This window comes from Mobula birostris, chromosome 2, assembly GCF_030028105.1.
Source record: "Mobula birostris isolate sMobBir1 chromosome 2, sMobBir1.hap1, whole genome shotgun sequence".
Classification (NCBI taxonomy): Eukaryota; Metazoa; Chordata; class Chondrichthyes; order Myliobatiformes; family Myliobatidae; genus Mobula; species Mobula birostris.
The window spans coordinates 9,947,307-10,051,034 of record NC_092371.1 but is presented as its reverse complement, the minus strand read 5'-3'; the positions used below and the strand labels follow the sequence as shown (position 1 = coordinate 10,051,034).

Genomic DNA, 103,728 nt, shown 5'->3' with positions numbered 1-103,728 from the left:
TTAAACCTCCGCATCACCCATGGGAAAGGCCTCAGGAGTAAACCCCGAGGAAGAAATCTGGAGCCAGGGTCCCTAAGACAGTTTGATGTTGTTTACAACTTCACTCTGGCAACCTCTGCAACGACACTGGTACCGAGCTGTATCGGCGCTTGCCCTTCCCTTAGACTACATCAGTGACGTGGAGAAGGTGAGCCTGCTGAATGTGCGACAGCCAATTCTTCAAATCTTCCTGCCCAGGCTTGTGCCACGGAGAGGACACAGTCCACCAGAGGCGCAAACCCATGATCCCCTGGGATCGACGGCTGGTGACAAACCAAATCTTTTCAAACTCCTAATGAAACATAGCCGCTGTCTTGCCTTCTTTATAGATGCAGTGATATGTTGGGACCGCATTAGATCCTCAGAGATCTTGACACCTCGGAACTTGAAACTGCTCACTCTCTCCACTTCTGATCCCTCTATGAGGATTAGTGTGTATTCCTTCGTCTTACCCTTCCTGAAGTCCACAATCAGCTCTTTTGTGTTACTGACATTGAGTGCAAGGTTATTGCTGTGGTACCACTCAACTAGCTGGCATATCTCACTCCGGTATACCCTCTCGTCTCCATCTGAGATTCTACCAACAGGTTCTATCATCAGCATATTTATAGATGGCATTTGAGCTACGCTTGGTGACACAGTCATGGGTACAGAGAGAGTAGAGCAGTGGGCTAAGCACACACCCCTGAGGTGTGCCAGTGTTGCTTGTCAAGGAGGAGGAGATATTATTACCAATCCGCACTGATTGTGGTCTTACGGTTAGGAAGTCAAAGATCCAATTGCAGAGGGAGGTACAGAGACCTAAGTTCTGCAGTTATCAATCAAGATTGTGGGAATGATGGTGTTAAGCGCTGAGCTATAGTCAACGATCAGCATCTCGACATAGGTGTTTGAATTGTCCATGTGATCTAAGGCCGAGTGAAGATCCATTGGATTGTGTCTGCCATTGATCTATTGTGGCGATAAGCAAATTGCAGTGGGTCCAGGTGCTTGCTGAGGCAGGAGTTAATTCTACCCATGGCCGGCCTCTCAAAGCATTTCATCACCATAGTTGTGAGTACCACTGGACAATAGTCATTAAGGCAGCTCACACTACTCTTCTTTGGAACTGGTCTAATTGTTGCCCTTTTGAAGTGGGTTGGAACTTCCGACCGTGGTAGTGAGAGGTTGAAAATGTCCTTGAATCCTCCTGCCATTTTGTTGGCACAAGTTTTCAGAGCCTTACCAGGTACTCCATTGGGGCCTACCACCTTGCGAGGATTCACCCTCCTGAAATACAGGCTGACATCGGCCTCTGAGACAGAGATCACAGGGTCACCGGGTGTCTCAGGGATCTTCACAGTTGTAGTTATATTCTCCCTTTCAAAGCGACCATGGAAGCTCGTCTGGTAGTGAGCATCACTGCCATTCTTGCTTTGTAGGAGGTAATGTCCTGCAAACCCTGCCAGAGTTGTCGTCCATCCAATGTCGCCTCCACAATCACTTGGAATTGTCTCTTTGCTCTTGAAATAGTCCACCGCAAGTCATACCTACTTTTCTTGTACAGCCCTGGGTCATCAGACTTGAATGCCACAGATCTGGCCCTCAGCAGATGACAAACCTTCTGGTTCATCCATGGCTTTTGGTTTGGGAATGAATGGTAAGTTTTCATGGGCACACACTCATCCACACAGGTTTTAATGAAGTCGGTAACAACTGTGACGTATTCGAAGATGAATCCCTCAGTGCAGTCCAGTCCACTAATTTCAAGCAGTCCTGTAAGCGCTCCAGAGCGCTCCTTGTCCATACCTTCTTAGTCCTCACTACTGCTGCTGCAGTCTTCAGTCTCTGCCTGTACTCAGGGAGTAGAAGTACAGCCAGGTGATCAGACATTCCGAAGTGAAGGCGTGGAATAGCACGGTAAGCACTTGGTGGTGTAACAGCGGTCCAGTGTGTTTGCTCTGGTACTACAAGTGATTTTTTTGATGGTAAATGGTGACTTTTTGCAGGCTGGCCTGGTTAAAATCCCCCAAAATGATGGTGAAGGTGTCAGGGTGTGCTGTTTGATGCATGTTGGTCCCATTGTTCAGATCATCCAGAGCTTGCTTGTCATTGGCCTGAGATGGAATGTACACCGCTACCAAAATGATCACAGAAATCTCCCGTGGCAGGTAAAATGAACAGAACTTAATTGTAAGAGATTCCAGGACTGGTGAGCAGAATTGGGACAACACTGATACGTTGGTACACCAAGAGAAGTTGATCATGAAGCATACACGTCCACCTCTGCTTTTGGAAGACTCGACAGTCCTATCCTGACGTGTATAGTGAACTCGTCAATCTGAATCGCTGCATCCGGTGCGGAAGGGGTTAACCAGGATTCCGTGAAACGAAGGACGCACGCGGTCCTAATGTCCCTTTGATACAGAACTCTAGCTTTGAGATTTTCAGTTTTATTTACTAGAGTCTGTACGTTTGCCACCAGGACAGTCGGTATTGGGAGCCGGAACCCTGTTTTTTAAACCCAGCTCTAACCCTGATCGGCAGCCACGTTCCCCTCGAGGAGGCCACAATCGGCATTATTTCCGTCGGCTTTAAACAACGATAGATTGTTCAATCCCATTAAAACACCTTTATTAACTGTAGACCTTGGAAGCCGTTGTGATTCTCGGCTGTAGCAGGCTGAAACGGGAATATTTAATCATATCCCTCGAGCTGCGCTATCTCAAGTTGATCTTTATCCCTGACAATCAGCACTGGCGCGCCTCAGGGATGTGTGCCCACTGCTCTACTCTCCCTACACCCATGGCCAGGGATAGCTCAAATGCCATCCATAAATTTGCTGTTAATACAAATATTGCTGGCAGAATTTGAGATGGTGACGAGAGAGTGTACAGGAGCGAGATAATTCAGCTGATTGACTGGTGTCGCAGCAACAACCTTGAACTCAATGTCAGTAAGACCAAAGAGCTGATCGTGGACTTCAGGAAGGGTAAGACGTTGGAACACAGACCAATCCTCATGGAGGGATCAGAAGTGGAGAGAGTGAAAAATTTCAAGTTCCTGGGTGTCAGTATCTCTGAGTGTCATAGTCCGGTCCGTGAAGTCCGTATTCCGGTTCACGGTCCGGTCCATCGACCCTTGCTCCAGGTTTTCCTGTCGACCCTGTTTCTGTTCTTGTTTAGCTCTAATTGAGGCAGCTGATGCTCATTGGGACTGGCTGCATAAGTACCTTCAGAGACCAGGGCGTGGCTGCTGGATTGTTCTTGTCCTTACTCCTTGTATCCCTTCCTCTGCCTTCTGTTTCCTCTCCTGAAGCCCTTGCCTTGTCTTGCCGGTAACTCTCACCTCACCTGAAGTTCTCGTCTCGCCTTGCATTGCCTGAAGCCTTGCCTTGTCTTACTGGTAACTCTCGCCTCGTCTCGCCTGCAGTCTTGTCCTGGAGCCAACCTGTATCTAGCTCCCTTCTTGTCCCTTCCCTCTGCCCAGGTAAGCCAGGCCATCTTGCCGTTACTTGTGGTTGGTTCTGTCCCTTCCTGTCCCTTGCCTCTGTCGGGTAAGCCAGGCCATCTTGCCGTTACCTGCGGTTGGTTCTGTCCCTTCCTGTCCCATGCCTCCGTCGGGTGGTGATCTGCGCCCTGCCCGGATGAACTGCGCCCTGCCCAGGTGGAGCCTGCCTAGCCTCAAGCCTGAAGACTCCAGCCTCCTGCCTGCCTGCCAAGCCTCGTCCTTGCCTAGTTCTGGGGTCCGAGCCAGAGGCAAGACCCAGGTTCTGGGTCCTTGTCCAGTCTCTGGCTTGGAGTCCAAGCCCAGGCTCCTAGTTCTCTTGTCCAGTCCTGTTCCGGGTTCCCGGTTTTTGTGTCTGTGTCCTTGCCCTCAGCCTGTATCCTAGTCCTGTCCCTAGTCCTTCAGTGTCAGTGTCTTGCACTTGGGTCCGTTCCCAGCCACCGCCTTATGACTCTGAGGATCTAACCTGGACCCAACATATCGATGTAGTTATAAAGGAGGCAATATCAGCGATGATACTTCATTAGGAGTTGGAAAAGATTTGGCATGTTACCAAATATACTCGAAAATTTCTACATATATACCGTGGAGAGCATTCTACCTGGCTACATCACAGTCTGGTATATGTGTGGGGGAAGGGGGAAGGAGGGAGCTACTGCAGAGGATCAAGATGAACTGCAGAAAGTTGTAAACTTACTCAGCTCCATCATGAGCACTGGCCTCCACAGTATCCAGGACATCTTCGAAAAGCAATGCCTCACAAAGGTGGCACCCATCATTGAGGACCCCCATCACCTAGGACATGCCCTCTTCTCATTGCTACCATCAGGAAGGAGGTACAGAAACTGAAGGCACACACTCAACAATTCAGGAGCAGCTTCTTCCCCTCTGCCATCTGATTTCTGAATGGACATCGAACCCATGAACACTACCTCACTACTTATTTTATTTCTATTTTTGCACTACTTAATGTAACTATTTAATGTACATATATAGTACTTTCTGTGTTGGCACGTGGCCAAGTGGTTAGATCCAGTGATCTGAAGGTCGCTAGTTTGAGCCTTGGCTGAGGCAGCGTGTTGTGTCCTTGAGCAAGGCACTTAACCACACGTTGCTCTGCGACAACACCGGTGCCAAGCTGTATGGGTCCTAATGCCCCTCCCTTGGACAACATCAGTGTGGAGAGGGGAGACTTGCAGCATGGGCAACTGCTGGTCTTCCATAAAACCTTGCCCAGGCCTGCGCCCTGGAAACCTTCTAAGGCGCAAATCCATGGTCTCACGAGACTAAAGTATGCCTATAGAATAGAATAGTACTTTCTGTAATTTACATCTTTTTCTCTATTAAAATGTAGTTCATAGAACTGCAGCTGCAAAGACAACAAATCTCAGCATGTATGCCAGTGATATTAAACTTGATTCTGATTGCTTATAATCCTCAAGTACTTTTATTCCTATCTGCTAGACACCTTTTTTTCTTAACCAAGGTCTCAATATCTCTCAAAAACCAAGGTTCCCAAAACTGTAATCCTTGCGTTTTATTCTGACAGATACATACAAACTTTCACTTTTGAAGACCTCCCACTTACTAAATACACCTTTGCCAGAGAATGGCTGTTCCAACCAACACTTGCCAGATCCTTTTGGTTACCATCAAAATTGGCCTTTCTCCAATTTCAGATCTCACGCCAAGGACTAGACCTATCCTTTACCATATTTAATTTGAAAATGATGGCATTATAATCACTAGGTGCAAAGTGTTCCCCTTCAAAACCTTCTGTCACCTGCCCTGTCCCATTCCCTAATAGGAGATCAAGCTGTGCACTCTCTCTCTCATCGGAAACTCTATGTACTGATGAAGGAAACTTTCCTGAACACATTTAACAAACTCTTTCCCATCCAGCCCTTTTACAATATGGGAGTCCCAGTCAATGCGTGGAAAGTTTAAATCACCTTCTATCACAACTTTATGTTTCTTTCAACAGTTTGTAATCTCTACTAATCTGTTCCCCTAAATCCCGTGGACTGTTGGATGGTCTATAATATAGCCCCACTGATGTGGTCTTATTCCTCAATTCTGCCCATAATGCCTCAGCAGGCAAGCTCTCCAGTCTGTCCTGACTGAGCACTGCTGTGACATTTTCCCTGACTAGTAATGTCACCCCCCCCCTTTAATCCCTCCCACTCTATCATGCCTAAAACAGCGGAACCCTGGAACACCGAGCTGCCGGTCCTGCCCCTCCTGCAACCAAGTCTCACTAATGGTTATAACATCATAATTCCATCTGTTGATCCATGCCCTGAGCTCATCCATCTTTCCTACTATACTCCTTGCATTGAAATATACACAACTCAGAACATTAACTCTCCATGCTCAACCTTTTGATTCCTGACTTTATCTGAGTACTTAATAATATCTGTCTCCACAACCTCTCCACTACCTGTTCTGGCACTCTGGTTCCCATCCCCCTGCAACTCTAGTTTAACCAGCCACCTCCCACAGTACCAGCAACTCCAGTTCAGGTACAAACTGTCTCTTCCGCCTTCCCTGGAAGAGAGCCCAATGATCCAAAAATCTGAAGCCCTCCCTCTAACACAAACTCCTTAACCACGGGTTAAGATAGTTGAAAGAGATCAGTGTGGAGGAGATGGAAGGTAATTTGGGGCCAGAGAAGGAAATTCAGATGGGGGTGTTTAAACAGATTAGCTTTGTTTGTAACACGTACATCAAAACATACAGTCAAATGCAGCTTTTTCAACAACTAACTCCACCTGAGGATGTGCTGCAGCGGGTTGGTGCCAACATAGCGTGCCCACAACTTATGTCTTTGGAAATACCTGGAGGAAACCCACATGGTCACGGGGGAAACATACATACTCCTTACAGACAGCAGTGGAAATTGAACTTCCGATTGCTGGTGCTATGGAACGTCATGTTACCTGGTGTTTGAGGGCAGAGCTTCTCAAGAGGTGGAATGTAAACCTGGTAGAGGTCGTCATCGTTGTGGCTATCCCTCAAGGTCGAGGATGATGGTCTTTGTTCTGAAGAAGTGGCCCACAGAGTGAAGATGCCTGTGTGTGTATTTGTTTAATGTGTACTTGATGTTGCACTCCAAGAAGCACATGATACTTCACAGATCAACCAACTGATTCCAATGGCATGGAAACCACGACGACTGGAGCTGATGGATTTGTTGCAGTCTTCATCCGCCTTCACAGCCATTGAGTTCGAAGTAACTTCGTCCGCCTGTTCCACCGTTGAGGTCTTGGTTGGATTGTTCTTTGTTGGGGACCTCACCCTCGACCTTACCGCCATGGGTGGCCCTACCAGGAGCATAGCTCCAGACGGCATCGGTCTCGGGATCACAGGACCACACAAGCTTCTCCACCACGACAAGGTGACAATCCGTGGAGAAGGGTAGAGGTAACCAACGTTGTGAGGGTCACAGACTCTCTGACGGTGGTGTCTGAAAAGAGGATGCTGTCCAAGTTGCATGCCATCTTGGACAATGTCTCCCATCCACTACATAATGTACTGGGTGGGCACGGGAGTACATTCAGCCAGAGACTCATTCCACCGAGATGCAACACAGAGCGTCATAGGAAGTTATTCCTGCCCGTGGCCATCAAACTTTACAACTCCTCCCTTGGAGGGTCAGACCCCCTGAGCCAATAGGCTGATCCTGGAGTTATTTCCTGGTATAATTTACATATTACTATTCAACTATTTATGGTTCTATTACTATTTATTATTTATGGTGCAACTGTAACAAAAACCAATTTCCCCCGGGATCAATAAAGTACGACTATGACTGTGACTATGAGAGGAGAAACTCCTTTCTCCATGCCCTGTGCCCTGAGCAGAGGTGTTAGGATACGAGTTTCAAAGGAGGTCTGAGGAGAAACTTCTTCCTCCCCCCCCCCCCCCCAGTGGAGTGGTCGGAATCCAGAACACACTGTGCAAAGGAGTGGTGCCAGTGTGTCAGAAGCCTCGGGATAAGCCCTGGAATAGCCGGGGCGGAGAAGGGTACAGGGAGAATCCACAGCGTTGAAGTGCTGTGCACTAAGTGCAGTTCTGGTCACCTACTGGAACTACCAGAAAGTTATCAATAAGATTGAAAGAGTGCAGAGAAAATTTACAAGGATGTCGCCAGGGTTTGAGGAACTGTTCTTGGGAAAAGTTGAATAGATTGGAACTCAGAAGAATGAGGGGAGATTTGATAGGGGGATACAAAACTATGAGGGGTATAGATAGGGTTAATGCAAGTAGGCTTTTTCTGCTGAGGTTGGGTGGGACTACAACTACAGGTCATGGGCTAAGGGTGAGAGATGGAATATATAAGGGGATGAGAGTGTGCCAGAGGAAGTGGTGGTTGTGGGTTCGATTTCAATATTTAAGGGAAGTTTGGATAGGTGCGTGGATGGCACAGCTATGGTCCAAGTGCAGGTCAACGGGTGTGAGCGTCACTAGCGTAATCACAGAGACTTCGGCAATTCAAACAACGCTAAAGATTTATTACAGAAAATCTGAGAAGAGCTCAGGCAAACTATACAGAATGTTGACGAACTGAATACAAAGAGGGTTTAACGATCCCCGTGATATGAAATGAGGCACCCACAAAACAAAGTGGAAAAACCAGAGCTAGCCCCAAGACAAACAATTAGACATAAAAGGTGAAAAACAATCCAGGAATACTGCATACCCATGAAGTGACTCTGAGAAAGTACAGCTCACGTACTAACTGAAGCAAAAATCCACACTCAGGTTGGAGCTCCTCTACTGTAAAGATGAAGCCACACTCAGGTTGGAGGAACAACACCTTATATTCCGTCTGGGTAGCCTCCAACCTGATGGTATGAACATCGACTTCTCTAACTTCCACTAATGCCCCACCTCCCCCTCGTACCCCATCTGTTACTTATTTTTATACACACATTCTTTCTCTCTCTCTCCTTTTTCTCCCTCTGTCCCTCTGACTATACCCCTTGCCCATCCTCTGGGTTTTCCCCCCTCCCCCTTTTCTTTCTCCCTGGGCCTCCTGTCCCATGATCCTCTCGTATCCCTTTTGCCAATCACCTGTCCAGCTCTTGGCTCCATCCCTCCCCCTCCTGTCTTCTCCTATCATTTCGGATCTCCCCCTCCCCCTCCCACTTTCAAATCTCTTACTATCTCTTCTTTCAGTTAGTCCTGACGAAGGGTCTCGGCCTGAAACGTCGACTGTACCTCTTCCTACAGATGCTGCCTGGCCTGCTGCGTTCACCAGCAACTTTGATGTGTGTTGCTTGAATTTCCAGCATCTGCAGAATTCCTCGTGTTTGCGTGAGGCAAAAATCTCTTTTTTTCAGTTGTGACAATGAGATTAGGTAGAATAACAGTTTTAGCACAGACTAGATGGGCCAAAGGGCCTGTTTCTGTGCTGTAGTGCACTGTGAGTGCTATCATAGCGTCCAGGTCCACAACTTCCTGAAAGTGTCTGTACAGGTAAAGAAGTTGTGTGGCAGGCTTGGCTTTATTAGTCTGATCACTGTGCTCCAGAATCTGGAAGTTATGTTGCAGTTTTGTAGAAGTGGTTCAGTTTCACTTGGAGTAATTTCAACAACCATTCCAATTTCTTCAATCCTCTGAAGTTGTAGTTCTTCTGTCACCTTTTGTGAAGCCAGAAATAGAACAGTTGTCCTGTTTCCCTGCAATGATCTCTCCTGTCACCCGCTGTAAGGGACCCATGTTGACTTTTGCCGGTCAACTCCTACGCGTTCCAAGTTTAAAGTCCCAGCCTGCCCAACCTCTCCTGCAGCTCAGATCCGGCAACATCCTGGTAAATCTCCTCCACATTCTCTCCAGTTTAATCACGTCTTTCCTACAGCTGGGTGATCAAAATTGAACACTACTCCAACTGCAACCTCACCAACATCTTGCACTACAATAACCTCCCTACCTTTGTACTCCATATTCTGACTGATCAAGCCGGCCTTCTTCACCAGCTTGTCCACCTATGACTCCACTTCCAGGGAACTGCATACCTTGTCCTCCGAAGGCCCTCTGTCCTACAACACACTCCAGGAATCTCTGAACGTCCTACCTGGATCTGACTTTCCAAATCCAACATCTTGCTCTTTGTTGTAGCGTGGATGAAATCACTGGCGAGACAGAGTCACTGGTAGATACAAAGCAGCTTCTTTATTCGACACAACAAGGTACAGCAGGCATCTTACAGACGGAGACGCTTTCCGTAGAAGGTCTGCTAGCTCAATGTGGGCTCGATATTTATATACTAAACACAAAGGCAATCGCTACTTAAAAAGTTATAGACAATGCTTCCTTTTGAAGTTACATACAAAATATCACACCATCCTTTCCTTCCGACGCCAACGTGTCTGGGTTGGTATCCACAGCCTTTAGGAATGTAAGTTAAGTCTGCAATATGTTTATTTGGCATTTCCCGTGCTAACATAGAAGACAATTAATAATTATAATGTATAGATAATACTGTCTTCGAAACTACAGCATCAGGTCATACTACGGCGAGCATCTGGAATTCACACCCTTTTAGGAAGCCCACTGTGGTGGACTCAATCCACAGTCTTTTGTCAAACAGTTAAAATAGAAGTCTGGTGGCCAAAGTCATTGAAGTGTAAACAAATCATCCACCCAAAAAACTCACTCTAACACTCTTTTCTGAATTAAATCCATTTGCCATTCTTCAGCCCGTTTACCCAGCTGATTTAGATTCCTACTGTAATCATAATCGAAGGCCCCACCTACCCTGGACATTCCCTCTTCTCTCCCTCCCATCCAGAAGATACAAACACCTGAAAGCACGTACCACCAGGCTCAAGGACAGCTTCTATCCCACGGTTGTAAGACTATTGAATGGTTCATGGTATGATAAGGTGGACTTTTGACCTCACAATCTACTCGTTAAATTGTCCAGACACCAGATCATCCCCCGCTCTGGGACCCGGGTCCTATCACTTTGATACACTCCGGGCCTGGGCCCTGCTGCCACGTTCGGACCCGTTCCTGACCTTTCCAAATCGTCCCATCGCTTGGACTGATGGGACCTCGCACTCGGTTCAGGTGGATGGGCTCTGAAACTCCTCTGCTCCGCTTGCCCCAGCTCTGACCTGAATATGTCTCGACCCTCGCTCTGACTTCTCCTCGAACGTGTCCCAACCTCACTCCAACTTTGCATCGCACCTGCACATCTCGACCCTCAAGTCAGCCTCACCTTCGCTCTCCTCTTCATCGTTTGCGGTGATCATTTACCACAATTTTCTACAGAAAAAGAGTTATTAATAAAGTACTTAGTTGTATTTCTTGCTTTATGAACCACCAGTAAGCTGTCGCCCATCTTCAGTAGTGCCATCTTAAACTGGAAGGTGAGATTGTAGACACTGGACTGTCAACTTTTTGGGGGGTTGAGACCCTTTGTCTGGACAAAGAAACACCCACTGGCCATTCCCCTCCATGGATGCTGCCTGATCTACTCAGTTCCATCAACCCCTTTCTAGATTATCCTTCCGCTGCCCTTCACCGGTCAGGGCCTGAGTTATGGAGTATTTGGGACATTATATTGCAGCTGTATAAGTTGGAAAACAGAGTACTATTTTCGTCACCGTGTTACAGGAAAAACACAATTAAGCTGTAAAGAGTTCAGAAAAGATGTACAAGGATGTTGCCAGGACTGGAGGGCCTGAGTTATCACAAGAGGCTGGCCAGATGAGGTCTTTACTCAGTGGAACAGAGGAGAATGAGGGGCAAACTTACAGAAACGTTCAGGTCTGTGAGAGGCATGGATGAGGTGGATGGCAACAGTCTTTTCCCAAGAGTAGCTGAGTCCAAAACTAGGGGGTATAGACTGAGGGACAAGGGGGAAAGATTTTAAAGGGTCTTGAGCAACATTCCCTCTGTTTCTACTTTACAGCTGCACGGACCAACTATGGCCTGAAAACTACACAGCACTTTAAACAACTTTGGTGTTCAGCCGACCAGTCGTTGATTAACAATGAGCTACTGACTTCCATTCTGTGTCTATTGTTACAATTTGTAACCACATTGTAAATTGAAACACTGACGATGTAAACACACTGAAGATCCGTAATGTTTCAAAGTACATTTATTATTTAAAACATTTAAGGATTATATTCATTAACACAATTGACCACAAGAGTATTTCACAATTATATTAACATAGATTTCGAAATTACATAAAAGAAAATTCCAGCTGTGCACAGGAGCATTTCAGTTACAGTGCAGCTGTGCACATGTGCACTTTAGAGGGAGCAGTGGTCCTGGGGGGGGGGGTAGTGGACCTTGGGGGGGTAGTAGTCTTGGGTGGGGGGGGGTAGTGGCCCTGAGGAAGCAGTGGGCCTGAGTGTCAGTGGCCCTGAGGAAGCAATTTTCCTTAGGGGGCAGTGGTCCTGAGGGGCATGCTGAAGGTGGTGAGAATATGGAAAGAAAAGAGCTGCCAGAGGAGGTAGCTGAGGTAGGTACCATAACGCATAGGAGCAAGATTAGGCCATTTGGCCCATTGAGTCTACAGCAGTGCTATTATAGAAATATGCGGATAGGCACATGCAGAGGCAGGGCTTGGAAGGATACGGGCTGAATGCAAGAAATTGGGACTAGCTGGATGTGTGGTGGTCAACATTGACTGGTCGGGCCGAAGGGCCTGTGCCCATGCTGTATTTCTCTGTGACACTACTTTGATGGCTCTAAGGCAGCTGCGGACACGATGGGCAAGGTGAGATGATGAGTTGCAGGGCTATAAGGATTGGGATGGTATAGACCATTTGGGCTGGACGGCCACGTGCATTACAGTATGGAAGCTATGTAGTTGCAGCAGCATAAATGTGCAGCATCAGATCCGTGACCAAATGGATCTGACATCCCAGGATGTAAGATATAGGCCATTTGGCCCATCGAAACCACTGTGCCTTTCAATCATGCTTGATTTTGTTTTAAAACCCCATTCTCCCACCTTCTTCCCATAACCCTTAACCTCCTCACTAATTAAGGACCTATCAGTCTCTGCCTTAAGTGCGCCCAATGACTTGGCCTCCAGAGCCGTCTGTGGCTACGAATTCCACTGATTTAACGCCCTTTGGCTGAAGAAATTCCTCTTCAGCTCTGTTCCAAATGGGTGCCCTTCTGTTCTGAGGCTGTGTCCTCTGGTCCTAGGCTCCCCGCCCCCCCCCCCCCCCCCCACTATTGGAAACATCCTCTGCACGTCCACTCACCCTATCTGGGCCTTTTAGTATCCGGTAGGTTTCAATGAGATCCTCCAGCACGGACGCGAGTCTCCCCACCTTCGAAGGTATCTTCAAAAGGCAATGTAATATTATCCAGCGTTAAGTGAAGGTCACCCAGGACATGCCCTCTTCTCATCAGGGGGGAGATACTGGAGCCTGAAGACACACACTTAACGTTTCGGGAACAGCTTCTTCCCTTCCATCCGCCAGATTTGCGAACGGACGATGAACCCACGAGCACTACCTCACATCTTTGCTTTCTTTATGCCCCACTGTATATTATAAATAAATAAATATGCATCGCACTGTGCTGCTCCCGCAAAAAGAAATGCCACATTTCATGACATATGTCAGTGATGATAAACCTGAATCTGATCCTTCTAAAACTCCAGCGAGTTCAGACCCAGAACCATCAAACGCTCCCCAGAGTGATCTGGTTCATTCCCAGGACCAGTCTTGTAAACTTCCTCTGGCCCCCCTCCAGTACATCCTTTCTTAGATAAGGGGTCCCAAACTGCTCATAATACTCCAGCTGCGGTCTGACCAACCCCTACAAAGTCCCAGCAGTACATCCTTGCTTTTAATTCTCGTCCTCTCTCTACAGTCTACAGCCGACACTCTGCCAGTCAGGAGCAGGAGAGCTCGGGCTGGTAATGAGAAGCACAAGCCCGTCCCTGCGGCTAAGGCTCCAGGCGGAATGTGTCCACCCCCTCACAACACCTTCCCCACCCCCCAGGCCACTTGCTCCCGCAGCCATCAATTCCCCCGTTTGAGAGTCCCCATCACTCGAGGCGAACGTCCCCAATTCCAGATGAAGGATTCCTCCCGACCGCCGGCGGCGCTGCGGAACCGCATCCGAGCCAGCGTACTGAGTCCTCCCGGCCACTGGAGGCACTGCGGACCAGCTCCTCAGCCTGCGGTTGAAACGGAAAATTCTGGAAACGCGCAGCAAATCAATCTGTGGAAAAGGAAGCGTTTGATGTTCCAGGTTGGGGACCCTTCATGCGGTGAATCGCCTCGAACGGCCAGCTTGGATGCTGTTCCGCGCGGCTGGCGATGTAATAGGTCTTCGGGCCTCTGGCGGCGCTGCCACCGAGTTTCTCCCAGCCGGTGGGGGGTGTAGTGATACCTCCCGCACGCCGGCGGCGCTGCAGACACTCGGCCTGTGTGAGTGTGGGTGTAGTGATACCTCCCATTCACTAGAGGCGAAGCAACATTCCTCTCCGGAGTTGGGTGTAATGACACCTTTCGACCGCTAGCAGCGCTGCGACCCCCCCTTTCCCTCCGACATAGAGCTGCAGTGATACATCCTATTTAATAGAGGCGCTGCCACCCTCCTCTCCGGCTTGGAGGGGGAGCAGTGAGGGTGCAGCTGCGACCCTCCTGTCTAGCGTGGGTGGGGTTGCGACACTCCTCTCCGGCGAGGGGGTGCAGTGATACCTCCCGTGCGGAGGTGGAGCTGCGACCCTCCTCTCGGGCGAGGGGGTGCAGTGATACCTCCCGTGCGGAGGTGGAGCTGCGACCCCCTCTTCCCCGGAAGCAGGGCCCCCCAAAACACCACGGCCTTAGAGACTGAGAGGGAGCGGAGCAGCGGCATGGAGTTGGAGTTCGAGCTGGAGCTGGAGGTGAGCAGCGAGCCGCCGCCCTCGGCCCGGGAAGAGCTGCAGGCCCAGGCTCCGGTCGCCGGGCTTGCGAGGACCGGCCGGCCGGCCTTAGCTCAGGCGCATTGCCTCAGAGCAACGGGACCGCCTTCCCCATGATCCCACCCCAGGGCGCCGCCTCCTCTCCCTGGAGTCCCACCCCAAGGCGCCGCCTTCTCTCCCTGGGGTACCACCCCAAGGCACCGCCCTTCTCCCCCGGATCCCACCCAAAGGCTCCGTCCCTCTCCCCAGGTTCCCACCCAAAGGTTCGTCCCCTCTCCCTGGGGGTCAAACCCCAAGGCACCGCCCCTCTCCCCGCGGTCCCACCTAAAGGCGACGCCCCCTCTCTCTGAGGTCCCCCCTCCAAGGTGCCACCCCCCCCCAAACCCCAGGGCACTACACCCTCTACCCTGGTTTCAACCCCAAGGTGCCGCCTCCCTCTCCCCAGGTGCCCACCTCAGGGTGCTGCCCTTCACCACTGGATGCTGCCTCCCCCGGGAGAATGCATCTCCTCCCTTTTCCCCTGGTGCTGCCCTGCAATTGATGAGTCTGGTCCCTCTCCACCCCAGGGTGCTGGGTCTCCCAAGGGTGCTGCCCCTCACTGTGGGACATCTTGTAAGTCATCTTGGGTGTTGCCATCCTCTAGGGTCTCTCTCTGGGAGAGGGAGGCAAGCTCTTCAGTTTCTAATCCTCACCCCTCCCCCAAACCCAACCCGTCACTTCCTCTCTTGTTCCTGTCCACCCGCCTTCTCTGCGCCAACTCCCCCGACCCCCTTGCCACAAGATCGCAGCGGTTGCCCAGCACCAGGGGGATTCCCTCGCAGCTGTGCGTGCGTCAGAGGATTATTCACTGCCTCTGAATCATACGGTTACATACAGGGCTTGACGCGGTTAGGTGTGATGCTTTATACAGCAGAGCAGCCCGGCCACTCTCAGGTACGGTCAGTTGCTGTTTGTTCCGGTTCGGCTGAGTAACGGACGCAATTCAGAGCGAAATTCCTTAACTTGCCCAGACAGATCGTCGCCTAGGCTGGAGCACAAATCGGCACCGTCTCGTGATGGGTCAGTAACGAGGGAGGGGTAATGTACGTGGAGCGGGGGGGGGGAGTTCAGTTGCTCAATTTCCTGCTGTGATTTCAAGTTTGGTTTGGAAATCGGTGCTGTGCAGAGGGTTGTGGGGGAAGGGAGGGAGAAACCAGAACCGATAGTGGCGTGACGAGAAGTCGCTGCCTGATGTGTCAGGACACGTCCGTGGCTGCTGTCAGTGAGAGGGGAAGCTGACTGTTCAGTCTCATGCCCGAGAGTTTGATGGCTGCTGAGGCTATGGGACAGGGTGAGTACTGTTAGAGGTGGCCACGGCTGTGTCCTCATCTGAGATTGGAGCAGACAAACCCTACTTCCTCCCTATCCGCGCAAGAACCCTTTGCGCTCGTCTCCTGGGGGTACTCCTGCTGGGGGAGTGAATTTTGTAACTGCTGTATCCTAGTAGGAAATAGATCTCTCCTTTTCCCCAGGATCCCTCCTGTCTCAATGAACAAGTGTTTCCTTCTCTTCCCCCCACCCACTCCTCAGATACCCCTCTCACATAGCAATGGGTCTCTCCTCTCTTCAGTGTCCCCCCACCTCACCTCAGAGACAGACCGTACTTAAACACTTTGAGAGGGCTGTTGATGTGGCTTGTGCCTTGAGAGTGATGGGATACAATGTGAAGGGGTGCCAATGTGACCAAGTCTGAGACTTTATCTAGCTATTTATCTATCTGTCTATTTATTTATCTATCTATCTATTTATTTACTGCGATACAGCATGGAACTGGCCCTTCCGGTCTTTTGAGCCGTGCTGGCCAGGAATACCCCAATTTAACCCTAGCCTAATCGCAGAACAAGTTACAATGAGCAACTAACCTACTCATCAAAATGTCTCTGGACTGTGGAAGGAAACCCACGCGGTCACGGGGAGAATATAGCGACTACTTGCAGGCAGCGCTGGGAATTGAACTGAGGTCGCCAGCACTGTAAAGCGTTGTGCTGCTTTGAGGCGCAAGGCATTGGTTGGACCACGTTTGGGGCATTTTGAGCAGTTTTGGGTCTCATATCTAAGGAAACATCCTCTGGCATCAGAGAGGGTCCAGGGGAGGTTCAAGAGAATGATCACAGGGATGAAAGGGTTAATGTATGAGGAGCATTTGATGGTTCTGAGCCTGAACCCACTGGAGTTCAGAGGAATGAGGGGAAATCTCATTGAAACCTACCTTGGCCTAGATCGAGCGGATGTGGAGAGGATGTTTACAATACTGGGAGAGTCTAGGACCAGAGGGCACAGCCTCGGGATGCAAGGACGTCCCTCTAGAACAGAAATTAGGAGGAATTTCTTTAGCCAGAGGCTGGTGAATCTATGGCATTCATTGCCTCAGACAGCCTTGGAGGTCAAGTCAATTCGTATATTTAAAGCAGCGGTTGATAGTGCTTGATTTGTCAGGGTGACAAGGGCTATGGGGAGGAGGCAGGAGAATGGAGTTGAGAGGGATAATAAATCAGCTGTGTTGGAACAGTGGAGAGGACTCGGTTGGCTGAATGACCTATTGTTTATTTAATTGGAAATGAAACACGGAGTAAGCACTTCTGGCCCACCCCAGCAAACAACGACTAACTCGATTTAACCCTAGCCTAATCACAGGACAGTTTCAATGACCTGCTACGTCTTTGGACTGTGGGAGGAAACTGTAGCGTCTGGGAGTTAAAAACAATGCTTTTTAATTGGTGGGGGGGACGTGTACAGACTCCTTAGGACAGAGGACACCAGAATTTTGGGCATTGGAGAAGAGTACCACTGCTAGAGCGTGTGACGTCCCAGATGCAGGTGCTGTTGAATTGTGTGTGTGTGTGCACGTGTGTCTGGGTTGTGTTACTGCGGAGTGGGGTGTAGGGCGGAGAGAGCTGTCAGGGAACACAATGGACAGACTGTCTGCATGAACAGAGCTCTTCTCCGGAGGCACGAGGCTGAGGCACGGGCTCGCAGCTGGTGTTGTTCCACAGATCCGCATCACCCACTCTGAGGGCAGCCCTGAACACGGAGCTTCATCTGACAATGCATTTGCTGCCTAGCCGCAAACGAGCATCGTCCTGGCTACGTCAGTCTCTCACCCTGGGCTGTGGGACGAGTCCTGCCTCTCCCCAGAATGAGACAGATTTAATCACTCAGTCATCAGTTCAACTAATCTAGGGTGTAGTACCCAGTGGGGACGGGTCTGTCACTGTACAACACGGGGGTGCGATACCGGTGGGGACGGGTCTGTCACTGTATAACACCGGGGTACGGTACCGGTGGGGATGGGTCTGTCACTGTATAACACCAGGGTACAGTACCAGTGGGGCGGGTCTGTCACTGTATAACACCGGGGTATGGTACCGGTGGGGATGGGTCTGTCACTGTATAACACCAGGGTACAGTACCAGTGGGGCGGGTCTGTCACTGTATAACACCGGGGTACGGTACCGGTGGGGATGGGTCTGTCACTGTATAACACTAGGGTACAGTACCAGTGGGGCGTGTCTGTCACTCTGTAACACATGTACAAAATCAGTGGGGACTGGACTGTCATTGTATAAAACTGGTACAGTCACGGTGGGGACAGATCTTTTGCTTCATAACACTGGAGTACGGTACTGGTGGAGTCAGTTTGCTCTGGGACTGACAGTGGTGGACAGGGTGTGTTCTCGTTCTCCCCTCATCCTCCACCCTCCTCCTCCCCCTCCCTCCACCCTCTTCCTTTCCCTCCCCCTCCCCCTCCTCCTCTATGAGCAACAGGCTTGACTTCCTTTGTGAGACTCCCTGGCTTCTCAAAATGCAGAAGTGATCTGCCCTTTCCCCGCTTTGTTCCTCCTTTCGCGGAACTGACCCTGTATCCCGGCAACGCGTATCCGCTGCCGTAACCATGGGCTTCCTGGGGCCACCCTCTCCCCACCCAGATCCAACCCCTTCCTGGCCCAGTTTGGGAGGGAAGTGGGGGCCATGTCTTTCTTTTTAGTTACCCTTTGCAGCGCTATTTGTCGCACTGTGGGCACAGAGGTGTCAAAGTGAGTGATTTCTGTGCATTTTCCATCTACACTGACTTATTATCAGTGAGACTCAGACTAGGGGACAGGGCCTCAGGATTTGGGGGAGTGGACTTATGACGGAGATGAGGAGAACGTGCTTTACCCTGCGAATCAGAGTCAGGTTTATTATCACGGACTTACGTGGTGGAATTTATTGTTTTGTGGCATCAGTACAGTGTAACACTAAAAATTACAAGAAGCACATACGATGGGTTCTAGTTTCTTTGGACACCTTAGGACCAGTAATTTCAACTGCCCCAATTAGCTAAAGTTTGGTGGAAATAGTTAAAATGTATAAGAAGGATAAACAACCATTTAACTGAGTAACAAATTATGTATTTAAATGAAATACAGAACAAATTAGATCACTACCAATACTACTGTGAAACTGTGTGTTAGTTTCTAATAGTTATTGACAGAGGAATTCATCCAGCGTACACTGCCGTCGTCTTTAGTTTGACTGTAAGTGAACAAACTGAGCACAGATACCTAGTTTGATTTTTATTTATTCATTTACTGGATGTGGGCATTGCCAGCTAAACCAGCCCATCCCTAGTTGCCCTTGAGAAGGTGGTGATAAGCTGCCTTCTTGAACCGCTGCAGTCCCTGAGGTGTAGGAAAGCCCTCCGTGCTGTTAGGGAGGGAATTCCATGATTTTGACCCAGCGACAATGAAGGAATGGTGATCTGTTTCCAAGTCAGGATGGTGAGTGACTTGGAGGAGGATTTTCAAGTGGGTGGTGTTCCCAGGTATCTGCTGTTCTCGTCCTTCTAGATGGTAGTGGTTGAAGATGGTCATTGCCTGGCACTTGCGTGGCTCAAATGTTACTCGCCACTTGTCGGCCCAAGTCTGACAAGTGCCAGATACTGGATAATCTTCATTTCATTATACTGTTCAACTTGCTTGGTGATACCTGCAAATGTACTGTAGTTCTTAACTTGTTGAAGTAGTGAAATTGTTTCATTTTCACTCCTGCCTGTTTCTGGCATCTGTGAGAAACCGCAGTGAGAAAAACAATTCTGAAAAAGGATCTGGTGCTTTCCCGATGTATATAACAAATAAACTCTTCTTGGGCTTCTAGCCGGGTACAGGTATCGATTATAACATGTTTCGATGACAAGGTGAAGATGGCAGAGTTTGTCATCGAAATATGGTTATAATTCATAGTTGTACCAGGCTGGAAGGCTGAGAAGCATTTATTCGTTAAAACACTGCTGAATTGCCTTGCCATTTATACCTTTCCGGCTGTCAGTGGCAAACTGTACTTACTGCCCGTACTGCTTTTTGCATCGCTGAATAGAGAACAAGGCAAGCACACACAGCGGATGCTATTTTAAAATTATCATCCCTGCCACTTTGTCCATCCCAGACATTGACCCCCCCCATCGATCTGCCTGTCCCAGACATTGACCCCCCCCCCTTGATCTGCCTGTCCCAGACATTGACCCCCATTGATCTGCCTGTCCCAGACAATGAACCCCACCTTTGATCTGCCTGTCCCAGACAATGAACCCCACCTTTGATCTGCCTGTCCCAGACAATGAACCCCCCCCGATCTGCCTGTCCCAGACATTGACACCCCCCCCATCGATCTGCCTGTCCCAGACATTGAACCCCCCCCCGATCTGCCTGTCCCAGACATTGACACCCCCCCCCATCGATCTGCCTGTCCCAGACATTGAACCCCCCCGATCTGCCTGTCCCAGACATTGACACCCCCCGCTTGATCTGCCTGTCCCAGACAATGAACCCCCCCCCCGATCTGCCTGTCCCAGACAATGAACCCCCCCGATCTGCCTGTCCCAGACATTGACACCCCCCGCTTGATCTGCCTGTCCCAGACAATGAACCCCCTCCGATCTGCCTGTCCCAGACATTGAACCCCCCCGATCTGCCTGTCCCACACATTGAAACCCCCGCTTGATCTGCTTGTCCCAGAAATTGACCACCCCCATTCTGCCTGTCCCAAACATTGATCCCCATCGATCTGCCTGTCCCAGATGTTGAACTCCCCTCTCTCTGCAGTCCTCAGTGGTGATCCTCCTCTCACTCCACCCCAGATGTTGACCCCTTCACTCTGCCTGCCCCAGACGTTGACCCCTTCACTCTACCTGCCCCAGATGTTTACCCTTCTCTCTGCCTGCCCCAGATGTTGACTCTCTCTGCCTGCCCCAGATGTTAACCCTTCTCTCACTTTGCCCCAGATGTTGACTCCTCTCTGCCTGCCCCAGATGTTGACTCCTCTCTGCCTGCCCCAGATGTTGACTCCTCTCTCACTGTGCCCCAGATGTTGACTCCTCTCTCTGCCTGACCCAGATGTTGACCCCTTCACTCTGCCTGACCCAGATGTTGACCCTTCTCTCACTCTGCCCCAGATGTTGACTCCTCTCTCACTCTGCCCCAGATGTTGACTCCTCTCTCACTCTGCCCCAGATGTTGATTCCTCTCTCACTCTGCCCCAGATGTTGACTCCTCTCTCTGCCTGACCCAGATGTTGACCCCTTCACTCTGCCTGACCCAGATGTTGACCCTTCTCTCACTCTGCCCCAGATGTTGACTCCTCTCTCTGCCTGACCCAGATGTTGACCCCTTCACTCTGCCTGACCCAGATGTTGACCCTTCTCTCACTCTGCCCCAGATGTTGACTCCTCTCTCTGCCTGCCCAAGCCAGTGATGCCACTTCTTGCTTTGAACATCCAGATGTTGCAGGAGTAGCCATGGCGGAGGAGAATGCCCCTCAGCTGGCCGACTACTTCGTGGTTGCAGGGCTGACGGAGGGCTCAAAGCCTCTGGAGGAGGGCGGCCACCGGCTGGCCCGCCCGCTGGAACCTATCTCCGACGTGGCCGTCATCATCCGATCGCTGGGAGAGGAGGTGCCTGAGGGCTTCACCTGCATCGAGACCACGCCCAGCGGCCAGCCCGCCGACCTCAGCTCCGGCCTTCTCACCCCCTCCCACATGTACCTGTGCTACAAGCGGGGGCGAGGCAAGGCCCCGCTCATCGACCTCGGGTCAGTCTTGACCGCAGCTGGGGGTGCGGGGAAGGGGCAATGAGATGGGCTGAATTTGCTGCCAAAGCTTCTCCTTCTCTCTTCCCTCCCCTTCATCCCTCCCCCACCCACCAACCCTTCATCCCTCCCCTCCCCATCCCTCCCTCACCCCCCAACCCCCCACTCTCCCCCCTCCAACCCCCACTCTCCACACCCTCACACCCCTCCCTCTCCCCCTCATCCCTCCCTCACCCCCAACCCCCCACTCTCCCCCCTCCAACCCCTCCTTCTCCCCCTCATCCCTCCCCCCACTTCTCCATCTCTCCCCCAACCCCCCACCCTCACACCCCTCCTCCCCCTCATTCCTCCCCCCACTCCCCCTCATCCCTCCCACCAACACCCCTACTCTCCACCCCCCTCACCCCTCCTTCTCTCCCCCCCCCCCCAGCCATTGTATGTACAGAGTTTGTGTGTTCTCCCTGTGACTGTATGGTTTTCTCCGGGTGCTCTGGTTTCCTCCCACATTCCAAAGGCGTACTGGTTAGTGGGTTATTTGGTCACATGGGTGCAATTGGGGCTGCATTGTATCTCTGAATGGAAGAAGAGCGTAGGAAAATTGAGGGAGTAAAGAGGAAAAGAGAACACAGAAATGAGAAAATCTGCAGATGCTGGAAATCCGAGCAACACACAAAATGCTGGAGGAACTCAGCAGGCCAGGCAGCATCTGTGGAAAAGAGTTGCGTCGACGTTTTGGGCCGAGACCCTTCGGCAGGACTCCATAAGGGGGGAGCAGAGAGAGAGAGGGTTTCACTAAACTCCTGTCAAAGGGAAGATTTTAAACTTTTTCAGGGTAGGCATCCCTAAAGAGATCTCGCAGTGTAGTAATCCAATCACAAACTGGAGAAAATCTGCAGATGCTGGAAATCCGAGCTACACACACAAAATGCTGGAGGAAGTCAGCAGGCCAGGCAGCATCTACAGAAAACTGTACTGTCGATGCCTCAGACTCGATGAAGGGTCTCGGCCTGAAACGTCAACTGCACTCTTTTCCGTAGATGCTGCCTGGCCTGCTGCGTTCCTCCAACATTTTGTGTGTGTTGCTTAGAGAACGCTGAATGCAGTTACAGAGAAAGTGTAGTGCGGGCAGACAGATAAAGTGTATTGGTCATAGTAAGATGGGGAGCTCCCTATATTACACAAGAGTCTGGTAACAATGGGATCGAAGCTGTGCTTGAGTTTGGGGTTTTGGGGTTTTGTATCTTCAGTTCAACGGGAATATCCAGGGAAGGGTCTTAGATTCTGCCGGCTGCTTTACTGAGGCAGAGAGGAGTGCAGGCAGAGTCCATAGAGGAGGGGCTGGTTTCCATAACGTGCTGAGCCGTGTCCACAACTCTCCGCAGTTTTCTTGCAGTCACGGGCAGACCGGATGCTCGCTGTGGTGCGTCAGTAAAAGTTGACAAGGGGGAAAGGGAACGTTCCATAGTTCCTCAGCCTCCAAGGTTAGGGTGAGAGGTGATTTTTAAATTTAGATACAGCCAGGAATCAGCCCTTTGAAGCGCAGCACCCAGCAAAGCCCCTCTTTTAAACTCGGCCTAATCACAGGGCAGCTTTGTCTTTGCACTGTGGAAGGAGAGCAGAGCGTGGGGAGGAAAGCGATCAGAGGGAGGAAAGGAAAGTGCTCGGAGGGAGGGGAGGAAAGCAATCGGAGGGAGGAAAGGAAAGCGCTCGGAGGGAGGGGAGGAAAGGAAAGCGCTCAGAGGGAGGGGAGGAAAGCGATCGGGGGGAGGAAAGGAAAGTGCTTGAAGGGAGGGGAGGAAAGCACTCGGAGGGAGGACATACAGACTCCTTACAGAGCATGGCAGAATTAAACTCCGAACCCTGCCGCCCCAAGTTTAATAGTGTTGCGCTAGACTAACCGCTGCACTACCGTGGGGGGGGTGGGGGTCGATATTGCCAGGACTGACACTCTGCCTGTTTAAGTGCAGGGTGCTGTGCGAGGGGAAGGAGAGACTGAAGCCGGGGTGTCGGACCATCGAAACCACCCCATACAGCCGGCCAGCGTACATCAGCGGCGGGGGGGCCAGCCTGCAGCCCCGTACCTTCCTCACTTACCGCCGGGCCTCTGACTGCCAATCGCACAGCGGCCTGGCCGTCACCGACGTCTGTCTCATCGTGCCCAGCAAGGGAGAGGTGCCCCCACACACCTACTGCAAGGTGGACAGGAACCTCAATGCAGCCATGGTGAGGACGTGGGGGTACGAGGAGAAACCACGGGACGCGGGGGGGGGAATGGGGGAGGGATTGAGAGATGGGTGGGGAGGAAGGGAAGGGGGGGAATTGAAGAGGGAGAGGCAGAGAGGAATGGAGGGGCGGGTCGAGGGTGCCAGGATGCGATCGCAGGTCAGCCTGGCGATGGGGCAGTGTGGAGTGGGCTGGTCGGAAGGGTGCACAAGGTAGATTTCAATGGGATAATCTGGTGAGGTGGGGCCAGGAGGGGTTTCATCAGCTGCCACCCCGCTCTCCTCCCACCCCGTGCTCCCCTCGTCCTCTACTCTTACCCACAGCCTCCCTGCCTCTCCCCTCTCCCATTTCCCCCTGTCCTGCTCTCATGGTCTGTTTGCTTTTGCCTGCAGTGGGGACCTGCCATCTACCTGTGCTACAAGAAGGCCATGGCCAAGGGCACAGCTCTGACCTACGAGGCAGGTGAGGCTGGTGAGACGGGGCCGGTCGGGAATCAAATCGGAGTCTCTGCCAGAGGGGGACGGCAGCCAGAACTGAAATCAGGGCTCAGGGTGACAGGGTCACCCCGGTGGTGTTGTGGGTCAGCTCCACTGAGGGGACGGCATGACGTAGTGGTTAGCGCAACCCTATTGCAGCGCCAGCAACCCACGTTCAGTTCCCACCGCTGCCTGCGAGGAGTTTGTACGTTCTCCCCGTGACCGCGTGGGTTTCCTCTGGGTGCTCCGGTGTCCTCCCACAGTCCAAAGACCTACCGGTCAGTAGGTTAATTGGTCACACGGGTGTAAATGGGCCGCGCGGGCTTGCTGGGCCAGAATCATGCTGAATCTCTAACTAAATGGAGAAAGTAGGTGATTTGGATTATGGGACAGGGATCTGATAGAGAAACCTGCTCATGGAATCTGGGACCACACCAATCACCTGCCCATTTGTCCTCCTTCCCCTCCTCCCACTTTCTTATTCTGGCTTCTGCCCCCTTCCTTTACAGTCCTGAAGAAGGATCTCAGCCTGCATATTCCCTTCCACAGATGCTGCCTGGTCTGCTGCATTTTGTGTGTGTGATTCTGGATCTCCAGCGATTTCAGAATCTCTTGTGTTCATGGAATAGGATTTGACCCTAAAAAAGTGTATCGCCAGGGTTTTGAAATGCTCCGATTGGTCACTGTGTCTCAATTCCAGTGATCCAGTTTCAATCTTGACCTTTGTTGCTGTGTGTGTGCAACTTCACAAGTTCTTCTTGTTACCAGGTGGATGTCCCTGGGATGGATAGGGTTAATCAACAGCTGCAAATTGCCCCCCTAGCGGGTAAAAACCTGTGGGGAACTGATGGGAATGTGGGGCCGATAAAATAGTTGGTTAAGCCCATCAACCCTACAGTTGGAGAGTGTGAGCGTTTGCTGTATCCGTGCCTGTGGATGATGGAGTTCAGAATGATGAATAGATGTTGGGAGGGCAGGTAAGTTTTCATAATCCCGGGAATGAAATGGTTAGTGTATGAAGATTATTTTTTAGCTCTGGGCCTGTCCTTGCTGGGGTTTAGAAGAATGAGGGGCATCTCATTGAAACCAGTCGAATATTTAAAGACCTAAATAGAGTGGTGGGTGGCGGAGTGGAGATATGTCGCTACCAGAGGAGATGCAAGGTGCTCCTTCCCTCCGCTAACCTGCAGGTCACCCTTGGGCAAGGTGTGACACCTGCTTGGCCCCCCGATCAGGGTCACATGAAGCCACTGGAGCAGGTGGTGGACGGTCGTATGAGCAGCCGGTGCACATCACAAGTCCTGGTTATGCGACCACTGACTGACACCAGGCAGACAACCAGATAATGGCTGGGGTCAAGACTCTGCCCAAATAAACCTGCCTCTCCCAGGGATGAGGTCTTTGAAGCTTCTGTTGGTGTTTCTGTAGCTCTGGGTTTTTACGGGATGGGGTTGCTAGTCTCATGTCCAACCCTCCTCCTTTCGCAGCTGGGCTTGGGGCCGTCCATGGCAGAGTCAGAGTAATTTAGGATGGGTGTAAGTGGGAGGTTGATGGTTTGCGTAGACCATGATGTCTCCCTGTGTGACTCTCTGATTATAATCGGCTTTATTATCACTGACATAAGTCATGAAATTTGGAATTTTGTGGGAGCAGTGCAATATAGTCATAACAAATTACCATCAGTTACGATAAAAAGTAAATAGTGCAAAAGATGAATAGGGAGGTAGTCTCCATGAGTTGATGGAAATATGATGGCGGACAGGAAGAATAAGCTGAGGGGATGTCAGCCACCCTGGATCTTATGTTTACTAGGTCTACATAAGACCTGCTCCATTTAGCACAGGATCAGGCCCTTTGGCTCTCCAAGTCTGTGCTGAGCACAATGCCAAATTAAACTGTGAACACAAGATTCTGCAGATGCTGGAAATCTTGAACAACACACAACATGCTGGGAGGAACTCAGCGCTTCAGGCAGCATCTACAGAGGCCGAGACCCTTCATCAGCACCGCTAGATTGTTTTTAATACTTTGCTATCTTAAGCCCAGTTATTCTAGTTACTACAGTTACTTGTCAGGAATTAGAGGGTGAAGCTTTGAGATGAGGGGGGAAGTTTAAAGGAGATGCGCAGGGCTAGTTTTCTAAGAGTGGCTGGTGCTTGGAACAGGTTGCCAGAGGAAATGGTGGAGGCAGATACAATTGTGGTTTTACAAGGCTGTTAACTAGTCAAGTGAAAATGAAGAGAATGGAGTGAAATGACTCGTGGGCAGGCAGCAGTAATTTTGTTCAATTGGACATCATATTCAGCACAGACGAAAGATCTCGACCCAAAATATCGAAAATCCATTTCCCTCCACAGATGCTCCTGATTTGCTGAGTCCTTCCAACAGACTGTGTATTGCAAAAGGATATGGATATTGGTTTATCATTGTCACGTATACCAAAATACAGTGAAAAGCTTGGCTTGCATGTTGATTGTTTATACAGATGGTATCATTACACGGTGCACTGAGATAGAACAAGATAAAGCAATAGCAATGTAGATTAAAGTGTAAAAGCTACCAAAAGGATGCAGTACGGGTAAATGATATAAGGTGCAAGATCGTTGTTGGAGCGCACCAGTGTTAGAGTGGTCAGGCTTTGGCTCAACAGGCTTGGGCGAGACTAGAACTCGGGCTTGAAAAGTTATAGGCATAACAAGTGTAGGCAGGATGGTAGTCCAGGCAGTAGAATGCTCCTCCCAAGAGATCTGGTATTTCACTGTACCTAACAGTCTCCCTCATGACTACATTTGCAGGACGTGTGCCCACCTCCAGCTCCTGACTGACAAGATCAAGGAAAAGGAGCTGGAGCTGAATGTACTCTGGACCGTTCAGGAAGCTGACGATTTCATAGATGATCTTTACTGAGGTGGTCCCACAGAGTGCAGGCTTCAGATAGTAGATGGGTGACCACCAGGAGAAACAAGGGGGGTTTGCAGTCAGTGCAGGGTTCCCCCATGGTCATTCCCCCCAGTGACAAGCGTACCCCTTTGGGTACTGCTGGGGGGGTTTGCAGTCATTACAGTGTTCCCCCATGGCCATTCGCCTCAGCGACGAGTGTACCCCTTTGGGTACTGCTGGGGGAGGGGGTATGGAGAATGACCTATCAGGGCACGGCAGCAGCCAGACCAGTGGCACTGTGGCTGACTCCGAGGGAAGGGTAAAGCCAGGCAGAGCGATAGTGAGCGGAGACTCGATTGTTGGGGAACGGACAGGAGATTCTGTGAAAGAGAAGCCAGGATGGTGTGTTGCCTCCCAGTGGTCAGGGTCCAGGATGTCTCAGAGCGGCTGCAGAAGCTGAGCAGCTAGAGGCCACGGTGCACATTGGCACCATTGACACGGGTAGAAAGTCCTGTGCAGTCAGTGTAGAGAGTTGGGGAAGAGGTTGACGAGCAGGACCTCCAAGGTAGTAATTGGATTACTCCCAGTACCACATGCTGGTCAGGGCAGGAATACGACGATGGTACAGGTGAATGAGTGACTGAGGAACTGGCTTTCAGATTTCTGGATCATTGGGATCAATTCTGGGGAAGGCATGACCTGTACAAAAAGGACGGGTTGCACCTGAACCTGAGGGGGGCCGATATCCTTGTGGACAGGTTTGCTAGAGCTGTTGGGGAGGGTTTATCTATGTTTGCAGGGGGAGAGAACTGGAGTGATAGGGCTGGGGACGGGGCAGTTGGTGTACGAGTAGATGCAGTGTGTAGTGAGACTGTGAGAAATGAGAGTCAGTGGGGGTGGGTTGAAGTGTAACATGGGGTAAAATCAAAAGGGGTGGACTGAAGGTGTTACATATTAATGCATAGAATAAGGTAGATGAATTTGTAATGCAGTTAGAGATTGGCAGGTTTGACGTTGTGGGCATCACTGAGTCATGTCTGAAAGATCACATCCAGTGATAAACCTTGTACCGAAAGGGCAGGCAGGTAGGCAGAGGGGGTGGGGTGGCTCTGCTGGTTAGAAAACTGAAATCAAATCCTTAGAAAGAGGTGACATAGGATCAGAAGACGCAGAATCCTTGTGGGTAGAGTTAACAAGTTGTAAGGGTTATAAGACCCTGATGGGAGTTATATACCAGACCCCTGACCAGTAGCCAGGATGTGGGACATAAATTTCAATGGGAAGTAGAAAAGGCATGTCGAGAGGGCAGTGTAATTATTGTCCTGGGGTATTTCAGTATGTCAGTAGATTGGGGAAAATCAGGCTGGTGCTGGATCCCAGGAGAGGGAATTTGTAGAGTGCCTAAGAGATGGCTTTCAGAGCAGCTTGTGTTTGAGCCCATTTGGAGAAGACAATTCTGGGTTTTGGGTAATGAACCAGATTTTATTAGGGAACTTCAGGCAAAGGAATATTTGAGAAGCAGGGATCATAATGGAGAATTCACCCTGCAGTTTGAGAGGGAGAAGGCAAAATTATTACAGCGGAGTGAAGGGAATTACAGAGGCATGAGAGAGGAGCTGGCCAAAGTTGATCAGAAGGGATCACTAGCAGGGATGGTGGCAGAACAACAATGGCTAGAGCTTCTGGTGGAAATTTGGAAGATGCAGGAAAGGTACATCCCAAATATGAAGAGGTATTCTGAAGGGAGAATGAGGCAGCCATGGGCGACAAGGGAAGTCTAAGACAGAATAAAAGCAAAAGAGAGGGCATCTAGTAAGGCAAAAAACAGTGAGAAGTTAGAGTATTGGGAAGCTTTTAAAAACAAACAGAAGGCAACTAAAAAGAAAGGAGAGTAAAGATAAAATGTGAAAGCTGAGCTGGCCAACAATATCAAAGAGAACACAAAAAAGTATTTTTCAGATATATACAGAGTAAAAGATAGACAAGAGTGGAAATTGGACCACTGGAAAATGACGCTGGAGAGGTAATGGGGGACAAAGAAACGTCAAATGGACTTGATGAGTATTTTGTGTCTGTCTTCTCCGTGGAAGACATGAGCAGTATGTCAGACTTTCGAGAGTGTCAGAGAGCAGAAGTGAGTGTTGTTGCTATTACTAAGAAGAAGGTGCTTGGGCAGCTGAAAGTTCTGAAGGTAGATAAGTCACCTGGACCAGAGAGAGGACTAGAATATAACAGCAAGTCCAGTTGGACTACTGTGAGCAGTTTTGGGCCCCTTATCTAAGAAGAGATGTGCTGGCATTGGCGAGAGCCCAGAGGAAGTCCACAAGAATCATTCCAGAAATTAAAGGGTTATTGTATGAAGAGTGTTTGATGGCTCCTAATTGAAACCTATCAAATATTGAAAGGGCTAGGAGGGTATATGTGGAGAGAATGTTTCCTGTAGTGGGCGAGTCTAACAGCAGAGAGCACAGCTTCAGAATAGAAGGATGTCCCTTTAGAACAGAGATGAGGAGGAATTTCTTTAGCCAGAAGGTGGTGAATCTGTGTATTTTCCTCTGAGGTTTGCAAGGCTTGCGGAGCTCCCTTCCTGAAGAAGGGAGGGGATTGGAAGCAGAGTGTGTGCAGACTTCTTAAGGCAGGGCTCAGTTTAATGGGAAGCCCTGCTTCTCTGGGGGTGGTGGTGGTGTGGATGGGGATGGCTGGGGTCTGGACTGTGGCATGGCTATTATTTTATTACTGTTACATGAGGAGATTTGTCAGTTCCCAATTGGAACTGGTTTATTATTGTTAATTTTATTTATTTAGAGATCCAGTGCAAAGTCGGCCTTTCCAGCTCTTTGAGCCCTGCTGCCCCAGCAAACCTCGCCAATCCCAACTTAATCCTAACCTTACAATTTACAATGACCAGTTAACGTACCTGGTATGACTTTGGACTGTGGGGGGAACCGGAGGAAACCCACGTATCTCACGGGGAGGACAGAGAGAGACTCCTTAATGGAGGATGCCGGATTGCACTCCGAACTCTGACGCCCCGAGCTGTAATAGTGTCAGTAGCACTAACCGCTACGCTGCCGTGGCGCCCATTATCGCCACATGTACCAATCAATTCGTTCCACAGTGCATTGAGTAAAGTGTAACAGCTACAGGCAAAGTGCAGCGCAGGCAAGCCTATAACAAAGTAGACTCTCAGGTCAAGAATCCATCTTCTGAGTGCCACGGTAGTGTAGTGGTTAGCATGATGCTATACAGCTCGGGACATCTGTAAGGAGTTTGTGCATCCTCCCTGCGGAATGTGCAGGTTTCCTCCGGGTGCTCCAGTTTCCTCCCACAGTCCAAATACGTACTGGTTAGAACATAGAATATAGAACAGTACAGCATAGTACAGGCCCTTCGGCCCATAATGTTGTGCCGACCCTCAAACCCTGCCTCCCATATAACCCCCCACCTTAAATTCCTCCTTATATACCTGTCTAGTAGTCTCTTAAAATTCACTAGTGTATCTGCCTCCACCATTGACTCAGGCAGTGCATTCCACGCACCAACCACTCTCTGAGTAAAAAACCTTCCTCTAATATCCTCCTTGAACTTCCCACCCCTTACCTTAAAGCCATGTCCTCTTGTATTGAGCAGTGGTGCCCTGGGGAAGAGGCACTGGCTATCCACTCTATCTATTCCTCTTATTATCTTGTACAGCTCTATCATGTCTCCTCTCATCCTCCTTCTCTCCAAAGAGTAAAACCCTAAATCTCTGATCATAATCCATACTCTCTAAACCAGGCAGCATCCTGGTAAATCTCCTCTGTACTCTTTCCAATGCTTCCACATCCTTCCTATAGTGAGGCGACCAGAACTGGACACAGTACTCCAAGTGTGGCCTAACCAAAGTTTTGTAGAGCTGCATCATTACCCTGCGACTCTTAAAACTCTATCCCTCGACTTATGAAAGCTAACACTCCATAAGCTTTCTTAACTACCCTTAATTAGTAAGTAGTAAGTTAATTCAGCATTTTAAATTGTCCTGTGGTTGACTACGGTTGAATCAGTGGGCGGTGTGTCTCGTTAGGGCAGAAGGGCCTGTTCCGTGCTCTGTCTCAGTAAATAAATAAGTCAGTCTCATGATTGGCAAGAGGTAAGAGCCCTTTCTCCCAGATAGAGGGTCTGAGTTAGTGGGGTGTGGGTTGTTGTTTCCAGAGCTGGAACGGCTTCGTGCTGGCTGCTCTCTCTCTCTGACTTACTGACAGTGGCCATCTCTGTACCACGCTAGGACTGATCAGCAGATACCCTGAGACTGATAGTGAGTCCTTCCCTCTGCCACAGACGGTGCCCATCTTCTGCCTTCCCATGGGGGTCACCATCGAAAGCTGGCCTGCCCAGCCCAAGTACCAGCTCCCCGTCTTCTCCACGTTCGTACTGACCGCTGCTACTGGAGTCAAGGTAGGGGTGGGAGACGGTATCGGGGTGGGAGATGGTATCAGGGCGGGAGCTGGGGTTGGGGGAGGTGCCTCACTTCAGGGACTCTGAAAGTAGCAGGGAGAGCAGGAGAATGAGAGATAAGACTGTGGCACTGTTCTGAGTATGGGGTTGTGTCTGACTGTACAGTGCATATGGGACCGTGTACACTGTATACAGGTCTTTATTTTTGACTGTGCGCTGCAGCTGGTGTATTATCTCTGACTATGCGGTGCTGTGTGCAGGTGTATGGCGCCGCCATCCAGTTCTACGAGTCGTACGCACCGGACAAGCTGACGGAAAAGCAGCGTCTTAGCCTGGGGCTCCTGAGCCTGATTGATCGCCGACCCATCCTCTCTAAGTCTGTGCAGGCCAAGAAGAGCATCTGCGTCCTGTCCCACTGGCCCTTCTTTGACGTGTTCCAGAAGTTTCTCACCTTCGTGTACCGCTACTCCGTCTCCGGGCCACACGTCCTTCCCATCGAGAAGTGAGTGCTGGCTGATCCGCCTCCCTCGTTACCACCCGCCCTCCGATCAGGGTCCCGGTGCCGCGTGGAGGGCGCTGTATTAAAAGTTTTCGCATCTTGTTTCAGGCACATCTCGAACTTCTTGCACAACGTTCCCTTCCCCTCACCTCAGCGACCCCGCATCCTCGTCCAGGTCAGTGGCAGCCGCCTGCGCTTTGACCGCTGCGTTTGGGTGTGGGCGCGTGCACGCGGGCGGGTGGTCCCAGTGCCCCGTGCCCCTGCGTTACTGGAGTTACTGCCACACAGGGTGGACACAGTGTTGCAGTGGGTAGCGGCGCTGTCTTCTGGTCCCAGAGACCTGGGTTCAATCCGGCGCAGTGTGCGTATCTGTCCGTCTATGCGCGCATGTGTGTAGAGTTTACATGTTCTCCCTGTGAGCACATGGGTCTGCCCCCAGGTACTCCAGTTTTCTCAGTGAATGGAGTCCTTCAGGTTGTTATAGTGTCAGGGGGTCAAGCTCACACGACCTATTAAATGGTGTGTGTCTCAAATAGCCATGGCAACCAAGTCCAGCTCCTGGCCTCCGCGTGTGGTTTAGCTATTAAGCCCGGTGGAACCGTTTCTACTGACAGGTGAAGGGGCGAAGGCGGGTTACTGGCGCCTTAAAACCGGTCGCTTCAGGCCGATGGGGCTCACCAGCCATGGTTGGCAGCTCATCTAGGAGAAGGAAGACTCTGATCTCAAACCTCCGCTGCCTTACGGTGATACCCAGTCACGGGGAAGGCTTCGGGAGTAAACCCCGAGGAAAAATCCGGAGCTGGAGTCCTCAACGTAGGCAGTTCAACGCTGACTGGCAATTCCTGCGACACCACTGGTGCCAAACCGCTGGTCCTTTGGGTTCATCAGCTGCCTGGAGAGGGGGAGCCTGCTACATGGGCACAGCTTGCTGTCCAGAGTGAAACTGCCCTGGCTCCTATATCATATAGACAACTGGGACGCAACATCCATGGTCGACCCTGACCATCAGGGGCCTCGTGGTCCGGGGTCATTGGGTTAATTGCCTGCTGTTAATTCCACCCCCTCCCCCGGTACATTGGTAACGCCAGAATCAGATTCTGATTTGGGGGGGGGGGAATCGATTATGGGGGAAATTAGTCAGGAGAATGTTAGTTTCAAAGGGCCAAATGTCATTAGGGAAATTAGGAAAAGAGAGTTTATGTCTTCAGAGCAATCCCATCACTGTTGTCTCCCTACGGTTCCCTGTCTCCTGTCCTCCCCCACAGGCCCTTCCATACTGACCAACAGCCCCCATTTACTCAGATTCTATTGTATTCGCCCCATGCTCCCCTCATTCCCCAGATTCAGCTGCTCACCCACACGCTCAGGGGCTGTGGGCAAGGAGGAGATGATGGGAGACTGGGGCTGGGAAAAATATCAGCCATGATCGAATGGCAGAACAGACCCGATGGGCCGAATGGCCTCGTTCTGATCCCATCTCTTGTGGTTGACTTGTTGTGGGCGGGGCACAATTTACAGCGGCCAGTTAACCTGCATGTTGTTGGGATGCGGGAGGAAACCGCAGCAACCGGGGAAACCTACGCAGTCACAGGGAGAACGGGCAGTCAGAGGGCGAGGGAGACGAGGGAGAGGTGGCGAAGGAGAGACGGTAGGAGGTAAATGGAGGGAGGGAGAGACAGAGAGAGAAGGATATAGAGGAGAGAGAGAGAGACAAAGGGGTAGACTAAGAGAGGGAGACAGACGCGTAGAGGGAGAGAGATTGATGGAAAGAAAAACACGGGGTGAGAGACACACACACTCACACAGTCACGACCTGGTAACACTCACTGTGTCTGCATTGTGTGTGTTCTAGCTCTCTCCCTACGACAACCTGCTGATCTGCCAGCCAGTGACCTCGCCCCTCCACCTCAGGTAGGCACCCTGTTTCCCCCTCCTCGTTTCCCCTCCTTGTCCTCTCCCTCCCCCTCCCTCTCCCCTTCCTCATTCCCCCTTCACTCTCCTCCCTCTTGTCCTCCCTCTCATTGCCCTCTCTGTGTGTTCCAGCGGGGCCAGTTACCTGAACCTTCTGCAGAACCTGGCTCCAGAGAACACGGTCGCCCTGCTGCTTGCCCTCCTCACTGAGCAGAAACTCCTGCTGCACTCGCTGCGGCCAGCGGTGCTGACCAGCGTCTGCGAGGCTCTCGTCTCGGTGAGTCACGGGCGTCGGGAGACGGGGGATCCGGGTCCAATCCCCCGAATATTGATGCAATGTGCTGGAATTCTGAGCGTCTCCCTAGATATTTCCCCCTCCGGAGGGGGAGGGAGGGAGGATGGGTCAGAAAGGGGAGGGGAGGGCTGGGGGGGGAAGCAAGAGTGTTCTACCCTCGCTTTACTGTTCCAATGAGCTGAAATCTGAGGGATATTTCCCTTGACGGAAGGAAGGAAGGAAGGGAGGAGTGGCGGTCAGGGTAGGGATGGAAGCAGGGGAAGAGGGTTGGATCAGAGGAGGAAGAGGGTGGGCAGTGAGAAGGAGGGAAACATGGAAAGGTGGGGAAGGGACAGAGTGAATGGGGAGGGTGGGTAGGAAAGAGGTAGGGAGTCATGGCAGGGGTGTAGGAATCAAAATCAGTATTAATATCATTGGCATATGTCAGGAAATTTGTTGTTTTGCAAACTTCTGGGAGTTAAAAGAGGTAGTTTTCATGGGTTCATTGTCCATTAAGAAATCTGGTGACGGAGAGGCAGAAGCTGTTCTTAACGTTGAGTGTGTGTCTTCAGGCTCCTGTACCACCACCTTGATGGTAGCAATGAGAAGGGGGCATGTCCTGGGTGATGGGGGTCCTTGAAGATGGACGCCACCTTTTTGAGGCATTGCCACTTGAAGATGTTCTGGATGCTGGGGAGTCTAGTGCCCATGATTGATCTAGCCAAGTTTACAACTTTGTAGCAACACACATCAAAGTTGCTGGTGAACGCAGCAGGCCAGGCAGCATCTCTAGGAAGAGGTGCAGTCGACGTTTCAGGCCGAGACCCTTCGCCAGGACTAACTGAAGGAAGAGTGAGTAAGGGATTTGAAAGTTGGAGGGGGAGGGGGAGATCCAGAGTGATAGGAGAAGACAGGAGGGGAGCGATGGAACCAAGAGCTGGACAGGTGATAGGCAAAAGGGATACGGAGGATCATGGGACAGGAGGTCGGGGAAGAAAGACAAGGGGTGGGGGGGGACCCAGAGGATGGGCAAGAGGTATATTCAGAGGGACAGAGGGAGAAAAAGGAGAGTGAGAGAAAGAATATGTGTATAAAAATAAGTAACAGATGGGGTACGAGGGGGAGGTGGGGCATTAGCAGAAGTTAGAGAAGTCGATGTTCATGCCATCAGGTTGGAGGCTACCCAGACGGAATATAAGGTGTTGTTCCTCCAACCTGAGTGTGGCTTCATCTTTACAGTAGAGGAGGCCGTGGATAGACATGTCAGAATGGGAATGGGATGTGGAATTAAAATGTGTGGCCACTGGGAGATCCTGCTTTTTCTGGCGGACAGAGCGTAGATGTTCAGCAAAGCGGTCTCCCAGTCTGCGTTGGGTCTCGCCAATATATGAAAGGCCACATCAGGAGCACCGGACGCAGTATATCACCCTAGCCGACTCACAGGTGAAGTGTTGCCTCACCTGGAAGGACTGTTTGGGGCCCTGAATGGTGGTAAGGGAGGAAGTGTAAGGGCATGTGTAGCACTTGTTCTGCTTACACGGATAAGTGCCAGGAGGGAGATCAGTGGGGAGAGATGGGGGGGACGAATGGACAAGGGAGTTGCGTAGGGAGCGATCCCTGCAGAATGCGGGGGGGGGGAGGGAAAGATGTGCTTAGTGGTGGGATCCCGTTGGAGGTGGCGGAAGTTACGGAGAATAATATGTTGGACCCGGAGGCTGGTGGGGTGGTAGGTGAGGATCGGGGAAACCCTATTCCTAGTGGGGTGGCGGGAGGATGGAGTGAGAGCAGATGTACGTGAAATGGGGGAGATGCGTTTAAGAGCAGAGTTGATAGTGGAGGAAGGGAAGCCCCTTTCTTTTAAAAAGGAAGACATCTCCCTCGTCCTGGAATGAAAAGCCTCATCCTGAGAGCAGATGTGGCGGAGACGGAGGAATTGCGAGAAGGGGATGGCGTTTTTGCAAGAGACAGGGTGAGAAGAGGAATAGTCCAGATAGCTGTGAGAGTCGGTAGGCTTATAGTAGACATCAGTGGATAAGCTGTCTCCAGAGACAGAGACAGAAAGATCTAGAAAGGGGAGGGAGGTGTCAGAAATGGACCAGGTAAACTTGAGGGCAGGGTGAAAGTTGGAGGCAAAGTTAATAAAGTCAACGAGCTCTGCATGCGTGCAGGAAGCAGCGGCAATGCAGTCGTCGATGTAGCGAAGGAAAAGTGAGGGACAGATATCAGAATAGGCACGGAACATAGATTGTTCCACAAAGCCAACAAAAAGGCAGGCATAGCTAGGACCCATACGGGTGCCTATAGCTACACCTTTAGTTTGGAGGAAGTGGGAGGAGCCAAAGGAGAAATTATTAAGAGTAAGGACTAATTCTGCTAGACGAAGCAGAGTGGTGGTAGAGGGGAACTGATTAGGTCTGGAATCCAAAAAGAAGCGTAGAGCTTTGAGACCTTCCTGATGGGGGATGGAAGTATATAGGGACTGGACATCCTTGGTGAAAATAAAGCGGTGGGGGCCAGGGAACCTAAAATCATCGAAAAGTTTAAGAGTGTGAGAAGTGTCACGAACATAGGTCGGAAGGGATTGAACAAGGGGTGATAAAACCGTGTCGAGGTATGCAGAAACGAGTTCAGTGGGGCAGGAGCAAGCTGAGACAATAGGTCGGCCAGGACAGGCAGGTTTGTGGATCTTGGGTAGGAGGTAGAAACGGGAAGTGCGAGGTGTGGGAACTATAAGGTTGGTAGCAGTGGATGGGAACTTTGTGCAGGTTTTTCCAATCCTGTGCAGTGGCCAGACAGTGATGCAACCAGTCGGAATGCTGTCCACAGTATATCTGTAGAAATTTGTAAATCTTTGGTGACATATCAATTCTCCTCAAACACCTAATAATAAAATAAAGCTGCTGTCGTGCCTTCTTTGTAATTGCATCAATATGTTAGATTAGGATAGGTCCTCAGAAACTTGAAACTGCTCTCCCTTTCCACTTCTGACCCCTCCGCATGGATTTGTGTGTGTTCCTTCGATCTCCCTTCCTGAAATCCACAATCGTTTCCTTGGCCTTACTGACGTTGCGTGCAAGGTTGGTGTTGCGACACCACTCAACCAGCTGATCTATCTCGCTCCTGTACGCTTCCTCATCTCCATCTAATATTCTGCCAACAATGGTTGTGTTGATGGCAACTCTGTAGATGCAGGTTGAAATGGGAGGAGGGAGGTGTGGTCGGGGCAGGGGTGAGGGGAGGGGCAACTAGGTGTCAGGGATGGGGGTGGCAGAATTTGCCACCCGGCTCTCTTAATTCCCTCTTAGTCCAGACAGAATCAATGAGTATGTCTAAATGTATTTTAAATGCTGTAATTGTACTCAGTGCTATCACTTCAGCTCATTCCACATCCCCACCACCCTCTGTGTGGGGTAAGTTGCCCCTCAGATCTGTTATAAACCTCTCCCCTCTCTAAACCTGGGTAAATATTAATTCTGAGATCCACCACAGAACAGGCCCTTTCAGGCCAGCGAACCGCGCCACCCAGCAACCCAGCTATTTAACCCTCGCCAAATCAGAGGGCAATTTACAATGACCAGTTCACCACCCAGCAACCTTCGCCTAATCAGAGGGCAATTTACAAGGACCAGTTAACCTGCCTGGTAAGTCTTTGGACTGTGGGAGGAAACCAGAGCACCCAGGGAAAACCGACGCGGTTTACATGGGGTGCCAGAATTGAACTCCAAACTCCGAGGCCCCAAGCTGTGATAGTGTTGCACTAACCGCTATGCTACCGTGGCGTCCTTTCATTCTTCATGTTCTTTGGTCAGTACGTTCAGTCGTGGTAAATTGGTTTGTTATTGTCATACTGTAAATACCGGGGTCCAGTGAGCAACTTGGTTTTATCTGCCATCCATACAGATTGTTTCATCACATGGTGCATTGAGGGAAAAGTCTATATGTGTGCACGTCAATGAGTTTCTTTCTGTGTCAGTGTATCTGCATGTGTGCATATCTTTGTGTGTTTGTGTCCCTGGGAACAGCCCACACAGACAGCACACTGCCAGGGATGAACAGATACGAGGGCTGTTACACTGGCCGGTCCTGTGGAACTGGGGGCGAGCCCTCTCTCTGATGAGCGGATCCCCACTCCCGGAGTGATTAATCTCTCTCTCCCCTCCCTCTAACCGCAGATGATCTTCCCATTCCACTGGCAGTGTCCCTACATTCCCCTGTGCCCGCTGACCCTGGCCGACGTGCTCAGCGCCCCTGTCCCCTTCATCGTGGGCGTCCACTCCAGCTACTTCGAGCTTTACGAGCTGCCCCCGGACGTTGTCTGCATCGACCTGGACACCAACACCATCTCGCAGTGAGTTCCCGGCCTGGCCCTCCCCGGCGGAGGTCAGAGTTTTGGGGTGGTGGATTTGACCCCGGAGAGGAGGTCCAGTAGTGGCGGGAGTTTCTCGGAGTGGGAGGCATTGGTTTGTTGTGGAGAGAGGAGCAGTGGGTCGGACTGGACTTGGTGAGGGGCTGATGGGGTGTTGTGGGATGAGGTTAGAGGGGTAAAGGTGGGGGTAGAGGATGAGGGAGGGAGGGGAGCTGTGAGCAGGACAGTACTGAGGGGGGGTGAGTTGAGAAAGAGAATGGGTAGAGAGGGAAGGAGCAGAAGTGATGGGAGAGGCAGGAAGCGGGGAGGTTGTATGGAGGGAAGTTGGGAGAGGGTTGGTAGTACAAAGGAGAGAACGGGAAGTGGGGAAGGATGGGACGAGGGATTCAAGTGGAGGAGAGGTGTGGAAGTGGGAAGGGGATGGGAGGATGGGAGAGGGGAGAGAGGTAAGAGGTGCAAGGGGAAGGAAAGGAAGCGATATGAAAGGAGGGTGGGGTAGAGATGGTGGAGGGGAGAGTGCACTGGGTGGTCTGGGATGGCAAGGGTTGGGTGTAGGGCAGCAGTGGGCGAGAGGTTTGAGCCAGTCACTCAGTGAGGATGGTGGTTGGTGTTGAGGGTGGCATCTCTGGTTCTGCTTCACGGATAGGATTCCCTGCTGCCCACCTCTGCCTCTCCCCACCACAGGAATGAAGACAAGAGGAGTGTGACCGTGAAGTCTCTGCCCCGCAAACCCTGCAAGGTCCTGCTCAGCTCCCTAGACCGCCTCTACCAGCAGCTCGACCAACGTGAGTGAGTTTGTGACGGTGTGGAAGGGCGGGCAGCACAGGGGGATGGCCCCCTAGATTTGTGACGAAGCGGGCGGAGAGCTTGTCCATTCCCTAACTGACCCTGCCACATCTCCCCGCAGTGTACAAGCCGGCAGAGGAGGCGACTCTGGAGTATCTGCTGACGGATTACGACCTGATCTACGGCCGCAGGAAGCAGCTGGAGCTGGAGATCCAGGAGGCTTTCCTCCGCTTTATGGCCTGCACTCTGAAGGGCTACCGATCCTACCTGATGCCTATCACTCAGGCTCCCTCAGAGACCACCACAGATGCTAACTCCCTCTTCAACCTACAGGGTGAGGGCTGGCAGGGGTTTCGCTCGCTGTCGTGGTCCCAATACGCAACCCGTCACACCCGTCTGTCATTGTGGCGCAGTGGGGAGAGCGACTGAGACCTGGCTTAGATCCTGATCTCCGACACAGGGTCGGGGAGGGGTGTGTGTGTCTGCGTGTTCCCCCAGTGATTGTGGGTATGTGTGTATATGAGTCTGTGTGTGTGCCTGTGTGTATGGGGTGTTGGAATAGCTTACCATCGTCTGAGCGAATTGCAAAATGTTGCTTTGAAGTACTTGGCTTACTTAAGCTCATCATGCCTACTGGACCACCGACAGCAGCTCTCCAGAGTCCCCTGTCCTGGGCCAATCTTTCATGTTGTCCCTGGGTGTAGCCCATCTCCAAAGATCCTTCCTCTCCTGGGACGAGGTCTGTGGAGCTTCTGGTGTTTCTGTGGCTCCGGGTTTTTACTGGATGTCATAGTCATACTTTATTGATCCCAGGGGAAATTGGTTTTCGTTACAGTTGCACCATAAATAATAAATAGTAATAGAACTATAAATAGTTAAATAGTAATATGTAAATTATGCCAGTAAATTATGAAATAAGTCCAGGACCAGCCTATTGGCTCAGGGTGTCTGACCCTCCAAGGGAGGAGTTGTAAAGTTTGATGGCCACAGGCAGGAATGACTTCCTATGACACTCTGTGCTGCATCTCGGTGGAATGAGTCTCTGGCTGAATGTACTCCTGTGCCCACCCAGTACATTACGTAGTGGATGGGAGACATTGACCAAGATGGCATGCAACTTAGACAGCATCCTCTTTTCAGACACCACCGTCAGAGAGTCCAGTTCCATCCCCACAACATCACTGGCCTCAAGAATGAGTTTGTTGATTCTGTTGGTGTCTGCTACCCTCAGCCTGCTGCCCCAGCACACAACAGCAAACATGATAACACTGGCCACCACTGGCCACCACTCGTAGAACATCCTCAGCATCGTCCGGCAGATGTTAAAGGACCTCAGTCTCCTCAGGAAATACAGGCGGCTCTGACCCTTGTAGACAGCCTCAGTGTTCTTTGACCAGTCCAGTTTATTGTCAATTCGTATCCCCAGGTATTTGTAATCCTCCACCATGTCCACACTGACCCCCACTGGATGGGGTTGCTAGCTCCATGTCCATCCCTCCTCCTCTCACAGCCGGGCTTGGGACCATCCATGGCAGAGTTTTGGTTTGCAGGTGCAAGCCAAATGGAACATTGACCTTCACTGCGAGAGGGATTGAATTTAAGAACAGGGAGGTTGTGCTGCAACTGTGCAGGGACCTGGTAAGGCCACACCTGGAGTACTATGTGCAGTGCTGGTCTCCTTACATGAAGAAAGATATACTGGCTTTGGAGATGGTGCAGAGGAGGTTCGCCAGGTTGATTCTGGCAATGAAGGAGTTAAACAATGAGTCAAACAATGAGTCATCTGGGACTGTACTCACTGGAATTCTGAAGAATGAGATGGGATCTTATTGAAACAGATAAGCTTATGGAAGGAGTAGATCAGATCGAGGCAGGAAAATTGTTTACACTGGTACGTGAGACTGTAACTAGTGACATAGCCTCAGTATTCAGGGGAATAGATTTAGGTGGAGATGAGGAGAAACTGCTTTTCCCCGAAAGCAAGTGAATCTGTGGAATTCTCTAACTAGGGAAGAAGCAGAGGCCACCTCATTAAATGTATATAAGACAGAGTTGGATAGATTTTTGCATAGCAGGGGAGTTAAGGGTACTGGGGAATAGGCAAGTCGGTGGCAGTGAGACCACAGTCAGATCAGCCATCATCTTGTATTGAATGGCAGACAGGCTCGACGGGCCAGATGGCCAACTCCTGTTCCTATTTCTTGTATTCTTATAAGCCATCCCAGTCCTTGAACATCCAATCCCTTTGTTCGGAGACTGTAACCTCCCCCTCGGTTTTAGTCACCCTAGCAACCTGGAGTGCAGACGTGTGCACTTGTGTTGATGTCACACGCGGGCTTGTGTAGGGAGGGAACTCCCTTTGCTCCACCTCCCCACCCCCGTCCTCTTTCGAGCTGCCCCTTTGCCCCTCCCTGACCAACAGTGTGAACGACCAGAGATTTCGGTCAATCACCTGATCCCACCGGAGGGTACCCGGGTCTCTGACATTCCCCCCCCCCCCCCCCGGTGGGTGATGAGTGGTTTGGGGATTAGGCAGTGACTTGTAGGGGGTTTGGTTTGAGCCTCAGTCAGTGATGTCAAAGACCTCTGTGCTCCTTCAGGCTTCCTCAAGAGTCGCGACCGCGCCAGCCTCAAGTTCTACACACTGCTGACCAGGACTCAGCTCTTCAGCCAGTTCATCGAGGAGTGCTCCTTTGTCAGCGACCGGCACTCCAGCCTCGAGTTTTTCGACGGATGCGTTGAGAAGGTCAGCTCCTCCCCAACCACCCCCGGGTGCCATCCTGCTCTCCTCCCCACTCCGCCCTCTGGAGCCCAGCCCCTCTCCTCCCCAACGTCAGATCTCCTCGTACTCATCTGCAGGTCATTCCCCCCCCCCTCAAATTTCCCCCACCCTTGGGAGAGGCCCTCTGTATTCCCTCCCCTATCCTCGGGTGATGCCCTCTGTGTTCTCTCCATCTCACCCACGGGTAACCCCAACCCCCACATTCCTTACCTGCCCCCAAACCCTTGGGGATCACCCCTACCCCACGTTTCCTCCCTCTCTCCCCTACCCTCGGGTGACGCCCCCTCTTTCCCGCTTGCTGTTTGCCCCTCACAGGTGGATGTGGAGAAGATGGATGCTGCCCGCCTCATTGAGTTGGATGAATCACAGCGGAGCGAGCACACCGTCTTCATCATGCCTCCCGAGGTGCTCCAGACTCCCGACAGCCAGGATCCGCCTCAGCTGTACAGGTATCACCTTCCCCCCTTGTTTCCCAGTCTGACCCCCATATCCACCCTCCACCCTCCACCCTCTCCAGCCTCGAGCCATCGAGCGAGCCCTCACATCCTGACCGGCCCAGCTCTTCCCAAAGCTTCTGCCGGACCAGCGATGTTGGTTTTACCCCCGACGGAGTGGTGGTTCTGTTCAGGGAGGTGTTAAGGGCGCAATGAGCATGAGGTGAGGGTGGAACGTTATGGCTCAGTTGTACAAGATGTTGGTGAGACCGCGTTTGGAGTATTGTGTTCGGTTTTGGTCGCCCTGCTGTAGGAAAGAGGCTGTGCAGCACCAGGGAGTTGGAATTTCTTGTCCACTCTGTGAAGCCAAATGTCTGGGGAAATCTCAGCAGTTAATTTCCAGCTCCTGATTCCAGCAGCTGTAGTCTCTGGAGGTTTCTAGTAGACGTCTATTGTAGACTTCAATTGTTTTTATTATTTAGAGAGACAGCACAGTGACAGGTCTTTCCGGCCCACCTACACCATGTGATCTATTAACCCGTATGGACTGTGGGGAGAAACTGGAGGAAACCCACTCAGTCACGGGGAGAACGTACTAACTCCTTACAGACAGCGGCAGGAAGCGAGCCCCGGTCGCTGGCACTGTAGTGGCGTTACGCTAACTGCTAAGCTCCCGTGTCTCCTACTTTTCCCTTTGAGAATCTACCTCAGATTCAGAGTAGGTATCGCTGACATATGTTGTGAAATTTGTTGCCTTGCAGCAGCAGTATTGTACTATACGCTAAAAAGTCTATAAATTACAATAAATATGTACAGTGGAAGCCTGTTAATTGGGCCATCAGTTAATCAGGGCAGCCAGTAATTTTGGAACAGCTCTAAAGAACAAAAAATAATTGAGAAAATAGCCGGGATTCCCCGAATTTATTTGGGACACTGTGCTGCTTAATTGGGACAGGAGACTGTTGCCAAACAATTTCTAATCAGCATCAGTCGCAAGCACTTGTGTAACTGTTGGACATTACATCGTGCTTAGAGCAAACAGTTTTTAAAAAGCATCAGTTACTTGTGCTGGGCGACGGACACTCATTCAAAAAGCGCTGATTTTTGATTGGCTTAAGAAAAATTTCAGACCCCTGCCAAGGTGCCACGAGAAGATTTGACACTAGCCGAAAGAAATTACCCTAGGTCATTTGTGCCGATTCTGTTCATTTACAACCAAAAGAACATGGCCGTATTCTGCTGGCAACTGTTCGGAGCTATTGCACAGTCTTATAGTACTGTAGAGGTATTGGTAGTGTTCTGATTTATTCTGTATTTCACTTAAATACATAATTAAACTAAAGGCATCCGTTAGTCTTGCGAGACCATGGATCTGCGCCTGGAAAGTCTTCGCTCTCCAGGGCGCAGGCCTGGGCAAGGTTGTATGGAAGACCAGCAGTTGCCCATGCTGCAAGTCTCCCCTCTTCACGACACCAATGCTGTCCAAGGGAAGGGCATTAGGACCCATACAGCTTGGCAACAGTGTCGTCGCAGAGCAATGTGTGGTTAAGTGCCTTGCTCAAGGACACAACACATTCGCTCGGCTGGGGCTCGAACTCACGACCTTCAGGTCGCTAGTCCAATACCTTAACCACTTGGCCACGTGCCCACACAAATACATAATTATTCAATTAAACAGCAGTTTGTCTTTTTTATACCTTTCCATGAATCTTAGTTTGGTAAGTGGAGATCACTGCTAAGGTGGCAGGAAGATGGGTTGAGCGCAGCTGTCCAGGAAATGGAGGAAACGTGGGTGGGGGCAGCATCAGTAGTGGAGGAAGGGAAAGATGTATTTTTTATATACTATTTCCATGAAACTTTGGAATTGGGGCAGCTACCTAACTGGGCCAAAATGTGGCAGTCCCGATGTGTCTCAATTAACCAGAATCCCCTGTATATATAAAAAAAAATTAAATTAAATTAAGTAGTGCAAATACTGAGGTAGTGTTCGTGGGTTCATTGTCTGTTCAGACATCTGATCTTGGACAGGAAAAAGCTGTTCTTAAAACGTTGAGTGTGTGTCTGCAGGCTCCTGTGCCTCCTTTCTGATAGTAGTGAGAAGGCGGGGGGTGTCCTGGTGATTGGGGGGGGGGGAATTGCCAGTATTTTAAAGCCCTTTGAAGGTGTCCTCAATGCTAGGGAAGTCGTTCTAGAAGGAGTTGGATAGACATTTGAACTGCAAGGGAGTCGGCAGGGTGGGCGAATGGGTTTGTAGGAAGGCTGCCTGCCCTGTGTGCACTGCTTGGTGCTGTTGACAATGCGGCGTAGTGATGGAGTTCTCGTTCATCCCCGCAGCTACGATGGGTTTCCCCTGCTCAGGCCCGAGCTGTTCGACGAGCCGCAGGAGCTTCCGAAGAGCCAGCATGGTTACAGCCAGCCCCGGAGCAGCGCCCCCAGCAGCCCTGCCCCCCGGAGGACAAAGCAGGTACTGCAGCCCGCGTCTCTGCCTTCCACAGATACCCCATCACGAACACAGCACAGAAGCAGGCCCCACTCATCCACACCGATCAGCTCCATCTAACCCAGTCCAGTTTACCCGCACTCGCCCCACATCCCCAAACCTTTGCTATCCGAGTACCCATTAAATTGAGTGACACTGTAGCTTAGTGGTTAGCACCATGCTATTACAGCTTGGGGCGTTCAAGTTTGGGGTTCATTTCTGACGTCCTCTGCAAGGAGTTTGTATGTCCACACTGTGGGATGCGTGCATTTTCAGCAGTTGCTCTGGCTTCCTCCCACAGTCCAAAGACGTACAGGCTAGTAGGTTAACTGGTCACTGTAAATTGTCCTGTGATTAGGTGCGGCTCAAAGGGCTGGAAGGGCTGTATCTCTAAATAAAATAAAATACAATAAAATAAATGTTTGTATATCTGCCTCAACACTTCCTCTGGCAGCTCATTTCATATAGGCACCTCCCTCTGGGTGGGAAAAAATTGCTTTTCTGGTTAAATCTCTCTCCTCTCACCTGAAACCTGTGCCCTCTAGTCCATGTTTCCCGAACCCTGGGGAAAAGATTGTGCACATTCTCCGCCCCTCATGATGTTGTACACCTCTGTAAGTTTTGTTTTGGTGTACACGAGTCTGAAAGGTCACCCTCATTGTCCTATACTCTGGTGAGAAAAGTCTCCATAACTCTCGCCCTTAATCCCAGCAACATCCCTGTAAATATCCTCAGTACTATTTCCAGTTTAATCCCATCTTTCCCACAGCAGAGTGACCAAAACTGAGCACAGTATTTCATGTGGCCTCTCCAACATCTTGTACAGCTGCAACTTAATATCCCAACTTCTATACTCAAATGTCCTCACTGATGAAGACCAGCTTTCTTCACCGCCCATTCTACCTGCGACACTATTTTCAAGGAACCCTATACTTGCACGTCAAAGTCCCTCTTTTCTACAACGCACCCCAGGACCCTGCTGATCACCGTGAACATGCGTCTTTCCAAAATGCAACACTTTGCAGTTACCTGAATTAAACTTCATTTGCTATTCCTTGGCCCATTTACCCAACTGATCAAGATCCCCCTGTGACTCCTGATAGCAAACTTCACTGTGAACAGCACTGCCTATTTTAGTATCATCGACCTTGTACATTCACCTGCAGGTGATCGATATGGATGACTCTGTGCTCTTAGCTGCATTTTGTACTGCGACCAGACATTCAACTGCAGAGGCGTCTCTGTCCTGATTCAAGATCAGGCACAGAATGGGCCACCGCATCACCCAGCACCGCATTCTATCCAGCCATTTTAACTCCCCTCCCCGCTCCCACACTCACCTGTCTGCCCTCAGCCGCCTCCACTGCCAGGTGAGGCTCAAGGCAATCCACACAGAAAGAGAGCCCCCTCCCACACCCCCCATTGGGTAGTCTGCAACCTCCCGGGATGAACATTGAATTCTGCAGCTTCTGGTCACCTGCTCCCCTTCTGCCTCTTGACTTTCTCCTCTTGATCCCTGATCCATCAGGCTCTCCTACACCCACCCCGGCCCCTTGACCCTGTTTCTATCAACTCATCACCCAGACACTTCCCCCCTCCGTCCCCCCTGCCTTCCCCACCTCCCTCTTCTATCAGATTGTACACCTGGATCCACCCATCATCTCCCAGGCTCTGTCGCTGTTCCCACTCCCCCCACCTCCTCCTGCCCATCACACCCTTCTCACCTGAATCCACTCATCACCTTCCAGCCTCCGTCACTATCCCCACTCCCCCCTCCTCCACCTGCCCATCACACACACCCCTCTCCTGGATCCACCAAATGCCTGCCAGCTCTTGCCCCATCAATTAAATTCAGTTAAATTCTCCTGTACTGGCCATCTCCCTCTTGTATCTTTCAGCCCAGGTTAAAGGGTCTTGGCCCGAAATGCCAAATGGCCATCTCACCCCACCCCCCTCTCCCACAGATGCTGCCCGACCTGCTGAGTTATTCCAGCATCCTGTGTGTGGCTCCAGATTCTGGCATCCACAGTCTTCTGTCTCTCTGTGAAATGGCTTCTTCCCCTTGGCCTCGAACAGGGCCTTCAGTCCCAGGCAGCCGTAATGGAACCTCCCCACCTCCCACCCAGGGCACTGAGGTCAACCCTTCGGAAAGGGCAGGAGCTGCTTGAATTTTAAAGCTTTGCTTTGTGGGTGGGGTGGGTGCCTTAAAAACACTCACTGCCCCTCGAGGAAGAGAAATTCAAAGACTAGCGAATTCTGAAGACCAAACGGGCTGGCTGGCCCTTTGAGGGATCTTGCTGTGACCATGAATTATTTATCACGTGTACATCTTGTGTCAGGGTTGTGTTGGAGGGAGCCTGTCATCGTGATTCTAGCACTAAACCTAAGCCATACGTCTTTGGACTGTGGGAGGAATCTGGATCACTCGGTGGAGACCTACACAGTTGTAAGGAGCATGTAATAACCCCTTACAGTGTGCGATGGGAATGGAACCCAGGTTGCTGATTGCCGTAAAGTGTTTCGCTAACCACTGTGTTACCATGTGTCCGGGCAGTACTGTGCCAGCTGTAGGCTGCTACTGGCCTTCAAGTGCACTTAGTTCACCTTCTTGTGCCAGGAATACTCACCAGCTTCCCACCGAGCACAGAGATGGGTCCAGCATGTCTGTACCAACCGTCGTGCACTTATCTGACGCCCGTCACATTCGCCCAGCACTTGTTCCTCAGCCCCCACACTTTGGCCGGTTGAGTCCTCGTCTGTCATTGTGAGGGTCTCTTCCTCCTCCACCCACTGAGGCCATTGGTTCCAGAATCTGGGTAAAAAAATATCCTCCCTCCAAAACTTCCTTCCCCTCGTCTCTAGTTTGGACAACTTTGAAAAGTTCCTGACCATCGGTTCTGTTGCAAGCACAAACAAGAGGAGCGGCTCCTCGTACTCTGCCTGTCTTTCAGGTAACCTGCTCTCCTCAGTCCCTTTGAGTGCCTCTACTTCCTCAGGAGGCTAAAGAAATTCAGCAGGTCTCCTTTAACCCTCATCGATTTTTACAGTTGTACCACAGAAAGCCCCCTCTCTGGATGCATTACGGCTCAGTACAGCAACTGCTCTGCCCATGACTGCAAGAAACTGCAGAGAGTTACGGACATAGTTCAGCATGTCACCAAAACCAGCCTCCCCTCCATGTCATGTCCACACCTCTCACTGCCACAGTAAAGCAACCGGCATTGTCAAAGGTCCACCCACCCCAAGTATATTCTCTTCTTCCCTGTCCCGTTGAGAAGATACAAAAGCCTGAATCACACCAGCAGGTTTAAGGACAGTTTCTAACTCACTACTATGATAAGATGGACCCTTGACCTTGGTCGGCTGGTGGCGCAGTGAGATCAGCGCCGGGCTCGAGAACGGAGGTTCCCGAGTTCGATCCAGTGACAGACCGCCCCCATGCGCGCTCTCCATCTGCGCCGGGTTGATGTCGAGCTCGCAATTCGGCCTCATAAAATAATACTGCAAAACGTCTGTGCGAGGCGTGGCGCCCCACACGGCTTTTCGAACTACGCCTTGTAAGGCATGAAAATGCCTGACGCTGGCCTCTCAGCTCTGAGTCCACGTCATCATCATCATCATCATCGTTTGACCTCACAATTGACCTCGTTGTGCCATCAAGTCTGCTCCACCATTCTATCACGGCTGACTTATTTTCTATCTCAACCCCATTTTCCTGCCTTCTCCCCATAATCTTTGACACCCTTATTAATCAAGAACCTATCTACCCCTGCTTTAAATACAGTGGCATGCAGAAGTTTGGGCACCCCCAGTCAAAATTTCTGTTACTGTGAATAGTTAGGTGAGTAGAAGATGAACTGATTTCCAAAAGTCATACAGTTAAAGATGAAACATTCTTTTCAACATTTAAAACAAGATTAGTGTATTATTTTTGTTTTGTACAATTTTAGGGGGGGAAAAAAGGAAAGGAACACCATGCAAAAGTTTGGGCACCCCAAGAGATTTGAGCTCTCAGATAACTTTTACCAAGGTCTCAGACCTTAATTAGCTTGTTAGGGCTATGGTTTGTTCACAGTCATCGTTAGGAAAGGCCAGGTGATGCAAATTTTAAAGCTTTATAAATACCCTGACTCCTCAAACCTTGTCCCAACAATCAGCATCCATGGGCTCCTCTAAGCAGCTGCCTAGCACTCTGAAAATTAAAATAAATGATGCCCACAAAGCAGGAGAAAGCTATAAGAAGATAGCAAAGTGTTTTCAGGTAGCTGTTTCCTCAGTTCATAATGTAATTAAGAAATGGCAGTTAACAGGAACGGTGGAGGTCAAGTTGAGGTCTGGAAGACCAAGAAAACTTTCCGAGAGAACTGCTTGTAGAATTGCTAGAAAGGCAAATCAAAACCCCCACTTGACTGCAAAAGACCTTCAGGAAGATTTAGCAGACTCTGGAGTGGTGCACTGTTCTACTGTGCAGTAACGCCTGCACAAATATGACTTTCATGGAAGAGGCATCAGAAGAAAACCTTTCCTGTGTCCTCACCACAAAATTAAGCGTCAGAAGTTTGCAAAGGAACATCTAAACAAGCCTGATGCATTTTGGAAACAAGTCCTGCGGACTGATGAAGTTAAAATAGAACTTTTTGGCCGCAATATGTTTGGAGAAAAAATGGTGCAGAATTTCATGAAAAGAACACCTCTCCGACTGTTAAGCATGGGGGTGGATCGGTCATGCTTTGGGCTTGTGTTGCAGCCAGTGGCACGGGGAACATTTCACTGGTAGAGGGAAGAATAAATTCAATTAAATACCAGCAAATTCTGGAAGCAAGCATCACACCGTCTGTAAAAATGTTGAAGATGAAAAGAGGATGGCTTCTACAACAGGACAATGATCCTAAACACACCTCAAAATCCACAATGGACTACCTCAAGAGGTGCAAGCTGAAGGTTTTGCCATGGCCCTCACAGTCCCCCGACCTAAACATCATCGAAAATCTCTGTAGAGACCTCAAAAGAGCAGTGCATGCGAGACAGCCTAAGAATCTCACAGAACTAGAAGCCTTTTGCAAGGAAGAATGGGCAAAAATGCCCCAAACAAGAATTGAAAGACTCTTAGCTGGCTACAGATAGCGTTTGCAAGCTGTGATACTTGCCAAAGGGGATGTTACTAAGTACTGACCATGCAGGGTGCCCAAACTTTTGCTTCGGGCCCTTTTCCTTTTTTGTTATTTTGAAACTGTAAAAGATGGAAATGAAAAAGTGATCTTAAAATATTAAAGAAATGTGTCATCTTTAACTTTATGCCTTTTGGAAATCAGGTCACTTTTTACTCACTTAGCTATTCACAGTAACAGAAATGTTGACCGGGGTGCCCAAACTTTTGTATACCCAATGACTTGGCTTCTACAGTCGTCTGTGGCAATGAATTCCACAGATTCACCATCCTCTGGCTGAAGAAATTCAAGTTCAGTTTATTGTCATTTAACCGTACACATGTATACAGCCTAACAAATGTAACGTTCCTCTGGACCGGTACGTATAACTCACACACAACAAGTAAGTAATATTACCACTAGTAAACTAAGGAATAATAAGGTGCATTTATGACACAGGTTTAAAAGTAAACAGTATAACACTACTGGCTCTGTTACTCATCTCGGTTTTAAGCGGACATCCTGCTAGTCTGAGGCTGTGTCCTCTGGTCCTAGACTCCCCCACAGCAGGAAACGTCCTCCCCATTTCCACTCTACCTGAGGCCTTCCGTTGGTCAGGGTCACCCACGAAAGCTGCGTCCCAGCTGTCTACGTGACACGCAAGTCAGGGCAGTACGATATGGAGAGCAAGCTGTTGCCCGTGCAGCAGGCTCCCCCTCACCACGCAGCTGATGGACTCAGAGGAACGGCAGAGACTGATACAGTTTGGCACCAGCAGTGTCACAAAAGTTGCCAGTCAGTGTTGAACTCAATGTAGGACTCCCTTAGGGTTTCCAGCTCCGCATTTTTCCCTCTGCTTGGGCATAGCCGCATGGCAACAGAGCCTTGAGATTGGAGTTTTCCTTCTCCTAGATGAGCTGCCAACCACAGCTGATGAGCCCCATCTGCCCGAAGAGACTGGTTTTAAGGCGCCAGTAACCCATCTTTGCCCCGTCTCCCTTCAGTAGAAATGGTTCCGCCGGGCTTAGTAGCTAAGCCACACCTGAAGGCCAGGAGCTGGACTTGGTTGTCAGAGGCTGTCTGAGATGCACGCCATTGGGAGCATTTAATAGGTGGTGGGAGCTTGTCACCATTACCATCCCCAGCTATAACAACCTTAAGGAACCACTGTCCACTCTACCTGGGCCTTTTAATATTCACACCCCTTGACTGGTGGGGAGGGAAAATAATCGGAGCAATGTTTCAGCTCTGGATCATTTTACTGAGCTCTTCACGATCATGCCCTGGCAGTTCCGACCCTCGTAGGTTGAGTGGGGAGAGAGGAGGGTAATTTTCAGGCTAAAGAGTTGATGATTGTTCACATCTGCAGGAGATTAAGCTGGCGCAGAAGGTTGCACTGAAGTACTCTGTGATACCCGAGATGTGGGCCAAGTATCTCCTGGGCCAGTGCTACGCCCTGTGGTTTATCTACCTCCCTACCCTGGTCCGAGCCAATCAGCTGAAAATCCGAGCCCTTCACACCGCCTACGACGTGCTGAAGAAGATGGAGGCCAAGAAGGTGGTCCTGCCTGATGAGGTGCGTGCTGTTCCTGCTGTCTGATCCACCCCAACGCAGGGAACTCCCAAGCCAGTCACAGAGCCTTTGTCTTTATGAGGCCAGATCTGCAGATACAAACATGAGCCAAAGGACCTGGTGCTGTGCTGTACTACTCTGCATTTTGCCTTCCACCTTCCCAAGTGCAGGGGGATTCCTGGGATTGGTAGAGAGGGGTATTTGTGCGGGGTAGGGTTCCACAGATGTGGAGCTGATGACAAACCAAGAGTAGCCCTGTTGCTGAAGATCAGAAATAAACTTGGGCCAAGGTGTGGGAAGTTGGACAGTCCGGACGGCGTGAGTGGGATTAGATGAGCCCGGGTTCGGAAGAGAGATTATCGGTGTGATCTGTCCTCAGGTTCAAACAGAGCAAAATAAAAGTTAGTTTAGGATGTGTTATACAGCCCTTCGGCCCAGCTGGCCCATGCTGACCAAGATGTTCATCTAACCTAGTGCCATTTGCCCGAATATGGTCCATATCCTTCTAATCCTTTCCTATTCGTGACCTGTTCTAGTATCTTTCAAACGTTGTTGATGTATTTGCCGCAACCACTTCCTCTGGCAGTTTTTCCATATACGGACCACCCTCTGAGTGAAGAAGTTGCCCCTCAGGTTCTTATTTCCCGTTTCACCACAACCCTAAGTCCCCTAGTGTTTGATTCCCCAACCCTAAGAAAAAGACTGTGTGCCTATTTATTCCCTTCATGATTTTGTACATCTCTGTAAGATCACCCCTCAGTCTTTTATGTTACAAGGGAAAATGTCCTTTCACGCTCAACCTTTCCCCATAACTGAGGCCCTACAGTCCCAGAAAGTTTCTTGGAAATCTCTTCTGGACTCTTGTCAGCTTAATGACATCAGGGTAGCCAAAGCTCTTTGGAATTATCCAGGTGTGGCCTCAGCAATGTGGACTGACTGGATTACTCTTTGAGCTAGTACACATCTGATGGGCCAAGTGGCCTGGTTCATTGCTTATTGACTGCCATACAAATACATGGAGGGAAGACTCCCTTCCTCGCATAGTTGTCTGACACACTATCCTGCACGACCTTGCCAGCTGATGAGTCGTGTTCATACTACTGATGGGTGGGGTGCCCAACACATGAAAGGGATGGTAGAGACATAGTACATTGCCATCTACTTGGTGTCCAGGGCAGAAAAGAAAAGTGGGGGCATGAGAGCCCCCATCCCAAGGGGCTCCTTCGGGAAAATGCCTGGGAGAGCAGTTCAAAGTAAATTTATTATCAAAGTACATATACAACCCTGCGATTTGTTTTCTTCCATGCATACTCAATAGGTTTCAGTGGGTACATTTACTGTCAGAGAAGTGTATACAATATACATCCTGAAATTCTCTTTCTTCACAAACATCCACGAAAACAGAGAAGTGCCCCAAAGAAAGAATGACAGTTAAATGTTAGAACCCCAACTCCCCCTCCCATGCACAAGCATAAGCAAGTTATCAACCCCCCCACACCCTCACCAGCAAAAAAATGCGTCAGCACTCTCCACTAAGAACTTAAACGTGCAGCAAAGCATCATAAAGACACAGACTTGCAGTACCCCAAAGACTAATCATTCACCCAGTAATTCAACATACCACAGGCTGTCCCTCTCCCTAATAAGGGAAAAAGAGGTATCCCCGTTTCACAGCGAGAGGGGAAACATAACAAACAACTCGCTGATTTAGGATGTTAAGTCTGTTTTATTTTTTTTCCGAGCTCTGTGCCCAGAGAGTTGGCACCAAAAAGGCACAGCTCTCTGGTCACACAACCCCCGGCAGCTCCCAATATTCTGTGTTGTTCCACGATGCTTCAGTCAGGGGCACAGGCCTAGAATCAGCACGTCCCCAGAGCCACGAAACCCCAGAACCCTGTCTTCCAGGCCGCGTCAAAAAGCAGCCGGCCGTGAGGCCCTGAAAGCGGGTCCCATTCCCGCAAAGAACCAAAGACAGAGTGTAACTCCAGGTCAGGGTCATCAAAAGAACCCCCCCCCCAACACACACACACACACACACACACACACACACACACACACACACATACACACACACACACACACACACCCCTGAAAAGGAAATAAGAGAAATAGAGCTGTTTCCAAAGATGCAAGCAAAGGAGGCACCGTTTAGCGCCATCTTTTCATCCCGCCTCCAGTAAATCCAACAACCAGAATAGAATCAGTGAAAGACGAGGCAGACAAGCAACCAATGTGCAAAAGACAACCAGTTGTGCAAATACAAAAGAAAATAAAATAATAGTAATAAATAAGCAATAAATATTGAGAACTTGAGAAGAAGAGTCCTTGAAAGTGAGTCCATTGGTTGTGGGAACAGTTCAGTGTTGAGTGGTTATCTCCCTGGTTCAAGAGCCTGATGGCTGAGGGGTAGTAACTGTTCTTGATCCTGGTGGTGTGAGTCGTGAGGCTCCTGTACCTTCTTCCTGATGGCAGCGGCAAGAGGAGAGCGTGGCCTGGGTGGTGGGGGTCCCTGATGATGGATGCTGCTTTCCTGTGACAACGCTCTGTGTAGATGTTCTCAATGGTGGGAAGGTCTTTACCCGTGATGGTCTGGGCCGCATCCACTGTCTTCTGAAGGATTTTCTGTTCAAGGGCAATGTGTTTCCATATCAGGCTGTGATGCAACCAGTCAATATACTGTACTCTCAGCCACACATCTACAAGGTTTTTGATGTTATGTCGAAACTTCACAAACTTCTATGGAAGTAGAAACACTGCTGTGCTTTCTTCATAATTGCACTGCATGCTGGGCCCAGAACAGATCCTCTGAGTGTTAACACCGAGGAATTTAAAGTTGGCGACCCTCTCCATCTTTGACTCATCAGTGAGGACTGGCTCACGGACTTGCGGTTTTCTCCTCCTGAAGTCAATAATCAGCTCCTCAGCCTTGCTGACGTCGAGTGAGAGGTGGTTGTGGCACCATTCAGCCAGATTTTCAATCTTCCTCATGTCTGCTGATTTGTCACCATTTTGATTTGGCCTACGACAGTGGTGTCAGCAAACCTGAATATGGCATTGGAGCTGTGTTTCCCCTCACAGTCATAAGTGTAAAGCAAGTAGAGCTGGGGGCTAAGTACACAGCCTTGTGGTGTACCTATACCTGTGCTGGTGGAGATCAGGGAGGAGACGTTGCCTATTTGAACTGACTGGGGTCTGCCGGTCAGGAGATCAATGATCCAATTGCACAAGGATGTATTGAGGCCAACATCTTGAAGCTTATTGGTTAGTTTTGAAGGATGAGAGTATTGAATGTCGAGCTGTAGTCAATAATGATCATCCTGATGTTTGCATCTTTACTGTCCAGATGCTCCAGGGTTGAGTGAGAAGCCAATGAAATGGCATGTGTTACGGCCCTGTTGTGCCAGTAAGCATATTGGAGCAGATCCAAGTTGCTTCTCAGGCAGGAGTTGAGGGTGTTTCATCACCAGCCCTTCAAAACATGTCATCACAATGGACGATAGTCATTGAGGCAGGTTACTGCGTTCTTCTTAGGCATAGGTATGTTTGAGGCCCGCAGGTGGGTACCTCGGACTGCTGAAGCGAGAGGTTAAAGATTTCAGCAAACACTCTAGCCTGTTGATCAGCACAGGTCTTTAGTATTTGGCCAGGTACACGATCTGGGCCGGATGCTTTTTGTGGGTTCACCCTCCTGAAGGATGCTCTCATGTCGACCCCGGAGTCTGAAATCACAGGGTCATCAGGGGCTGTGGGAGTTTGTGAACATTCCTCCAGGTTTTGACAGTCAAGGTGAGCATCAAAGGCGTTGAGCTCACCTGGAAGCAAAGCTCTGTTGTCACCTGTGTCGCTTGGTTTCACTTTGTAAGAGGTGATAGCGTTCAAGCCCTGCCAAAATTGTTGAGCATCCTTTGGTGATTCAAATATAGTCTGGAATTACCACTTTGCCCATGAGATGACTTTCCAGAGCTTGTACCTGGACCTCTCGTATCTTACTTGGTCGCCAGACCTGAATGCCACTGATCTGGCCCTCGGCAGACTGTGGATCTCCTGGTTGGGAAAGACACTGAATGATTTCGTGAGACACACGCGTCTACAACTATTTTAATGAAGTCTGTTACAACTGTGGTTTATTCATTCAGACCCACTGTCTCAAAGCAATCCTGTAGCTTCTCCTCTGCCTCAGGCTTGTCGTTCTCATCTCTGGAGCTTCGCTCTTCAGCCCCTGCCTGTTTGCAGGTAGGAGAAGGCAGCCGAGTGATCGGTTTTACTGAAATGCTGTAAGGGCATGAAATGGTAGGCATTCCTTATCGTAATATAGCAGTGCTCCAGAGTGTTGGCATCTCCAGTGCTACAGATTATATGCAAGTATTAATTGGGCAGAGATTTCTTCAAGCAAGCCCGGCTGAAGTCCCCAACTGTGATTTGAAATACTTTGGGGTGGATTGTTTGTTGTTTGGAGACCAGTATCTGAAGTACCTGATTCCAGTTGGTCAGTGGTGGTATGTAAACTGAGGCTGCTAGAGCCCAGCTGAACTGGTGGTATAAGTGGGTAGAGCTGTTGTCTCATAGCTGCAGCAATCCCAGTTCAATCTCCACCTCTGTGTACACTCAGGAAGTTCAGAGGAGATTCAAAAAGATGCGAGCATTTCAGGGTCTAACTTATAGGGACAGGTTAAGCAGGTTGGGGCTTTTTCTCTTGTGGTGAACTTATAGAGGTGTACAGAATCATGAGGGGATAGGGGATTCAACTGCAGGTCAGTGCAGGTTTAGGGTGGGGCAGAAAGATTTAAAAGGGACTCAACGGCAACGTGTGTGGAGTTTGCACATCCTCCCTATGGCTGTGTGAGTTCCCCCAGGGGCTCACCCGACATCTCAACCACATGTGGAGTTAGTGGGTTAATCACTTTCTATAAATCCATCCCTAACCAGTGAGGGAATTCTGTGGAGATGGAATGGGATGCTGTTCCTGTGTTCTGTGACACACACAGATTTCACCTTCCTTAAGGCGGGGAGGTTGATGTGGGGCAGGTTGGGATGGGCGGATGTGGCCAAAGGCTCTGTTTCCGAGCTGTAGGAACAAGGTGTACCTCCCCCTGTGCTCTGGGACTCTTCACCAGATACCAGGTTGGGGGTCCCAGATCGAGTACGACTCTCTCACTCTCCCTCTGTTTGCCCCCTCAGGTGTGTCACCGGATGCTGATGCAGTTGTGTGGGCAATACGGGGAGCCAGTGCTGGCTGTCCGCGTACTGCACGAGATGAAGAAAGCTGGAATCATCCCCAACGCCGTCACCTACGGATACTACAACAAGGTGGGATGCGGGGGCAGCTGGGCCTTTACCTCACGTCTTCCCTTCTGTCGCTCTGGTCCCCCGCCCCCCCCCAGGTCACTCCGACCTCCCCCCACCCCCCCCACACCTCCATCGCTCCTCCCCCCCTGCAGCACAGTCACTCTCCCCCACCTCCGTCACTCCGGACCCCCCTCCCCCACCTCTGTCACTCCGGACCCCCCCCCCCGACTTCCGTCACTCCGGACCCCCCCCCCCACCTCCTTCACTCCGGACACCCCCCCCCCCACCTCCGTCACTCCGGACCCCCCCCCCAACCTCTGTCACTCCAGACCCCCCCCACCTCCATCACTCCCCCCAACTCCGTTGCTCCGCCCTTTCTCAACCTCATGCTCCCTTCCCCACACTGAACCATGGTCATACTGACCGTTCTCTCCCCACCCCCACCCCCAACAGGCGGTGCTGGAGAGTAAGTGGCCGTCCCGCAGTCAGGGGGGGCGCCTGAGGTGGGCAAAACTCCGCAACGTCATCATAGCAACGGCCCAGTTCCGCCGGCCCCTCCGGGAGCGACAGGGACAGCTGGTGGCAGGGACTGTGCGGGGTGAGTACAGGGGCAAGAGTGTCTGACCCCTTCCCAGAAGGGGTGAGGGACTGGGGGGCAATCACAGTGGTGGTGCGGGGAGGGGTGTAATGGTTGGAGGGGTTACGGAGATGGGGAGGACGTCACAGGCGGGAAGGGGTGTAAGAGGGAGAGTGTCGCTGAATCTGGGAGGGAGGGTGTTGTGGGATGGGGAGAGATGCAGGGTTAGGTTAATGCTGCCCTCTCTTTTCCCTGCACAGATAGATCCCAGGAGGAGGGTGTGAAGGCTGCACCCCGGGCCACACTGCAGAGACACACCACCTGGTCGGGCAGCAGTGGCAGCCTGGACTGGGAAGTTCGTTCCCCTCCCCTGGTAAAGAGCAGGAGCACCAGCTGTGCCAGGACCAAGAGCAGCCCTCTCTCCCAGGACCGGACCCCTGGCTCTGCTTCCCCCAACTGGGCTGGGCGTCTGGTCAGCAGGGTCAGCCGTGCCTCGTCTCGGGACCGTCTGCCCAATGGGCCATCCAGAGCTGGCCTCCGGGCTCCGTTCACCAGTCCCCATCGTCTCAAGCCACCCAAGGGCGCCTCCCCCGCGTCCCAAACAGAAGATCTGTCTCCCGAGGGTGGGGGCCAATGGTCGGACGTCCGGCCTGGCCGGAGGGGGGGCAGTGGGCTGGATGAGAACTCCAACAACGTCCGGCTCACTGGCCGCGGACTCTCCCGGAAGATCCAAAGCCTGCTGACCGCCTCGTCCAACCGGAGGCCAGCGCAGGCCCCGGCCGGAGCACTCGGCCGCTCCTCTTCCCTGGCACGGCAGACCGGCTCAGCGGAGAGACTGGGGCCGCAGGCAGCAAGAGACACGGACAGCGAGGTGAGCACCAGGCTCAGGAAGCCTGTCCACTCTCTTCGCAGCAGATGGGTCTCTCTCTGTTTGTCCGTGCGAGTCTCTCTTTCTCTCTGCATCTGGGTCTGCGTGTCCATCATTGTATCTGTGCGTCTGCCTTTCTTCTGTGTCCACACGTCTGTGTGTCTGTGTCCACCCTTGCACCTGAATGCCCATCTTTCCGGCTGTGCGCGAGCCTTTGTCTGCATGAGCGTGTCTGATTGTGCGTCTGCCTGTTCACGTGTGTGCATGAAGTTAGAGGCTTCTATTAGTTAGCTGCTGCCTGTTACGCCACTGGAGTTTAGGGCAGCAACGAAGGTCCCCCCTCTCTGTCTGTCCCTGGCCATTGGTGCCCCCGGTGTGGTTCAGAGCCCACATTTCTACATCCTGGAAACTCGGGCACACGTTCTTCATGGTGTTCTGTTTCTGTAACGGTTTTGTTTGACCAGTCAGGGTTGTTAGCCCTGAGCTGAACCCTGGAGGACCGAAGGACCAGTCTTAGTCTGGCCTCTACCCTTTGACCTGTTTGGCATGGGTGACCCTGAAGCCTTGACTCCATCCAGCACAGCTCTCTGGGTCATTGAGGCAAGCAAGCCTCCAAACCCCAGGACAAAGTCGCGGTCCTGTCGGAGGAGAGGACTGCAGAAACGATCAAATATGGAAAAGTCTGAGAAACCCACCTGGAAAATTAAGAACATAGCAGAACAGAAACAAAAAATGCTGGAGACACTCAGCTGGTCACACTGCGTCTGTGGTTAACATTCCACAGGTTAAGCCACTCTGCTGTGCCGGGGAGGAGGAGGAGCTGGGCGTTCTGGCCAGGGCCTGTGCCAGTCTCCGGTTGGATGAGGAAAACAGATTAATGTTTCAGTTCTAGGAGCCTTTGTCAGAATAGATTGCCGGGGGCTGGGGGTGGAGGTACAGAACTGTGAAGACAAATAATTCAGTCATTAAGGCCGGGCCGGTTCCAAACTGGGTACTGTGGATGGGTGGTTGATGGTCAGAATGGACATGATGGGCTGAAGGGCCTGTTCCTATAACTGAGATATTCCACAGAATTAAAAAAAAATAGCAACATTAATAAGGTGAGTGATGGAGAGGGGTACGGGGAGCAGGGGTTAGTGAAACAGAGGGGTGTAGGGACTGAAAGGGGTCACAGAGTGGGGAGGTGGATAGGGCTATGGAGACGTTGAGGGGTGTGGGGGCTGAAAGGGGTTAGGGGGCTGAAAGGGGTTAAGGAGACGGAGGGGTGTTGGGTCTGAAAGGGGTTATGGAGACAAGGAGGGGTGTGGGGGCTGGAGGGTTTTACAGAAATACGGAGGGGTATTGGTGCATAGGCAGGTTATGATCCCCCCCCCAGTACTGTCCGGCACTCAGTGACAGACTTGCTGTGTTTCCAGGATCGGGTCTCAGCAACCGACCGTGAATCCACTGACTTGGACTCGTCGAGCTCTGACCTGCGAGAGATGGCGGACTCGCGATCCAGAACATCCTCCTGCAGCCTGCAGACATCCACCGTCGAGGTGAGGGGGGGAGAGGGAGATATCTGCATTCACATGTCCCTCCAGGGGCCACCGGTGCCTCAGCCTCGCCCTGCTGTGTGTGACCCGCTCTCTGCCCTGCCCCCAGGTGCTGCTGTCAAGCTGCTCGCGCTGTACGAGCTGCGCCTCGCTGGTCTACGACGAGGAGATCATGGCTGGCTGGGCGGCGGACGACTCCAACCTCAACACCAGCTGCCCCTCCTGCTCTTCTTCCTTCGTCCCTCTGCTCAGCGTCGAAGTACATGAACCTCAGATCCCGACAGCCAGGTCAGTGCTCAATCTACCTCCCCCCTCCCTCCCCACCAACTCTGATCACGTGATACTTGCCATCCCTTCCCCCCACTCTCCAACTTCAACCCCCGCTCCCCATCTTCCTCCTCCCCCTGTCCCCCCACTCCCCTTCGCCACCTCCTTACCCCCATATCACATGTTCCCTCCTACCCCCTCTTCCCCTTTCCCTCCTCCCCATTTCCCACATTTCCCCCTTCCTGCCTTTACCCTTCTGCTTCCCCCCTTCTGCCCTACCCCCATACCCCTGACCCCCTTGCTCCCCTCCCCATCCCTCCTTCACCCCTCCCCATCCCTCCTTCACCCCTCCCCATCCCTCCTTCACCCCTCCCCATCCCTCCTTCACCCCTCCCCATCCCTCCTTCACCCCTCTCCTTCCCCCCTTCACCCCTCCCCTTCCCCCTGCCTTCTTCCCCTCTTGCACTTCTCCCCTTTTTGTCTGCTTTCTCACCCTAACTTTTCCCTCACCCTACCCCTCCCCTTCCTACCCCACCCCTCTCCTTCCTAGCCCCTCACCTCCCCATCTTACCCCCTCCTCCTTCTTCCCCTCTTTTTCTTCCTTCCCCACCTCACTTTTCCCTCTCTCACCCCCTTATCTGTTTTCACGCCCTTTGGCCTGTCTCCCCTTCCCCCTTCTGCCCCCTCCCCTCCCTCTTCCCCCTTCTGCCCCCCCTCACCCCCTTCCTTCTGCCTCCTCCCTCTTCTCCCCTCGTCCCTCCTTCTACACCCTCTCCTTCCTTCCTTTTTGCCCCTCCCCTTGCGCCCCCTCCCCTTCCACCCTCCAATCACTTCAATCTGTCCATAACTCTGACCATCTCCCCCCTTTTCCCTCCCTCCATCACCCTTCCCTTACCCACCCTTCCCTGTCTACCACTGCCTCGCCTTCCTTCCTTCTCCCGCCCTACCTACCCCATCTTCCACTTCTTTTCTTTCCTTCTAACCCCACCCCTTCTAATCCCACCCATTCTAAAACCAACCCTTCTGATCCCACCCCTCCTAAACGCGCCCCTCCCCCCTCCAGCCCCTCCCTGTCCATCCCTCAAGTTCTGGTTTGTGCCCCGGTCGCCGGGGCTGCGGCTGTGAGAAAGTTAACGGGCGGCTTGCACTGTGACTGATTGCAGTTCGCGGGAAGGCTCGGTGAGTGGCGCCAGCGTCCCCCTGTCCCTGACCGACCGCTCGGGGAGCAGCGCTCAGTCGCCCGTCTTGAGTGATCGCGGTCACATCCTCAGCGAGGAAGAGCCTGTGACGGAGGGTACCGGCCGGTGGAGCAGCATGTCGGTGAGTCCGGACGAGAGGGTCCACCTCCCCCTCCCAAACCTCTTGCCACCTCTCCCTCACCTGCCTGTCCCTCGAATCCATCCTCCACACTAAAGTGTAAGCCCCTTCACCAGTCAGGACCTCGGAGACTCGAAGTCACTGGCAGCCATATAAAACTTCGGGGAGGAGTACTGTGTTCAGTTCTGTTCACCCCATCGCAGGAACTTTGGGGAGGGAGTTCAGAAGAAGTTCTCCGTGTTGTGTTGTATGAGTTATAAGAAGAGGCCGTACAGACTTGGGTTGTTTTCTGTGGAGTGTTGGGGAATTCGTGGTCCTGGAGATGAGCAGTGGAGGGTTCTGATCGAGCAGAGTTCATTGGGTAGGTCCAAGCTCAGCCAGCTGCAGCAAAACAACATACTCTTTCCATGGGCAGCATGCAGGTGTTTCAGGAACATTGGGCACCGGTTGCGGAGTGCGGGAGGTGGAGAAAGTGTCATTCTCAAAAGTGTTAGTTTGGTCTGTGTTAGTCACGATCTGTCTGGGTTTTGCTTGCTCTGTAGTGGTTTGAATTTGTAACAAGTGTAGTTTTGAACGGAAAAAGAGGCGACCTAATAGAGGTTTGTAAAATACTGAGAGGCAGAGATACAATAGACGGTCTTTTCCCCAGGGTAGAAATTTCTAATATTATAAGACATACCTTTAAGATGTGTGGACGACTTCACACCGTCCCACCTCCAGTTCCTGGCAGGTCAGCCACAACTTTAAATGTTAAAGAGTAGCTTTATTTGTCACATGTACGTGGAAACGTACAGAGAAATGTGTCATTTGCACCCACGACCAGCACAGTCCGAGGATGTGCTGGGGGCAGCCAGCAAGTGTCGCCACGTTTCTCGCACCAACATAGCATGCCCACGACTTAGTAACCCTCGTCCTCACTAACCCTCGTCCTCACTAACCCTCGTCCTCACTGACCCCCCCCACCCTCACTAACCCTCACCTATACATCTTTGGGAAGTGGGAGGAAACTGCAACACCCAGAAGAAACCCAGGCGGTTACAGGGAAAATGTACAATTCCTTACAGACAGCAGCGGGAATTCAATTCCAATCTTACGCTCGCCATTGCTAAGTGCTGCACTGTTTGGCTCGGGCAGATGCTGGGCCATGCCAGGTGGGCCCAATCGCTGACCCCAGTGCCAGGCAGTACCCAGATCGTGGTTACAAACTGCAGACGCGGGGGATCTCAGACTGACAACAGAAAATGGTCAGCCGCCACTGTCTGTCACCCAGACCCAGACACGGCCTGGAAGACTAGCACGTCTTCAGGGTTCCGGGATTTCGTGGCTCCGGGAATGTGCTGATTTTAGGCTGGTGCCCCTGACTGATGCGTTGCAGGAGGACACAGAACATTGGGAGCAGCAGGTTAGCTGCCGAGGGCTGCATGCCCAGAGAGCCGACTTTCCTGGCACAGAGCTCGGAAAAAGCGACACAACAGATTTTTAACATCGTAAATCAGCAAGTTGTTTGTTATGTCTTTCTCTGGCTGTGAAACGGGGACACCTGTCTTTCCATTATTAGGGGGAGAGAGAGCCTGTGGTATGTCGAATTATTGGGCGAATGTGTGGTTTTTGGGTACTGCAAGTCTGTGTGTTTATCGATTGCTTGCTGCACGCTTCAGTGCTTGGAGGGTGCTGAAGCTTTTTTGCTGGTGGGGGTTGCTCATGTGTGGGAGGAGGAGCTGGGGGGCTTTGGGGTTCTAACATTTAACTGTCAGTCATTCTTTGGGGCAGTACTCTGTTTTCGTGTTGTTTGCGAAGAAAGGATATCAGGAAGCATACTGTATACATTTCTCTGACATTAAATGCACCTATTGAATGTTCACCTATTGAACACTAAACTGCCACTTAGGCATTTGTCTATCACTCAGATGTTGGACCAACGCCCAGATTTTTTTTATTGTAACCCAGATGTCAAATGTTTGTCTGTAACAAAGACGTTGGTCTATAACATAGATGCCAGCCTGTACCAGATGTTGTATAACATAGATGCCAGCCTGTAACAGATGTTGGCCCTATAACATAGATGCCAGCCTGTAACAGATGTTGGCCCTATAACATAGATGCCAGCCTGTAACACAGCCGTTGTCTTTCTGTCCTCGCTGAGTTGCAGAGCTGGTTGGGGTGCGGCAGTGGGGAGCTGGAGCCGGAGCGGGTGAAGGTGGCCTATGTTAGCCCCCTGGTTCTGCGCAAGGAGGTGGAGAGCCTGCTGGAAAATGAGGGTGACTCAGTGCTGTCGCAGGTTGAACTCATCGACAACCATCCCATCATCTTCTGGAACCTGGTCTGGTACTTCCAGCGGCTCGAGCTGCCGCACCACCTGCTGCGACTGGTGCTGACCTCGCGACACGCCCGCGCCACGCCACAGGTACACGCGCACCTCAGGGGCAGGTGGCAGTCCGCGCTGCACCACTATTCACCCAGCACCCCCTCCCCTCCCCCGGAGATAGAGGGCACTGCCCACTGAAAATGAGCCACGCTGAGCTCAACACAGACTCCGCCGAGGACGGTGTGAACGGTTGGAGAGGAGGGATCTCACAGAGAGGGAGGTACACCTAGCAGGGAGATGAAGAGCTGGTGGTCAGATGGGGGTTCAGGGGGTCGGGTTCTGTTGGTATGAACACAAACCTTCATCTCAGTAGTGTGTGTGTGTGTCTCTCTCTCTCTGCCGACCCCGGCCCCCCCCCTCTGCTGACCCCGCCGACCCGGCCCCCCCACCACCCTTGCCCCTCTCTCTGCCACCCTGTCCCTCTCTCTGCCGAGCCCGCCCCCTCTGCCAACCTCGCCCCCCCCCTCCATCCCTCTGCCTTGCTTTCTTTCTGCCCACCTGCCTGTGTCTCTGAATTGGGGAGAGGTGTCAGTTTGCCCAGGTGGCAGTGGAAGGTGTGCTGACTTGTGCCTGTGTGTTTGCAGGAGCCCCCGGTCTGGGTGTGCAGTAACGTGATGCTCCGTGTTCGCACCCTGTGGGACGTCCTGACCGTTGACCCGGACCATTGCCCCCCACTCTATGTCCTCTGGAGGATGTACAGTAAGTTGCTGACTCTCACGCAGTCCCCGGCCCTGCTCGGGTGCCCGAGGGTACCCAGAGCAGGGAGGGTAGTGCATGTTCGGCGGGATGGGGAGAGGTTCCCCACTGACCTGACCGAGTGCAGGGAACTGGGCTACTGTGTGGTACTGAGGCCAGGCGAGTGAGAACACAACCTCTGGGCCAGGGGAGGTGTCTGTCACTGGACTCGAGGGGTCAAGGTTGAATTTATTGTCAGATGAATGCACGGGGGCGGGGGGGAGGCATCTTAAAACCGATAGCAACATCTGATCTCTGTTCAGCCATGAAGTGCACATTTCTCCAACCACCCAGCATCCTATAAAGTCAAAGTGAAGTTTATTATGAATGTGCTGAAGCAGCAAAAAGCCTACTTGAAGCTGCATTCACAAGAAGAACAAAGCAAACACAATTTATACCCAATTTTTACCTGAAAGAACACAAATAGAACAAAAGCAAACCCACAAAATCTGTTGTAATGCCAAGGGATCAAAGTATTAGAATTGATTTATTATCGTCAAGTGTACAGTTAAAAGCTTGTCTTGCATACTGTGCATACAGATCAAATCATTACCCAGTGAAGTGAACGAGGAGTAACAGAGCGCAGAATAAAGTATAAATGCTACAGAGAAAGTGCAGTACAGGTAAATGATAAACTGCAAGACCATAATGAGGTAGATTGTGAGGCCAAGAGTCCATCTTGTCATACAGAAGGTCCATTCAAGAGTTACCAGTGGGATAGAAGCTGTCCTTGAGCCTGGTGGTACGTTCTTTCAGGTTTTGTATCTTCTGCCCGATGGGAGAGGTGAGAAGAGGGAATGTTTGGGGTGGGTGGTGTGTTTGATTCTGCTGGCTGCAAGAAGCGTAGACAGAGTCCGTGGAGGGGAGGCTGGTTTGCATCATGCACTGAGCTGTGTCCGCACCTCTCTGCAGCTTCTTGCCGTCACATACAGAGCAGTTGCCGTACCAAGCCATTATGTATGCAGACAGGATGCTTTCTATGGTGGTCATGGTGTTCCTGTGTTGAGGCAGTGCGAGTTGGGTCAGGAACCGAATGGCTGAAGGGGAAGTAGGTGTTCCTGAACCTGGTGGAGTTGGACTTCAGCCTTCAGTACCCCCTGTCTGATGGAAACAATGCGGAGACTGAATGGCCCCAATGCTGCGGATCTTTGAGGATGCACCTCCTATAGATGAGACCGATGGTGGGGAGAGATGTGCCCGTGACGTACTGGACAGAGTCCACCATCTTCGCAGTCACCTATTCGAAGTCCTGTCCCAGATCAAGGTGCTCCCAGTCAGAATACTTTCAACAGTACATTTCAGAATCAGGTTAATTATCACTCACGTGTGTCAAAACGTGTTGTTTTACGGCAGCAGGACAGTGCAATACATAAACTATACCATTAAATTATAATAAGAAACGGGAATTTATTTACTTAGCGATACAGCATGGAATAGGCCCCTATAGTCCTTCGAGCTGCCCCGCCCCAGACACCCCACAACACCAATAAACCCTAACCTAATCACGGGACAATTTACAGTGACCAGTTGAAATACCTGGTGTGACTTTGGACTGTGGGAGGAAACTGGAGCACCCAGGGGAAACCCTTGTATTTCACAGGGAGGACCTGCAGAGGCTCCTTAAGAATGGCGCTGGAATTGAACGCCCGAGCAGTAATAGCGTCACTCGGATACGCTACCTTAAATAATCAGCTCTTTAGTTGCGCTGGCGTTTTGTGAGGGTGGTCGAGGTGGCGACACTCAGCCGGAGGATGTTGACAGAGAGGTTGTGTGGCCTTGTGCAGGTCAGATCCCACAGCACCGGTGGAGGACAGTGCAGCATCCTGTCACGCTCAGTTACCTGGAGGATGTGGTTGCTCATGTGGGGCTGAATGAAGTGCACAAGGCCATCAGCCTGATCCGGGACACGCCACGCCTTCAGGGAGCTGGTTCTCCACAGCAGAGGTAGGCGATGCGGAGGGGTGTTGGGGGGGTGGAAAGAACAGTCCATAATCCCACCTCTGAACCATTCACTAACCCTGCCCTCCCACTTCCACCCCAATTCCTGCCAACTCCCATCAGTCCCTGAACCTGTCCTCCTATTTCCCCATTCCATCCTCCAGCACAGTCCTTTTCCCTGTAATTTCCCCTAACTCTTCCCCTCCTTCCAGTATTTCCCCTAACTTTCTCCCTTCTCCCCCACCTTCTCCCTTCTCCCCCACCTTCTCCCTTCTCCCCCACCTTCTCCCTTCTCCCCCACCTTCTCCCTTCTCCCCCACCTTCTCCCTTCTCCCCCACCTTCTCCCTTCTCCCCCACCTTCTCCCTTCTCCCCCACCTTCTCCCTTCTCCCCCACCTTCTCCCTTCTCCCCCACCTTCTCCCTTCCTCCCCCCAGTACATTCCCCTAACTCCCTCTCTCCCTCCCCTGATACGTCCCTTAATTCTCTCCCACACCCCAGTACATCCCATAACTCTCTCCCTCACCCAGGTACATCCTGTAACTCTCCCCCCCCCCCCCCCCCGGCGTCTCCAATAACTCATTCCCTCTCTCCCCCAGTAACTCTCCCTCTCACTCCCCTGGTACTTCCCATAACTCTCTCCCTTCCCCCCCCCTCCCCAAGCCCATTATGTCCCCTAACTTTCTACCTCCCCCCGGTACGTCCCCTGTGCTTTCCAGTTTTAAACACTCTTCCGCAAGGGAAAAGACAATGTGACCATCCATTTTATCTATGTCCCTTATGACTTTATAAGCTCACTCCTCAGCCCCTTCTGCTCCAGGGAAAACAGTCGCAGTCTGTCCAGTCTCTTGGGCTCAAAGAAACTACAGAAGAAGCAGGCCCTTCAGCCCATCTAGTCCATGCCAAACTATTATTCTGTCTAATCCCAGCCACCCACATCCAAAGCATGGCCCTTTATGCTCCTCCCATCTATGTGCCTATCCTTATTTCTCTTAAATGTTGAAATCAAACCCATATTCACCACTTCCACTGCAGTTCATTCCACACCCTCATCACTCTCCCAGTGAAGGAGTTTTGCCTCATGTTTTCCTTAAACGTTTCACCTTTCACCCTAAACCCATGACCTCTAGTTGAAGTCTATCCCAACCTCAATGGAAAAAGCCTGCTTGCATTTATCCTATCTATACCCCTCACACTTTTAAATGCCTCTAAGATCTCCTATCATTCTCCTGCATTCCAAACCTATTCTCCTGTCTTATTCAGCCTTTCCCATAACTCGCCCTCAAGTCCTCGTAAAGCTCTCCTGTATTCCTCCTATAATTCCAACATTACAGTCTTGGTACTGTCCCAGAGAGCCTACATGCTTGGCCATGTTCTCCTTAAGTCGTGCTGACAAGGGCATTGCACACCAATCCAGGTGACCAGGGCAATGCACACCAATCCAGGTGACCAGGGCAATGCACACCAATCCAGGTGACCAGGGCAATGCACACCAATCCAGGTGACCAGGGCAATGCACACCAATCCAGGTGACCAGGGCAATGCACACCAATCCAGGTGACCAGGGCAATGCACACCAATCCAGGTGACCAGGGCAATGCACACCAATCCAGGTGACCAGGGCAATGCACACCAATCCAGGTGTACCCTCACTGACACCACAGTCAGTGTCCGTCCCACTGTAATGGCCCACCAACCCCTCCACTCCCTTCAAAGGTTGGCTTTACTTATCACATTGAAACATGGAGTGAAAATGCATGGTCCATGTCAAATCAAACCAGCAACTGTTGTGCCGGGGGAACGGGGGAAGCCACAGGCGTCACCATGCTTCCCGTGCCAACATATGTGCCCACAGCTCACTAACCCTAACCCGTATGTCTTCTGGAAAGCAGCCAGAGCACCCGGAGGAAACCTGCGCAGTCAGTCTCTCCCTACCCCCCACCCCTCCACCTCTCCACCTCTCCCTCCATCTTCACCTCAATCTCCCCAACCCTACCCCCACTCCCACCCCTCCCTCTCCCTTCCACCTCTCTCTCTCCCCTCACCTCCCTCTCCTGTCCCTCTCTCTCTCTCTCCTGTCCCTCTCTGTCCCCTCTCCCTCTCTCCTGTCCCCTCTTTCTCTCTCCTGTCCCCCCCTTCTCCCTTCTCTCTGTCTGTCTGTCTCTCTTCCCCCCTCCCTCTCTCCCCAAAACCCCTCTACCCGCATTGCACACCCCTACATCTTGCCCAGCCTTCCCTCTTTTCCCTTGCCTGCCACTTTGGTCTCGGCCCCTGCCTATCCTGTACCAGTGCTCCTTCGCTGCCTGTGTCATGTCTGCTGCTGGCACCACAGCTGCACGGGTGTCCTGAAGGCTGCTCGATCGTTCTTCGGCTCTGTGTGTGGTGGGGGGGGGGTGCGCGGGGAAGTGGGGAGCACAGGCAGCTAGGACTAAGTGTTCCACCTTCTGCTCCCCCTCCCCTCCTACAGGAGCCTGTACAGAGAGATCCTGTTCCTGACCATGGCTGCCATCGGCAAGGACAACATGAATGTTGGTGAGGATGTACAATGTACACTGCACGGTATCCAAATCAGACACCCATCCGCTGACCAGCTACATCAGTACATCCATCACTGTCCCATCACACACTCCTGGGCTCAGACATCGAGTGAAACTCCCTCCACACCGTCCCATTTACACACTCATGGGGTCAGACACAGAGTGAAGCTCCCTCCACACTGTCCCATTTACACACTCATGGGGTCAGACACAGAGTGAATCTCCCTCCACACTGTCCCATCACATACTCCCGGGGTCAGACACAGAGTGAAGCTCCCTCTACACCGTCCTATCACATACTCCCAGGCTCAGACATAGAATGAAGCTCCCTCTACACCCTCCCATCACACACTCCTGGGGTCAGACACAAAGTGAATCTCCCTCTCCACTGTCCCATCACACACTCCTGGGGTCAGACACAAAGTGAAGCTCCCTCTACACCGTCCCATCACACACTCCCTGGGTCAGGCACAGAGTGAAACTCCCTCTACACCGTCCCATCACACACTCCCGGGGTCAGGCACAGAGTGAAACTCCCTCTACACCATCCCATCACAGTCCAAGGGTCAGAGTGAAGCTCCCTCTACATCTTCCCATCACGCACTCCCAGGTTCAGACACAGAGTGAAGCTCCTGTTCTCAAATACTCTTTGCAGAACCTTCTGTGTGAGGAATTTGTTGCTAGGGATGTGTTTTCCAGTAATTTGTTTATTTTGCTGTGAATTCATCAATACTGAGTTTGCAAATAATATATTTCTCCCTCCCTGCCCCCTCTCCCCCCCGCCCCCTCGCCCCTCCCTCCCCTTACCCCCACCCCACCAATCCTCACTCCCTCACCCTCGCTTGAACTCCCTGTTATTCTCACTGTCTCTCTCACTTTCTTCTGCCTTCCTCTCTGTGTCTCTGTCTGTCCCATCTTCCCACAGCTGCTTTCGACAAGAAGTACCAGGCGGCCTGTGCTCGCCTGGCCAGTTCCCTGAGCCAGGAGCAGCTGAAACGGGAGCGTATCCTACCTCCCAGCATCAAGGCCATCGACTGCCGGAAAACCTTCGGAGCACTGCTGGAATGTTGAAGTGATGATCTCAGGAAAAGGCTGGCATGCAGGAGGCAGGGGATTGTAGAGTGTCAGAGAGCGGGAATGGACACCACTCCCTGTCTGCTGTGTCTGTGTATATAATATACTGTATATATTTATATGTTATATTTTCTTGTGAGCCTAATCAGAATTGCACTGTGGGGGTTGTAACTGAGTCGCATCCTGTAAATATCAAAATATTTAACCCTGCACAGCGTGATGCAGGGAGTAGGAGACGAAAGAAATAGAGAGAGAAAGAGTTAGTTAGTGGGCTGCAGGAAGCTCGGAGAAAGTATTTTTTTCTTACCTAGTTTGTGAAGCTGTGTGTTTATGAGAGCATTAACAGTGTGTGTGTGTGAGAGAGCATTAACAGTGTGTGTGTGTGTGTGTGTGTGTGTGTGTGTGTGTGTGTGAGAGAGCATTAACAGTGCGTTTGTGAGAGCATTAACACTGTGTGTGTGAGCATTAACACTGTGTGTGTGAGCATTAACACTGTGTGTGAGAGCATTAATACTGTGTGTGAGAGAGCATTAATACTGTGTGTGTGAGAGCATTAACACTGTGTGAGAGCATTAACACTGTGTGTGTGTGTGAGAGCATTAACACTGTGTGTGAGAGAGCATTAACACTGTGTGTGTGTGAGAGCATTAACAGTGTGTGTGTGAGAGAGCATTAACACTGTGTGTGTGTGTGCATGTGCACAGTGGATCAGTGTTTTAACCGTGGCAATTTCCACAACAAGCTATATGCACTGTGTGAGTGGGTATGTATGTATGTGTGTGTGTGTGTGTGTGTGTGTGTGTGTACACTTGTCTATGGGCATTTTATGTGGCATCCACTTGTAAATGTGTCTCTGTGTGCTCATCCATGACTGTGTATGTGGGTATATTTTGTGTATGTATGCTAGTGTGTGTGTGAGAGAGAGAGTATGTGTGTGTCCATAAGTGTGTGGGTGTGTCAGTGTGAATACTATTGTGAGCCTAATCGGAATTGCACTGTGGGGGTTGTAACTGAGTCACATCCTGTAAATATCAAAATATTTAACCCTGCGTAATGCAAGGTTTAGGAGATGAAAAAATAGAGAGAGAGATGGTTAGTGGGCTGCAGGGAGCTCAGAGAAATTACTTTTTTCTCATCTAGTTTGTGAAGCTGTGTGTTTGTGAGAGCATTAACAGTGTGTGTGTACACACAAGTGGGTTAGTGTTTAACCATTGGCATTTCAATTACAAGCTATATGCACTGTGTGTGTGAGAGTGTGTATGTGTCTGAGTGTGTACATGAGTGCACACATGTGCCTCAGTATTTCAAGCCGTGCCTGCATTCTGTTGGTGAGGCAGTTGAATTCACCCTCTGGCCCAGTGATTTATTTAACCCGTGTGCTACTCTTTAACCTGACTACCAAGCCTGGCGGCATTGAGTACTTTCCGTAGCGGGCACTGGGAGACAGAAGACCCCAGGCGGAGGAAGGGAGGGGGTGACGTCTGTCTCCGCCTGCGGAACCCCCCTCGATTCCTCTGCCGAAATCATTGCTCTTGGGTGGTGGTGGGAGGTGGGGGGAGAGAGAAGCAATCCCAAGCATCAGTCACACCACCCCTTCCCTGTCCCAGCCTACATGATGGCTCCCCTGACCGACCTGGCCCTCTCGTAGCAAGAGAGAGGGAGCAGGCTGCATGAAGGGCCGCCTGCTCAGCCCAAAGCCCCCACCCCCCACCCCCCACCCCCAAGACCCCTGCCATCCAGTCAGACAGGACTCCTCACTAGTGGAGTCTTTGGCAGCACCTCACCTCTCCCCCACTCAGCCCCCTCAACATCTCCCGCCCTCCTTTGCTTCCCCCCTTTGGAAGTTCAGTTTGCGCTGTCCCTGTATTTATTATGTAAATAATCTCCAGCGTTGACACTGCCAGTGCCCGGCTCCTTAGAGAGGAGGGTAACAGAGTGAGCGAGCAAGGCTGCAGTCGGTGCCCGTCTCGCAGATTAAACACCCACCCAACCATGACCCAGGGCCACCACTCTCCTGGTTCCCAAACCACCCCCATCCCCCTCATCCACAGGTTCCTGTCACTCAGCAGCTCTCCCCTTCTCATCCCACTGCACTGAGCCCTCAGTCCTTAACCTATCCCCCTCCTCAATACACCAGCCATCAGGGCGTCCCGAAGAACCACCATCTTCTACTCCCTTCACCTGACCTTTAAACCTCACCACTCCCTTCCGGCCGCCCTAACCTGCCACCCTGTCCTGGCGATGGAGAAAAGGGGAACAGATTTATCTGCCTTCACCTGTTGAGCAGCAGCGGGATTGGCAACCGAGGGTGGGGGCAGACGTGGGGGTGTCGCCCGAGCATTTGGGGCAGTGTGATCGGGAGGTGAGAGCCGGATACTCTCTCCTTTACACTGTTCGTTGTTTCTTCTGTTATTACCTACCCTGTGAAACTGCTGAGCAATCAGATTTACAGTATAAAGCCATTTACCTGCTGATCAATAAACAAGACGTCTGTGGCCAAGTCATTGTCTGGTCGTTTTATTCTCCCGGCTCCCGAACAAGTCAACACATCACAGGGTGGCGAAGGCATTTGGCCCACTGACCTTCATCGGCCAGAGCACAGAGTACAGACGTTGGCACGTTACGTTGCAGCTTTGTAAGATGTTGGCAAGGCCACATTGGGAGTATTGAGCTCTGTTCAGGTCACACTGCTATAAACTATAGATGCCAGTAAACTGGAAAGAGTGCAAGGAGGTTGTTGCTTTTTGTGGCGAGGAAGGTGTTTAGCCTTCATCAATAAGGGCATGAGATGTTACATTGCAGTTTTACAAGATATTGGCGAGGCTGCATTTCGAGTACTGCATTCAGTTTTGGTCTCCCTACTAAAGAAACAATGCTATTTTATTCATTCATTTAGAGATACAAGCCCACACCACCCTTTACCCGAGTGACCAATGAACCTACTCACCCATGCATCTTTGGACTGTGGGAGGGAACTGGAGCACCCGGAGGAAACCGACGCGGTTACGGGGAGAACATACAAACTCCTCAGACAGCGGCAGGATGGCTGGCACTGTAATAACATTGCAACACAGAGAACATAGGTTTATGGCGAGAGGGGAGAGATTTAATAACTGCTTCACCCGGAGGGTTGTCCATATATGGAATGAGGTGCCAAAGGAAGTGGTTGAGGAAGGTACAATAGCAACATTTACAAGACACTTAGAAGGGTACGTGCATAGGAAAGGTTTAGGGGGATACAGGCAATTCTAAGGTGTCTGTAATCGCACACGCACGTCTTGTTCTGCTTAAACTGCGCACAGAAGGTTGTCACCCTCTACCTCGTTGGTATGTTCAGTATATTTCACGATCACATTTCCTTTCCCAGTTTCTGATGCGGAAGCTGTCAACAAAGTGGAGTTTGTGGTGATTTGTCTGCAGATTTTAGAACTGGCTTATTTACTGTTTTTATTGAAGGAATTATAGAATCACTCTCGAATTCCACTTAAGTGCACACATGTTGTCAATGGCAAAAAAAACTGCACAGCACAAGATTTTTACACACACTGGTCATTACAAATTAGAGGGGACATTGGATACAGTCTGAATACTAACAATGGGGACTAGCTTCAATGGGAATTATAGCACAGACTTGTTGGGCTGAAGGGCTCCCCCCCACCCCTATATCTTGTACCTGTGATGTATTTCCCTGGATACCTGGAATCTCCCACCACAGTGAGCAAATTCGGCCATTGTAAATGGACTCCCAAGTGTGCAGGGGAAAAGAAGAAAGCAATGGCGAACAGGATTACCGGGTTCTGACAACCTGATGGGCTGGGTGGGGGGGGTGAATATGAACGTGTTCACGTTATTGGGTGTGGAAATCTTACCTGAACAATGGTTTGTTGTTTAGTCGGTAAGTCGAGTCCGACTCTTCGTGAAGAGTAGATCGCCAGGCCTTTGTTCTGCACAGATACTGCTGCTGCCCAGGTTGCGACCCGGCTGGGTTTGAACTCAGCACCGTCTGCTTTCAAGTCCAGTGCTGATGCCACTACACCACCAGCCGGCCCAGAGCAATGGTAGCGCTGGTCAGATTGTGCAACTGGGAGTAAGCACATCCCTTCCAAAAAAAACTAACATACTATGGGAGGTGTAGTGCTGAAAGGGGGACAGTATTGAGTGAGCATTGCTGTGGGAGAGTTGGTACTGAGGGATGGTCACATGGGGGGAGAGGAGGTACTGAGGGAGGGGTGCGGCTGAGGGGGAGTGATGCTGTCGGAGGGGTAGCAGTGGCGGAGGTATGGAAGTTGGGGTGTATGGGATGTCAGGGAGGGGTAGCACCTCTGGTGGGGGAACATGTCGCGTCCTTTTCAGGGCGGTTAGTCCACCTTTGGTCCCCACCTGGCACTCAGCTCTCACCTGTGGCTCCCCGTAGCTGTTTGCATGCGACAGCGGCCACACCCCGGGCAACGGCTTCGACAAGCCGGCTAAACCAGGTGAGGTTAGCCGACGGGTCTCAAACCCTCGGTGAGATAGGGAGTTGTCCATCCCAGCATGTGAAGACAGACTCCGGTGGATTGAGCGGACGAGACCAATGGAAGGTCCAACGGTCAAGAAGGCGGACTCTGCAAGCGTCGTGGAATGTGTAGAGCAGGACAAGACACAGAAGACGTCCCGGTCATCCACTGCGCCTAGTCCCATCTCCAGCCGTCTAGACTCTGTCTTGCCACTGGATCCAGATGGGAATTGGGAAGAGAGTGAGGCTGATGCTGCGCAACTCTCCCTCACTTAAATCCAAATCACGCGCTAGTCTCGACACCATCATAATGGTGTTAAGTTCCTCATCGACGTCGACGATGGACGAACAACAACAGTGGCGGAAGGTCACTGCAAAAGGTGCTACTGGGGAAGAGTAACACTGAGGAAGCTCCACTCTGTGGAAGGAGCAGTACTTTTTTGTTAAAAGCGTGTCACACCAGACGGACAGCCATTCTTGTCTGGCGCGTGGTGTCAGGATTGGTCTCCTTTCGGACTAACCGGGTCACGATATGAAGGTTCCTGACTCGACCCTTTTTTCTTTCACGAGGCCGAGCTTGATGCTCAACCCAGCACGGATGGAAAGCGTGCTCGGGGGGTGGCCCGACTTGGATTCGAACTCGGGAGCCTTCGCAGTCTGGCGCTGATTCCATTGAGCCACCAGCCGGCCAACTGAGCAGTACTGAGGGAGTGTCACACTGCAGGAGACTTCAGTCCGTCAGGCTGAAACACACACAAACACACGACGTCAGGTTCCACCAATGCAGAGGTGGCTGCACCAGGAGCAGCAGATGCAATTGATGACGAGAACAGACTCGCTCCTCAAGCTGGAAGCAATGAAATGGTGGTGATGGAGGACGTGTAGCACTTGTCCAGCTTGCAAGGGTTAAGTGCTAGGAGAAAACCTAAGGTGACTACCTACCTGCTGAAGTGCAGCGAGAGATCTGAGTTTTTAAAAAAAATCAGCACAGCACAGGTTTCTTTGGAAAAGGAAAGACAATCGAGTTAAAAAGGAGGCAGAACATGAACAAATTCACAGGTTCGTAAATAGTGTTTTACTGGGTGATAATAATCATAAATTTAAAAAAACAGAATTGTCTGGCCACATCAGAAAGAATAATGCATTTGATTGCACAACAGATAACTGGATTTTGCATACTGAGCAAATTGAGCTGTATTTTGTAGCAAACGAACTAGCCAATGAGAAACAAGTGTCAGTTTTGCTAAATACATTGGATCTGAAGGCGTTTGCTTAGAGGTTAAATTGTTCCAAACAAACCAGCTGAAATGAGCTTTGCCGATATCATGAAGGTAATACAGAAACATTTAGAACCAAAGCTATTCCTGATTGCAGAACGCACAAGTGGAATCAAAAGGAACAAGAGTCCATTTCAGCATATGTGGCTGAATTGAACAAATTGTCTGAGCATCATCAGTTCAATGATAATAAGATACAGGAGCAGAATTAGGCTATTTGGCCCATCAAGTCTGCTCTGCCTTTTCCCTCTCAACCCCATACTGCTGCCTTCTCCCCATAACCTTTCATACCCTGTTAATCAAGAACCTATCAACCTCTGCCTTAAATACATGCAATGAATTGGCTTCCATAGATGCCAATGGCAATGACTTCCACAGATTCACCACGCTTTGCTAAGGAAATTCCTCACCTCTGTTCTAAAGGGACATCCCTCTGTTCTGAGGTTTGCCCTCTGGTCCTTGACTCTCCCAACAGAGGAAACATCCTATCCACATCCACTCTATCTAGGCCTTTCAATATTCATTAGATTTCAATAAGATCCCCCTCATTCTTCTAAATTCCGGTGAGTAAAGGCCCAGAGCCATCAATCACTCCTCATACGATAAGCCTTTCATTGTTGTGAACCTCCTCTGACCCCTCTCCAATGTCAGTACATCCTTTCTTAAATAATGGGCCAAAACTGCTCACAGTATTCAATATGAGGTCTCACCAGTGCCTTATAAAGCCTTATTCAGTATAGAGCCTCTCTTTTATATTTAAGTCCTCTTGAAATGCATAGTAACATTGCATTTGCCTTCCTCACTACTGACTCAACCTGCAAATTAACTTTTAGGGAATCCTCACGAGGACTCCTAAGTCCCTTTGCAGTTCCGATTTTTGAATTTTTTTCCTGTTTAGAAAATAGTCAATGCTTTTATTCCTTGTGCCAAAGTGCATCACCGTACACTTCCTGACACTGTATTCCATCTGCCACTTCTTTGTCCATTCTCCTAATCTGTCTGAATCCTTCTGCAGACCCCCGCTTCCTCAACACTACCTGCCCCTCCTCCTATGGTTTGCAAACTTGACCACAAAGCTATTAATTCCATCATCCAATGTAAAGAGAAGCAGTCCCAACGCTGACCCCTGTGGAACACCAGTAGTCACTGCAGCTAATCAGAAAAGGCTCCCTTTATTCCCACTCCTTGCCTCCTGCAATCAGCCAATGCTCTACCTTGCTAGTATCTTTCCTATAATACCAGGGGCTCGTATCTTGTTAAGCAGCCTCATGTGCAGCACCTTCTTAAAGGCGTTCTGATAATCGAAGTACATAACATCTGCCAATTAACCATTGTCTATCCTGCTTGTTATTTCTTCAAAGAAATCCAACAGATTTGTCAGGGAAGATTTTCCCTTAAGGAAACCATGCTGACTTTGGCCTGTTTTATCATGTACCTCCAGGTATCCAAAACCAAAGTTCAAAGTACATTTATTATCAAAGTACATATATGTCACCATATACAACCCTGAGATCTATTTTCTTGTGGGCATATTCAATAGATCTATAGAATAATAACCATAACAGAATCAAGTGAAAGACCACACAAACTTGGGTGTTAAGAGAGTGTGTAAAAGACAAACAAACTGTGCAAATACAAAAAGAAATAAATAATAATAATAATAAATAAATAAACAAATATTGAGAACATGAGATGAAGAGTCCTTGAAATTGAGTCCATGGGTTGTGGGAACATTTCAGTGACGGGGCAAGTGAAATTGAGTGAAGTTATTCCCTTTGGTTCAAGAGTCTGATGGTTGAGGGGTAATAACTATTCCTGAATCTGGTGGTGTGGGTCCTGAGGCTCCTGTACCTTCTTCCTGATAGCAGCAGTGAGAGGAGAGCATGTCCTAGATGGTGGGGTTCCCTTGAAGGTGGATGCAGCTTTCCTGTGACAGTGTTTCATGTAGATGTGCTCAAGGGTGGGGAGGGCTTTACCCATGGTGGACTGGGCCATATCCACTACTTTCTCTAGGATTTTCCATTCAAGGGCATCGGTGTTTCCATACCAGGATACAGGTAGACAATATACTCACCACTATACATCTATGAAAGTTTGTCAAAGTTTTAACTGTGGCGCCTAATCTCTGCAAGCTCCTAAGGAAATAGAGGCACTGCTGTGCTTTATTAGTAATTGCACTTGTGTGCTGGGCCGAGAATAATCACACAGAGGAATTTAAAGTTGCTAGACTCTCTCCACCTCTGATGAGGACTGACTCATGGACCTCTGGTTTCCTTCTCCTGAAGTCAATCATCAGCTCCTCGGTCTTGCTGACATTGAGTGAGAGGTTGTTGTTATGATACTACTCAGCCAGATACGCTGATTTGTCACCACTTTTACTTGGCCTATGACAGTGGTGACATTGGCAAACTTGAATATGGCATTGGAGTGAATAGAGCAGAGAGCTATGCCCACAGCCCTGTGGAGCACCTGTGCTGATGGAGATGGTGGAGGAGATTTTGTTGCCAATCTGAACTGACTGGGGTCTGCGAGTGAGGAAATTGGGGATCCACTTGCAGAAGGAGGTCCTGAGCCCAAGGAGCTTATTGATTAGTTTTGATAGTAACCAAGCCCTGCAACAAGCCCTGACAGGGAGGGAGGCAAAGGAGGTGGGAGCGTGGCACTGCTGATCAGAGATAGCATCATGGCTGCAGAAAAGGAAGAAGACATGAAGGGGTTGTCTACAGATTCTCTGTGGGTGGAAGTTAGGAACAGGAAGGGGTCAGTAACTCTACTGGGTTTTTTTTATAGACCACCCAATAGTAACAGGGACATCGAGGAGCAGATAGGGAGAGAGATTCTGGAAAGGTGTAATAATAACAGGGTTGTTGCTGTGGGAGATTTTAATTTCCCAAATATCGATTGGCATGTCCCTAGAGTGAGGAGTTTAATAGGGTGGAGTTTGTTAGGTGTGTTCAAGAAGGTTTCTTGACACAATATGCAGATAAGCCCTCAAGAGGAGAGTCTGTACCTGACCTGGTATTGGGAAATGAACTTGGTCAGGTGTCAGATCTCTCAGTGGGAGAGCATTTTGGAGATAGTGATCACAATTCTATCTCCTTTACCAGAGCATTGGAGAGGGATAGGAACAGACAAGTTAGGAAAGTGCTTAATTGGAGTAAGGGGAAATATGAGGCTATCAGACAAGAACTTGGAAACATAAATTGGGAACAGATGTTCTCAGGGAAATGTACAGAAGAAATGTGGCAAATATTCAGGGGATATTTGTGTGGAGTTCTGCATAGGTACGTTCCAATGAGACAGGGAAAGGATGGTAGGGTACAGGAACCATGGTGTACAAAGGCTGTTGTAAATTTAGTCAAGAAGAAAAGAAGAGCTTACGAAAGGTTCAAAAAACTAGGTAATGATAGAGATCTAGAAGTTTATAAGGCTAGCAGGAAGGAGCTTAAGAATGAAATTAGGAGAGCCAGAGGGGCCATGAGAAGGCCTTGGTGGACAGGATTAAGGAAAACCCCAAGGCATTCTACAAGTATGTGAAGAGCAAGAGGATAAGACATGAGGGAATAAGACCAATCAAGTGTGAAAGTGGAAAAGTGTGTATGGAACGGGAGGAGATAGCAGAGGTACTTAATGAGTACTTTGCTTCAGTATTCACTACAGAAAAGGATCTTGGTGATTGTAGGGATGACTTACGGTGGATTGAAAGGCTTGAGCATGTAGATATTAAGAAAGAGGATGTGCTGGAGCTTTTGGAAAGCATCAAGTTGGATAAGTCACTGGGACCAGATGAGATGTACCCCAGGCTACTGTGGGAAGTGAGGGAGGAGATTGCTGAGCTTCTGGTGATAATCTTTGCATCATCAATGGCGATGGGAGAGGTTCCGGAGGATTGGAGGGTTGCAGATGTTGTTCCCTTATTCACAAAAGGGCGTAAAGATAGCCCGGGAAATTATAGAACAGTGAGTCTTAATTCAGTGGTTGGTAAGTTGATGGGGAAGATCCTGAGAGGCAGGATTTATGAACATTTGGAGAGGCATAATATGATTAGGAATAGTCAGCATGACTTTGTCAAAGGCAGGTCGTGCCTTATGAGCCTGATTGAATTTTTTGACGGTGTGACTAAACACATTGATGAAGGTAGAGCCGTAGATGTAGTGTATATGGATTTCAGCAAGGCATTTGATAAGGTACCCCATGCAAGGCTTATTGAGAAAGTAAGGAGGCAGGGGATCCAAGGGGACATTGCTTTGTGGATCCAGAACTAGCTTGCCCACAGAAGGCAAAGAGTGGTTGAAGACGGGTCATATTCTGCATGGAGGTTGGTGACCAGTGGTGTGCCTCAGGGATCTGTTCTGGGACCCCTACTCTTCATGATTTGTATAAGCGACCTGGATGAGGAAATGGAGGGATGGGTTAGTAAATTTGTTGATGACACAAAGGTTGGGGGTGTTGTGGATAGTGTGGAGAGGTGTCAGAGGTTACAGCAGGACATTGATAGGATGCAAAAGTGGGTTGAGAAGAAGTGGCAGATGGAGTTCAACCCAGATAAGTGTGAGGTGGTTCATTTTGGTAGGTCAAATATGATGGCAGAATATAGTATTAATGGTAAGACTCTTGGCAGTGTGGAGGATCAAAGGGATCTTGGGGTCTGAGTCCATAGGACACTCAAAGCTGCTGCGCAGGTTGACTGTGTGGTTAAGAAGGCATATGGTGTATTGGCCTTCATCAATCGTGGGATTGAGTTTAGGGGCCAAGAGGTAATGTTGCAGCTATATAGGATCCTGGTCAGGCCCCACTTGGAGTACTGTGCTCAGTTCTGGTCACCTTACTACAGAAAGGATGTGGAAACCATAGAAAGGGTGCAGAGGAGATTTACAAGGATGTTGCCTGGATTAGGGAGCATGCCTTGTGAGAATAGGTTGAGCTAACTTGGCCTTTTTTCCTTACAGCAACAGAGGATGAGAGGTGACCTGATAGTGGTGTATAAGATGATGAGAGGCATTGATCGTGTGGATAGTCAGAGGTTTTTTCCCAGGGCTGAAATGGCTAGCACAAGAGGACACATTTTTAAGGTGCAGAGGAGATGTCGGGTAAGTTTTTTATGCAGACAGTGGTGAGTGCGTGGAATGGGCTGCCAGTGACATTGGTGGAGGCGGATACGATAGGGTCTTTTAAGAGACTCCTGGATAGGTACATGGATCTCAGAAAAATAGAGGGCTATGGGTAACCCTAGGTAGTTTCTAAGATAAGGACATGTTTGGCACAGCTTTGTGGGCCAAAGCGTAACCACCTCTTTGCTGTTCTAATCTCTGGAGCTTTGCTCTTTAGCCTCTACATGAATGCAGGTAGGAGAAGGAGACAGCATTGTGGGGCCATGAGTGGCTGAGACAACTACAACGTGATTGGAGATCCAGCCACCATTTGCATGACACGTCCCCGGCAATAGAGTCAAACGAAAGCAGATTAAGAAAGGTACTGGATGATGCCACAGCAGTGATGAAGGACGGCATTGGAAATCTCAAACATATCAAGGGTAAAATAGTGTTAAATGAAAGTGCCACACTGAAGTTTTACAAAGCCTGTCCGGTTCCTTATACCATCTGTGATAAAGCAGCCAGTGAGCTAGGATGTATGAAGACCAAAGAAATTCTTTCTAAGGTTGAGTGGAGCCCACTGGGGATGCCAGTGGTCCCAAAAGCCAAGAAAAATGGATCTGTGATTTTAAGGTCAACATCAACGCACTACTGAAAGTAGATCAATAACTTCTGTCCACAATAGAGGATATCTTTGCAAACCTTTCTGGAGAAAATCGCTTCACTGAAGCCTACCTACAGATGAAGATGGAAGAAGAGTCTGAAGTGCTTCTCATAATAAATACTCACAACGAGCTTTATTGCTGCAATAGGGTTAATTATGGAGTCACATCTGCATCACATCTGTATCCACACCCTGGCAGAAACCTATGGAGCAGGTGCTGCCGGGCTGCTCAGGTAACCTATTACCTGGATGACATCATCATTACTGGTAAGGATAACAAGAACATCTCCAAAATCACAAGACAGTGTTGGAAAGACTAGATTGTTATTGTCTCAGAGCACGATGTGACAAGTGTGAATTCTTTAAACCAAGTATCACTTACTGCGGTCACACTATTGACACACAAGGATCACACAAGTGTGCTGAGAAAATTCAAGCTCCAAGGCCAAAGGACGTGTCACAGTTGTGAACCTTTTTAGGGTTCGTCAGTTACTATAACAGGTTCCTGCCAAACCTGGCTACTGTGCTCCACCCCTCGAACTCATTACTGCAGATCAGAAAGAAACGTCAATGAACAAAGCAGTACGAGTTGGCTTTCTAAAAGATAAAGGTGACATCAGACACTGTACTCACACATTATGACGCACATTGTCCAGTGAAGCTTGCCCATGTCTCCTCGTCTTCTGGTGCAGTCGTCACATGATATGAGTGATGGAAGTGAACGTCCCACAGCCCTTGCATCAACTGCAGAGAAACATTACACACAGATTGACAGGGGTGTCTTGAGTTTGGCTTGGGGCGTATAATGTTTCAACCTGTACTTGTTTGGGAGAGAGTTTACTCTCATTACTGATCAGTGTCCATTTTCAATCCACAGAAGGTGTTCCACTGACAGCAACAGCATAAATGCAGAGACGAACTCTGCCTCTTGGAGGACACAATAACAACATTGAATTCAAGAAGACAGCTAGTCAAGGAAATGCTGATCGATTGTCCTGTTCACCCTTGGAAAAGGAAGTACACCTGAAAAATTTACTAAAAGATACACTCCTCTTGACATATTCTCCCTAATGCTAATTGAAAGTCTCCCTATTACAGCAGAGATGACCCAAAGGGAAACCAGAAAAGACCCCACACTCTCTCAGGTCTACGTGGCCCCCCAAAATGGCTGGAATGTGCAGCAGAAACTTCAGTTTCCACATTTTTACCAGTGCCGGCATGAACTTGCCCTTATGTGGGGATTAAGAGTTGTTGCACCATCCAAGCTGAGAGCTAAAGTGTTGGGAGGAACTACATACTTGTCATCTGGGTGTGGTCAAAATGAAAGCACTGATTTGAAGCTTAGTCTGGTTGCCTGGGATTGATCAGAAAATCGAGCAGCTTACCGTACACTGTTTGGGATGCCAACATGAACAGAAGATGTCAAAAGCAGCACTCTCAAATCCTGGGAATGGCCTGCATTGCCTGGTAGAGGATTCATGTAGATTTTGCTAGACCGTTCTTGGTAGGGGTGGACGCAGCTACAAAGTGGCCAGAAATGTTCCTAAAAACCTCCCACATTATTGATGTGTTGAGAAGCTTCTTCTCAAGGATTAGTATACCAGAACACTTGAACAATAACAACGGATCACAGCTTGTTGCGGAATGGTTTGTCATTTCTGAAAATTAATGGAACAAGACATTACATCTGCACCATACCACCCAGCTACAAATGGCTTGGTGGAAAGGTTTGTCCAGAGTGTAAATAACACACTGTGAGCAACGTCAGCAGAACACAGTTTAAGAATTAGGGTTCGGTCATTTAGAACGGAGTTGAGGAAAAACTTTTTCACCCAGAGAGTGGTGGATATATGGAATGCTCTGCCCCAGAAGGTTGTGGAGGCCAAGTCTCTGGTTGTTTTCAAAAAAGAGATGGATAGAGCTCTTAAAGATAGTGGAATCATAGGTTATGGGGATAAGGCAGGAGCTGGATACTGATAGTGGATGATCAGCCATGTTCACAGTGAATGGTGGTGCTGGCTCAAAGGGCCAAATGGCCTACTCCTTCACCTATTGTCTATTGTCTCTACACTGACGCTGAATCAGAAGCTTTCTAATTTCCTCCTTGCATACCGCAGTGCAGCACAGTACACAACCAACAGCTCACCAGCTATGTTGCTCCTGCACTCATGCCCGGATTTCCTCAAACCCTATTTCAGAAGGAGCATGCAAGACAAACAGCTGAGACAAATTCAGGGCTCCTCAAACAAGGAGGTCTGACGTTTCACTCCTGGGCAAGCAGTTCTGGCGAGGGACAACAGAGGTGACCGAAAGTGGGTACTTGGAAAGATTAAGGACAGAAATGAACCACTCTCCTACACAGCGGAGGCTGTGTCTGGTAACATCTGGAGACGACGCATCGATTGGTTGAGGAGAGCAGAGTCCGTTGTTAGAGAAGAAGGACGTCAGAACTGTCAGACCCAGAGTCAACTCCTGCAACCACCACGGAGGAGGCCCCAGAACCTGGTCAGCTGCAAGTCTCACCTGCCAAGCAGAGTGACCCCACTTGTCAGGAAAGACATCATCCTACAGGAGTAAGAAAGCCTCTATAGCAATTAAATCCTTAGGCCTGAATGGGACAGTTTAAAATTTACTTTGCTGTGGATGTCCATGTAGTAGCTGTAATATATAGTGTGTATTTAATATTTCAGTGATATATGAGTAATATTGTAAATATATTGTTTGATTAAGAATTCTTTATTTAAATAATTCATTATGGGTTATATGTAAAAGTATGCAAATGACATACGTCATCACATCATCACATCATATGTGTGTGCCTCGCTTAAAGTAAAAACTAAACTAAGATATATTATTCTTGGCTCCGTGTCTTTACTTTCAATTAGTTTAATGCTTCAGAGTTACAAAACATAACAGGGATGAGGGCAGAATAGCGACAGAGTTTCAGGCGGAAATTCAAAGGGTGCAGGATAGATACATCCCAAAGATGAAGAAGTATTCTGAAGGGAGGATGAGCTAACCGTGGCAGACAAGGGAAGCAAAAATCAGCATAAAAGCGAAAGAGAGGGCATATAATACGCAAAAAATAGTGGCGAGTTAGAGGATTGGGAAGCTTTCGAAAAACCAACAGAAGGCAACTAAACAACCATAAGGAGAGAAAAGATGAAATATGAAGGGAAACGAACCAAAAATATTAAAGAGGATACCAGAAGATTTTTCAGATATATGAAGAGTAAAAGAGAGGTGAGAGTGAATATTGGGTACTGGAAAATGATAATGGAGAGGTAGTAATGGGGAACAAAGAAAGAGCAGATGAACTTGATAATTATTTTGTGCCAGTCTTCACTGTGGAAGATACTAGCAGAATATCAGAAATTTTAGAGTGTCAGGGAGCAGAAGAGATTGTAGTTTTTATTACAAAGGAGAAGGTTCAAAGGTTCATTTATTATCAAAGTATAGAAGTCCAAAATTCTTCAACTCTCCGGTTAGCTACGAAACCAAGAAAGAAAAGAAAAGCAGCATCAACCCCCAAATCCCACCTCCCTGCAAAAAAGGAACAAAATCAGATCAGGCACACAGACCCCCAAATTCCCCTCCCTGCACAAAAACACTGAGAAGATCAGGCAAGAAAACACACAATATAAAATTGTAAGACTGAAAGAAGGAGTCTATAGTCCAAGTCCACATCCAAAATGCAGAAAGAACCTGGGAAATACTCTCCGGGTGCGGCAGCAGGCTCTCCCCTCTCCAGTACAGAGCAACCAACCAAAAAGCAAGCAGCCGACACTCGCCCTCTGCTCTGCTTGGGAAGCTGAAAGGTCTGAAGGTAGATAATTCACCTGGACCAAATGGACTACACCCCAGCATTCTGAAAGAGTAGCTGAGGGTATTGAGGAGGCATTAGTAATGATCTTTCAATAATCTCCAGATTCTGGAACCGTTTCTGAGGACTGGAAAATTGCAAATGTCACTCCACTCTTTCAGAAGGGAGGGAGGTAGAGGGAAGGAAATTATAGGCCAGTTAGCCTGACTTCAGATGCTGTAGTCCATTATTAAGGACAAGGTTTTGGGGTACTTGAAGGCACACAGTGCTGAGGGTTTATAAGACTTTGGTCAGATTGCACTTGGAGTTTTGTGAGGTTTTAGGCCTCTTATCTAAAAAAGGATGTGCTGGCATTGGAGAGGGTCCAGATGAGGTTCATTTATTCCAGGAATGAAAGGGTTAGTATTTGATGGCACTGGGCCTGTACTCACTGGAGTTTAGAAAAAAGAGGGGGTTCTCATTGAAACCTATCAAATATTGAAAGGCCTAGACCAGGGGTTACCAGCCTGGGACCCGCAGACCCCTCAATTAATGGTAGGGGTTCATGGCTTAAAAAAGGTTGGGAATCCCTATCCTAGACTGAGTGGATGTGGAGAGGATGTGTCCTATAGCGGGTGAGTCTAGGACCGGAAGGGACAGCCTCAGAATAGCCCATTTATAACAGAGATGAGGAGGAATTTCCTTAGCCAGAAGGTGGTGAATCTCTGGAATTCATTGCCACAGTGGCTATGGAGGCCAAGTCATTGAGTATATCTAAAACAAAGGTTGACAGGTCCTTACTTAGTCAGGGTGTCAAAGGTTACGGGGAGAAGGTAAGAGAATAGGGTTGAGAGAGATAATAAATCAGTCATGATAGAATGGTGGAGCAGACTCAATGATCCAATGTTTTACGGTCTAATAAGATAACTCAATGAATATTGTGACGAGAAACCAAGTTATCAGAAGATTGATGCTAATGAGAGAGATAAGTGAGACAATGGAGCAGCATTCAAAAATGTTAATGAGAGAGGAGGAAGAGATAACGGAAAGAGACACCGGTCCGAGTATTGACAGACTGATTGCTTTGAACCTGAACTGTTTGAAGTTTGATGGACAGGCAATACCCCAGCAGGGGGATAAAAGGAACAGGTTCGCTAAGGCAAGACAGACACCACAAGATCACGAGATAACGAGACCCTGGAAGTGCGGTGTGCCCCCACAAGTGAGAGTTTGGAGGTCTGGTCGCGGGACCGACCATAGACGCACAGGGTGAAAAGGTACGATCGGCGGGAACCTGGTGTGTGTGTCCGCCCTTGCCTGGGTGCCGGGTTCCCCGCGGAAGAATGATTGTATCCGGAATGGAGGGGTCACAGTTGGTGACCACAGAAGACAGAAATGGGTTCGCCCGAAAGCTAACTGCGAAGAACGAAGGTCTGTGTGAATCAGAATTTGCATATTATCTCTCTCTCTCTCTCTCTCTCTCCAACGGCACAACAGCGATTACTGTAAACTGTACTCAGCTGAACTGAACTCTGCGTCACTTGAGACTGATCATTTTACCCCTAGACTGCGATAGAGCTTGATTGATTCCTATTATCCTAGTTCTGTGTACATGTGTGTTTATTCATTGCTAACCTGTTGCACTTATATCCTTACAATTAGAGTACTGTGTTACTTATTTCTTTAATAAAACTTTCTTAGTTCCAGTAATCCAGACTCCAACTAAGTGGTCCATTTCTGCTGGTTTGGCAACCCAGTTACGGGGTACGTAACAATATAAGCCCATAAGATTGCTTAAATACGAAAATAGATTGTATGTCTATAAAGTGACATTTGGTACAGGAGTGTCTACTTAAGCGGACTGATCGTGGGAAATGATAAAGTAGTGGTAGAGGAGGGGTGGGGTGAGTTAGTGGGTGGAGGTGTTGATCAGCCTTGGGGAAAGTAACTGTTTATAAGGTCTGGTGGTCTTGGTGTCCAGGATTCTGGAAATGAGCATGGGTGCAGGAAGCAGCACCCATGCAGGCATCAACATAGTGGAGGAAAAGTTTAGATTAGATTCAACTTTATTGTCATTGTGCCAAGTACAGATACAAAGCCAATGAAATGCTGTTAGCATCTGACCAGAAATGCAAAGAAGTGTTATTTACAAAATAACTGCGAATAAAAATAAAGCGCTACAGCACACAGATATGAAGGTACCGAGACAGTACAATACGGATGAGCACGTCGGTGCGAATCTGGAAGATGGACTGGTGCATGTAGTAGACGATGATCCTTTAATGAATGACAGCGAGCACAGCAAATAAGGCAATTTGTTTATCTCTGTTTGCGAATGAACGTTCACTAGAGGCGGGCATTAGAGAAGAGCCAATTGTAATGTGCAACCCGACCCTAATGTTTTTAACGGAACGTCCAATCAAGTAAAGTTTTACAAAGCAGATGCCCTCCCTATTACTGGGTTGGACGATGCAGTTGAGTGACAAAAGGAACGAGCCTATAGTCTTATTAAACTGGCAAGAGGGGCAGGACCATCAGAGCTGGAGGAGTAGGCGGGTTTGAATTGATGGATGGATTGTCTGTCCAATAAGAAATGCAGGATTTTTCGCGCCGGCCAATCAGCTGTAGAGTGAAGCCAGGAGCGGGAGTTCGGCGGGAAAATGGAGTCGGGCGGACCTGAGGTCGCCGCCGTTCAGGATCCAGAGGTGGAGGGTCCCGGAGGAAAAATCGAGCCGGAGGCCCAGGTTCAGACGCCGGAGCTAGGCACAGAGAGCGAGACTCAGGCCCGGGAGTCTGATGGGACGCACCCGGCGGCCGAGACCCAGGCTCTGGAACAAGACCCGAAGCCCGGGAGCAGCGGACCCACGGCAGGAGGACAGGCGGACGGGGCCGGGAGCTCGAATCGCTTCAGACTGTTCTCGGTGGCGATGGAGACGACGGTGCAGAAGTTGCTGGAAGCGGCCAGGTACCCGGTGGGAAGAGAGGATGGGTGGGGAGAAGGTGAAGAACGTCGGGGTGGGGCAAGGAAGGAGAGGCTGGGGTGATGGGGATGCTATCCCACCCCAACTCTAAACGTTCAGGAGCAGCCTCTTCACCCACCCCCCTTTCCACTGGGGACTTCCCCCATCACAGGTCTCCTCTCACGCCTGCGGTCCTTTAAATCTCCGAGTGGATAAGCTGGCTCTTTAAAGTTCAAAGCAAATTTATTATCGAAGTACATGTGTGTCACGAATTCGTTTTCTAGCGGGGTATTTACAGTAAGTAAAGAGAAACACAATAGATTCAATGAACAACCGCAGCCAACAAGCCAAACACCAAAGTACAAAAGGCAAATACAAAAAGAGAGAAAATTAAATAAGCAATAAATATGGAGAACATGAAGAGTCCTTGGAAGTGAGTCTATAGATTGTGGAGTCAGTTTCAGTGTTGGGGATGAGTGAAGTTATCCCCTCTGGTTCAGGAGCCTGATGGGTTGAGGGGTAATAACTGTTCCTGAACCTGGTGGTGTGGGTCCTGAGGCTCCTTCATTTACAGCAGTGAGAAGAGAGCATGACCTGGATGGTAGGGGTCCAAAGGGTGCTGTTTTCCTGTGACAACGCTCTGTGCAGTTGTACTCAGTGGTAGGGGCGGCTTTACCTGTGATGGAGGCTGTATCCACTACTTTGTTGTAGGATTTTCTGTCCAATACCAGGCTGTGATGCAACCAGTCAACGTGCTCTCCGCTGCAGATTTATAGAAGTTTGTTAAAGTTTTAGATGACGTGCCGAATCTTCGTAAGTTTGTAAGAAAATAGAGATGCTGCCGTGCCTTCTTTGTAATGACGCTTGCATGCAGGACGCAGGACAGATCCTCTGAAATGATAACACCAAGGAGCTTAAAGTTTCTGACCCTCTCCACCTCTGATTCCCTGATGAGGACTGGGGTCATGGACCGATGGTTTCCTCCTCCTGAAGTCAGTCATCAGCTACTTGTTCTTGGTGACATCGAGTGACAGGTTGTTGTTGTGGTGCCTCTCAGCCAGGTTTTCAATCTGACCCCTATATACTGATTTGTCACCACCTTTGTTTCGGCCCGTGACAGTGGTGTTGTCAGCAAACGGTGACATTGGAGCTGTGCTTAGCCACAGTCACAAGTTTAAAACAAGTAGAGCCGGGGGCTAAGTAAATGGCCTTGGGTGCGCCTGTGCTGGTGGTGACTGAGGGGGAGATGTTGTTGCTGATCTAAACTGACTGGGGTCCGCACAAGTGAAGTTGAGGATCCAGTTGGAACATCCCCAAGCATAATCATGCAGGAAGGACTCCCCACCCCACCTCCCACCGTAAGATATCCCTCAGTGAGTGACCCTCCTTCATCTCCACCACAATCTCATGGTCCTCCAAGCCTCCCTGTTCTGAATGGATTGTCTGATCTGTTAAGAGGGTCCAGCTTAAAATACCTGACAGGGTAGAATTGAGGTTGATGTTTCCTTTGGCTGGGACCAGAGATCACGGTGTAAGGAGATCACAAGTATTGAGAAGCCTTGATAGAGTGGATGTGGAGCTGCTATTTCCAATAGTGGGTGAGTCTAGGCCCAGTGGGCACAGCCAGAAACAAAGAGATGTCCATTTAGAACAGATGAAGAATTTCTTTAGCTAGAGGGTGGTGAATCTGTGGAATTCATTGTTGTGGAGGCCAAGTCATTGGGCGTATTTAAAGCAGAGCTTGATAGGCTCTTGATTACTCAAAGGTTACAGGGAGCAGGCAGGAGAATGGGGTTGAGAGGGATAATAAATCAGCCATGGTTGGGTGGCAGAGCAGACTAGATGGGCTGAATGGCCTAATTCTGCGTTGATTTCTTATGGGCTTATGGTCTAAGCGGCTCAGAGCCAAAATCTGCCCCTCCCCAGTTGGCTGCCAGAAGCTACGTGGACTTCACCTTTAGCAGACCTTTCCATCCCTTTAGATGCCCCTAGGTCTGGAGTTAATTTGAGCACGGTACCTCTTCAGTTTGACATTTTAAGTGATGGAAAGGCAGCCAAAACCCTTGGTGGGCAAGAGATGTCTTTGTAAGAACATATTTTCCTGCACTATCCTCCCCCCATCTTTCAATTTTTCTAATGTCCCCGAAAATCTAGTGATATCAATTTTCTACTGATCTCCCACAGTCAGCAGAATTCTGACCTGGATGTCAAGTTCAGGTTGTATCTGACTGTACCAAGCAAAGACGATGTTCCTCCGGAGACCTCACTGTGCTGGAAGGCCAACAGCTTTCAGACAGACCAGAGTGCAGCACAGTGCCTAGCGGATAACCCTTCATGGTGCCGGCGATGATTGCTTCCTGCTGCAGTCTGTAAGGAGCTTGTATGTTCTCCTGTGGATGTGTGGGTTTCCTCCTGGTGCTCTGGATTCCTCCCACATCCCCAAACTATATGGGTCAGTGTTGGTGAGTTTGGGCACGCTGTGTTGGCACCGGAAGCATGGCGACACTTGCAGGCTGCCCCCAGCACGTCCTCGGATTGTGTTGGTTGTTGATCATCGTCGCATTTTACTGTTTCAAATTCAGATTTATTTATCATACGTTCATGGGAACGTACAATAAGATGTCCCTGTGTACACGTGATAAGACATGTGCCAAATAAAGTTAACCTTTAATTATTGATCCTTAATCTTAGTCTTTCACCAAGCTGATACATTTCGAATAGTACTTGATGCGTGTCCTGGGGGGATTTTCGGTGCGGAGATATTGTGGACGTTTCCTGTCGCTCGGGAGTGCTGGTTTTTGGGGTGACTGAGGTTCTGTCCGCATTCTTGACATGGTGCTGTGATGAGCGTGCTTGAATAACGGGAACTCTCTTCCACCTTCCTGTTCTCTCCTTTGCAGCTTCAAGAGGTTTGCGGAGTGCTACAGTCCCATTCACGAGATTCTGCCGCAGTTCACGCACAGTGTCCACAAGCAACTCATCACCCAGCTCCAGACCTCGATCCAGGTGAGAACCACCAAGTTGGAGTGCTGTTCTTGTCCCGATTCTGGCAGCAACATCACAGACACAACAGTATCAGAATGGGGTTTAATATCACTGGCGTATGTCATGAAATTTGCTGTTTTGTGCCAGCAGTACATTGCAATAAAAACTATAAATTACAATGGGATATGTAGTAGTGTGCGAAGGTCGTGGGCACATGTAGCTAGGATGCCTAAGACTTTTTGTACTGTACTAATTTTATGTATTACACTGTATGGCTGCAGCAAAAAAGAACAAATTTCATGACTTGTAAGTGATGATAAACCTGATTTTGATATGGGTCTCTATTGTGGGAAGGGGGAGGGAGCAGGAAGCATCAGAGACGTCGCTGATGCTGGGGATGACTGTCGCCAAAAGACTTATCTTGAGGGAATAGAAATCACCTTCTCCCCCTTCCTTCCGGAGATGGATGGCTGATATGATCCCCGTCATACAGATGGAGAAACTTAGGTTCTTGAGAACTAATTCAATTAAAAAATTTTCGGCTCTCTGGGATCCATTTCTTGCCTACTTGGACGAGGCCGGGGGCGGATGAGCAATTTCCCCCCAGCTGATTTCTCACGGCCCTCATTTGAGATTTAATGTTTAGTATTTTTGAGCACTTTGTACAATAGGCATCTCTCTAATGTTATGTCTTTTTTTTTGCTTATTTCATTTGTATACATGTCTGAGCCGGTATGTTCTTGTTGATTTTTTTTTAAATTTTGAAAATAAAGTATTAAAAAAAAGAAGCACCAGAGACATTCTATAATTATCACTAAGCCAATTGTTTGGAATTGCCTGGTGTCTCAGGGCTGTGTGTCTGCACCCGTGTAGGGAGGTGGTGTTTGTGGGTTCATTGTCCATTCAGATATCTGATGGTGGAGGGGAAGAAGCTGTTCCGGAAGCATTGAGTGTGTGTCTTCAGGCTCCTGTACCTCCTCCCTGATGGTAGTTATGAGAAGAGGGTATGTCCTGGTTGTTGTGGGTCCATAATGAAATGCTGCCATTAAGTCATCTTAATGTCATTAAGTAACTGTGAATATAGATCGTGTATGGATTAAGCAAGACAGGGAGAGAGGGGACAGAAAAACCTGTGCAAAAACAAGACATCAATGCAAAAGAAAGGCCCAATCGGAGACAGCTTCATGGTAGGCCAGGTGGTGGACTGTAGTGTTCCGTTGCTGAGGTAAGTTTAAGGTTGTATAGGTCGGTTTAAGAGCTTGATGGTTGTAGCTGTTCTGAACCTAGTCGTGTAGGGTGTCTGTCCAGTGGTAGTGGCGAGCGAAGAGCATGGCCTGGATGGTGGAGATCTCTGATGGGTACCGTCTTCTGAGGACCGGCCAGTGTTGAGTAAACAGAGTCATCAGGGATCTTTGCCTCGACGTGGCCCTTACACCTGCCTGCACTGCATTCTCTGTAAAGTTGAAAGTAAGGCTGCACACGTCGAAGCTGCACCCTCTCTAACATGCTGGTAGAGAGAGTTTTATTTGGGTTTTTAGCACTGGAAATAGTTACATCCCGACATGCGGGACAGAAGCAAGGTCGCATTGTGTATTCCAGGGACCAGCTGGTTGAGCTTATGCCGGCTGGTTTAGCGAGCAGAGCGGCGGACACCCCTGCTGAAATCTGGAGGAAAACACACAGAGGATGCAGAGGGGGATCACAAAGGTGAGGAAAGAGGACCTGGTCGAGACAACAGAGACTTGTGGAGAAGAGGAGTTCGGTGGGTAATAAAATGGACGAGTTCACGGTGCTAGCCAGGCGTCAGAGAACATTTCGGGAGTGCAGTGTTATGTGTTTTACTGGAATGGGGCTGCACGAGGACATACCCGATCAAAACTTCTCCATGGACGGCTTCCAGACCGTTCCGGCTGACCAGAAGTGCACTGAGAGCGGTAAGCGTAAAGGAGTTGGGTGCTTACTGTTCTGGTTAACAACAGATGGTGCAATCCGGGTCATATTACGATTGAGGAACGTGTTTGTAGACCGGATATTGAACTTTTTGCTGTTGGACTCCGGCCATATTCCACTGAGATACAACACTGGGCGGCACAGGAGGTCGTTCCTGCCTGTGGCCATCGAACTTGCAGCTCCTCCCGTGGAGAGTCAGACACCCTGAGCCAATAGACTGGTCCTGGACTTATTTTCCATCTGGCATAGTTTGCATTTTGTTGTTTGATTGTTTATGGTTTTGTATTGCTATCTTTATGCTCTATTCTTGGTTGGTGCGGCTGTAACGAAACCCAATTTCCCTCGGGATCAATAAAGTATATCTATCTATCTATCTATCTATCTAAATTTATTATCAAGGTACTTAGAGAATCAAAAGAAAGACTGCGTCAACTGGGGCTTTCAACCAGTCTGCAACAGGCAACAAGCTGCAAATAGAAAGAAGGAAATAATAACAAATAAGGAATAAATATTGAGAACATGAGATTAGAGTCCTTGAAATTGAGTCCATAGGTTATGGTGATATTTAAGTGATGGGGTGAATGAAGTTGTCCGCTATCCAAATTTCTCTTAAATATTGAAATCAAACCCACATCTACCACTTGCACTGGCAGCTCGTCCCACACTTTTCACCTCCCTCGGAGTAAAGAAGTTCCCCTCAAACATTTCACCTTTCACCCTTAGCCCAGGATCTCTAGTTGTGGTTTCACTCAGTAGAAAAGGCTTTCCCTCTGCCCTTTGCTGGTTCCCTTTGGGAGAAATCTTCCTTCTCTCCGTTCTAGAGTTTCCTCTTCAGATCTCCTCATCGCCTTCCCTGCCACGAGGGGAGAAAGGATTTAAAGACCAACTTTAGTCGTGCGTACATTGAGACATACAGTGAAGTGCAGCGTTTGTATCAAACCAGCGAGGATTGCGCTGGGCAGCCTCCAAGTGTCGCCATGCTTCTGGCGCTGACATGGTGTACCCACAGCCAACTAACCCCAACTGAGCTTTGGAACGCGGGAAGAAACGGAAACATCTGGAGGAAACCCACGCTGTCACGGGGAGAACGTACAAACTCCTTACAGACAGTGGCGGGAATTTTAAATTCATTTAGAGATGCAGTGTGGAATAGTCCCTTCCAGTCCAATGAGCTGTGATGCCAGCAACCCACCTATTTAACCCTAGCCTGGTCAGAGAACGATTTACTATGTCTTTAGACTGTGGGAGAAAACCCTCATGTTCAAGGGAAGAACATACAGAGTTTCTTACAGAAGATGCCAGAAGTGAAGCCTGAACTCCAGACACTGAGCACTCAATAGTGTTGCACTCTCCGCTGTGTCGAGGGGGACGACCTCTGTTATAATTCCATATCGTTTAATTTCTCACAGCCCTCCAGGCAGTCCTGTCCAGCGCTCGTTTTTAAGTCTGGGAAACAGAGGCCCCGCAATTAGCCTCTGAATGTATGACAGTGCCTCATAGCAGTGACCTGAACCCTGCCTCCTCTCACCCCCATAGGAAGAGATTAATCAGATCTCAGAAGACGGACTCTTTGAACGAGCCCTCCCTAAACTTGATCAGCTGGAGAGAGAGTCTGAAGCAAGGACAGTACCAGCTTGGTGAGTGGGACACCTGATGCCCTTCCTGTGGTATACAGAGGGCAGACAGCACCGGTCCGGTCGGATGCTTGGCAGACACCTGCTTTTTGGGGTGTAGGACGGAGGGGAGGAAGGCAATGGGAATCAGCCAGGGTTCATGCTCCCTGTCATTGCTTAGTGACCCTGGGGTTAGAGAGGGAGAGAAAGCACTAGGTGTGGTGGGGGAGGTGCTTGGGAGAGCTCCCAGCAGGCCCTGTGTGTCACCTAGGTGCTGAAGGTCACTGTTGAAACCCTTGAGTGAGAGAGGATCAGAGGTGACTTGAAAGATGTGTACACGATGAAAAGAGGCGTGGACGCATTGAAATACCAGAGATTTTTGTCCCAGGACAGGAGTGGCTAATATGAAAGTGCATAAATTTAAACTGATTGGAGGAAAGTAAGGGGGGGTGTTAAGGTAGGTTTTATTTTACACGGAGAGTGGTGGGTGCGTGGAACACACTGCCAGGGGTGGTGGTAGAGGCAGATACATTAGGGACATTTAAGAGACTTTTTAGGTAAGACACATAGATGATAGAAAAATGGAGGGCTACTCGGGAGGGAAGGGTCAGATTGAGCTTGGAGTGGTAGGTTAAAAGTTTGTGGCCTGAAACATGCTGTACTATGTTCACTGTACTACCCCCCACTGCAGGCGCCCCACGGGGACCCCTGCCGAGGACTTGCGCGCCCACTTGGTGTCCTGCCAGTTGCAGCAGCGACAGTACCTGCAGCTGAAGCTGCGGAAGGCACAGGAGGAGAATGCGGCGCTAGCACGGGACGTGCTGCAGGGCCGCAAGCGGGTGGAGACCCTGCAACAACTGCGGGACGATCAGGTCCAGGCCTGGCAGGTCAGTGCTCGGCGTGGATCAGTGGAGATGGGGGGGGGGGGGGGGAGCTGGACCAGTGTCACTACCCTACATGACCATCAGACAAGCAGATTTAGACCACTCAACCTATTGGGTCTGTTCTGCCATTGCGTCATGACTGATTCATTATCTTTTTCAACCCCATTCTCCCTGTAACCTTTGATGCCTGACTAATCAAGCCCCTTCAACCTCCGCTTCAAATATACCCAACAACTTGGCCTCCACAACCGTCTGTAGCAATGAATTCCACAGATTCACTGCCACCTGGCTAAAGAAATTCCTCCTCACCTCTGTTCTAAATGGACGTCCCTCTATTCTGAGGCTGTGCCCTCTGGTCCTAGACTTCCTGCTCTAGGAAACATCCTCTCCACATCTAGCTCGGCCTTTCAATATTTGTTAGGCATCAGTGAGATCACCCTCGCTCTTCTAAACTCTACACCTAAAACTTTGACAAACTTCCATGAATGTGTGGTGGAAAGTATATTGGCTGGTCACATCATAGAAAACACCAGTGTCCTTGAACGGAAAAGCCTTCAAAAAGCAGTGGTATCAGTCCACCATGGTAAAGTCCTCCCCGCCATTGAACACATCCATCCGGACCGCTGTTGCAGGAAAGCGGCATCAATCATCAGGGACCCCCGCCACCGACGGACTATCCTCTCCCCTCGCTGATGCCATCAGGTTCAGGGAGTAGCTATTGCCCCTCAGCCATCAGCCTCTGGACCCAGAGGGGATAACTTCGGTTGCCCCATCACTGAACTGTTCCCAAAGCCCATGGGCTCACTTTCACTCTCTTCGTCTCATTTTCTGTTGTTTATTTGTTTTGTATTTGCACAGTTGTTTTTTTTTCCTTCCCCACATTAGTTGTTTGTCTGTGCTGTTGGGTGCTGTCTTTCATTGATTCAATTGTGTTTCTTGGATCTACTGTGAATGCCCACAAGAAGATGAAGCTCAGGGTTATATATGGTGACGTATATGTACTTTTGATAATAGATTTACTGAGAACATTAAACTAAAAGCCATTAATGTATGTATGTGGGGGGATGTATTCCTTGTTCTCTAGTGTGGTCTTCTCAAACAAAAGTGGATTTTGAATCGTGGTAACTTAAGCTATCCAGTCCGGGAAAGACATCTTTATGAATCTTTCCTCTGCCCTTTCTAGCTTAATGACGCCCTTCCTATCCTTCCTATAGCCGGACAACCGGAACTTAGCATTCCAACTCCTGTACTCGGTGTCCTGAGGGGTGAGGAATTGGGCATGAAGGGTGGCTGTGACTTGGGGGGGAGGGGATGTGGAGAGGGATTGGCATTTGACTGTAGGGGCGCGGAGTACTTCATACCCCACAGTTAAAGGTGACGAGGGTGAGCTTAAAGTGGGAATGGCTGGCGGATTGGTTCCCATCGTCACCCCAACAGAGAGTACCCACCCCTTGTACAGAGGGGTGCCGCTGAATCCCGAGCTGCCGGTCTCTAATCCTGTTGTCCGTCTGTTTCCCAGGAATGCAACCGCATCTGTCAGAAGTTCAAGCTGAGCTCGCTGTGAGGAGTGGGGAGCGCCTGGGATGTGGACGCTTGGCTCTTGGGGGGTAGGGAGATTCCTGGTCGCCTCCCTTCCCGGTGACTCCCGAGAGAGGTGTGAAACTTCTCTGCTTCTGGTCCTGTCAGCACCTCCCTAAGAGGCTCAGGGGGGCAGGGGAGGGAAGGAAGGGAAGTGTATGTGTATCTTACTCACTGTTTTGTCCATCATTCTCTGAAGCCCCAGCTTGGAGGCTGTGATGCCCTTGCAGGGTAAAATATTAATGTAGAAGGAATTGACTCATTATTCAACCCGTGTCCTGGCAATGTCTATTTGGACAATATAGAAGAAGCTTCACTCTGTGTCTGACCCCAGGAGTGCTGAGATGGGACAGTGTGGAGGGATCTTCACTCTCCTTTCATGTTGAGACACAGATTGCAAGAGCATGTGACTCTGGGACTTGTATTTGCTTTATGAAGTCTAGGGCAGTACTTAACTCCTCATCCTTAATCTGCAGGAGCTGGTCTGGCCCTGGGCTGTGTAAAGTTGATGATTGTGCACCCACTGGACTTCGGGCAGACCCAGCCACTATGGCGGAGCACAAGTTGGTCTGATGTAATTGTGGGGTTATCGACCAGCTCAGTGGCCCGATGTTTCACGCCCTCTCCCCCTTGCATTGCTCCCCCCTGCTCCAGTGCTGGCTTGGCTGGTACCTGTGGGCAGAGGGAGCAGAGTTTGCCCCTTGGAGAACACCCTTTTTACCACCTTGTCGCTGTCGGACATCGATCCGTGTGCAGGAGGGCTCACCAGGCCTGGCAGCTTGCACGTCCTAGCAAAGGGGAAGTGGGGGGGCGGTGGGGGTTAAGGGAAGGGGTGAGCATTGTGTCACAATTACAAAAGCAGTCAATTCTAAACCATTCCTGTATTCTGTGTCGTCATTCCTGGCTCCTCTCCCTCCTGTGGCAAACAGGAGAGCTGCGTAGCACAGTGGTTGAGCTGCTGTTTCTCAGTGTCAGAGATGCCAGGGCCAGGGCCAGTGTGTAGGTGGGGTGGGCTGGGTGGGGGGGTTGATTCATTTATTGAGATACAGCACAAAATAGGCCCTTTGAGCTGCTCTGCCCAGAAACCCGTTTGATTTAACCCTAACCTAATCACGGGACAATTTACAGTGACCAACTAACGTACTATCTGGTACATCTTGGGACTGTTGGAGGAAACCAGAGCACCTGGAGAAAAGCCACAAATTCCACAGGAAGGCTGAGCAAAGTCCTCACTCCGAGCAGTAACAGCATTGCTCTAACTGCTATGCCCCTGTTGAGAACAGAGAGAGAATTAGCCAGGACCAGCATTCAGTGGGTGGTTGATGGTCAGCACGGACCCAAAGGGCCTGATTTCCACTCCGTGTTCCTCTCTGACCATCAGTCCTTAACTACTCCCACCCCTTGGCCAGAGTCATTTTTACCATCCTGAGGGAAGGACCAGTGTAGGTCTCCTTGGTCATTGTTGAAGTGACGAGGGTGAGGACTGTGGGAGGGTGTTGGAGAAGGGGAGGGGGCGGTCTGCGCTTTGCTGCCCAGTCACCACCTTTAATCTTTGTTCTCAGTGGCTGGCTGAGTCTTCAGATCCCAACTCTGGAATTCCTTCTCAAATTCACAGGAATTCTTACTCCCTGCCTCAACTCAAGTTGTCTCCAGAAACTTCGCTGAGGAATTGGAGTGCATTTTCCCCAGGGTGACAAGTGGGGCACTGTCCCGGTGTTTTTGGCCAGAAGGTGGTGAAGCTATGGAATTCATTACCACAGACTGCCGTGGAGACAGAAACATTGGGGTTTATTTAAAACAGAGTTTGACAGAAGGGTTCTTGATTAGTCAGGGTGTCAAAGGTTATGGGGAATAGGGTTGAGAGGGATAATAAATCAGCCATGATAGAATGGTGGAGCAAAGTCGACGGGCCGAGTGGATGATTCTGTTCCTTTGTCTTGTGGTTCCAGTGTAAAGCTGGAAAGCTCTCACCCCACACACCCCCTGCACAATGTCAGGCCCTGGGCCCCCGCAGTGGCAGATGTCACTGGGATGATTGTCTCCTGGGCCGAATCCCTCTGTCTCCCAACACAAAGCAGATGAAATAACTCCTCGCTGAATAGCCGTTTGGAGAAATGTTGCTGCTTAGCCCAGTATGAGAGCGCTGTGGTAGTTACCCAGAAAAAGGGGTGAGGGGCGCTGAGCTCTGCCCTGCATTTCAGTCTCCGTTGCCAGGGAGAGTCTTCTGTCTTTTGGTTTTGACTCAGGCCAAGAAACAGAGGGCAGAGCTGACGGGGAGGGGATGTGTGTACATGCGCGCGTCTACAGGAGAATCCACAGCACCCACCCCCTTCTCTGTCTCTCAAAGGTCAAACTCTTCCAGCTGAACGAACAATCCTCCGGGTTCCCTCGCTCCCCATTGTCTGGCGAGCGACCCGAACACAAAAGACAGGCTCACATCTCTCTAGTTCCCTCCCTCCCCCCAGCCTCCCTCATCCAACGCAGGACAACCCGAAACTTCGTCAATTCCGGCCGCTCGTGCGGACTGTTCGGTTTCATTAACTGTCAATTCCTCCCTTTTTAAATATCCCTCGCTGTACCGCCATCATTCAGATTCTGGGGGGTTGTTTTTTGGGAGGGGGAGACGGATGGGAGAGAAAAAGAACTAGGGGAGAAATTAGTTTGCGTCTCGCAACTCTGAAACCGCGCTGCAAGGCTGGATGTGTCCCGCATCACAGCTTGGTAAGGTAACTGCGCCGTCCGTGACCGCAAGAAACTTCAGAGTTGTGGACACAGCTCAGAGCATAGGAAACAACCTCCTCTCCGTGGACTGTCTACACTTCCCGCTGCCTCAGTAAAGCAGCCAGCCAGCGGAATCAAAGACTGCACCTACCCCTGGCATTCTCTCGTCTATCCGGCGGAAGATAGGAAAGCACGTACCAACTTCTATCCCACTGTCATTAGATTTGAATGGATCTCTTGGGCCATAAGGTGCATTCTTGGCCTCACATTGTTCCTCGTTATGATCTTGCACTTTACCTGCACTGTATTCTTGGTAGCTTTGCAGTAAACAAACACAAAATGCTGGAAGAACGCAGCAGGTCAAGCCGCATCTATGGAGGGGATTAAAGAGTTGACGTTTCGGATCGAGACCTTTCATCAGTTGGACTTTATACATTGTTCCAGCTCAATGCACTGTGTAATGATTTGATCTGTCTGTACGAACAGTATTTAATACAAGCTTTTCACTGTATCCGTACACGTGACAATAATAAACCAGTTTCAGTAAGAGACCGGCGTGTGCAGGGTCCGGAGCTCGAAGCTCCGCTCTCCCCAGCGGAATAAGCCGCCTGATCTCTGACCCGAACGCCTGCCTTACCAAAAGGCTCCGTGGGAGGCTGTTAAGCTGCATCATTGTCTTAGCATCGAGTTAATTGCCTCCTCGGTCCCATCCCAACCAGCTTCCGAATGGTAACGGGCTTCAGTGATTTGCAACGCGCAACACACCCCAACCAGCCCCACGTCGCCTCCCTCCTGCCTCACGCCGCTCTCACATATCTCAGTGTCTGCGCCTTTGAAGGGTAAACAATAAAGGATTGGGGAGGGGCTGAGGGAGGGAGGGAGAATCCTCCGACTGCGACCAGTCAGACTGTGTGGGACAGCGAGCGAGAGAGGACGGGAGGAACAACTGACCCAGGTGATAATGCTGGGAGTCCGGCTGCCGGACCCGCGAGTTGGTTGAGAGAGTTTGCCTCCCCAAGAATGAGGGGACGTCCGCTGGAACCAGGGCTGGGATTAACCTTGGCCGCCATGATGCTGTTACTCTCTGTGGGTGAGTTTGAGGTGGGATGCTGGGGAAAGGGGCAACTCGTCCGCCTTTCGTGACACGGCGCGGGATGGGGGCGTAAAAGTCCGCTGAGCTCCCCGTCAGGCCGCGGACCAGCGTTGTGGAACTTGGGAGTCGGGATGAGCTGAGAAGGGATGGCATGGGAGTGAGAACAACCAAGGAAAAAAAAGTCCAATTAACTCCAAAGTGTACATCCGATAAACTACTCCCCTGCCGCGGCAAACCTACTCCCTGAATAGGATCCCGAGAACGTCTTCAGATTATCCCGCAGATGTGCCCGACGTCGGATTGGGAAGGTTCAGGCTCGGGTGGTTCCTGGGAGGGGGGCGGGTGCATCGACAGATGGTCGCCATCTGATGGGAACGGTTCCGTCAAGCTGAAAAGAGTGCGGGGAAGATTTACGAGGAATTTATCAGGATTAGGGGGACTGCGTTCTCAGGAGAGGCTAGGGACTTTATTCATCGGAACGTACTGAAGGGTGAACTTAGCATGCAGTGTATAAAATTCACAGGGAGCATAGATAGGCGAATCCACACAGAGTTGGGGGGGGGGAGGGATTCGGGAACCAGCATCTAACTTGAGTTTGTTGTCAGACGCACAGGTGCAGTCAAAACACTTGCAGCAGCATCACAGACACACGGAAAAAAAATTCGTTAACAATATTAGTTCTACAAGAAAGAACACTCAGAACCAAAACTTTCAGATAAGCAGGATTCACAAAAAAAATTATACAAAAGCGCAATTTTTTAAAAACCCATCACCCCCGCGGCATAGGCCTACGACAGCAACTCGCCAGAGTCCTCTATCCTGGGCCAGTCTTTCAAATTGCCCATTTTCTTCTCCCAGGGTTGAGGTCTTCGGAGTTGCTGCCGGCGTTCGTTGAAATCCGAGTTCTTACGGGACGGGGTTGCTAGCCCATGTCCAACTGTCCTTTCGCAGCCGGGCTTGGGACTGTCCATGGCGAAGTCAAGAACATAGAGTATCAATGACAGTCATTGTAGTGGAAGTTGGTCACAGTGTTGCTATACTGAGGTAGTGATTAAGGTTGTGTGGGTGGTTCAAGAACTGAATGGATGAAGTGAACTAGCCGTTCCTGAACCTGGTGGTGTGGGACTTCAGGCTTCTGTACCTCCTGCCCGATGGAGAAGGCGGCATGGTCAGGATAGTGGGGATCTTTGACGATGGATGTTGTTTCCTGAGGCAGCACTTGATGTAGGTGGTGAGGAGAAGGTTCAGAGGGATATGGACAGGTACACGGATAGGAAAGGTTTAGAGGGATATGGACAGGTACGCGGATAGGAAAGGTTTAGAGGGATATGGACAGGTGCACGGATAGGAAAGGTTTAGAGGGATATGGACAGGTACGCGGATAGGAAAGGTTTAGAGGGATATGGACAGGTGCACGGATAGGAAAGGTTTAGAGGGATATGGACAGGTACACGGATAGGAAAGGTTTAGAGGGATATGGACAGGTACGCGGATAGGAAAGGTTTAGAGGGATATGGACAGGTGCACGGATAGGAAAGGTTTAGAGGGATATGGACAGGTATACGGATAGGAAAGGTTTAGAGGGATATGGACAGGTATACGGATAAGAAAGGTTTAGAGGGATATGGACAGGTACACGAATAGGAAAGGTTTAGAGAGAGATGGACAGGGACACGGATAGGAATGGTTTAGAGGAATATGGACAAATGGGACTGGCTTAGCTGAGGTGCCTTGGTGGGCATGGAATCGGCCAAAGGAGATGTGTGGAGTAAGACCCTGTAACAAATGATTTATAGTTACACGTATTTCCAGCCTGTTCGCCACACTTCCCCTCTACAGGACACATAGAACAGAACAGAACCACACAGGAACAGGCCCTTTCTGCCCTCAATGTTGAGTCAAACTAATTACACCCCTGAACTAATGGAATCCCTTCTGTCTACATAAGGTCCCTCCGTTCTCTGCACATTCATGTGCTCAGGAGCCTCTTAAACATCTCTATCACATCCACCACCAACCCTGGCAGCTCATTCCAGGTAACCACCGCCCCCCCCCCCCCGCTCTCTGTATTAAAAAAGTGTTCCACACATCTCCTTTGAACTTGCTCCTTCTCTCTAATAAAGATAATGATTAGCTTTTTTTGTCATATACGTTGAAACATGCAGCGATATATGTTGTTTATGACAACAGCCTTGAAGTGGATAGGCTACAGCAGCAGAAAACCATGACCATTCACTCAGTGGCCACTTTAATAGGTACAAGAGGTAACTAATGAAGTGGCAACTAAGTGTAATAGTCGCACCTACCGAAATACAGTGAAAAACTGTTTTT

At 50.1% G+C, this 103,728-nt stretch overlaps 2 protein-coding genes across 7 annotated transcripts; both read left to right on the top strand.

Annotated features, from left to right (window-relative positions):
- The first annotated feature begins 14,211 nt into the window (after positions 1-14,211).
- Positions 14,212-72,782, top strand: dennd4b (DENN/MADD domain containing 4B). Of its 6 annotated transcripts, none has more exons than XM_072282540.1 (27): positions 14,212-14,401; positions 21,214-21,523; positions 23,488-23,743; positions 24,136-24,205; positions 31,364-31,533; positions 31,794-32,035; positions 32,141-32,207; positions 33,885-33,943; positions 34,076-34,220; positions 38,390-38,565; positions 39,268-39,368; positions 39,491-39,703; positions 41,970-42,115; positions 42,467-42,600; positions 44,920-45,049; positions 51,581-51,787; positions 56,963-57,091; positions 57,524-57,668; positions 57,908-58,518; positions 59,931-60,053; positions 60,160-60,338; positions 61,481-61,637; positions 63,784-64,038; positions 64,584-64,698; positions 66,519-66,678; positions 69,139-69,203; positions 70,134-72,782. In XM_072282540.1, exons 2-27 carry the CDS (start codon positions 21,231-21,233, stop codon positions 70,277-70,279), a joined length of 4,494 nt encoding a protein of 1,497 aa, XP_072138641.1. In that variant the 5' UTR covers positions 14,212-14,401; positions 21,214-21,230; the 3' UTR covers positions 70,280-72,782. The 6 variants fall into 6 exon arrangements, with proteins under 6 accessions (XP_072138641.1, XP_072138650.1, XP_072138633.1 ...); XM_072282549.1 differs by lacking the exon at positions 14,212-14,401 and adding an exon at positions 15,161-15,352; XM_072282532.1 differs by lacking the exon at positions 14,212-14,401 and adding an exon at positions 15,360-15,478.
- Positions 72,783-88,248: 15,466 nt separating this feature from the next.
- On the top strand, positions 88,249-98,395 carry pmf1 (polyamine modulated factor 1). Its single transcript, XM_072276209.1, has 5 exons — positions 88,249-88,578; positions 91,474-91,579; positions 95,045-95,145; positions 95,813-96,008; positions 97,525-98,395. The coding sequence occupies exons 1-5, from the start codon at positions 88,274-88,276 to the stop codon at positions 97,567-97,569; spliced, it is 753 nt and encodes a 250-aa protein (XP_072132310.1). The 5' UTR covers positions 88,249-88,273; the 3' UTR covers positions 97,570-98,395.
- The last annotated feature ends 5,333 nt before the right edge of the window (positions 98,396-103,728 follow it).

Excerpts from the sequence above, each read along its gene's own strand:
- dennd4b (XM_072282525.1), top strand. The coding sequence starts at position 15,710 with ATGCCCGAGAGTTTGATGGCTGCTGAGGCTATGGGACAGG. Across the intron at positions 32,208-33,884 it reads GACCCCGCATCCTCGTCCAG|CTCTCTCCCTACGACAACCT; the intron begins GTCAGTGGCAGC and ends TGTGTGTTCTAG. Across the intron at positions 51,788-56,962 it reads AGGTGGTCCTGCCTGATGAG|GTGTGTCACCGGATGCTGAT; the intron begins GTGCGTGCTGTT and ends TTGCCCCCTCAG.
- pmf1 (XM_072276209.1), top strand. The coding sequence starts at position 88,274 with ATGGAGTCGGGCGGACCTGAGGTCGCCGCCGTTCAGGATCCAGAGGTG. Across the intron at positions 88,579-91,473 it reads AAGTTGCTGGAAGCGGCCAG|CTTCAAGAGGTTTGCGGAGT; the intron begins GTACCCGGTGGG and ends TCTCCTTTGCAG. Across the intron at positions 95,146-95,812 it reads GCAAGGACAGTACCAGCTTG|GCGCCCCACGGGGACCCCTG; the intron begins GTGAGTGGGACA and ends CCCCCACTGCAG.